The following is a 144,179-nucleotide window of genomic DNA, read 5'->3' as shown; positions in this document are numbered from 1 at the left end:
GTCTGCATCCTTCCTTTACTTACTTCAATCCCTAGTTACATACTCGTCCCCTCTAAGAAACCTCCCCAGGCTGATCCCACAAACTGGTTGCTCCTCAGCGTTCATACACTTGGTTCATCCACATGGGGTTATTTTGCACATGCTCATATGCTGCTTTTTTGCTTTCCACTCATTTCGTGTCCATTTACGAGCCTCTGTGGTTTGTTTTCTTCTTGTATCCAACAGCATTAACCGTAGTGCTTGGTAAGGGTTGCCCGGGGTCTGAGAAGCCCTCAATGTTAATCCATTAAGCCCAAGCTGGCACCATGACAGTGGCAGGAATCACCCAGAGGTGAAGCTTACCTCTTAAATGAAGAATCGTGTCGGAGATCTTAAGGGCAGGGCTCCTGCCTTGTCCCACACCCAATTAGAGCTTTCAGCTGTTGGTTGCAAGGGGAAAACCCTCCCTCAGTGACTCACCGGTTTCTTTATTCAGATGTAATTGCCCAGTTTGCCAGAGCCTCTGAGGGGGCAACAGGCTTTTCAAATCAAGAGACTACCACTGTTGGTGGGTGGTAAGGCAGAGATCCTTCTTCCATGTCTGTGTACTGATAGGGTTGGTTTTTGGTTAATTCTGATTTCAAGTGTCACAGTAAAAGAGTCAGTGGCCCACAACTCTGGGATTGGGTTTGGTTCTAGGCCAACTTTAGGAGGCTCATAACATCAAGAGTTTGGCCGTCTACCAACTCATCAGTGGACCAGAAGATGTTTGGAATGCTAAATCATTGTGAGGGCAGATATTCACTCCGCAATCCCTCTTTGGTCTCCCATATTGGTTCCTCTTCCTCCTGCCATGCCATCACTGTGTGTGGGCATCCTCTACAATTCTTTCTGGTCCCTTGCCCTTCTCTACACACTTTCTTCAGAGACTACCTACCGATTTTTTGGCCTTCAATGATTATTTCTGTGTAAATGATTCTACAGCCTTAATCTGTAGTCCTGACCTTTCACCTAGTCTTGAATGCCCTGCTTCTATCTCACACCCAGTGTGACTTTTCACAAATTCATCATCTTGTCCTAGAGACTGGCTTCTTTTCATAGCTTTCTCATTGTTGTCAATAGTGCTATGATTCTTCCCATTATTCAGGTTAGAAGTCTCCAAGTTCTCTTTGACTCTTTCCCCCTCCTCAGACTCTGTGTTAATTTGCCATCTTGCAAGTCATTATTGAACATATGTACAAAGCACTGAATTAGCTGCTGGAGGGGAAAATATGAGAAGTAGGAGACAGTTCTTCTCAGTGGAGTTGAAGACAATGCCCAGGGGGCAGCTAGATGGCGCAGTGGATAGAGTACCGGCCCTGGAGTCAGGAGTACCTGAGTTCAAATCTGGCCTCAGACACTTAACACTTACTAGCTGTGTGACCCTGGGCAAGTCACTTAACCCCAATTGCCTCACCAAAAAAAAAAAAAAAAGAAAAAAATGAAGACAATGCCCAGATGAAACAGGTAAGTAATAAGATGAGGCAGGTACTGATTGGGATTAAATCGCTAAATAAATAAAATCCATCACCAAATCCTGTTAATTCTTTCTTCAAAGTCTTTTCGGAATCATCTCTCCTGAATTATTGCAACAGTGCCCTAGCTGAAGTTTCTGCCTTCTCTTTCTCCCCTTCTGATCCATCTTCTATCATATTCTCTGATTAACCTTCCCCAAATACTTGCATCATGTCACTCCTTGCTCAAGAAGCTACAATAGCTATTTAATGACCAAGTCAAGTCTAAACTGCTCTGCCCTAGCTTTCAAGTCTCTTCACAATCTGGCCCCACCCTATAATAATATAATAGCTGTCTTCAATTACTATATTTGAAGGGCTGTCACATGGAAGAGAGAGTACACTTCTTGTGGGACTCAAGAGGAAAAAAACAAGGAACAGTTGGTTTGAATTACAGGGAGGCAGATTTTGGGCCAATATTAGAAATACCTTTGTAGTTATGATAGGTTGCCAGTGGAAGACACTGCCTTTTTAAAAGTAATAATCTCAGGGACAGCTAGGTGGTGCAGTGGATAAAGCACCGGCCCTGGATTCAGGAGGACCCAAGTTCAAATCCAACCTCAGACACTTGATACTTACTAGCTGTGTGACCCTGGGCAAGTCACTTAACCCTTATTGCCCCCCCCCAAAAGCCAAAAATAGAAAAAAGGGAAAAAAGTAATAATCTTTCCATGACAGGAAGTATAAACATGCCAAATGACTATCTTTCAGCAATATTGTTGTTCAGTCATGCCTGACTCTTTGTGACACTATGGCTTTTCTCTGGAGTATTTTGGCATTTCCTTCTCCAGTGGCAAACAAGTTAAGCAACTTGCCCGATTTCACATAGCTAGGAAGTTTCTGAGGCTGCATTTGAACTCAGGCCTTCTTGACTCCAAGCTCTGAATTCTATCCACTGCACTATGTAGCAGCCCTTCAGCAAGGTTACAGAAGACATTCTTCTGTAGGGAGGGAAGTAGATGCAAATGACCTCTCAGGTCCTTTTTAATAGCAAGATTCTGTTTCTGTAATCACTCTGAAATTCTACCTAGCTACACTTATTCAAGACTTCCCAGTAAGGATCTTTTGAGATAATTGGCTTGGTTCTAAGAGAACATATTAATTCTAGCCTCTGTGCTTTTATTCCCACCATTCCCCCTTAAGGCACCTCCTTCCCTCATCTTCCCCTCTTGTGCCCTTCTTCCTCTCTGCCTCTCCAAGCCTTATCCATCCTTCAAGGCCCAGCTAAATCCTGCCGTGCCCATGATATTCTTTTCTCTAGTCTACCTTGATTAATTTAGTCATGCATTGTTCTCCTACTCAGGTTGAAAGCTTTTCCAGGAGCAGGAATCAGGACTCATTCTGTATCTCAGATTCTCCATTGCAAGATCTGGGTTATGTAGAAGCACTCACTAAATACCTGTTGACTGACTGGTATACCCAAGAAGCTCAATGACTAATAAGGCTTTTCAGGAAAAGCTCAGCTCTGGGGACAGCCCAGAGCTAACAAACACTTTTGGTTGAGATAAACCTATGCTAGACCAGAACTAACTTCTCTCTGATGCTCTTGTTCATCCTTTGTAAATTATACTACCAACAATAAGAATTTACTTTCATGCATTTCACCCTTCTTTTGGTGGGGTGGGGAAAGCAGGCAGGGGGAGGGTTGGGAAGGCTGTGGGTCTGGCCCTGAAATTTCACTGGTGTAGAGAACATGCAATATAGAAATTCAGAAAAAAAAAATAAAGAAAAAAACAAAAACAAAAAAACAGCCTAGGGGGCAGCTAGGTGGTGCAGTGGATAGAGCACCAGCTCTGGATTCAGGAGGACCTGAGTTCAAATCTGACCTCAGACACTTAACACTTACTAGCTGTGTGACCCTGGGCAAGTCACTTAACCCCAATTGCCTCACCAAAAAAACAAAAACAAAAACAAGAAATTCAGAAAACTCTTTTACTAATGTAAACAGGCAACTGTTTCGAAAAACAGGTTTGTTTAGAGATCTGTAAGGTTAAATAATGTTTCCAGGTCACTTAGCTAGTATGTGTCAGAAGCAGGACTTGAACCAAAGGTCTGCTTGACACTGACGCTTTCTATATCACCCCTTAGCCTCTGTAACACCATCACCTTCTGGACATGGGCACAGTAGTTGACTGGGCCCAAGCATAGAAACTGGTTTCCTGTCTAAAACTGTAATGCCATGATCCCTGAACAACTGAAGGTCCCAGGGTCACTTCTGGACCTAGAAAAAGAGTTGTGACCTTATTTTTTTTTTGGCTTGTTGAAACTAAGATGTTGACTTGAATATGTGTGTGTGTGTGTGTGTATACACACACACATATATTTAAATAAGCTGGTTCATAGTAGAAATTCATGGTTTTAGGTACAATCCTTTTTCTTTTCTGCATATATAGAAATGCTCATGTTTGTTGATGTTTGTCAAGTTCAAAATAACAAAAAGTTTAAATATAAATCCATTTTTAAAAGCATTTAAACACAATACTTCATATTTTGTCTGACCAGAATGGGAGTTGAGAAAGACTGGTGAACCTGGGTGAATGAATGACAAACTCTCTGTGCCTTAGGTTCCTTAACTGTAAAGTAAGGGGGCTGACCCTTTCCAGTTCTAAATCTACGATACTAGCATCCCCCAAACTCACCCTATTCCTAACATCCTAATTTGTCGTGGGCAGTACCTAGGTTTTCAGCCTCAAGTCAATTCCTCACTCTCCCTTGTCCAACCGGTTTCCAAGTTTTGTTCATTCTCCCTCCATAATCTCTCTATAACCAAGCTTTGTAAAGTCACACTAGGCACAGGATGGGCCTTTTTAAGGGTAGGGCCACATAAAGCTGAGCCCCTCCAGAATAGGGGCCCATGAACTTAACTGATGACTGTATTTCAATATTATTGGTTTCCTTTCTAGTTGTCTTTTTATACATTTAAAAATCGCATTCTAAGAAGGGATCCATGGCACAAATAAGGTTAAGAACCCCTTCTCTAAAACAAAGGATTCCATTTTTTCCTTCTTCCATTCAATCATACACTCATTTCCAAGTAGCCACTTGGGACTAGGCACTTGGTGCTCCCTTGACATCATTCCCATGGCAATCCTCAGGAGGTCCCTCCTAGGTTTCTAGCACCACATTCTTGTCAACACATAAATAAGTAATACTCCCATGACCACTACTTGGAATTTTCATCATCTTCTTTTCTCTTCTCATTTCTTAAATTTGAGGGGAGAATATGGCTTAAAATAAGCTTTGGGAAGGAAATTAAAAGAATGCTATCTTATGGCAACTAGGTAGACACTTTGCATCTTTGTCCATCAGTGAGATACAGTAAGCAGAAAACTCTTTCTCCCAGCTGACAGGGCCCAGTTACTGTGAATTTGAAAGAAATGGGCCCTGGGGCCAAGAGTTTGCCGCCTCAGATCTCCCACTTCCAATACAGCAGGCCCCCTGAAGGCAGGTCCAATATTTCATTTGCTTTACCAAGCATCCAGGTCAGTATAGACCAAAGAACTGAGGAACCACCTAATGGCACTTAGGTGTTATCTAAAATAAAAAAGTTCAGCTCCTCAGTCTGTGAACCACTTAGTAAAAGCACAACGTGAAAGGAAATACACAAAGCCCCTGGCACTGTAGAACTCTCTCCCAGAGGCCTTCCAAGTTTTATTCTAAAACTGAAGTTCTTACAAATACCCTAGAATGAGACAGAAACAAAGAGACTTTTATTGCTGGTGGTGTTAAGAACTACAAATCAGGGCAGACAAGCCCCAAGAACTTCCCGGTGTGGCACTCCACTAGGGAAGAGACAGTAGTGGGGCCTGAGAACACACCAGTGCGGGTGGGTGTTCTGACAACTGTCCACGGAGCCACTGCAGTCTTAATAAATTAAGTTCTCCCCTCCAAATGAAAAGCAACCTAAGGAGGAAGAAAACACTAGAAAAATTCAATGCCCCTTTACCTCACTGATTGGAATGGAAGCAAAGGTGGCCAGCAGCTTTTTACTTCCTTTTGTAAGACAAACCCAATGAAACCATTTAATTTAAAGAAGCCTCTTTATTCGGAACCAGGAGAAGGAGCCTGACTTTTTGCTCTGTAATCTGGAGCAGAAGAACCTGGACAAGGATGATGCATGACAAGTTGTGGATGTTGTGCTGCTGTGTGTGGCACTGCCCTTCCTTGGGGGAAGCTCTGCTGGGCAAGGAAAGGCAGGAGAGTTGTAACAGGTACTGGCAAGAAGTGGCGTTGGTGACGACACCCTTTTCTGCCTCCCCTCCAACACGAACCGGAAAGACTCAAGCCAACCACAAAAGGGGTACCAGGGCCAAAGCACAGGGCAGTACCAAGCCCTGGTATCGATGCCATCTCATTTTCCAGCCCTTCGCTCTTCCTGGTGTTTGGTGATTAGGTATTTGAAGAACTCATACACAGACCATGCAATGGCCGTGGAGGGGATCTGATAAATGACTCTGGCCTGTACCCCTCGGAAGTAGGCAGTCACCCCGCCTACCCGGTACACCGTCCTGAAGGCACTAGCCATGCCTGAGATATGTCCACTAATATTTGAGTTCAAAGCCAAGGATTCCTGGGTGTTGAGCAGTGTTTTGCAAACGTCCAAAGGGGTGGTGAGGGCAGCAGCTACGGCTCCTGCACAGGCCCCAGAGATGACATGGGAGCTAGGGTCGTACTGTCTGTGGGGGTTAAAGTGCTCTTGCAGGAATTCGTAGGTCATGAAGTGAATGGCTTGGAAAGGGACGTTCATGGTTAACTGGGTGGTGTAGCTTCGGTAAAAGGCTCCAGCCCCTTCGTTCTGCCACACTGCCCGAACACAGTCTGTCACCCGATGGTACGGTGAGTTGTACATCTGCATCCTCTGTTTGACCACTGGGGATGGCAAAGGGTCGAGTAACCGACGCAGGAGTGGTGGTGTCCAGATTCAAATTCCCAAGCCAGCGGATCAGCCAATGAAAGAGAAGAAAAACAGAGATGGATAAGCCACTAATTCTGGAAAGAGAGACTGGAGTGGGGTTGGGGGGAATGAGGACATGACAATCCATTCAGGCTAACTGGATGTCTTATAAAAACATATAAGCCAATGAAAACCACCTTAATGTTCACGAACCTCCTTCATCTCTGAAGACTAAGCCGCCTTGTGGAGAACCTATTGCACCTGGTCTCCCTAGTATTTACCCACATCCAAGCTAGAAATGTAGGGGAAGCATGGTCCCAGAGGCAACAAAGCCTGCAGCGGAGGATCACTGGACTTGGGCTCAGGACCCAGCTCCATCTCTTATTAGCCTGGGCATGTCACAGCCTCTCTAAGCTTCGGTTTTCTCAGCTGCAGAATTAATACTTAACTACCTGTGGGTTAATACTTAACTACCTAGCTTAGGGTACTGTTGTGAGGTACAATGGCAAACAGTAAGAAAAGAGCTTTGTAATAATTAGGTGCTATATAAGATATTATTATTATTGACAACAATAATAATAATAATAAACACAGACCTAACACTCCCTGGCCCTTCTCCAGATACAAGAGCGGCTAACTCTGAATAATACAGAGACTACTTCCCTCCTGGAGAAGCTGCACTGAAGGCACGCTGGTACCAAAAGGAAAAGAGCAGTTAGCCAGAGAATTTAACTCTGATGTCAGAGCACCTCCCCCTGTCCAGGGAGAGAATGCTGGGGGAGCTGGGCGTGTCTGTGAGGCTTGTGACCCTGCATTCAAGCTGCTAAGCTCTGGAGATTCTCACCACTGGGCCTTGGCCCAAGCAAGTAAGGGGCTACAGCAACCCAAGGTAAATCCAACTGTGCCACGGACAAGCCCCGTTCATTTATAGCTATGGAGCTGCCTCTGTTCCCTACTGATCCCCTGACTGAGGGGTTAAGCATATTCCTCTAAGAAAAGGAGTCAAGACTTCATCTTCACTTCTCATTTGAAGAGCAGGATGCTCAAATCTGGGCCTGCTCCCCACAGATGTCCCTAAGTAGGCTCTAACAAAGCCTGGCACTTTCCCTGTTGAAGACCCCTCAGTGATACAGGGAAGTACATCATGTTACTGCCCAAGGGGCCTGCCCCACCAAGCAGAAAACATGAAGGAGCCGAGGTGCAATAAGGGTGTGGAAGACTGAAATCCCACCAGCTCTCTTCCTCTCAGAAGCCAAGGGAGTTCAGAAGAGCAGATACCAACTCCCTACTCAGGGAGAAAAGGTGGGAAAATTGTTACCTTCTGCTGGATTCATGGCCGCGTCATGGGAGTAATGTTGCTACACACCCTGCTGCACCTGTAAATAAGAAAATAACTGCCACATGTGAGCCAGGAGAGGTGAGCAGAGTGCTGGAGCTGGAGTAAGAGGGCCTGGTTTCAAATCCCACCTCTGACCCTGACTGGCTTGTGGTCCTGGGCAATTCCCCTAGCCTTTCTAGTCCTCATTTTCCTGGTCTGTACCTTTTACCCTCCTTTAGGGTAATAATAAAGTGCTCTGCAAACTTTCAAGCATTTAAAGGCCTCTATCTAGATGCATATCTCTACCTAAGTATCACTGTGAGCTATGATTACTGAGGTCATAGGATGAAGTAGGACCCAGCCAACACCATCACAGCGTCTCAAAAGTCATCCAGCATGCGATAAGAGGTGAGAAAAGGGAAACTGAGGCAAGAAATCAATAGCCTTTAAGATCTTGAGTGGATGAATCAACTACTTAACAAGGACATACCAAAGCAAGTTAGCTGATAGATACTACAGGAAGGATACTTCCTGGCATTGCCAAATTCTCTGTTAAGAGGCCCAGGGAGAGTCAATGAAAATTACCCAAACTTGTGTCAAGAAAAGACCTTTAGGGGCAGGTAGGTGCGCAGTGGGTAGAGCACCGGCCCTGGAGTCAGGAGTATCTGAGTTCAAATCCGGCCTCAGACACAACACTAGCTGTGTGACCCTCGGCAAGTCACTTGACCCCAATTGCCTCACTAAAAAAAAAAAAAGACCTTTAAAGAACTTGAAGCAGCTTGTGACTTGTGCAGATAGACATGTGAGCTATGTAAGAGCTGGTTTAATTGTCTAAACAAGGGAAGTTACTCAGGGATGTAACCTTCTTGGGCAACCCTGACTTCACAAAAGAAAGGACTTACCTCCTAGCTCCCTCACCACGTATTTCTAGATCTTCCTGCCTGCACCCCTCCTTCAACCCTCAAGCACACCTCCAGCATATGCCACAACCAATTCTTAAATCCAGGCATACCATAAAGTTATGGCCTAACCCCCTCCTTGTCCCCCTTGAGCCCCAAAGTTCTTGTTTTCACATAACTTGCATGGTTCTTACTACCTATCCTAATAAACTGTTTTTGAGCCTATTCCAAAAACTTGAGGATTCGTCTCATTGTTCAGGACCCCTACCTCAACCTTTCTGCTCCTCTCAATATCTAATAGGGAGTAGCTCCTACTTCTAGTTATAGTTGATAAATATTTATTGAGGACATACTATGTACCAGGTACTGTGGCTAAGTGCTCACTTTCTGTGCCACAAGTAACCCTGCCCATGAGATGATGACAACTATCTAAGAAATGATGTTGAGACTAGGGTCTTCCCTGAGTGTCCCCATTAGCACAGCACTAGGAACTCTGACTCCATGAGAAAGGAAGATGGAGTGGCAGTAAGAGGGGAGAGGAAAGAACATTAGGAGTGTTGTTGAAAGCCAATGGGTTTCTAAGAGCCCACAAAGAAATTCAAGGCTTGCTGGTGCTTCCCCTCTGATCTGGCCTAATCTCGCCCAAAGCTTCAGTTCAAAAATGTTTTAAATCAGTTAAATGTTGAGAGCAGCAAAAGACCAAGAACAGGGTGGGGGGCGGGTGGGATTGCAGCACAGGAAAGATCAATACCATTGGCAATATGGCTATTGCCCCCGGATGGATTACATCACTCGTGTCTTTTTAATTTTTCATAGCAGGCAAAATACCGGGCAATGGGCAGGCCCGGCCCCCGTTGCAGTGATGTTCAAGCCCCCGCATGGGCCTCCACAGGCCTTCAGTTCGCACAATCCTCCACAGGGCATCCAACACATTTCGGTATCGAGCAGCTGGATCTGGCTGTAGGCTCTGCATCCGGGTCTGAAATGAAAGAAGTGGGCCATTTAATGACGTCAAGAGCTCAGCATCCTCACCCAAGACCAACACATACAAAGGCTCTCAGGAAATGCAAGGGCCTTCCACATAGAGTCATGCCCTGCCAATCACTACTGATCTTCAGAAGTGACACCTAGCTTCGGGCTCCAATTCTCTCCAAATCGACCAGCCTTTCAGAACCCTGTGTCTGTTCTTGCTCTATCCAGCTCTGATTCTGAGGGTGGAACACTGTATTCTCCCTTGAGAAAAGCAGGGCTGTAGATTTAGATGTGTCTCTTAGGGGAATCTCAAAATGAAATACACACAGGGAGCAATTCTACAATGCAGAGAGGCAAGTTTTCTCCAGCCTCCACTGAATTAGATACTTGCTAGCCAAATAAACTCAAGTTATCTGAGCACTCTTCTACAAAATGGGTTTCCAATTCAATTTGACAAATACTTATCTAGTACCTGGTTCCTGCCCACACATTATACCACCTAACAAGAGAAAGCCAAGCAGAAAGATGCCTTAGATTCTCTGAAGTGGCGCTGTGGTTTCCAAGGGGCTGCCTTGGCAGAGATGGAATTCCTATTTTGTTTTATCAAAGGAGAAAGGATACATAGGACTTTGTCTACTTGGAAAGCATGCTTTCCTGAAACTCTCAAAGTGTTTACATTTACCTGGAAACCAATGCTAGACAGTAAAGTATCTCATATCATTCTCTTGGAGCAGACGAAGAGATATGGACTAGACTACAATTAGATTCAGACCTCTACTAGAGTACCCAAGGGATGTGTGTAGCCCTGCTGAATATTTTTATCAATGACACAAGATGGCATGCTTGGCACATTTTTCAGATTACACAAAGCCTGAGAGGATGGCTAGACAGAGTCAGGGTTCAAAAGGATCTTGGCAGAATCTCTCTTTAAAGAACTATATAGGAGCAGCTAGGTGGCGCAGTGGATAAAGCACTGCCCTGGATTCAGGAGGACCTGAGTTCAAATCCAGCCTCAGACACTTAACACTTACTAGCTGTGTGACCCTGGGCAAGTTCTTCAAGCTGATTGGTTCACTGGGCCTGAAGGTGGTCAAAGTTCAAAGTTGTTAGCTTCTGAGAACAATTACTTTCTTAAGTACCCTTAAGTACCAGCCACATGTGTTTACAATCTAGTAAGAGGTCAACAGTTCATTACCTTATCTAATTCAATCATTTTAAATCTCCAGGTGGGTCCCTGAGTATCAGCTAAATCCATTATCTTAGCACACTATTTTAAAAAAAATTATGAGCAGGATGCTATCAGAAAAATCTGGAAAGACCTACATGAACTGATGCAAAGTGAAATATACTGTATAGAAAATAACAGCAATATTGTAAGATGATCAGCTGTGAATGACTTGGTTATTTTCAGCAATGCAATGATCCAAGACAACTCTGAAGGACTCATGAAAAATACAATCCATCTAGAGAAAGAACTGATGGTATCTGAATACAGATTGAAGTATAATTTTTTTTGTTAGTTCCTTTTGTTTTTGTCTGTTTTCTTTCACAACCTGGATAATGTGGAAATGTTTTCCATGACTACTCATGTATAACTTATATTGAATTGCTTGAGTTCTTGGGGGGAAGGATGGGAGGAAGAGTATTTGGAACATGAAGTTTTAAAAAACTGATGTCGGGGCAGCTAGGTGGTGCAGTGGATAGAGCACTGGCCCCGGATTCAGGAGGACCTGAGTTCAAATCTGGCCTCAGACACTTAACACTTACTAGATGTGTGTCCCTGGGCAAGTCACTTAACCCCAATTGCCTCACCAAACAAACAAAAATTGATGTCAAAATTTGTTTTTACATGTAATTTGGGAAAATAAAAATTCTAAATAAATAAAACAAAAGGATCTTGACAGGCTGGAGCATTGGGCTGGATCCACCAAAATGAAATAGGAATAAATGTAAAGTTTTATCTTTGAGTATAAAAATCAACTTCACCAATGCAAGTCAAGAGAGGCATGGTTCGAGAACAGTCGTTTTGAAAAAAGATCTGGGGTTTCTACGGGCTGCAAACTCAGTATTGTGATGTGGGAGACAAAAAAGATGATGTGATCTCAGGCTGAGCTTCCAGGAAGAAGGTGATGGTCCCACGGTGCTCTAGAGGGTTGACTCAGTTCTACTTACCACAGTTTAAGGCCATTTCAAGATGGAGACTCTCCATGAGAGGACAAGCAGAGTGGGAAAGAACCTCAGAGCCATGTCATGAGGACCAGTGGCATGAACTGGGCATGTTTGGCCTAAAGAAGCCTCATGGAGGCCATGACAACTGTCTTCCCCATCTGAAGGGCTGCCATGTAGTGGAGGGAGGCCACTTACTCCGTCTGGCCCCAGAATACAGAATTAGCAGCAATGGGGAGAAGTCGCCAAAAAGACCTTTGCAGGCCTCTAACAAGGGGAGCTGCCCAAAGGTGGAAGGGGCCTGCTCTCCTTTCCTGAAGTCTTTCATGTAGAGGCTGATCCCCCTTGTTGGGTATGTGTGTGTGTGTGTGTGGGGGGGATTCCTGTGGGGCACAGGTTGGACTAGATGGCCTCCCAGATCCTTCCCAGCTCCCCCATTCTGGAATTCTGTGCAATGAGGAGCACTGCAGTGTCTGTCACCAGGGGGCCAAATGTCAAAGTGGTCTCGGGGCAGAATGAGCCCTGGAAAACAAGAACCCCAGTGCTTCTTGTGTGTGCCATCACTGAACCAAAACTGTGGTAGAAGATGCCATTCACCATTGGTAAGTATCCTCCGGTGTGGTCCACGAGCAAATGTAAATGTAAATTAAGAAGTTAATCCTACTTGAAAAACCCTTACAGACCAAAACATCGGTCTGCAGCCGAACCACTGCCTGTTCATCTGTGTGGTAAGTCAATGCCTGGAGGCCAGGAACCATATTTTGTTTATCTTCTTACATTGCCCTCAGGGCCTAGCACACAGAATTTCTGTCATTCAGTAACTGACTATGGTGTAGACTTGAAAATATGAATTACCATGTGAACCCAGGAGCAACGTAACTATCACATCCTTATACTGCATAACTATAGTGACTGATGCAGAAGTATCAGGCCCATTTATCAATGAGTCAAATTATGCCTGAATATCACACTTTGTTTAAAGCTGCAACATTTAAAAATCCAGCTCCTCTTCCCTATTCTTCAAACCACTGGACGCAGTTGGATTGAAATAGCTGACACTTTGTGCAAGCTCAGTGTAATCCAAAAGTTCTATCACCACAGGAAGCAACTGGGGTCCATGGAAGGCTAGATTAGCTGGTCACTAATGGGAGCATTCAGCAATCCACATTCCTCTGGAGTCCTTTCCTAATGGACAGTCACTATGGCTATGGCTGAAACCTAGAGGGGTAGAATCCCAGAGGATTATCCGAAGATATACTGAATCATCCATCACAATAAGCCACTGTTCTTTTCCATGGAAAACAAAACTAAACATATTTACCCAGAGGAAGAACTCTTTGGACGAGCAGCCTGAGTAGCTGACACGGTTACTAGTGAACAAGATGGATAAGAACCCAAAGGGATGATCACAAACTGACAGGTACTCAAAGAGAAGTTTAAAACTGGGTTAAGCCATGGAATTAAAAAGCCGTAGGGTCATTGGATAATAAAATCTAGAGCTGGAATGGAACTTGAAATTCAGCAGGTAGCACCTTTTCATTTTAAAGATGATGAACCCAGGGGGCAGCTAGGTGGCGCAGTGGATAAGGCACCAGCCTTGGATTCACGAGGACCTGAGTTCAAACCCAGCCTCAGACACTTACTAGCTGTGTGACCCTGGGCAAGTCACTTAACCCCCATTGCCCTGCAAAAACCAAAAAAAAACCCCAAACAAACAAAGATGATGAACCCAAGTATCAGACAGGTTAACTGCCTTGCCTAGAGAGGAAGGGTTTGAACCCAGATCTGGTCTCCACATTTAGTGCTCTTTCCATCACATTCCTTCTCTGCAGATGGGGGGAGGGGGAGAGGAGAACTTCTAAAATTCTTCTTGATTTTTGCTGGAGTCAACCTTGTACTTGGGTAATCTATCTTGAATCTAGCTTTGAGGAGTTTTGACTACCAAGTAGATTTCAATAACTCTAGATGTAGACCCCATTCAAAAGTCTCATCCTGGTGAATGTACACACTTGCTGAGAGGACTCATTTAGAATCTGGGAGAGGTGCCCAATAAATGTGGCTATGCAAATTTGTAGGTAAATAAGATCAAGCTTTCATGATGAAAGGAGGCCTCTGTGAGTAGGGGCTTTGACAGAACTTTGCAAAATTCAAAGTTTGAAAGTGGTCCTTGGGCCCTCTGAGGAAAACCATCTTGGTTGGTACCATACCCAAAATACTCAAAGCCACTACATGGAATCTTATTAATAATCCAGGTAGGTCCCCATTAGTTTAAGTAATGAATCTCCGGCAGTGGTGACATGTATTTAAATTCTCATTCTTCAAAGTTTTAGTTATGCAAAATATGGTCATTGGTTCAAGCCCAATGGGAATATGAAGTGAGAATTCCAGTAACGCAACTACTTCAGGGGAGATTTTCTTATTCTCACCAACTGGGACCTGGCTGTAGCTAATATTTACACACAAAGTGCTTTCCATTAAGTGCTCACAGCAACACTGTGATGTAGCTTCTATTACTAGCCTCATTTCACAGATGAGAATGTCTGACCTCAGAGAAGTTAAGTGACTTGCCTGTAGTCACACAGCTAGTTACCGAGTAGGATCAGAAACCAGTCTTTCCTGACTCCACTTTGCTGCCTCAGTCTCTCCATCTTAGAATGAATAGATCAGGACAGTGGGTTCAATTCTCCTTATGATGGCTTGATAAGCTCAAAGTAAGCCGCAACTTGTACATGAAATAAGTTTCTATCTTTAGACTATGGATAAATAAGCTTGCTATTTAACTCAATAACCCTGCTGTTAAATGTAATGAAATAAATATCCAATTCTGCCTTTCTTCTTATGTTAAAAGAACTATTTTTGGGGCAGCTAGGTGGCACAGTGGATAGAGCACCGGCCCTGGAGTCAGGAGTACCTGAGTTCAAATCCGGCCTCAGACACTTAACACTTGCTAGCTGTGTGACTCTGGGCAAGTCACTTAACCCCAATTGCCTCACTTAAAAAAAAAAAAGAAAAAAAAAGAACTATTTTTTAGACTTAATAAGGTACAAAAAATGTCAAATACCTAGAATACCATGAGGAGAAAGCCATATCCTTAAGACTTTAAGTACATATTATTTCTATTTGGAGTTGGGAGGAACTTGTACCTTTTGGCCTCTGGCTACACAACTGTATCCCCTTCAATATATACATGGAAGACTGGTGTCTTCTTTCTTAATCTGTTATTAAGAATCAAAGGAACCCTAAGATCATAGATTTCGTGCTGGAAGGACCTTAGAGATGATCTAGTCCAGGTGAGGCTTACAGAATAAGCGAGGCACACTGGCACAAGTGACTTGTCTATGATGATACAAGTCAGTAAGTGACAGAGCTAGGGTTTGGGCCTAAGCGCTTGGATTACAGATCCAACATCTTTACACCACACCATGCTGCCTCTCCAGCTTCTATCTAATCTTTGCACACATCTTTCCTCAGGCCATTGGAGAATGTTTCTGATGAGTTTACATCTCAATTAAGGTCGATTGTCTGAAGGTTGATGAACAGCCTCCATGAATGTTACTTCCATTAGGGGTCACCTCAATTAATATCCTCATTTTATAGATGAGACTAAGAGCCAGAGAGGTTGTGACCTGCCCAAGGTCACATAGAACAGATGGGATTCGAACTCAAGGCTTTCTTACTCTAAGTCAGTACTCTTTTCCCTAGAACTCCGGAAAGGTAGGCAGACGGGGTGAACATTTCAACAGATGATGTTAAGGAGGTTATGGGGCTAGGATGAACATCTAGAACCTCACTAATAAACTATATACCAGTTTTGGAGGCACGCAGAGGGAAACTAGCACTTCTAAGGCCACAGGCCCGTAGGATTTAGAGTGGGAAGGAACCTTAGGTAACCTAGTCCAGTCTCCTCATTTGGCTCCTACACCCAAATCACACGCCCTTCAAGTGTTTGTTAGATTGCAGGGCTATAAGTGGTCTGTCTGGCTCTGCCCTGCTGTGGCACAAATCTGGGTATCTATGGTTTGTGTCCCTCATAAGGATATTTCAAGCTTGTCTGATCTTGATAAGGCATCTGAGGGTTGTATGTACAGGTTTGGATGCCAAGAGGAAGTGACAACTTTCAGTTACAGACTTGCTATGAATGTCCTGTAGGGTAAGGATGTGTGGGTAGAGGGTGGTTCCCCTTCTGCCTTTCCCCCTTCCATTTGTAATGCATCTGCTGGGAAAGTGGTCAGGAAAGGCTTCTAAGAGAAAGGAAGAGAACTTCATTTCTATGTCTGCAATAGGATCTAACACTGGCTCACAAAATGTTATCTATGTTTAACCTACTTCTCCTCCGGTAACTTAAGATCTAGCACTAGGGGAAAGGGGAAAAAAAAAAAAAGATTCCACTTAAAACAGCCTTTGTATACTTGAAGACAGTAAAACTTCCCCAAGGACTTTTTTTCTCCAAAACAATAAAATTAGAGTATCAAGTAGGGACTTTTTAAAAACTCAAGAACTCATCTATCTGAACAAGGTCTGTCTTTCAACATTCATCCTGGGGTCTATACCCTTTTTTGATTGGTGCTGTCCTTGTTTAAAGCTCTCAAGGACCTCCACCTAGAAGCTGTCTTCAGGGTTGGTTTCTGGGCTGCACAAGAAAACCAGTCTCTTTACTGTTATCATCTCCAGTCTGACTCAGCTTTCACAGCTACAATGGTCACCAGGCTCCCTCTGAATGACTTAGGACAGCCTCTCAGGCCCCAGATTTTGCACCCTGGAGGGCGTTCCAAAGGACAGAGGGACCTGACAGCTATTCTTGGAGGAGTTTGTTCTGAGCAATGGCGGCACTAACTGGCAGAATTAGCCTTGCAAGCTGACACCTCTGATTTGAAGGCAGGCATTTTGGTCTGCTTGTGAAAAACTAATCTCATTTTGGAGTCACTCAATTTAGAGTCATTTGCTGAATTGTGAAATGATTTTCACTGCTCTTCCTTGGTCTGTTTCTTTATATCCCAACATGTGAGCTAGATGAAGTAGTCTAACAGTCTAAGTATAGTAAGATTACTTTACAGTTGGGCCATGCTCACTTTTTCAAATTCAACTAGTGAATTCTGTAGTCTAAATATATTTCATTGTGGGTTTCAACCTTTTAACTGGACCTTTATCTGCTCTGCGTTTACATGATCTTTCCTTCTGTCTGTCGCTGCTCGGTACTAGCCCCTCCTCAATCTCGTAGGTTCATAGAATGTTGGAAAGGATTTTGGAGATCGCCTCATCCTTTATAGATAAAGACAACTGAGGCCCAGGGAAATAGAAGTACTTATCCAAAGTCATACAGCTAGTTGGCAGTATAGATTAGATCTGGGCCTAGTACCCATGGTTCTCAGGACAATTTTCAACACATTCATTTCTAGTTTTCCAGTTTATTGAGATTATATAGAATCTTTAACATTTGTAGCATCACAAGATCATAGATTTTGAGCTGAAAGTCATCTCAAGTGATCATCTAATCTAACATTCTCATTTTACAGAGGGGGAAACTAAGGCCCAGAGATGTTACATAATTTGCCCAAGTTCACAGAAGACTCAGCAGAGAATCTTCTCTATTAAAGTAACAATCAGTATCTTCTGTTTCACACTTGATATCACTTCCCAAAGTTCTAGCTAATCCTGTTCATTCCCTGTCATTCATAAAACTTGAATAAGCATGTTCTCTATTTCTCTGTCCAGACTACAAGTGAAAGTATGAAACCATATACAAGAGAGAGCCCGGGAGAAGACTGTTTACCATGCATCCTCCACAAATGTAAAATTAGTTTACTTTTAAAATACAACAATCCATTTAAGTAGAATAGTGTACCTTAAATCACATTTTCCTATTTGGAAAAGAATATTACATGGAGAAGAAAGCTTATCACCTATCGTGTGACCTTTCATTATGTAGTTGGGCCTCAAGACCCTACTATTTTATCACAACTCTTCAATTCCCCTACCCCCCCCCCCCCACTTGCTATTCTTTCTTCCAATTCTGCCCTCCTTTTATTCCTCACCTTGACAGCTGCTCCATCAGGCATGACCAATAAATACTAAGAATCTCCTCACCTCCATAGCCTCTTTTCTACAGGAGATCTAACTTTTTGATTCACTAATTAGACTATATTATAACGAGCTGGTTCTGGCTGGGACTGACTTTGCCATCAGGTGAATCCGACATGATATTCTGGTGCTGTCTCAATCAATATGCTTCAGACACACTACTTTTCCCTTCATCTTCAAACCCCCCCCCCTTTTTGGACAGTGGTTCGTGACCACAGAAACTCATTACCAGTTGAAGGCCCTGCCCACTTCCCCTGTTGCAGTTGCACATCATGTCCTGGTTCCAGCTCAATTTTCATGTGCGGGACATCATGCCCAATGCATTAAGACACTGCACACACTCCATCCTCGGACTATGCCAACAGGGACCCCAGAGTTCTGGCTGCATTTTTTGATTCCAATCTCGATGGGAGTAAAACCATGATACCGCCAAGAGTTTCTTTCTCCTGCTGCCAAGTCCCAGAATCGGCTCCTACTCCCATCATCTAGGATGGCAGAGATGGCAAAGCCCTGCCCAGAACACATACAATAACTGGGTAACAATCCCCAACCCATCCAATAGCTGGAAAGACCCCCCCAGCCACTACCACCTGCTGGTGTGAGGGGGTGTCACCGATGCAGACGGGGAGACCCCCCCCCCCACTCACGCGCCTCTGCCTGACACTCCCTCCTCCCCATCCACCTGGTAGTCCCAGGTGCGACCTCGGGCCTTTTAACCGACGGGTCTCACTTTGGATAAGACCTCTGTCCTGGGCCCGGTTCGGACGTCAGCCCCAGTTCGAATCAGGTCCCTGCATCAGCTCCCGGTTCGAATCGGATCTCGGAGGCGGGTCCCGCCGGAAGGGTGGCTCGGACCCGGGCCCGAGGTTTCGGTCAGGACCAGGTGGTGCTGGTTGGGGATCCCGGTCCAGGTCTCACCTTGACACAGTCGACAGGATACATCACGCAGTGCTCCAGGATCCCGGCCACGGCGCCCGCCACCATGTGGGTTGTGACAGTAGCTCCGGCGGGCAGCGCCTCGTAGTCCGGGTCGGGCTCCGGCTCCTGCCGGACTGGGGGCCTACAGGCCCCGGCCTCCCCGCCGCCGGCCCCCCGGCCCACGCCCCGCTGCAGCCACCCGTCCAGCAGCGCTGACTCCCCGGGGCTCCGCCCCGGCCCAGTCGTAGGCCCCCCCGCCACGCCGCCGGCCCCCCGCCCCTCCAGCTCCATCCACCCGGGCCAGCTGCGGCTCCCACCCCCGCCGCTGCCGCTGCCGTAGCCGCCGCCGCCGCCGCCGCCGCCGCTGCTGCAACCACCTCCCCCCGGCCCCGCCGTGTCCGCTCCAGACGCGGCCCAGCGAGTCCGGGGCCTCCGGCTCCCGCTTGGCCCCCGAGGACACGCCCCCCAGCCAACCATTGGCACAGCCGCCGGGTTAGCCCCACCCCCATCCTCGCGTCCCAGAATTGTGCGCGCTCCATTGGTGGATCTACCCGTCGCTCCTTCGTCCCGAGGCGTTGCTAGCGTTTAGGATCCTCCCCTTCCCCTTTGATCTTCAGAGCTTCTTGTTTATTAGCCATTGATTGGATCATCTCCGCAAGAAACCCTCCTCTGTCCCCTTTGGAGGGCGGGAGAACTTCACTTTGAGCACTGATAGGCTAAAGCCTCCAGGAGGTTTGGTCGCGGCCATTGGACCCCATCACCTCGATATCTGGTTGGCCACAGAAAGAGAGGGAAGCCTCGTAGAGGGGAAGCGGAGTCGGGCGCGGGCTTCTTATTGGCTCCTTCATCGACCGGCGCTGCGGGCGGGATGACGTAGGAGGCGGGGTGAGGGCTTCAAGGTCAAACTGCCCAGGGATGCCGTTAGAGACGTAGCTCGAGCGGTCGCTCTGGGCCCGCAGTCACGCCTCGCCTTCTCCGACTCGCAGCTCTGGCAGCGCTGCCCTTATTGCTCCGTGGGACTGGGACTGGGACTGGGACTGGGACTGGGACTGGGACTGGGACTGGGACTGGGGATGGGGGTGGAGGGGAAGGGTCGGCCTTGCGAGGGGAGGCCCCTCCCGCCCCCCGATACGCAGGGAGCCTCTTTTCTCTTTCCTTTGCCCCTGTCCCTTCTCACCAGTGTTTTCTTTCTGGCCGTCACTTCATTGCTATCAGCCTCACCTTCCTTTTGCCCTTTCCCCTTTCAACTCCGAGTTTGCCCTCCCTTCTATCAGCACCTTTTCTTTCCCCTTTCCAACCTTTTACTTCCCTGTAGAGTAAGAGAAAATTCTGTACCCAACTGAGTATGTGCTATTCCCTCTTTGAGCCAAATCAGATGAGATTAAGATCAAAATGTGCACCCCTCCCTGCTTTCCTTCTATTCTAATAGGTCTTTTGTCCCTCTTCTTGTGATGTGATTTTACCCCCTTCCTTTTCCTTTTCTCCTAATGTAGTCCTTTTTGTTACCCCTTTAGTTTTTTTTTTAAGCTCACATCAAAATCAATACACACAGACCTCCTGTCTGTGTGTATTCCTCTTACCTGCCTTAATACAGATACAGTTCTCAAGAGTTACAAGTATCTTCTTCCCATGTGGGAATGTAAACATTTTAACCTTATTGAATAATGTTTTGGTTTTCCCCCCTTTTTACCTTTTCAGGCTTCTCTTGAGTCTTGTATTTGTAGATTGAATTTTCTATTCAGTTCTGGGCCTTTCATTAGGAAAGTTTTAAAGTCCCCAATGTCATTGAATGCACAACTTTTCCCTTGAAAGATTATGCTTATTCTGGGATCTAAACTATGGGGACCTACTGCAAACTGTCTACCTGGGCAAAAGCAGTGAGGCACGGCCAGCCCCGAGATGCTCATCTCATGCTGGACAAGGCAGCCATTATCTGCAACTTTGGCAGTGAGCTGAGGCTGGTGTATGTGCTTTCTGTGTTGGAGAAGTTAGACTGAAGCAGGGTTGATACTGGGCCTGAGCACCTTCCCCAGAGTCTTCATAGCAGGCCTGGACTGGAGGTGATCCAACAGTGGTGACCAGGCTTAGAGCAAGAGGGGAATAGTTCAACCTTCTGGTGGTTGGGGAGGACAGCTGTTTGGAAGCTCCTCTCCCACTAAGGGCACTGTGTGTCCTGTTTACTGGTGGACTCTGTGCTAGGTGTAGGGACTTCCTTCTGCCTGGCATCTCTGGCTCTCCCTTTCCCCATTAGTGGGACCGAAGCTGTAGTACCTGAGGATGAAGGAGAGATAGGGTTGGCTGGGTTTGCTCTTGGGACTTTTCAGTGGCTTCCCATCTTGCCAGTTCCCTCTCTTAAATAAACTTTTAAAAAAATCATGTAATATAGAACAAAAATAAATATATTATGCTTAATTTTGCTAGGTAGTACATTCTTGGTTGTATTCCCAGTTCCTTTGCCTTCTGGAATATCATATTCCAGGGCCTCTGATATTTTAATGTTGAAGCTTCCAGGTCCTATGTAATCCTATTTAAATTATTTCTTTCTGGCTGCTTGCAGTATTTTCTCTGTTACTTGATAATTCTGGAATTTGGCTACAATTTTCCTTGGAGTTTTCCTTTTGGGGTATCTTTCAGGAGGTGATTGGTGGATTCTTTCAATGACTATTTTTTCCTCTGGTTCTAAAACATGGGGCAGGATAATGTCATGAAATGTGCTGTCTAGGCTCTTTTTTGGATCACAGTCCTCCAATTATTCTTAGATTGTCCCTCCTGGATCTATTTTCCAGGTCTGTTGTTTTTCTGAAGAGGTATTTTACATTTTCTTCTACTTTTATATTCTTTTGATTCTGCTTTACTTTTCCTGTTCTCATTGAGTCATTAGCTTCCATCTGCCCAATTCTTATTCTTAAGGAATTATTTTCCCCATCAGCTTTTTTTTTCTTTTTCTTTTTTTTTTTTGTGAGACAATTGGGGTTAAGTGACTTGCCCAGGGTCACACAGCTAGTAAGTGTCTGAGGCCAGATTTGAACTCAGGTACTCCTGACTCCAGGGCCGGTTCTCTATCCACTGCGCCACCTAGCCGCCCCCACCATCAGCTTTTGCATCTCCTTTCCATTTGACCAGTAGCATTTTTTAATGATGTTTTCCTTTGTCAATTTTTGTCCTTTTCCCTCTTCCTTTTCTCTCTTGCATAACTCTCATTTCTTTTCTCAGTTTTTTCTGCCTTCCTTATTTGGTTTATAAAATCCTTTTTGAGCTCTTCTAAGGTCTTTTGGTCTTGAGACCAATTCCTCTTCCCCATTAAGGCTTCACATGTAGGTGTTTTGACATTGTTGTCTTCCTCTAAGTTTATGATTTGATCCTCCCTGTTGCCATAGTAATTTTCTATGGTTGGGGTACTTTTCTGTTTCTTACTCATATTTTAGCTTCTGTTGAATTGTGCTCCTGGGGTACAATGTGCACTGTCCCAAGCTTCTTTTGCTGGAGGCCAGGGGCCCAGTCACTGGCTTTCTGCTCTGAGGCCTCAGCTGCTTGGAGCTTGCTCGATGCACTGGAGTGCCCCAGACTATTGGGCCTGTTGGGTAACAGATACCTTATGTGAGATTTTAAATTGGATATACGAGCATTAAACTCCCCCTTTTAACTTTTCCCTTATATATCTCCCAGACCACTAAGAAAAAGAAGCCTCTGAGCTTTAATCAGTGAGGGATTAGTTTTTATTGTTAGTGAATTAATTAGACAACAAAAGGTGATGCCAGTTAGGGAAATAGGAAAGTAGAAATACAAATGAATAATCTTAGATCTAAACTTAGTCTATATTCCTTTATAAAACTCACCGAATCCCAAACTGCCTGCCAGGCCGAGAACCAGCACCGAACACCAAAAGCGTGTGCCACCACGGCTAAGCTGAAATGCCAGAGACAGCCCGAACTTCCGTTCCACCCTCAGTTTTAAGATGTCGTCCTGGAAGTTCATTGCAGTCTCCATGCCAAAAGGGAGGTCCTTCAAAAGCTGCTTCAGTAGCATGCACTCAACTCTCAAATGATTCAGCTAACATTTCCATTTTTTACCACACTTAGCTGGCAGATTACCTTCTGCATTGGGGCTGGAGGCCTCACAACTGGCCTGCTTGCTAAGCTAGGACCAAAGCTGCTGATCTATGCTGTGACTAAGAGCTTTTGCTGGCTTGCCCAAATACCCTCTGCACTGAGCTATTGCTCCCCTTTTACACAGATGAGACAGACCTTTCCTGAAGATCTTCTAGGTTATCTTAAGTCAGAAGATCATTTTACTCCATTTTTTGCAAGTTTTGCAGCTGCAGGATATGTTAGAGGCTTAATTTAACATTGTTTCTGAGGGAAATTTGGGAGAGCTCAGGCACCTTCCTGGTTTCACTCTGCCATCTTGGTTCTGCCTCCAGAACTCCTCCTTTTGGAGTTTTCTTACCAAAGATAATGGAGTGGTTTGCCATTTCCTTCTTTGGTGTATTAAGGCAAACAGGTTAAGTGACTTGCCCCAGCGTCACACAACTAGTGGGTGTCTGAGACAAGATTTGAACTTAGATCTAACTGACTTCAGACCCAGTCCTCTATCTACCTAACCACGTAGTTGCCTAGTAAGTATTTAATCAATGCTTGATGACAATGTCAAATGCAAAATCTCCAACAAAGTAATTTCAGGAGATAGGGTACTCTGACCTGGGAGATAAGAAAGGCCTATTAGAATAACATCTAGGGTGATCTTTTTGAGGAAAGCTAGGGTTCTGTGAGGTAGAGAGTGAGAAATGCATTTGAGGCATGGAGGATAGTATAACCCAGTAAGACAGTAGGCTTAAGACTAGCATCCTCAGTTTATCTTTCATTTTGTGTTAAGATAATGGATTTAGTAGATACTCAGGGATCCACCTGGAGATTTAAGATGAGTGAATTAGATAAAGTGACTTAATGTTGACAGTTTACTAGATTGTGAACACAGCTGGCTGGTACTTAAGAGTACTTAAGAATGCATGGTTCTCAGAAGCTAACAATTTTGAACTTTGACCACCTTCTGGCCCAGTCAACCAATCAGCTTGAAGAACCTCCCATTGCTGGGAGGGGAGAGGAAGGAGGAAGCAGAGGCTGCGCAGGAAGCTCGTGCTCTTTTGGTTCCTTTGGTGGTGGAGAGGAGACTTCGGAGGACTTCACAGGGGAGTTAAAGAAAGATAGGATTGCCAGGTTGTAGGGATTCTGTTCTCAATCTTTCAATAAACCCTTAAAAACTTAAACTCGCTTTTCAGTGTTTTTAGTCAGTTTCCCTCCTACATTTAGAAATTTAAATTACACAGTTTGAAAGTACTGAGTTACTAAATTCCACCTCTGTGCAAAGGCATTTAGAATATATCATGCATTTAAGCCAAAGGTTATACAAATATCAACCATTATTTGCCCAATGGCATTGGTCCGTGTCTGCCAGCCCTTCCCTAAAGCACATATTGCTCCTTCAGATTTACTTCTTAGTGAATTGTACTCTTTGCTGTCCAGAGAGCAGCATAAACAGTTTTCATCTGTTGTGAAAATGTGACTGCCTGTAGAACTTACTTGGTGCAGGATTAGCATCATCATCTTCTTCTTTTTTGTTTTTTTAGTGAGGCAATTGGGGTTAAGTGACTTGCCCAGGGTCACACAGCTAGTGAGTGTTAAGTGTCTGAGGCTGGATTTTGAACTCAGGTCCTCCTGAATCCAGGGCCAGTGCTTTATCCACTGGGCCACCTAGCCGCCCCAGCATCATTTTCTGAAGAATGAGGATGAATGTTCAGAAAAGAGGGAAGAAAGATTGGATGGAATAATCAGAAGGCAGAAGAGCAAAAAATTGGACCTTTGTCTGAAACTTAGTGTAGTATTCCCAAAAGTCAGGAATCTGTAGGGATGGGATGGGAACTTGGCCTCTGATTTTCTTGGTACAAGGAACTCCAGGTAAAGCATCAGGAATGCAGCCTGGAGAGAAATTAAGACATGGCTGACCTGGAGCCTCCTTAAGGTGAAGGTTCTGGGAGGAACCACCTAATCAGAGAGAGGGGGGCACAAATAGGACACCTAGACTACTAGACATGCAAAGGTTCTCTCTTCATCTCAGGTCCACTTTTTTTTTTTCATTTTCCCTTAAAAAGCAAGTCTATATCCATGCCTCCCACCTGTCCCTCTCAGCACCCCCTCGCCTTTTGTTAATAAAGGGGAAAAAAGGAGCAATAATAAGGATGGTCTGTAGGAGTACAGGTTAGAAATGTTGAAGACCTGACACCACATTGAACCACATGCGGTAAATGGGGGGTACCCTCTTCTTAGGAGTGATTTTGGTCAGTGCCAATGCATTTTTTAACTTGGGTCAAGGCAGCATATGACAATTTTGAAAGTAGTGTTGATTTGGGACATTTTGTGGATTTATAGAGCAAGAAGAGACTATCCTTAAGCCCCTAGGTCACTTCCCTCTCCTTCCCTCTCTTAACATTGAATTGAGGGGCAGCTAGGTGGCGCAGTGGATAAAGCACTGGCCCTGGATTCAGGAATACCTGAGTTTAAATCCAACCTCAGACACTTGACACTTACTAGCTGTGTGACCCTGGGCAAGTCACTTAACCCCCACTGCCCCCCACAAAATAATAATAATACATTGAATTGAGTGCCTAAGATGTGTAAGTTATTGTGAATAAGGCAGTCTTTTATAGTTTATTAGGAGAGATGAGACATGTAGACAAATTAACTATAAGGCACAATGATAAATTGCAGTAAAAGGTAGTGACTGCAATGAGAGTTCAGGGGAGGAGCAGATAACTACTGGTTAAGAACATTACTCAGTGATAGCTACTGGACCAATGATTTCAATGGTTAGAAAACACCTGGTGAGGGAAATGCAAATGCAAATTGGCACCTTCTCCAGTTTGCTCTGCACCAGTGAAAACTGGCACCTTATAGTCTTGTGCAGGGTCACACAGCCAGCATGTGTCAGTACTTGAACTCAGGGCCTCCTACCTTTGAGACTGGCTCTCTTTCCATTTGCTACATTGCCTCTAAACATTGGGCCCTTTTGCTAAGTCAGAATGGTTGGATCATAGGATTTAGTTAGAAGGGACCTTTGATATTACCAGGTCTGACTCTGTCATTTTTCAGATGGAGAAAGAGTGACCCAGAAATATTTCAGCAATTTGCCCAAGGTCACAAATGTCAGAACCGAGGTTCTGATCTGAGTCTTCTGACTCCAGATCCAAGGCCTTTCCACTACTGTTGCCTCCCTTTCAATTCCATTCTGTTCAAAAAACAATGAGGACCTATTATGTTCATTCCATCCCCACTCCCTGTGACTTTGTGCTAGCTGCCTCCCATGCTTGGAATGTACTGCCTCTCAAAAGCTTTCATTTCCTCCAAACTCAGTTCAAATGCCGTTTTCTGTGTGGAGCTTTTCCAGGTCTTTCGAGTGGTGCCTTCTCCTCAAAACTACCTTGTGTTAATTTTGTATATAACCATATAAGTACATGTCTCCTGTAATAAAATGTAAGTTCCTTATGGCCAGGAAGTGTTGCAATTTTTGTCTTTTGTCCCTAGCATCTAGCATAGTACCAGACACAGTATACAACTAACAAATGCTTGCTTGATTAATGGACCACCTCCCATGGGAACCAGAACCAATCTAGAATCGTTTGATGAACACTTATCTTCACAAAACAGTCACAACCTTACAAACAGTGTCTTTTCCTACAGGACCTAAACTGTCATCCCTCCTTGCTGGTGGTGGCAAAAGCATGTCTCAACTAATATAATATCTTTTACCCCTACCCCCAACACCTGACCTCACTCCTATGCATTCTTTTAAAATTTTTTTTTAATTTAAAATTTTTTTTAAATTTAAAATTTTATTTTTTTAAATTAATAAAGTATTTTTCCCCGTTACATGTAAAGATAGTTCTCAACTTTTGTTTATACAAGCTTTCCAATTTCAGATTTTTCTCCCTCCCTCCCCTCCCTTCCCCCTCCCCTAGATAGCAGGTAATCTGATATAGGTTATATATATATACACATAATAACATTAAACATATTTCTGCATTAATCATGTTATAAGAGAAAAACCAGAGCAATGACGAAAAACCTCAAAATAGAAAAACATTAGCACCAAAACCAAAAGAAATAGTATGGTTCATTCAGCATCTATACTCCACAGTTCTTTTTTTTTTCCTGGATTTGGAGATCCTCTTCTATTATGAGTTCCCTGGAACTCTTCTATACCATTGCATTGGTGAGAAGAATATAGTCCATCACAGTAGATCAACACTCAATGTTGATGATACTGTGTACAATGTTCTTCTGGTTCTGCTCATCTCACTCATCATCAGCCCACACTCCTATGCATTCTTTAGCAGCTAAGGCTGGGAGTAAGAGCCAGCATTTGTCCATTCCATGTCTCCACCTCTCAACTTCTAGAGGTCTAGGAAGGTATGATAGTACTTTTGTGGGTGGAGCCTGGCTAGCATGGAAGTAGACTGACTTACCACCCCCATATGATGAAAGATGACTTTAGTAAGGAGACTTTGCACAACCTCTATTAGAAAATCTATCTCATTTCTTAGTAGTCATGCTGCTATCAATGTCAAGCTTCCTAGGAGGAGCTGGTTTCAGTGTGGATTCAAAGCCAAATATGTAGCAGGTGGCAGCATTACATAAGCCACGGAAGCAGATGACTTAATGAGTTTACCTTTGGCCAATACTGTAAAAAGAATGATAAAAGAATAGGTCTTTAAAACAATCTAATCTAACCTCCTACACAGTGATGAGTCCTATCTGTGACGTCCACGATTATCTAGCCTCTATTTGGAGTCAATCAGTGATGTGTCAAGGTCGCTACTTAGGAATTTTTCGATAGCCCTAATTGTTAAAATTTTTATGTAGAGCTGAAATCTGCTTTCCTGGTAACTGACAGCTTTTGATTCTAGCTATGCAGTCAGAATCAACACATTTCTTTTCTCTCCCACATGAAAAACCCTTCAAACACTTGAAAGACAGCTACTGTATGTTCTCCATAAATATGTTTTGTGGGTTAAACTTTTCAGAGATGCTGCCAAGCCAGATCTCTCCCATCCTGTATGTGGGGAATTAGGTTATTTAAAATCTAAATATATTTCTGCAAAGTTTTTCTAGTAATTAAGGCTACACCTAATCTGTAGTCAAAACATGAAATATCATAGCATTATAAACAATCACAAAAATTGGCTTTTTTATAAAATGTATAGAATTTGTTTATTCAGCATCAATGCCTAAAGTTTAAAATTATGTTTTTTTCTTCACATTTAATTATCTTAAATTTCTATCCCTTACCCCAGGAATTTTTCAATGACCCTTTGCTGATACGAGAGTTCAACAATAATAGTATCGAAGATGTATCTTGTGATTCTTTTTTGGTCTATGACCCACTTTATAAACCCAAATATCTGCAGAATCCAATGTCTCTCCCTTACTCTGTTCTGCCCCTGCCCTGTACTCTGTCAGTCACAGGGGATAGGGATTGAGGACTGTGGAAGTAGAGACTTATCAGATGTGGTTATAGGGAGATCCTTGGTAATCCTTGAAAAACCAATTTCTTTTAAATTTTATTGTACTTTTATTCTGTATTTATTTATTTTGAGATTGGGCCTCCCTGTCTCTCAAAGGCTGGAAAAACAGCAGCTGATCACAGCTCAATCCTAGTCCTGGCCAGCAGAAAAGCTTTATTTACCCAGTTGTTCTTTTCTGACCTGAGCGGTTTTGCCCCTCAAGCAGCCTGGTGGTTCTTTTCTCCCCAGGGCTTAACACCTTAGTGCAATGCTTAGTGTAGACACCACATAGACTTTGGCCCGGCTGCAGCTCAGAACTTTCAAACTCAAGCCATCTACAGCCTTGGCTTCCCCAGCAGCAGGGACTGGAGACATGTGTCGCTGTGCTTGGCTTCAAATAAGGTTCAATTGAATAGTAGGCACTAGATTCCAAGGGGTGGGAGAGTGGACAGTGAGGAAGCAACAGGTTAACTAATTGTCCCCCAAGCCCTACATTCCACCTTCATCTTTTATCTTTTACATTTCACTCACCCTCCATACCTGAGACACATCATTTTCTCACAGCTACCCCTCAGAATCTCTAGTTGGATGGATAGCCTAGTTGAACAGTTAAATGTTGCAGTGGATAGTGCACTGGGCCTGGAGTCAGACCTGCATTCAAATCCAGCCACAGTCAATTCCTAGCTATGTGACCCTGGGCAAGTCACTTAACCTCTGTCTTGGGTTTCTTCATCAGTAAAATGGTGATATGATAGCACCTACCTCCCAGGGTTGTTGTGAAGATCAAATGAGATTATGGTTAAGCACTTAGCACAATCCAGTGCTATAGAAATGTTAGCTATTTTATTATTATTAGTCATCTTAAGTCCTACCTCCTACACAGGTTTTCTTGATCCCAGAGTTTATTAGTACCATCTCTCTCAAACTAGCTCTCGTTTACATATCTATGTACATAATATATTTATGTAAATATCTATGTAATCATAGACTTCCTAAGCTCTGAGGGCAGGGTTTATCATTTTGGTTTTTCTATCTTGCTTTTGGTAGGTGTTTAATAAATATTTTTTGGATGATATATCAAGTGCAAACTACAATTTCAAGACATTCTTCCATGAAAGAAAGGAAATGAGACTTCTTACTTTTATTGCATATAAGATTTCATTAACTTTTGGGGCAGTTATGTCACACTGTTGCTTTACATAATGAGATTGTGGTTAACTAAAACTGCCAGATCTTTTCCACATGATCTGCTGTTAAACCAGCTCTTCCCCATTCTAAAATTATGCAATTGATTAAAAATATATTATATAGATAGGTACACATACATGTGTGTGTACATGTGTGTACAGGAATAGCATCACAGAATTTCAGAGCTGGGAAATACCTCATTGTCCATGTAGTCCAACCCATATTCACAAAAGGATCTATGCTACTCCACAATCAATAATAATAATCCAAACTTTGCTTGAAGACTTCCTGTGAGGAAGAACTTACTACCCCGGAGGCAGTCCATCTTGTTTTTGTTATAGTTCTGATTGTTAAGATCAAGCCTATATACTGTACACCACCAACAGTATAGTAGGTACTCAAGTACTTGCTGATTGATTGAAGCCTAAATTGGCCTCTTTACAATTTGTACCCATTGCTCCTAGGGTCCAACATTTTCAAAATTAAAAGCCCTTAAAGTACTCGAAAACAGCTATCCATCAGCACACCTTCTCCTTGTATTGTATTCTTCAGCACTATTAACTTCTTAAAAATTCCTAGGTACTTCAACCCCTTCTCATATTTGATGGACATGATGCTCTTTATGATTCTGCTCCTCTGGAAGCTCTCCATCTTGTCATTGTCTTAAAGTACAATCTTAAGAATTGAACACTACTCCAGATATAATCTGGCCATGGTCAGAGGACCCTAATAGCACTGTCATTTCTAGACTGGTTCAGTGGTTACATTTGACAGTTGTTTTTTAATTTTCAACACTCAGGGGTGTAGTTCATCTGCGCCAGTTACTATGTCTTTACATATATTGGGTATTAACGCCCCATCAATCATTTTTTTATCTGCCCTTCAATCCAAAGGTCATTCTCCATGGCCAAGAAAACTAACAGTTAAGCAGCTCTGCCTTTTCTCTGTTATCGATTGTGGTTGATTCACCTACCCTGAGCAGTGGTCTTATACCTTCTTTAACCCTCTCCCCCAAAGCAAAACCCTGGCTGATGTCCTTAGCTCTCCTGGTGTGATGTTTAAAAAATCTCATCGTGATGTCTAAAAATCTAATGCGTGGTCACCTTAAATTAGAAGCTTTAGCACCAGTCTTTGGGCATTAAGCATTTATTAAAGCATACCAGGTATTACTAAAACGAGAACACATGGGGTTAGGAGATTTGTCTACTCTGACTGCCCCTCCTGCCACCACCCAGTTCCTGAACGAAAAGAAAGATCTCTTAGAGAGGAAGCTCTCTGGCAGTCCCCACACACAGTTATAAGTTAATTGGCTGGTCCATTGATTGACATGACTTACAGGCGGTCTATGAATAGACGTAACTTCCCGGCGCCAAGTCACATGCTTTCTCCTCGGGGAGGTGCTGCTCTGGTTCTCACAATGGCTTTCTCAACAGGGTGGTGGTGCTCTGATTCTCACACTGGCTAGCCTTGTTTGGTCCTGAGCTTTAGCACTCTAGTCTTACTGGATCATGTCTGTAAGTCTTTGTATTCATCTTCTAAAACTTGTTCTTGCTCCTGTCTTCTGAACATAATTTTTAAAAATCTTAAGTTGGTGAGTTTTCTGTGTACCCATAAGGGACACTTCAGAAAATACCCCCCCCCTCCCAAATGGTTTCTTTTTGTGTCTTCAGAACTTCATCTCTGACAATTTCCCATTCTTCCTGGACTGACTACCTGTAGAATTTTAGTCCGTGTGACACAACCTATGTTTCCATTGAACCTTTTTGAAATCTGTTCTTCCCAAATCTCTAATACATATTAATTAGACCATTCCACCTCTAGGATGGTATGGGTCCTTTCCTACCATGGTTCCCATTATTTCTGCCCTTAACGACAGTTCTTACCTATTGATGAGAATCACAACCAGAATGGATTTCCCCTATTAGTTTGGTCACATTTTGAAGGATTAATTTATCATTAAGGAAAGCCAAGAAGCTATTAGGTACCTTACTGTTGGCACAGAAGAAGTGCTAGCCTAGCATATATCTGGATGAATGAATTCCCCTATTGCTACTACAGCTTGCCACTGTGGATGCTGAATAAATATTCGATTAATTGACTGTTCTTGGTCATCTGTTTCATAAATTTCTCATCTATTTCCTCTTCCTGCCCAGGTAGTCTGTGATATTAACTGATAATAAAATCATCTTTACTCAAATGATCTCTACTAGGCTTTTTTGCTTGGTTCCTGTATTTCCTCATGCGAGTACTACTAAAAAAATGTGCCTACCCTATGTCTCCTTTTACCTATTGTGTTTCTTTTAGGTATAGTCTAAAGACACATACTGATGTTAACATTTATGCTTAATAAATTTCATCTTGTGTTTTGGCCCAGCAATTATAGCCCATCGAGACGCTTTTGGATCTTGATTCTGTTACCTAACATTACATTAACTATTGCCCTTTCAGTTTAGAGTGACAGCCCTACTATAGGAGCTCCAGGTATACACACACACACACACACACACACACACACACACACACACACACACACACACACACACACACACGAAGGAAGAGGCTTGTTGTGTTTGTTTTTTCATAGAAACTAAATACTTAAACTTTGGATTTTATTTTATTCCCACCCCTTAATATTAGATTTTTTCCCCAATAACATGTAAAGATAGTTTTCAAGATTTTTTTTTAGTGGGGGAACTTAACTTATTCCTTTCAGGCTTGGACAAATCTAACCAAGAGGTAAACAAAGAATAAAATAAAATAACAAATCTATTAATTGAATATGTAATTAAAAATAAAACAACAACAATAAATCAAAATTATTATACAATTAAGGAAAAGAGTAATAAAATTGAAAAGAAGTTGATTATAATGATAAATTTAAAACACAGTTTTCCAGTGGAAAACTAATATAAAGTAAATAGTTAACCTGAATTTTTAAAAGAGAGAGAAAATCAATCTTTAATATAAAAATAGAACTTGAAAGGGAATTGAAAGAAATTATCAGAAATAATATTGTCCAGTTATCTAATAACAAAACTAATAATTTAGAGAAAAAATGAACACTTGCAAAATATAGAATACTCAGGTTAACAACAACAAAAAGAAATAGACTATTTAAATAACCTAATATGGAGGGGGTTGTTGAATAATTAAATAAAATTGAACAAAATCAACATTCATTTTGGTAAAATTTTGAATTCTAAATTTTTCTCCCCACCCTGTTCCTGAAGTCAGCAAGCAATCTGATATAGGTTATATATGCACAATGTTTTGTGTAAAATCTTTTTTTTTTTGGCCGGTCAATGAGGGTTCAGTGACTTGCCCAGGGTCACACAGCTACTAAGAGTCAAGTGTCTGCGGCCGGCTTTGAACTCCTGAAACCAGGGCCAGTGATTTATCCACTTTGCCACCTAGCTGCCTCTTTTGTGTAAAATCTAATGTGTCATTGCCTTATCTGCCCATCTGCCCCCCTCCTCCCTTACCCCCCCTCCCCCGTGTGGGGGGGGGGGAGAACTAGCTAAGTTTACTGACAAATTCAGCAACAATTTAGGCTTTTAAGTATTTATTAAAGTATATTAGGGGTTAGCTATCCACGGTTCCAAAGAGAACATGTGAAGTTCTGCCACCACAAGCCGGTTCCGGAATGAAAAGGGCCTGATCCTCCCTGTGTTCCAATGGAAGCTTTCTGCAGGACCAGAAGAGGGGTGGTCCCCACACACAGCTCCAAGCTAATTGGCTGGTCCATTGATTGACATGCCTTACAGGCGGTCTATGATTAGACATAACTTCCGGCAACCAGGCAGCTTCCAGACGCTAGTTACATGCTTTCTTTTCAGGGGGGTGCTGCCTTAGTTCTCACAATGTCTTTCTCAGCAAGGGGTAGCACCCTGATTCTCACAACAATCATATTACACATATTTCTACATTAGTCTTGTTGTAAAAGAAGAATCAGAACAAAAGGGAAAAACCACAATAAAGAAAAGACCAAAAAGGGTGAAAATAGTTATGTTTCAATCTGTATTCAGAGTCCTTAGTTCTTTTTCTGGATGTGGAGAGCATTTTTCATTTTGAGTCTTTTGGTATTGTCTTGGATCATTGTATTGTTGAGAAGAGCTAAATCTATCACAGTTGATCATCATACAGTGTTGCTGTTACTGTGTATAATGTACAATGTTCTTCTGGTTCTGCACACTTCACTCAGTCTCAATTCATATATGTCTTTCCAAGTTTTCCTGAAATCTGCTTCCTCATCATTTCTTATAGTACAATGGTATTCCATTATATTCACATACTTGTTCAGTCATTCCCCAATTGATAGGCATACCCTCAATTTCCAATTCTTTGTGGAACCTGAGAGTTGTTTTCATTTACATTTCTTTGATCAATAGTAATCTAGAACATTTTTTTTTTTTGGTGAGGCAATTGGGGTTAAGTGACTTGCCTAGGGTCACACAGCTAGTTAAGTGTTAAGTGTCTGAGGCCGGATTTGAACTCAGGTCCTCCTGACTCCAGGGCCGGTGTTCTATCCACTGTGCCACCTAGTTGCCTTAGAACATTTTTAATATGATTACAGATAGCTTTGATTTCTTCATCTGAAAAGTGCCTGTTCATATCCTTTCACCATTTATCAACTAGGGAATGACTTGTATTTTTATAAATTTGACTCAGTTCTCTATATATTTGAGAAATGAGGCCTTTATCAGAAATACTGGCTGGAAAAATTGCTTTCCAGCTCTGTTTTCCTTCTAATCTTATTTGCATTGGTTTTGTTTATGCAAAACCTTTTTAATTTAATGTAGTCAAAATCATCCACTCTGCATTTCATAATGTTCTCTATCTCATCTTTGGTCATAAATTCTTCCCCTCTCCATAAATCTGACAAGTAAACTATTCCTTTTCTAATTTGCCTAATTTCTAATTTCCCTTTATGTCTAGATCATGTACCCATTTTGACTTTACTTTGGTGTGTGGTTGGTCTAAGATGTTGGTCTATGCCTAGTTTCTGCCATACTATTTTCCAATTTTCCCAGCGGTTTTTGTCAAATAGTGAGTTCTTAATCCCAGAAGCTGGAGTTTTGGGATTTATCAAACAGTAGATTACTGTAATCATTAACTACTATGTCTTGTGTGCCTAACCAATTCCACTGATCTATTTCTTAGCCAGTATCAAATAGTTTCAATGATTGCTACTTTATAATAGTTTTAGACCTGGTTTGGATAGGCTACCTTCCTTTGCATTTTTTTTCATTGTTTTAATTTCTTGACCTTTTGTTCTTCCAGATTAATTTTATTTTTTTTAGCTCTATAAAATAATTTTTGGTGGTTCGATTGGTATGGCACTGAATATGTAAATTGATTTATTTAGAATGGTCATTTTAACTATATTAGCATGGCCTACCCATGAGCAATTGATATTTTTCCAGTTGTTAAGATCTGATTTTATTTGTGTGAAAAGTTAAACTTTGGATTTTAAATATGGATCCAAACAATCTTTGGGTTCGATTTAACAAGTATTTTTTAAGGCCTACTTCAAGAAGCTTTTACTAGTCTTGTTGAGGAGAGAACACACATGAATTAAATAATACAAGATGGCATATGAGCAAGTGTTATAGGAGGGGGGAGAAAGGAGGCAGCAATATGAGTTGGAATAATTAGGGAAGACAATGAAAAAGATGAGATATGTCGGGTCTTGAATATTGATCAATACATAGTAAGTGCCTACTATGTGCCAGGCACTGTGCTAAGTGCTGGGGATACAGAAAAGAGGCAAAAGACAGTTCCTGTCCTCAAGGACCTAACAGTCTCACAGGGGAGAAAACATGCAAACAAATAGACACAAAGCAAGCTATATACAGGATTAATAGAAAATAATGAACACAAGAAAGGGTAGGTAGACAACGATCAGCAAGACCTCAGAAGTGAAATTAAGGTGGTGTATTTGGGGGACAATGAAGAGATTCAAATGGTTAGAATGATGAGTTATTCTAGAATGGGCAACCTCTCTGCTAAAAAGCTACATAGTTACTCTAATTTTAGTTTATTTGTCCTCCTTAGGGCTTTCTCTACTACACTGGTTAGAAAAGGTATACATACACATATATACACACATATATACATATATATCATATGACAAGGTATATAAAGATATATATAACAAAGTGTGTGTATGTGTATATATACATATATGATAAAGAAAATTCCATTCTATGACAAATCCTTTCACCTGCCTTTATTTTTTTGCATAGAGTCTGGAAGGTGAGGAAGTGGCAGGTTTGAACAGGCTTGGTGGTCATGAATCATGCTATGCATATAACTTGATGTAATTACCATCTCTTGTCCACCATTTTCTGCTTTTCCTCCTCATTGAATTTACTTTTATCCCTTTTGATTTATTAATTTTTTTTCTTTTTGCTTCTTCTCCTCCCTTTCTTTTTCTCTGTCTTCCTAACTTTCCTACTTTGGGTTCCTCTCCTTTCCCTTCTTGATTAAATTCCTAAAATCTCCAACTCTCATCCTTTCTTTATCTAGTCTCTGTCACGAAGCACATTCGGAACTATGAAGATAGATAAATTAACGCAGATGGTCCTTCAAACCCCCTATTTGCTAGTAGCACTTTCACTGCACTTAAAAAATTTTGTTTTGCCTTACTCTCCCCTCAACCCTCCTCCCCAAGGTAAAGATGAAGGTGGGGAACGAACACTACTTACTGCTAAAATGGTGATAATTTTGCCTAGGGATAGGGAGAGTCAGGAACATCTTGAGAAAATTTCAGCTACATCCGTAGGTGTGTCTTCAGTAAAAGGTAGTTAAAAATCAGTTTTGAAACCTGGATTTCCATAATGTGTTACAACATGTTCTATATACAATATAAGGTGAAAAAAGGCTAAATCTGGTTTATAGTACTTTCTGCTCGTTAGCACAGCAGATGAAAAGAGGATGTGGATTCATCCTGTTTTTTGATCCTGCTGATTGGATATATGAGGCATTTGTTAAACCACGACTGTTACAGGATTAAAGGAGGGTATTCTTGATCACCTTTGTATTGAACGTGATATTTTCTAGCTCGTGGATGGATAGGAAATCATATCCTGCACATTGAACAGAGCAGCTTCACCCAACACAGAAGTTATCAGGAAACTGGAGGTTAAGGACACGCAGTTTAAGAAGTCATTTTCAAGATGTTCCTAACTGGTGCATCTTGCCCAGTTAGCCGGATTCTAAGGGCTAGGATGAAAGGCGTCCCGGGAGCTGGCCGGGAAACTGGCCGGGGGCTTGGGCCCACAGCTCCAGAGCTGTGGGAGCGCGGAGGAAAACCGCCTGCTGCCGTACCGGAACCGTGAGGAGCAGGGGCTCCCGCTGGGAGCCTCCTTAGGGAGCGGGGGTGGGCAGGGATGCTCAGAGCAGGCGTATGAGGCCGCTTCAGAGACGACCCTCCGCGCCAGGGTCTGGCTCGCGTGCTCTGGAGCCGCGGGGCAATAACGGAAGAGAGGAGGCAGCCTGCCCTTTAATCCCGGAGACCTGTTCCCCACCAGTCCCCGTACGGCCCCGCCCCCTTCTTCCGAACGCCCTCCGTGATTGGTTGCGGTTGCGTCTCGGGGCGGGCTGTAGAGGACAACTTCTCTTTCGGATTGGCTGCGTGCTGTTTACTCAGCGTTCTGTCCAGCGAGGGCCAGCCCTTTGGAGGGGGAGGCCTCCTTTCATTGGTTCCTGACCGTTTCCTTGGGGACGTGGCGCCGCGGCCGGCCGGGGCCCTCCTTCCGGCCAAGGGACTCTGAGAAGCGGCTGGGCTGAGGCTGTAGGCTAGCGTCCTGGGACCCCCCTGAGTCGGCGTTCGGGCCGCAGCACGGGGACCCCCGGGGACGTGTCGCGGCCTGTGGGAGAGCGAGTCCCGGCGTCGGCGGGGGAGACAGGCAGCAGGGAAGAGTGCCCAGCTGGCCCGGGGAAGCGGCGAAGCCGCTCCCCTGACCAGTGGGAGCAGGGGCTGCCGGAGCCGGGCCAGGCCGGCGGGGCTCTGCGGCCCAGGCCTCCTCCCAGGCCGGCCCCTCTCCAGGCTGGCGCAGACGGAGATGCCCGGGACGAGGAAGCCTCCTTGTCTGGGGAAAAGGAAAAGGAGGTGACAGGGGCTGAGCCCCCCGCCCCGCCCCGAGGGAGCCCATGGCCAGGTAGGGGTGTAGGGGAGTGTGTGTGTGTGTGTGTGTGTGTGTGTGTGTGTGTGTGTGTACACACGTATATGTGGATGTGAGTGTGACAGTGTATGTGGTTGTGTGTGAGACTGTGGGTGTGTCATTGCGTTCAAGAGTACATGTGTATACGTGTCAGTGTGAGTTGTGTGACTGTGTGAGGTTGTGTGTGTGTCATTCTTTAGTACTTCCCCACCTCCTCTACACCCTCCTGTCCCCGCCCCCCCCCCCTTCCCTCCACTCCGGCCACGCTCCTTAACCGGCATTCAAGGTCTCTTAGGACAGCCCCAGCTTTTAGCCTTAGTACCGAGCCCTTCCTGAACTGCCAGCGCACGCCCATCTCCTGGCCTTTGCTTACTCCTGGCCCGTATCTAGACTCTTATCTTCCTTCCCAAGGTACCCCCCAATCACACAGAGGTCATTACCCCTTGCTCGGGCTCCACTTCCTCAATGAGTTCCCAGGCTTCCCCAAGCTAAACGATCTGTCCCGCTGGGCTTTCTCAGAGTTTTTCTTTGGCCCCCTCTTGAGAACCTTGTAGCATCCATTCATGTTACCTGTTTAATCTTTCCTATTAAAATCCGAGCTCCTTCCTGGAGGGCAGGAACCGTGTTTTTATCTTTGTATTCTTCTCACCATTAAATCATTGAGTGTGACAAATTCACTAATTGTACAGATCTTGGTGCCCACTGCTCATGTTGAAAGTTTGGGGAGAAAATAGGCAGAAAGTCTAGGACTCTGTAAGTCACTTATTTGTTACTCAGTTATACCACAATGTTATATCATATGCCAGGAGATTCCAGATCTTGTAGTCTTTTTTGGGCCTGTGGTTCAATTAGTGTAGTATGGTGCCTAATGAAGAAACCCCCTTTACCAAATGCAGATAGGCACTTAATTTTGCTACTTTTTGTTTTAGAGTTGTGTGGGAGCCTCAGGTGTTTAAGTGACTTGCCCAGGGTCTCACAGCCAGTATCTGCCCTAGGTGTTATTTGAAACCAAGTCTTCCTGTTCCTCCAGGCTGAGTGTCCACTATGGTACAGGCCTCTCCCATTCTTATGGGTAGGAAAAATGTCATTTTCGGTACTTTGTCCAGTTATCATTCTCTGCTCTGTAGATAGATGTACTTTTTCAATATTTGCTGTTAACTAGAGCTTTACAAGCCTTAAAATACTATGTAAATGTTAATTATTCTCATCACTGTCATTATTATTACCAGGCTGAATTTTTTCTGGAAAAATTGTCTTTAGAATCCTTAGGCCTGGTCTTTTTTTTTTTTTAAATTTTTTGGCAGGCAATGAGGGTTAAGTGACTTGCCCAGGGTCACACAGCTAGGAAGTGTCTGAGGCCAGATTTGAACTCAGGTCCTCCTGAATCCAGGGCCAGTGCTTTATCCACTGTGCCGCCTAGCTGCCCCCAGGCCTAGTCTTTTGAATCAGTACAGAAAGTTAATCTTAAAGTTAAGAACTTTTTCAAGACTTTTGGGAGGGACTCTTGCTTTTCTAGCAGCTTGCTTGAAATATTTAATTGCTGTGACTCTGTAATTTCTTTTTGTGAGATTGTGCAGGGAGATAAATGATCTTCTATTTAATATCATAGTTTTGATTTCTTAAATTCCATTCCTTGAATTTCATTCAAATTATACCAGGTGGTCCATGCAAACTTTGCAAAGCTAGTACAGTACATTTAGATCCTATTAAAAGTCAGCTTATTGATCTGTAGCAAGTATTTTGATCGTGCTATGTTGTTAGCATTTTCCGTTGGTATCAATGAATTATAAGAATTTGTTTTTTCGCTTTTCTAATGGTTTATTTTATTTCAGGATTAGTTTTTCATATCTCTGCCCGGCTTCCTGGTATTTTACCGTACCTACGTTTGCACGTCAGCGGGTAACCTTTCTGGGACTTTTCCTCATATCCTGTCTCCTTCTACTTATGGTTCTAGTGGACTTTCGACACTGGGGCTCTACCTCACCTCAAGATAGACAGTATGAAAGGTGAGTCAACTTCAGTATATCAATGTAAGCTTTATCACGAAGGATAATATTTTAAGAGTGAATGGCTGAACAAGCCACTTTTCTTGTTATGCCCCTTGACCTTTTTAAGGGATGCCTTGAAAAAAAGAAAAATAAAATTTCATACAATTTATCACACAAATATTAAAACTAATTTTCTCATGCTAGGGGTCGAGGCTCAAAATTGTTTATACCATATTTGCCCTGTGGAAAAAGGTCAGGAAAGATTGTAATCAAGTTTTTTTTTTTTAAACAAAGAGTGCATTCTTTTGTTGTTTGCTATAATTTTCTTATATAGTCTTCACAAATGAAGGTAGTGTCCTGAATGGATAGAGTCCTGGATTTTAAATTAGGAAGGCATGAGTTTGAGTCCTGTCTCAGCATTCTAGGCATATGTTGCTGAGCATATCAGTCTCGGGATTAGTTTACTGACTTGAAAAATGGAGATAATAGATTGTTGCACAAATCAAATGTTAAATCCTTTTACAACCTTGAAGTGTTATATACTTTATAGCAGTGATTCGTTTTGATATGTTTTATAGTTTCTGATGTAGTTAGCAATAAAATTAAAAGTATTCTTTGGCATGTTTAGATGTTCTTGTCATCTTCGAAACACAGCTTTTTTTTTTTTTCTAACAAGGAGCCCTTTTGAAGATATTTTATTTAGGTAACTGGGCTTTATATTTCTTTGTTAAATTATTTGAATCTTGCACAAATGCCTTTTTTATTCCCAAGGTAAAAGAAGTTACATTTTAACCTTATTTTTATTGATTCTATCTTTTGTTTTTTATACTTTCATTTTAAAATAGGTACCATAGTGATACAGAGCGATACTAAGACAGAAATCAGGAAATTTGGGGCCTATTCCTTGCCTTTATTACTTCTAATTTGATTTTTTTACTTTGGGCAAGTTACTTAAACTCTGGCCTCAATTTCCTTATCTGCAAAATGTAGGTTTGGCATTAGTCCAAGCTTTTAAACTGTTACCTTTTATGATTCTATGAAATATTCCCAAGCATTACCTCTTTTAGAGCTGCCTGGCACAAGAGGTTTTTCCTATTTCCAGCTCCTCACTAGCCCTAAAAATCAGGAGAGGCTCCTCTCTGAAACTTCTCTTAACATTTCTGAAATATTGTACTTCATTTTCTCTTTCTGAAGCCTTACCTCCATGAATTTATCTTCAGTCTTCTTGTTTATCTTCTTGAAATACTGAACTTTTAAGGGAAGGAAAGGATTTGACTCTGACAGAATGATCATCTCATCTGATATGTCTTATATGTCTCATCTGATGTGTTTATTCACACTGTCATGAGAGGCTTATGTTCAGAGTGTAAGAATCACTTTAATACTTCATTAAACCATTTATCTCTGACTCCCCTTGGACTGATTCATTATTGCTAGGTTATCTGTGAAGATTATGGAGACCTCATAATTTTGGACCCCTAATATAATAATAGAATTATAGAATGTTAGAATTGAAAGCTACCTTAGAAATTATCTTGTTCAAACCCTTTGCTTTATAGAGAAGGCAACAAATACGGAAAAGCAAAGTGATTTGCCCAAAGTCACACATATAGTTTGTATCAAAGGAACTAAAACCCATGTTTTCTGCCTCCTTTTCTTTCTACTTTTCTACCCAGGCTAGTGAAATTTCTTGCTTACTTAGTCTATGGCCTGTTGAGCATTCAAAAATTTTATTTAGAAAAAAAAAAAGTTAAATACACACTGTCTCAAACATATAGGAATGCCTCATTTATTTGGTGGTTACTTATTTTGTACCCTCACCTTTCCAAAACATAGCTGACAATTTGGAAAGGCAGTGGAGTACTAAAAAAACATCAGACTTAGACTTGAGAGTAATGTTTGAATCCCATTGATGATTCACTAACTGTATGACCAGGAGCAAGTCACTTAATTTCTGCAAAATGAAGATAATTTGTATCACGTATTTGGTAGGTTTACTGTTAAGAAAGTGCTTTTAAGTTACATAAAGACAAAAGATACCCCCCCAAAGTATTCTTTTTAAATTAAATTAAATTTAATTAAATTTAATTAAATTTAATTTTTTCGGGGCAATGGGGGTTGAGTGACTTGCCTAGGGTCACACAGCCAGTAAGTGTCAAGTGTCTGAGGTCAGATTTGAACTCAGGTCCTCCTGAATCCAAGGCTGGTGCTTTGTTCAGCTGCCCCCCAGTATTCTTTTTTTATAAAAGAAAATGTGTTTGTAAACCTTAAAGCATCACATGAATGTGAATTTCTGTCATCATCAATAATAATAATAATGAGCATCCCTTCCACAAAAATCCTGCTCTTATGTTTCATTGTGGTATGAAGGTGATTCTCAATTCTTTTTTTTTGGTGAGGCAGTTGGGGTTAAGTGACTTGCCCAGGGTCACACAGCTAGTAAGTTGTCAAGTGTCTGAGGCCAGATTTGAACTCAGGTTCTCCTGACTCCAGGGCCGGTGCTCTATCCATTGAGCCACCTAGCTGCCCTAAAGATACATCTTTGTGTTGTTTTTTTTTGTAGGGCAATGAGGGTTAAGTGACTTGCCAAGGGTCATACAGCTAGTGTCAAGTGTCTGAGATCAGATTTGAACTCAGGTCCTCCTGAATCCAGGGCCAGTGCTTTACCCACTGCACCACCTAGCTGCCCCTGTGATTCTCAATTCTAAAGTCTGTATCAGCAGACTGAAAAGTCTGACAGGTCCTACTAAGCTGGAAACGCTTGGTGTCAGGCCAGTGGGGATGGATTTGAGGTCTGGCCTAGCTAAGTATGAAGATACCACCAATGAAGTTGCCCACAGCACATTTTTCTTTTTTTCTTTTTAAAACCAAAAATTTCTAATGTTGTTCCTTCCCAGTAGCCTCATTTTTTTTCCTAGAGGAATTTTTGTCTAGTTTGAAGCACTGCTTTGTTTTATTATGAGGCTGCTGGTATGATACCCACAACTTCCTTCAGCTAAACAGAGAAATCCTTTTATCAAGAACTTATTATGTGACAGACACTGTGCTAACTCCTTTGAGTACAAGTGTAAGCAAGCAAGACAGTCCCTGCCCTCCAGGAGCTTATCATGGGTGAGCTGAAGAGCAGGGACTTTGGGTAAGGGGGGGGGAAGGTAGCAGTTGAGAAATATGGAGAGCGAGTCCAGGTGTGAGTGTAAATTGGAAATTGTTAATGCTTGACTGAGTAAAGGAGTTGGGGCAGATGCTAGTAACAAAGATTCCCTTTTTGAGAATGCAGCAGGAAAAGAAGTATTCATTTGTTTAAGAAACAAGGTTGAATCTCAAGAATGAAATTGAAATGAGAGATTCTTGTGAGCCTTTGGCATCACCATTATACCAGCCATCTATGCTTAAAATTTGAGTGTGTTCTTTGATGCCTTTTCCCTCACCTTCTACCATACAGTGAGATGAGAGTTTCTTTTGATTCTAATTCTTTGGTGTCTCCTATCCACCATCTCCTTTTACATTCCTATTGGTAGTACTCTTAAGTCATCATTATCTCTCCCCTACACTGTTGCAGTGGTCTCTAGAGCAATCTCCCTACCTCCGGTTTCTTTCCCTGATCTGGTTTTGCCTAGACATTGTCTATGATGTACTCCAGTGCAACTGCTTCAATGGCTTCTGTCTTTGCAAGTCAGTAAAGTCTCAGTTCCTTAGCTTGGTATCCATGTTAGCTTTCCAGAGCAGTAGTCTACCTTTGTAGCCTTCTATCCTGTCATTCCTTATATGAAAACAACTTAGACCATTAATTGTGCCATGAACATGCCCTGTCTTTTTACATCTCCTTCTGTTCCCCACTTTTGAAGTGCTCCCAGATTTCTCTTTCCCTCTATCTATACCTCTCAAAATCCTATCTGTCCTCTTTCATGAAGCCTCCATTGATTCCCCTAGTTATAAAAGACCTTTACTTCCTTGAATCTCTCATAGGCTTTGTTTATTCTGTTATTCACTTAATATATTGTATTTTGTATTGTAGTTATTTGTATATCAGTCATTTATTTCCCTGCTGTAGTGTAAAGTCCTTGAGGACAGGGACTAGTGTCTTATTTGTCTTTGTATTACCCTCAAACCTTTTATTTCTTTTAATGCTTGATACTTATTACATGCTTAGCATATTAATACTTAGTATGTTAATATGAGCTATTATTAGCAAACTTTTACTGAATTGAATTGGAAAAAAAAAGAATCCACCTTATTTCCTAGTAGCTAACTGAATTTTTCCTATTGACAATAAAGACAGTTTTCTCAGATAATATATAAGTTTTGTGGAGCTAATCTCTGATCTTCAAAGTTGCTTTTCTGGGTACATATTATAGTCCTAAGTCATATAGGACCATTGAAGATGAGAGTTAAAAGGGGCCATAGAGATTGTCTAGTGCAGGGCCCTTGTTTGAAAGAAAGTGATTGGCCCATGGTCATATGACCAAGTGGCATTGCCTGGACTTGGAACTTGCTGTTCTAACTCCCCAGTCCTGAGTTCTTTCCATTTTGCTGCAGCTTCATTTATTTATTCATCCATCCATCCATCTATCTGTGTGTATAAAGTACTTTATGTAAATTATCTCATTTGATCTCTGCCATAGCTCTGTGAGATTGATGGTACACAAGAGAGTCAGTTTGCCTTAGTGGACTCAGAAAGACCTGGGTTCACATTCTCCTAATTTTGTAATCATGGACTAGTCCCTGAACTTCTGTTTCCTCACCTCTAAATTGGAAATGATAATATCTGTAGTCCCTACCTCATAAGATTGTTGTGAGACTCAAATAAAGCTGTCTTTGAGAAATGCTTTGCAAACTTTAAAGCACAACATAAAGGCCGGCTTCTGTTTAGTTGTTTTTTTTCCATCAGACAAATGAAGAAACTGAGTCCTCAGGACAAGGTTAGACAGTAAATGTCCACCATACTTTTAGCTATGATGTGATTAGCTGAACTCTGCAAAGAGTGACAGTTTAGACACTCCAAGGGGCAAACAGGAAGGAGCTGGTTGCCATAGGTTGACAAGTTGCCCCTTTAATTGAGTTTTATACTATAATTGACTTCTGTTTGAAGCCCTAAAAGGGGGCATAATTGGTGTTGATTTTAGATACTGGGTATTGGCTTAGTTTAATCCTGTTATGTTTTCAGTATAATGGCACTAAAAAGCCATTGTCTTCCAATTGGGTGTATGCTGATGTATGAGTGGGCAACTTTTCACTGATTCAGCTGAATAGAGAGAAATCCTGCTTTTCCAATGGCAGCAATCAATGTGTTTTAAGGAAAGTCCAAGACAGCTTCTCTTTGGGGACTTGTGGGATCCCAAAGCTTTGGTACCTTTTTCCTTCTAGGATCTCATTTCACTCTGGAAATTGGCTTAATGCAGTATCAGCAAAAGTATTCAGTGCTGATAATTAGCACTGATGCCTACATCATAAAACTATGGGCAATCAAGTCTATTCTGTGCTTGGGAAGCCAAAAAAAAAGGAGCAGGCAGAGTGCGGCTGCCAGTTAGTTAAGTATAAAGAAGCATATCTACATTGTAGAGATTGAGGGATCCAAGATGCTATTACTACAACAGTGATTTATTTTTATTCTATGGATGCTTGTTTGTGTGTATATAATGCAGGAAGTCAGAACTTTGACAGTTCAGTCTGATGATGTCTGGTGTTGATTTGTATTTGGTTATGAAGCAGGAGTGGAGGCTAATCTGTGGAGTGTCAGCTAAAGAGTTTCTGTTATATTTTCTTGCTTTCCAGCTAGTATTCAGATTTTGAGCTGGGGTACAATGAGAAGAATAGGGAGAAAGTGGTTAACGAGGTTGGCATCAAATGAGAACATTCAGTTGCTTGTTTAGCTGGGATCTACCAAAGGTAACTCAAAGATAATGAGGCAAGTTAAGGAAATCTTCCTTGAATGAGACAGAGCCCCACAGTCAAATCCTTGTGTCAGGAACATCTTTCTGTAGGGTACCTATTGTGAAAAGAATGCCTTACTAAGTAAGAATTGGGAGAACACAAAAGTTATTGCTTTTAAGGTGTGGATGCTGGAGGCAGGTAAGTACTGGAAAAGACCCAAGGTAGCATTTTGAACTATAAACCAGCCAACGAAGGCAGGGGTTGTGGAGTGAAAAAAGTGGGAAGATGAGCTTTCAAATCCCAGTGGAATTTTTTAAGCTGTGGAATTTGGGCAGCTTTACTGACTTCTTGGAACTTCAGTTTTCTCATGTGTAAAAAAGAGGGGGGAGGGGCTTGGACTAAATTACCCTGAAAGTTTCTTCAGTTCGAAATCCTGTGGTTCTAGGAGAGGGTTGCTTGAAGGAGCCATGGGATCTGATGTCTAAAGAAACAGTTTTAATTGGTGTATGTAGCGAGGGTAGACTGAAGAGTGGGAGAGATGAGGATGTACAGCAGGAGTTCTTAATCCGGAGTCCATGAATTTGCTTTTTAAAATACATTGACAACTGTATTTCAGTGTGCTTAGTTACTTTTGCGATCCATACTTAAATCTAGTGCATTTAAAAACATTATTCTTAGAAGGGGTCCATAGGCTTCACCAGATCATGGCCAAAGGGTCCACACCCCAGAAAAGTTGAACAGTTCCTCTGAAGGAGAGGGGAAAGGAGGTGGTGAGGGGGAGCAACAGGCTTGTGGAGAAGGGGAGGGGCTCCCAAGTTCAGGGGAATGTCCCCAGGAAGAAGTCATGAGACCTGTGAAAGTAATGGCTTCTGAGGATCAGGTCAAGTGGTGGAAGACTTAAAAGGGGGCTTAGATAGGGACCGACTTTGCCCTGGGGACAGAAACACTCCCCCCTTTTTTTTTTTTTACTGGCTGGTTCCTTAATGGCATTGAAGTGAGTACAAAACTTGTGTAACTTGGCCCCAGTGATTCTCAGCCTCTGTCCCAGCTGTGAGCTCTCTGGAGCTTATTGGTGGGACTTGAGCTCAGGGACTGGGAAATCCCTGATGAAGAACATTGGATTTTTCAGTGCTAACAGATTTTTGCCACCTGCCTCATTCCCATGGACCCTATTTCAGATTAGTGAATACTATCAAATAACTTTCTCTGTCATTTTTCTCTTAAAAAAATGTATTCTAAATTACATAGAACATACATTTATGTCTTCTTAAAAATGTGGTTTTTTTGTAGTAGATGTTTTTTGTTTGTTTGTTTTGTTTTGATTTGTTTTGCGGGGCAATTGGGGTTAAGTGACTTGCCCAGGGTCACACAGCTAGTAAGTGTCAAGTGTCTGAGGCCATATTTGAACTCAGGTCTTCCTGAATCCAAGGTTGGTGCTTTATCCACTGCGCCACCTAGCTGCCCCAGTAGATGTGTTTTTAAAAAAGATTTACTATTGCTATCAGTTTTGGGCAATCATATATTAATTTATTCAATATTATATACCATTAAAGGATTGACCACATGTCTTCTTAACCATATGGTCTCAAGCCAAGTGGTAGAGAAAGCAGGGAGAGAGTTTCAGCATACCAGTTAGCTTGAGCAGGTGAAAAACCCCAGAAGACCTACCAGACCTACTCTGTCTTAAAAAGAGAGAGCCAAGAGAGCCTCTAAAACCCCAAAGGCTCTAAAGGCCTCTTCTGAGGGTTTATATCCTCTTTTGATAGAGGTGGGTCATTATACCTTGATCACCGCTAATTGGTTAGCATCATTCAATTTCGTTGGTTGACATGATTTGAAGGTGGCTCACGTTAAAATGTACTCTACCATTGACATCAGGGAAAAGTGTGCAAAAGATCTTCCCTGAAGTTGCTCAAGGCAAAGTCCATTATGTAGGTGTGGTTTTCCTTCACTGAGCTAGACAAAAGAGTCTATCTCCATTTCTTTTGTTCCCTTGGGTTTGTCCCAGATCTAGGAGAACTAGACTTTCTGGGGAAGGGTTAGGGATGGAGAAAAGACTGAGAAACTGATCTCTGGCCCCCCCACCCCCCACCCCCGCAAGAAATCCATTATTAATAATTATTTTCTCTCATAGAATAGGAAAGATCACTTCATTTCTGTTTCTGCTTGGCCATTTTGATTTCAGGATTTAAAAATATTATATTTTTTGGTTTTAGTTAATAATAATTTTGGGGGGAAAGTTTGCCTTTTGACTGTGACAATGAACTCTGCTGTCTGAGATGCAAGTCTTCTGAAACACAGGCTAGATTATTCTGAAGTGTGGGTCAGTCAGTCAACATGTATGAAGTGCTTACTCTGTGCCAGGCCCCTTGGGATACAAAAAGAGGGGAAAGACAGCCCCTGCTCTCCAGGAGTTTATAATCTAAGGGGGGAAGGGTCGGTGCAGAGTGAGTGATAAGAGTATGTTCTAGCGTTATAGCATTTGCCAGTATAGGATTGTATGATCTAGAGCAAATCCACATAGAGTTTGCCACTTGTGAATATGCTTATGAAGTGCTTTCTGTGTGCCAGTTACAGTGAGAATTGTTGGGCAAACAAAAACAAAAAAATGGAAGTCTGCCATCAAGGATCTTGATTTTCTATTAGGGGAAACAATATGTACAAATAAAAGTAAATTCAAAGCATAGTCAATAAAAGTAATTTCAGGGGTTGAAGGGTCTAGGAAATAGATCAAGAGAAGCCTGATGTGGCCCTTCAACTATATTTTTTGTTTTTTGTTGGGTTGGTTTTTTTTTTTTTTTTTGGTTTTTAGGTGAGGCAATTGGGATTAAGTGATTTGCCCAGGGTCACATAGCTAGTAAGTGTCAAGTGTCTGAGGCCATATTTGAACTCAGATCCTCCTGACTCCTGGGCTGGTTCTCTATTCACTGCACTGCCTAGCTGTCCCACTTCAACTGTGTTTTGAAGGGAGCTAGGGATTCTGGGAGTGGAGGGGACACATTTCACAAACAGGTTAACTATGCAGAGAGAGGCCAGGGGTATAGATGGACTGTGGAGTTTTGTACAAGGAACATCAAGTGAGCCAGGTTGACTGGAATATAGAGTGTGCCAAGGGAAGTAATGTGTAATATATCTGGAAAGGTAAGCCAGTTTGTGAAGGTCTTTAAAAGCAAATAGGTTTGTATTGTACAGTGGAACTCCCACAAAGAGATAGCATAAAGGCAGAATTGATAAACCTTTGACAGCCAATTGGATGTGGGACATGAGGGCATGGGAAGAGTCACAGGTGACGGGGATTCATAATCTTTTTTTGCCAGGGTTTCATGATATTCTTGGACATAGTTTGCTCAGTTATTCCACACCTGGTGCAATGGATCACTCAGAGCCTGGGGATTCAAGTAAACAGTCCTTTTACTAGAAACACCATCCTGGGGTAAATGCAATTTAGGAAGCTAAAAGCAAATAAAAGCCACCAGCAGGGAAGGAGGGCCCCTGGGATCTCAGGAGCTGTCTGCCCAAGTCCTCAGAAGTGCTTTTGTCCTCTTCTGGTTCACAGGGCCCACAGCTGGATCTCAGATCAGTCGGCCTGGGATCAGAGTTAACTCCACCTGTACCACTTGCTTCCAGTAGCACCAGTTGGTATAGTGGGAGTGTTGGGGTTAACTCTTGCCTACCCCCCAGCCCCCCATCAGTAACCTGGCCCACTGCAAACCGTTACCCAATTGATTGGTACTTATTTCGTTTCCATTTCAAGTTCTACAGTAACAGGTCACCGTTTCTTATACTGTCCCTTGTCTTGTTCTTCTTTATATATTGAAATGTTTGTTTTCATTGATGATTCAAATCACATTAAAAAAAAGGGAGGCAAGTATGATTCTGAGGTTGCAAATTTGGGTGGCTAGAAGGTTAGCACTGCCCTCGATAGAAATAGGGAAGTTAGGAAGATGGTGAATATTTGGTATGTTTCAGTATTATAATGATGGATATTTCAATGAAGTTCATCGAAGATGATGGTGAATGATTCTGAGATGTGAGTCTTGATATAAAGTCTGTGTGAGGAGCACATTATATTGGGAAGAAGGGTATAGGTTTAATCTTGTTTATTTACATGTTATTTTTTCCACAGCTTTATGGGAAACACCACTATCCAAGTAGGAAAAAGGCAGATCTTTTATCCATTGTACAGTGATGCATAGCAACTTGAATCCAGGGCCGGTGCTTTATCCACTGTGCCACCTAGCTGCCCCTGAAATCAAGACTTTCAAAATTGCTTTTCTTTATAATAGTGTCATTGTATAAATAAGTTCTTACTTCACTGCATCAGTTTGTGGAGGTCAATGAACAATACTCTTAAAGGCAGCAGGCATTATTAACATTGGTTAATTCTTTGGGAGGAGCAGACTTGGTAAAGCATTCTGACTGTGTTCACATTTGTCAGTACAGTCATCAGTATTGAAATCTGTTCTAGAAACCCTTCTTTCCTGTGCTTTCTAAATGTGGGGGGATTTGGCTTCTATTCTCCATGGCTGCTCAACTCTTGCTCCCTTTCTCCCTTTTCTCAGGTATTTAGCTCGAGTAGGAGAACTGGAAGCTACAAACACTGAAGATCTAACTCTGAATTATGGCCTTGTGGTGGACTGTGGCAGCAGTGGCTCCAGGATTTTTGTTTATTTCTGGCCACGTCATAATGGGAACCCACATGACTTATTGGATATCAAACAGATGAGAGATCGCAACAGCCAACCAGTGGTTAAAAAAATCAAACCAGGTACCAATTGGGCTATGTTCTTGTTATGGTGATAAATGACTGCATAAATAGGACTGGGTAGGGGAAAAGAAGGAAGGAAGTCGTCTTTTCTCCTCATAACTGCTATATGGTGGAGACAGAAAGTGGATTTCTTGTTCTGTGTCCTCATAAATTCATGTTTCAAATCAATCGATTTAGCAAACTTTTATTAAGTACCTACTGCTTACAGAGCCCTAATCCTAGATCTTAGTGAGACATATCCCTGCCCTGATGGAGCTTACGTTCTACTAGGGAGAACAGGTAATCTGAAGAGAGTGAGAGTATGGAACAGCTGGGAGTCTTCTAGGATGAGGTGGTGTTGGCACCTGAGCTGATCTTTGACGGATGATGGTGATTTTGAGAAAATGAGGGAGAATATTGCAGGCACATGGTTGGATGGTGCAGATGTGAAATTGAATTTGGAGCACAACTAGTAGTCCAGCTTGGCTGATCCAGTGTATACAAGGAACTGTGAGATAAGGACTAGGAAGGTAGGTAGGAGACATTTTGTTTTGTTTTTTGTTTTAACATTTTTTATTCATTTTAAACTTAAATACAAAACAAGACAAAAAAAATATTTCCATGTACACAGCAGAACATGAGAGAGGATTCATTATGAAACAATAAATTTCCATTTCATGAAAACCTATGTAATAAATCCTACACATTGTTTTCAAAGCAAACCTGCTTTTCTGTGCTTCCTTCTAGGTAAGATCATACTATATAAATTTTTATTTGTTAGTTCTTTCTCTGGAGGTAGATAGCATCTTCTTTCATAGATTCAAGTCTTTTTATGTTTTTCTAAATCAACCAGCTCATCATTTCCTATGCCACAGCAATATTCGGCACAACCATATCTTATCTGAGAGATTGTTTATGAAAGTTTTCCCCCAGTTTTCAACTTTTAATCTTGGCTACATTGGTTTTATTTATACAAGAAATTTTTAATTAAAAATAATTGAAAATGGGGCAGTTAGGTGGCGCAGTAGATAGAGCACTGGCCCTGGAGTCAGGAGGACCTGAGTTCAAATCCGGCCTCAGACACTTAACACTTACTAGTTGTGTGACCCTGGGCAAGTCACTTAACCCCAATTCCCTTGCCGCCCCCCCCCAATAAATAAATAATTGAAATTATCCATTTTATACATTGCAGAGCCATTTGTGAGAGCCTTAAATTCCAGGATGGGAGTTTGCATTTTATCTTGAAGGACATGGAGAACCACTAAATGCTTCAGGTGTATGCCTGAGAGATATAATATGTTGGTGGCTGTGTGAACATCAGGTTGGGTGAAGGAGAGATTGGAAGTAGGGAGTCCACTTAGGAGGCTGTTGATAGTAGTCTTGGTGAAAAGTGATGAGGATCTAAAAAGCAGGATGAAGAGAAGTGGGGAGAAATAAATGGACAGGAGAAGTGCTATGAAGGAAGACTTGATGAGTCTTTCTGACGATGGAATGTGGAAGGTGGGGGAGAGGAAAGAGTGGAAGATGACCCCGAGGTTAAAAGTAGGTAGTCTGGGGCTGGTGATGCTCTTCCCAGACACAGGGACGTTTGAAGGATTCTGGCAGTGGGATCCTCTGGACTGGGGGGTGGGCAGTTTTTTTTTTTAAATGTATGAGGTATTTTATTTTTTCCGTTACATGTAAAGATAGTTCTCAACTTTTGTTTATACATGCTTTACAATTTCAGATTTTTCTCCCTCCCTCCCCTCCCTCCCCCCTCCCCTAGACAGCAGGTAATCTGATATAGGTTATATCTATATATCTCTATACATATACATATAGATATATATATATATACACACACATATATATATATATACACATAATAACATTAATCCTATTTCTGCATTAATCCTGTTACAAGAAAAAGAATCAGAGCAGTGATGCAAAACCTCAAAATAGAAAAAAAAACAGCACCCAAAACAAAAGAAATAATATGGTTCAATCAGCATCTATACTCCACAGTTCTTTCTTTCTTTTTTTTTCTTGGATTTGGAGATCCTCTTCTATCATGAGTTCCCTGGAACTCTTCTGTACCATTGCATTGGTGAGAAGAATATAGTCCTTCACAGTAGGTCGACACTCAATGTTGATGATACTGTGTACAAGGTGGGCAGTTTTTTAAACTGTGTATTGAACCTTTACAAATTGTTTTCATTTTTGTAGGTATTTCTGCAATGGCCGACACTCCAGAACATGCCAGTGATTACCTTCGCCCCCTGCTGAGTTTTGCTGCTGCTCATGTGCCTGTGAAGAAACACAAGGAGACACCCCTGTATATCCTGTGCACAGCAGGCATGAGGCTTCTTCCAGAGAGGTGAGAGCCCAGAGAGTTGGAAGAAGATGTGGATTCTGTGCATTTGGAGGCCTCTGGAAGGCCTTTTGCTTATCTCACTAATTGGAGTTTCCTTTGGATTTTCTGCTCCCTGGGAAGGCCATGACATCATTCATGCCTTAGTCCTATCAGTCTGTCAGTCCCTGTGTGCCAGGCACTGTGCCAAGCCTGCCCTCTAGGAGCTCACAGTCTAATGGGGAAGACAAGCAAACAAGTGTATACAAAGCAAACTGTATCCAAGATAAATAGTGAATAATCAGTAGAGGGAAGGCACTGGACTTAAGAAGGGTTGAGAAAAACCCCTGGGAAGAGACAGGATTTAGTTGAGACTTAAAGGAAGCCAGTAGGCAGAATGAGGAGAGAGGGCGTTCCAGGCATGGGGGGCAGACAGGAAGCTCCTGGAGCCAGGAGAATGGAGTGTCTTCTGGACCAGCCAGAAGGCCAGTGTCACTGGCTGGAGCGAGGGGAAAGAAGACTGGAAAGGTAGGAGGGGGCTAGGCTCTGAAGGGCTTTGAATGCCAAACAGAGCATTTTGTATTGGATCCTGGAGGCAACTAGGAGCCACCGGAGTCTATAGAGGAGCGGGGGTGACAGGGTTGGATTGCTCTTTAGAGAAATTGCATTAGTGGCCAGAAGAGGATGGATTGGAGCAGGAAGAGACTGGAGGCCCCCCAGACGGCTAATGCAGTAATCGAGCACGAGGAGACGAGGGCCTGCATCAGAGAGAAGGCGATGTAATCCAAGAGATGATGCAAAGATGAAATCAACAGGTCAAGCAACAGCTTGGATGTGATGAGGAGAGGGAGCGAGGAATCCAGGATGGACTCCTAGAGAGAGAGTCTGAGGGACTGGATGGTGTTGCCCTCTACAGAAATAGGGAAGTTAGGAGATGAGAAAGACTTTAGGGGGAAGATAATTTGTTCTGTTGTGGATGTGTTGAATTTAAGGTGTCTACTGGGCATCCAGTTCAAGATATCTAAAGGCAGGTGGAGATAAGAGATTGGAAATCAGCAGAGAGGTTGAGGCAGGAAAGGGACATTTGAGAATCATCAACATAGTTGTGGTTATTAAATCCCTGGGAGCCGATGAGATCTCTAAGTGAAGCAGGGTGGAGGGAGAAGAGAAGAGACCTCAGGACAGAGACAGGCAGTGGGGAGTGCCTGGGAATTTAGATCGGTGTGAAGGAGGAAGGGCTGGTTTTGGAGCTTGGAGGACTTGAAGAAGGGCTGGCCTGCACCCTAAAAGCTCAGAGAGTTAGACAAGAGCAGCTTGAGAGGCAGAACAGTTGGGGGTTTTTGGGCAGAGTGAGGAACTTAGAGACCTTGGCTATTTTATTTAGAACTGTGAAGGTGACTGCTGGGATGCTGAAATATTGCTCCCCCTGCTGACCAGTTTGGAGACTCTCACTTGGCTCGTCTGTGTCAGGCCTCTGTGGTCTTGATGCTTTTAAAGAGCAAAGCTCAATTCTGCATGGTTGGATCCCGGCTTCTCAGCATCTGGGTTAGTGGGATCTCTTCCACCTCAGTTGGTCAGAGCTAGACCTATTCTCAGTCTGTCATTTTCCTCCCTGTCTTTCTTCTACATCTTTGTTCCATTAAGGAACCCTCTAGAACTTATTTCCTACAAATGCCAGGGCCTCCTGTTTGTGAAACACAGTTAAACTACCAGGTGTTTTTTTGTTTAATTCTGTGGTTTTTCAAGGTAACTTCCAGAAATTCTATCTCCTTTTTTAAAAGCACCTTTCTTTCTTTTCTTTTTTTGATAGCACCTTTTTATTTTTAAAAATTTTTATTTCTTTTTTTTAATTAAAAATTTTTACCACCTTTCTTTTTAAAAAGGTATATTAAATGCCTTTTATTTTTGCATTCTTGATATTTCCCCCCTTACTAAACCCTTCTTTTTGCCAAAGAAAAACATAAGCCAAACCAATCAATTTGTTCAATAAATGTATTTTAAGCCCTTACCAACTGCAAGGAACAGTGTTGGGGGCTGCAGATATAAATAGGAGGAAAAAAATGTCATCCAGAGGCAGATCCATGCTTCTGGTCAGTAAAGGAGAAATCCAGACAGAGTGCTCTAGAAAACTGTGAGGAGATCACTTTCAGCTGTGAGCATAGGGTAGGGTTAGAGGGTCTGGGAAGGCTCTTGTGACGCCTGAGTGGGGCCTGGAGGGAATGAAGATATGGGAAGTAGCCCAAGTGCATATTTAGGATGAGATCATAGAAAAGCTAGTCATTTCCTTGGGCAGCTCAGTGGTACAGTGGTTAGAGTGCTGGGCCTGGAATTGGGAAGACCTGAGTTAAAATCCAGCTTTAGATACTTCCCAAGTTACTTAATATTTGTCTGCCTCAGTTTCCTTATCTGTAAAATGAGGATAATAACAAGCACCAAACTCCCAGGGTTGTTGTGAGGACAAAATGAGATAATACTTGTAAAGTGCTTAGCACATAGGTGCTATATAAATGTCAGCTATTATTATAGGACAGTGATGAGAAATAAAACTGGAAGAGGACGTTGTATTCTTGTGGAGGAGAAATACTTAAATGCTAAGTTAAGAAATTTGTATTTTATTGTCCCTTCAATGGCAGTAGAGAGGAAAGTGACTTGAACACTAGAAAAGACCATTTTAGCAGGTCTGTAAAGTAGATGTGTCAAACTGACTACCTGGCAGCAGAGACCTTCCAGTTCCCAAGTTTTTAATCTGCCGGAACCAGATTCTAATGTAATTGGGAAATGTTGAACAAAATAAGTAAAACTGTAATACAACATAGTGCTAATTTGTGACTTTTAAAGTCATCATGTCCCCACAGGGATCTATTTCCATTTCAATTTGACACCACTGCTGTGAAGGATGGATTTGAAAAGGTAGAATGAGTAGATCTGGGAGAAATGAGATCGATTTCATCTGAGAGTGAACCCAGAGGACTTTAAAACTATTGATTGGCTGTGATGAGATGAAGGAGAAGAGAAGATCAAAGATGTATTCGACCTTTTCATGGGAAGGGCAAATGAGATTTCAGCAATTTGTGAACGTTTAAAGGACCATTTAAGTGTGAGCTGTTGTTATTACTGCTCATTTTTGTCAGCTCATTCAGAACCCAACGTTCTAAAATGCATAATCGACCTGTGTGATTCCTTAGATGTGTTCTAGCTATACAGTCAGCTTTGACTGTCGGGATGGATTGTCCCCAGTGTGAAAATGTGGGGTCAGTCTTGACTGGAAATTCTGTTGTTCACCTGAGTAAGTCACAAAGTCATTCCTGACTATCCCCTGACACCTCTTAAATTAAATAATTTCCTAACCAGATCAGGGAGGGTGCACAGCAGCTCCTTTTGATTGGAGTGTCAGGAAACGGGCACTTTGTGGTCTTTGACCACTGAATGTGGAGGAGAGGATGTAGGTTCAGACTTAGCCTCACTGGCACTCACTTTCCTTACCAATATCCATTCAGAGTCTGTTCTTGTTGATTCCATCTCCACCACATCACGCATCATCCCACAAGGGCATGAAGGGCCACCCATCACGGGTCTGGAGCTGGAAGGGGCTGTATATATCAGCTAGTTCTCATTTGACAGGTAAAGAAGTAGAGTCTCTGAGAGGTCTCAGTGACGTGCCTCTGGCAGAACTAGGATTTGAACCCAGTACCTCTGACTTTGAATGCAGTACCTTTTCTGTTGCACCGTAATTCCTGCGTGGGTAATGATCAGTCAAACAGGTAGAAACAAGGAGAGAGACAGAGAAGCACAGAGAGAGAGAGTTAGCACAAGAGCTGAGAGAAGCTCCTGGAGAGACAGCTAGAGTGGGGTGGGTCTCGTCAGAGTTAGCCCCTGAGATCACCAATCAGTGGCCTTGGAGAAAGCCATTTCAGTAGGGATAGGAATAAAAGCCAGGTTTTAGGGGAATCCGAAGTAATGGGTGGTCTCAAAGTAGAAACTTTTAAGTGGAAATGATCCTTTCTAAGAGCTTAGCAGTGAAAGGGAAGGGGCATGTGGGCAGCAGGGTCAAGGCAAGATTTTTTTCGTTTGTTTGTTTGTGTTTTTTTTTTTGGTGAGGCAGTTGGAGTCAAGTGACTTGCCCAGGGTCACACAGCTAGTAAGTGTCAAAGGCAAGATGTTTATAGACATTGTAGATCAGAGCATTTTTCTGGGCAAATGAGGAAGGCACCAGTCTGATGCGAGGTCAAAAACGAGACAATAATTGAAGGGCCACTTCCAGAGCAGGTGGGAGGAGATGGGGTTGAGGGCACAAGTAGAGGGTTTGACTTTGACCAAAAGAGCCCCCTTTTCCTCTGTGACTAGGGTAAAGGAAGAGACCTTGAGTGAAGATATAGGGGTATTTTTGAGCTTGGGTAAGGAAGCTCATGACTGGCCTCATGGAGATGATGGTGTCTTTGAGAGCTTAAGAGGTTTAAAAATTGCTGCTGAGGGAAGCAAGACATATTGACGAATGTTTCAGACATTCATAATGTAGTAACAAGTATTGGCTCCAGCAGGCCAAAGGGGAAGTCACTGTAGCCTCTGGAGATCTAGAATCCTGTCAGCAATAAGAGTGAGGCCCATGGCTTGTTATCACAAAATCTATGAACAGCTGGAGATTCATAGCCGGGGAAGGAATGTTGTTAGAGAAGGCCGGTGAGGTCAGAGGGCATGCCAGGTGGGCCGTGTGGAGCCTGGAGACTTTGGCCACCACCATGTCTTAGGTGACTAGAACAAAGGTGAGGAGGAGTGCTGTTGAGCCTGGCCTTGGGAAATCTGCTCCATCCAATCCCTTTTTTTTTTTTTTGAGGCAATTGGGGTTAAGTGACTTTCCCAGGGTCACACAGCTAGTAAGTGTCAAGTGTCTGAGGCCAGATTTGAACTCAGGTCCTCCTGGTTCCAGGGCCGATGCTCTATCCATTGTGCCACCTAGCTGCCCCCATCCAATCCCTTTTGATGAGCAAGGAATTTAATTTCTCACACATACGTTTTACGGATGCCTTTTGTTCTTATGTCACAGTCACTTCCTGAGACAATCCTTCTCCCCCTAATATAACAAAGTAAAATAGTTATGACTTCATCTGACGCTGTATACAACATCCTACCTTTTTAGTCCTCAGACTTGGCTGAGAAGGAGGGGTTTGGTTTTCCCCCTTATCTGTTCACCGGACCATTATTATTGGTGTTTTAGTGACATTTTCACTTAAGTAGTTTATTCTTTGGATTCTGCTTATGTATCTCTGTACAAGTTCATCTATATTTTCCCATGTTTCTTTGAATTTCTCATTCATTTTATATAGAACAATAATGTCTTATTGAATCCATATATCATATTTTGCATTAAGGTGGAAACACTGAATACAAATGTTAATTAACTAGGGACTTGTAAAGGAATAGCCCTTTTCTTACCCTGTTTGTAACCTTCCCTGGTAATATGTCACCAGTCTCCCTATATAAATTTGCATACTTGTAGAGCCTTCAGAGGAGATCTGTTTGTTCATTCATTTGGAGTTCCTTCAGCTCCTAAGACCATGAGGCCATGCCACTTGCTGGGTATCAGGCGAGATATGAAGATATAAGACATGGTCAGCAGCCGCCCCGAGCCTATCCGGTAGGGGACGGGGTGGAACGTGATGCATGTGGCGTAGTGGGGAGAGCACTGGATTTGGAGTTCCAGAGGCCTTGGACAAGATGATCTGAACTCCCTTGGAGCTCCCCAGTCCCAAGTTCTCTGCATGGCGGAGTTCAGTTGAGTTCTTCATTTGTGTCCAATTCTTTTCCATTTGGGGTTTTCTTGGCAGATCCTGGAGTGGTTTGCCATTTTCTTCTCCAGCTCATTTTACAGATGAGGAAACCGAGGCAAAAAGGGTTAAGTGAGATGCTCAGTCACACAGTTAGTAAGTGTTTGAGGCCACATTTGAACTCAGCAAGAGGAGTCTTACTCCAGGCCCCTCACTCTGTGCACAATGGCGCCACCTACCTGCATAGTTCAGTGGAGAATAGCTACCTAGCCCTTTTCCTCTCATGATATCTTCTGTTGATAATATTTAACACTGAAGTTTATGGACCATTGTATTTGATGTTGTTAGGGACAAGGACTGGATCTGTGATTGCATTAGTATAGGGAGCTCCAGGATGAGGAAATTCCCTCTGCCAGTGCAGCTTGGCACATTCTCTGAGAGTTACAGTCTTAGAGAATTAGTGCCCCAAGCGCTAGGAGGTTAAAGAGCCAGTATGTGTCAGAGGCAGGGCTTGGCCCTAGCTGCTCCTGTCTTCTACTAAACCACAGTTACTTCTAATGTAGGTTTAAGTTTTAAGTGCTACTCTTCTTTTTTTTTTTGGTGAGGCAATTGGGGTTAAGTGACTTGCCCAGGGTCACACAGCTGGTAAGTGTTGTGTCTGAGGCCAGATTTGAACTTAGGTCCTCCTGAATCCAGGGCCGGTGCTCTATCCACTTTGCTACCTAGCTGCCCCTTAAGTGCTATTCTTTTTTTTTTGCGGGGCAATGAGGGTTAAGTGACTTGCCCAGGGTCACACAGCTAGTTAAGTGTCAAGTGTCTGAGGCTGGATTTGAACTCAGGTCCTCCCGAATCCCAGGCCAGTGCTTTATCTACTGTGCCATGTAGCTGCCCCTAAGTGCTATTCTTAATGAAACTCACGGTGGTGATTGTATCCTGAGCCAAGAGTGTATTTCTAGTCATTTGAAATCTAGAAAAACATAAACTGGCTTCATTTAGTTATTGGCCACATTTTCCTCCCTCTCTTTTTCTTTTTTTTAACAGTTAACAAAATATTCAAGAAGTAATGACATTTTGGTAGCTACATCATTTTAAACCTTGTCAATATTTGCAAATCTATTTCTTCACAAAAATTTAAACAACAGGGGCAGCTGGGTGGCGCAGTGGATAGAGCACCAGCCCTGGATTCAGGAGGACCTGAGTTCAAATCACACTAGCTGTGTGACCCTGGGCAAGTCACTGAACTCCAATTGCCTCACCAATAAATAAATAAATAAATGTTTTTTAAAAAATTTAAACAACAAAAAGGATACACTGTAAACTTTGGGATTAAGTCTGATTATAATAGTGCATTAGCCATTGAACAATGTTTAGATTATTGAGATATGTATAGTAATAGCCCTTTACCAAAGTACATTTTGTAAATAAATAGATTTTTTTAAAACTTCTGTCCCCTTCATATACTCTCTTTACCATCCACTCCCTTCTCTTCCCCTGCCCTCATCCTACATTTCTGATTCTGATGGTATTGGTGTCATGTTCAGCGTTCAAATTTTCTTCAACTTCTCCCCCCCCCCCCAAGTTAGAGCATTTAACTTTGACAGAGCACTTCCACTTTTACTATTATTTATTGTTTTATATGCCAATGTTAATGTTGTTTTCATCTGATAATATCCATGAATCCAGTAATCCATGGACACTTGAAATTTTAGAAGAAAAAATGTTGAAACCAGAGTATTTTGATCCTGCTATGTATTATTAAAACGAGAAGGACCTCATTGGTTGATATTTTAATCTAATAAATAAAAGGTTGACTTTTAGGTTATATATAGGAGATATAAAAATAATCTCATGAAACTAAGTAGTGGTTCTGACTTGGTGACAGGGTGCATTGTTTGTTATTAGAGGCACTGAAAATGAATTTAATCTCACCATGCATTGATTTCACTGTTATGTTTGAAGATAGGAGCAGGTATAATTATTTTATGGGTCAGAGAATTGAACCATCGTTTGCCTGCAGCTCATTCAGACTCATGCTGTGTGTGGCACAGAGCTGTGGTCTCATTTTCCAAGCTTGTACTTAGTCCCTTACTGTACCCCCTTTTAGGATAAGATTGGTAGAAGCTATGCTGGAACACTGTTTTAACCTTAGAGGTACATCTTTTTTCAGGAGTTAAGAGGTAGATAAAGAAAGTAAACATTGAGAACATAAAGGTTAAGTTGAAATAACAAGACTAGGTGATCGAGGAACAAGAAAAGTTACTTAATGTTCAATTTGTGGATCTTGTCTTTCCCGTAGCAAGCAGTTGGCAATACTGGCCGATCTAGTGAGAGATTTGCCCTTGGAGTTTGACTTCCTCTTTTCACATTCTCAAGCAGAAGTGATCTCTGGGAAACAAGAAGGTACTACGACTAAACATATACTTGATTTTTCACTTAAATGGCTGTATTGTCTTAATAAAAGTAAAATATCACACAGTATCTGAATTCTATTCAAGACCATTTCATAAATTATTTTTATCTTTCTATATGTGCATATTTTTTCTTGATTCTGTTATATATCATGCTGGGCACGGTTATATGACTCTATGTTGACATTTGATTTCAGATATAGTTCCTAGAGGGAAGGAATTTTGCCTGGTTTTAGTCTAATGTTTAAAACCCATCTGCTGGAGGGTACTTAGTATTTAAAGATGATCGTTCCTATTGGGGCTTCTCATATCTAATTGTAATTTTGGAATCAGCATGTGACTTCAGAAACTATAATTGATTTCCAAATCAAATGGAAAAGTGGACAGCTGTATCAAAATAGGATAAAAATGTCTGAACGCAGAAAGCACTTATTTACTGTGCCTTAGTCTGATTCTGTTTTCTTAACTTGCTTTGGGATGGTCACCCTTTTTCTTTTGATGTCTTTCCCTTCACCAGGAGTTCTGAACCTTTTTTTTTTGGTCATAGGCCCATTTGGCAGGCTGGTGAAACCCTGTGGATTCCCACTCAGAATAATTTTCTTTTAAATTAAAGGAAATGTTAAAGATTGGTGAAAATAAAGATGTAATTTCCCCCCCCATTCAAGTTCACAGATCCCCTGAAATCTCTTAATGGTCTCCTTTGAAGGGAAAATCCCAGGTTAAGGAGTGCTGTTCCTTATAGCTCCAGGTATACAGTGTTAGTGTCTCCATGACAACCATCACTACATTGGGTCTGTTACCTTTGGGCTAAATTTATAGGCTAATGTTTACATCAAATTGTTTTTCTATTTGTTAGAAATGAGGAGTAAATTTCCTGGGATTTATGACACCTAGTTGTCTTTTTGCATGGTGTCAAAGTTTCTCATCTTTTCCCATGAAATCTGTAAAATATTGACATCTGATTGTATATGCGGGGAAATACCACATTTGTTTTCCTGGAGGAAAAGGTAGCTTATGTAGCAGGTTTCTAGTAAAGAATGTTTTGGTGGAGGCTTCAGGGGGACGGATGTCAGGTGTGAGGTGGAAAAATTTGAATGAATGATTTTTATCTCACTCAGGTGTTTATGCGTGGATTGGGATCAACTTTGTTTTGGGAAGATTTGACCATGAAGATGGTGAGTTTTTTTGTTTTGTTTTTTGTTTTTGTTTTTTTTGCGGGGCAATGAGGGTTAAGTGACTTGCCTAGGGTCACACAGCTAGTGTCAAGTGTCTGAGGCTGGATTTGAACTCAAGTCCTCCTGAATCCGAGGCCAGTGCTTTATCCACTGTGCCACCTAGCTGCCCCAGATGGTGAGTTTTTTTTATTGTGTTTCATTTTAGTGTGGGCCTACGAGAAATGGCCAAGGAGGGTGTAAATGATGACCTGTGGCTTGGGGGGAGTGTGGCTCTATGGATGATTGTTAAATGTCTGCTGGAATCTCTCTGGCCCAGTCAGAGCATATTCTTTCCTTATATCTTGGGTTTGCTTCCTGGTGCTTGTTTTATTTTTACATTGATTATGTTATTATGTTGGCTGGTTTTCTCCTCTTCTAAGGACTTCTTAAATAGCTTTTTTCCTTTCAGATGCAGAAGCCCTGGGTCCCCAGGAATCAGTGGCTGGACGTAGGAGGACAGTGGGGATCCTAGATATGGGGGGAGCCTCTCTCCAAATTGCTTATGAGGTTCCCACTTCTCCTACTTTCCTTCCTCCAGAACAGGTATGTATGTCCCTCATTGAGGGGGAGGGGGATTCAGGTTTCCATGCATCCCAGTGTTTGGGTGCTTTATGCAGATTGAGGTAGCTGGGTAGCACATTGGATAAAGTGCTTGAGTTTGGGTCAGGAAGACCTGAGTTCAGATTCTGCTTCAGATGCTTAACCAGCTGTGTGACTCTGGGCAAGTCTCAACCAGTTTGCCTCAGTTTCCTTATCTATCAGTTGGGGGTAATAATAGCTCCTTACTCCCAGGGTATTATGAGGACCAAATAAGATCATATTTGAAACATGCTTTGAGGACCACAAACTACTGTATAAATATCATGCCCTCTAACCTCCATTGAGTTATTAGATTTTATTTTGAGGTAAGGCACTGGGCACATTGACAAGAAATGCAGATAGAACCAGATGGTGTGAGATACTAGAAAATAAGATGGGGAAACATTGTTAGCCTGTGCTCCACAAGTGCCAGGCGATGACTGATTCCAGCACTGAGAGATAGATGGCAGTGGAGGTCTGAAGGGTCCCTTGTCGGGGAGTGGAGAGAGCACCTGACTTGGAGCTTTGTGGAGCTGTGATAGGGAAGTATGTTGTGAGTTACTTCACTTTGGTTCTGGTGTAGTGAAACAGCTTGATCTGACTCTATTCTGCTCTTGGTTTGGGATCACAAATGATTCCTCTAAAAGAGGCGTTAGAAAGGGTTTCTTATAAATAGAAGCCTTGTGGTGGTGTCATGTTTGAATGAAAGAGACCTCAGGGTTTCACATATTTCCATAGCTCTTGAAGCCAGGCATCAGGGACTCAACTTAGCTGTCTCCTTTCTCATTGAATTACAGGAAGAAGCTGCCAAGGTCCTGCTAGCTGAATTCAATCTGGGCTGTGATGTACAGCACACAGAGCACGTCTATAGGGTCTACGTCACCACCTTTCTGGGGTTTGGGGGCAACTTTGCCCGGCAACGGTATGAAGATATGGTGCTGAATGAAACCTTTACCAAAAATAGGTAATATCATGTTGGGGGTTGAGCTCTGAACTACATCCTGGGCAGTCCAAAGATGTATTTCTTCTAGAACTGGCCCAATATCTGGCACTTAACAGGCTTTTCACGCAGGCGTGTTGAATTGATGGACTGTCAGGAAGAAAGAGGAGCATTCTCCTCAGGTGGCTGAGCCCCCTGTCATTTGGCTTGCTCTGTCTGTTTTATAGTGACCACCTCTGTCTGTAGATGGAACAGACATGTTGCAGGATTGCGCTCTTTGAATCAGGGTTTTGGCATCTTCTACAGAGAGGATTTTTGGACTCTTAAGGAAGTGCTTATTGTAAACTGTTGCTATTCTCTATATTGTGAAATAATATCTAAGAATTGAGCTTCATTTAGTCACTTGTTTTAAAAATGTAGTGAATACAGAGAGACAGGCAGCCTGGTGGAGTAGAGAGAACACCAAGCAGACCCATTCACATCACTGGGGTGGAGGCTAAGCTCTGCAGCTTAGTAGCTGTGTGACCTTGGAAGAGTCACTGAACCTTAGTTTCCTTGACTGCAAAGTGGGAACAGTGATATTAGACTTCCCTGCCTTATAGGGTTCTGAAGATTAAATGAGATAATCTCTGAGAGTGTATCGTACCATTAAGCACTACATAAATAAATGTGAGCTGTGTAATTGTCATCACTACAATCTGCTTCACAGAAAAGCATTAGATATGTCAGTTAAGTCCATTGTGTTTCTTGGAGAGAAACACAGAGCTGGTGTTATCATGACTCCTGTTATTGTGGCAGGTTACTGGGCCAGCAGACGGGCTTGACTCCAGAAACTCCCTTCCTGGATCCTTGCCTGCCCGTGGGTCTCGAAGATGTGGTGGAGAGGAGCAGCCAGGTCCTGCACATCAGAGGTAGAGGAGATTGGCTTGCATGTGGGGAGATGCTGCAGCCGTTGCTGTCCCGGGCCAACACCAGCCAGGCCTCTCTGAACGGCATCTACCAGTCCCCAATCGACTTCAACAACAGCGAGTTCTATGGCTTCTCAGAGTTTTTCTACTGTACGGAAGATGTATTGCGTATTGGTGGTCGCTACCATGGACCAACCTTTGCCAAGGCTGCTCAGGTAAATGATTGAAGTTTATTAGTGTCTTTTGTGTATCCTATCCATAGATATTTCTGGCTGCCACCTCCTCTCCCTGTGCCCCTCATTTCACCTCCAGTAAGCCTTCCCAGATTACCCTCTGTCTTCCCACTGGACATGGTCTCTCCTTCCTCAGAACTCTCCTTGTAGTTTCTTTATACTTCCCTTGTATTTTTTCTTGGCAAGTAGACTCCCAAGTATTTTATATTATCTACTGTTACTTTAAATGGAATTTCTCTTTCTGTCTCTTGCTGCTGGACTTTGTTGGTCATGTATAGGAATGCTGATGATTTATGTGGATTTATTTTATATCCTGCTACTTTGCTAAAGTTGTTAATTGTTTCAAGTAATTTTTGAGTTGATTCTCTAGGATTCTCTAAGTATACCATCATATCATCTGCAAAGAGTGATAGTTTTGTTTCCTCCTTGCCTATTCTGATTCCTTTAATTCTTTTTTCTTCTCTGATTGCTAATGTTAACATTTCTAGTACAGTATTGAATAATAGAGGTGATAATGGACATCCCTGTTTCACCCCAGATCTTATTGGGAAGGCCTCTAACTTATCTCCATTACATATAATGCTTGTGGATAGTTTTAGGTAGGGTAATGATTGGAATGATGCCACCTACTGGAGACTTGCTGTGGGAAAGCTCCACCATGAGGAAAATGCCTCAGAGACATTGTGGCTTTTCCTTGGCGTCAGGAAATGACGTTTGCTCATGGGTGCTGTCTATCAAGGCTACCAGCCAATCAATTTGAGGAGCCTCCTATGGTCTGGGAGGAGACAGGAAGGAGGAAAGGGAGCCTGTGCGGAGAGCTCTGGGGGCTTTTTGGGTTCCTGACTGGATGGTGGTGGCGGCAGAGGACTTCACAGGAAATTTGAGGAAAGATAGGAATGCCAGGCTGTTGGAATTCTGTTCTCAATCTTTTTCTTTCTATTTTCCAATAAACCCTTAAAAACCTAAACTTGTTTTATCAGTGATTTTAGTCAGTTTCCCCCAAAACTGGGGGAACACATTAGAATCCACATTTAGAATCTTAAATTACACAGTAGATACTGTTTACTATTTTAAGGAAAGCTCCACCTATTCCTAAGCTCTCTAGTGTTTTTATTAGGAATGGGTGTTGTATTTTGTCAAAAGCTTTTTCTGCATCTTTTGAGATAATCATATGATTTTCATCCCTTGTATTTTTTAACATTTCCAAATTATATTAGAATTATTTGTATACATGTCTTATCTCTCGTGATAGACGAAAGAAACTTGAGGACAAGGAATAAGTCTCCTGTATCTTCATGTAGAGTTGCTTTCATTTCAGAAATAGTGACAATAAAAATTCTTTCCTCTTTAAACCTCTGCCTCAGTTTACTCAACTGTAAGGGGTAGATAACAGTACCTAGGCTTCACAGGATTGTTGTGAGGATTGAATGAGATAATATTTGTAAAAATCACTTAGCACAGTGCCTGGCACATAGTAGGCTCTGTGTAGATGTTTATTCCCTTCCTCTCCCCTTTTCTTCCCTTTCCCCATAGTTATTTGTCTGTTTCTGTTCCTGGGCCTAAGAGATGCTGTGTGCATGATGCATTAACTCAACATTGTAAGGTTTACAAAGTGTTTTCCCTGTCAACTCTGTGAGGTAGTTCGGGCAAATGTTGTTGTCTTCTTTCCGTAGGAAAGGAAACTGAGAAATCAGATACCTTGGTAAGAGCCCCCAGGAGGAGGCAGCAGGGCTGGGCTATCAAACCCAGGTCTCCTCATCCTAAATCATTGGCTTTCCCCACTTCATCACCTTGCATCTTGTCTTATCAGCAAAGTAAATGTGAACGGAATGTAAATTCCCCTTTTAGGGTTTATCCTTCCTGGTTTACCTCATGCATCCTCTTTATGCTTTCAACCCAGGACTACTGCAGCATGGCATGGCCAGTGCTAACCCAGAGATTCAAGAATGGCCTCTTCTCATCCCATGCAGACCAACACAGACTGAAGTAAGGGCCACCACCTGCTGGAGGGTTAATGGTGGAAGGTGGGGCTTGGTTGCTTTGGAGGATGTGACCATATGCTAGGAGACCCAGGGACCCCTGAAGTCATCAAAAGGAATTCTATAATAGTTGGAGGGAAATGAAGATGAAACCCGTGGTGATGGCGGTGGTGAGGCACTGGGCGTGTGTGGCAATGTGGAAGCCATTCAAGTGGGGCTCCATTCAGCGATAAGAAAGCTGAGAGGGAGGCTCAGTACTTCTCCCTGGCCTAGGGTTCCCAGGGGGATTTGAAGAGTAGCTCTGTTTGTTCTCTTTGCAGATATCAGTGTTTCAAATCAGCGTGGATGTACCAAGTCCTCCATGAAGGATTCCACTTCCCCTATGATTACCCAAACCTGCAGACTGCCCAGTTGGTGTATGACCGGGAGGTGCAGTGGACCCTGGGAGCCATTCTATATAAAACACGTTTCCTGCCACTCAGGTAGTGGACTTCACACCAAGCTGTGCCGTCTGACTTAGGCGAAGGGGCTCGTTAAAGCTTGGACACAGAGTCTGGCCGGGCGGGCTTCCTTCAGGGCTTCTCTCAGGGCGGAAAAGGAGCACAGTGTGGCCAGAAAGCTTTTACTGTCAGTTCAGCCTGAGATGTATAAAGTGTCAGCCAGTACTTAAGGAATCCTCCAGCAACTCTGGGGATTGGATCTTAGCAGCCTCAGCAGCCTCCGGGTCTGCTTGTGTGTGGTACTGTGGAATGTTTAGAGGAGGCGAATCCAGTGGGGCACGATCGTCTGTTTAATACGAAGTAATTTTTTACCATTAGGAAGCTAATGTTCTTTCCCCCAACCTCCCATTGTTTCCTAGGGATCTACGACAGGAGGGTGTGCGGCAGGTCCATAACGGCTGGTTGCGTCTCTCCTTTGTGTACAACCACTATCTCTTCTTTGCCTGCATCCTGGTGGTGCTGTTGGCTATCATTCTGTACCTTCTGCGACTGCGCCGAATTCACCGTCGACAGGCCGGAGCCTCTGCCCCCCTGGACTTACTTTGGATAGAAGAGGTGGTGCCCATAATTGGGGTGCAGGTGGGACCATGATGTCTGCTCCAGGACCAAAGCATTTCAAGAACCAGAGAACTGAAGCTTGGGCTGTCCTGGCCCCTTCTTGAGACTGTCTCAGAAGCTGCTTAATGAGCTGCGGGGCTGTTTTGTGTTGTTTTCACACCTTCCTTCTCATGACCAGCTATCCAAGAGAAGCCATAACCTGATCTGTGAAGTTATGTAGCTGAGACACTCTGGTCTAAGCCAGAGCACTCAGCCTTACCCTGCCTAATGCCCATGGAGTGTGCTTCAATCCCTTTATCAGGGAGGGTTTGGTATTGGAGGAAGGGTATTCTTGAGCTATACCCGGCTTTCACTCCCCTAGATAAAGAAGGGAGTGTGATGTTGAGCAAGAAGATACTGGAACCTGAGGCTCTGATACCAATCCTAACATTTTAGGAAGCGTGGCAGTCTTTTCTTTCTCTGTAACAGAGAAATCTCATATGTGGAGATCCACAGCTTTTAATAATGATCCAAGGATCTTTTGTGACCAGGGACCAGCAGAACTTCGAGGCAACCGAAATAACACCAGTGAATTCTTTTTACTTGGCAGTGAAGCTTTCATAGGGTAGCCTAAGGCCTCTGGCCTAGTCTTGCTGCTAATGTGACTTAAATGGGGTGTGCCTTTCCCAAGGGGTTCCATTGAAGACTCTTATGTTCCCTGTCTGCTTGACAGGGTTCAATTTTTTCCATATCAATTTGCAGGAAAGGCTAAAATCTAGGCATTATTTTTGCTTCTTGGGCCTTAAATATGCTTGTAGGAATCTGGAAGCTGTAACAGAGCAGGGTCCTTGGTTTTTGTTTTTTTGTTTGTTTTTAATTAGGATTCCTGTCCCCCAAGCCCATTTTATCTGAGCCTCTGTGTCTGTTTTCTAAGCTGCCACTTCATTTCACTGCCAAGGTAGATGCATAGTGTCAGAAGGGATGTATGTGTTTGTGTAGAAAGGAAAAGAAATACCAGGATTTCGGGGAAAAGGCAATAAAAGTTGTTTTTAAAAAAAGTTAATAATTTTGCCTTCTGGAGGTAGCCGAGTTCCAGGTAGGAAATGGTCTGATCTGGTCAGTTCTATAACTCTAAAGGCATTCCCCTCCCCTGAGTGCTCGTACCCCGCCGTTGCCCCCGCCCTGCCCTTCCCCCCCCCCATCCCCCCAGTTCCATCAACATTTCTTCAGTGAGAATAGAGAACAGGGCGGCAATAATTAGACTAGATGGTTAGAGCCAAAGGGACAAGCCTTCATGGGGTGTCAGGAAACAACTGCTTTTTACCTCCTCTCCTTAGGCACCTTTGATTTTTCTGTTCTTGCAAATAGTAAATGAATCCAACATAGGGATTCCAAACCTTTCTTTGAAAATGTTTCCTATACGATATTAGGCTTATGATTACTTTATCCGTTTTGTTCCCCCTCCCCCATTTCTCTGCTTTCATATTTTATAGTAAAAACATGTTCAGTTGAGCTGTGTGTTTGGGGGGTGGGGTGGGTAGGGCAGTGACTTGGCACCAGTCCAATTCCTTTTTTTTTTCTGCTGCCTTCCACATGTTTGGAATGCTGCCTTTAAGATGAGAACTAAATAAAGGCTTTCTAATCAATTGCCAATAAGTCACATTCAGTATAGAAAATATTTGGGGGGTGAAGGGCACAGAAAGGGGGAAAGGTTGTTAAATACGTGAAAGCACTTACTCATGTGCAGTTAATATGCTTCACTGTGATCATTATTTAGGTTAAATACATTTTATCATGTTTTTTGTGTAAATTATGTCATATTTTTGATTAATTGGAAATGGCTTTTGGATTTTTGAGTATGCATTTTTTAATTACAAGGTCTGGAACCAATTGTATTCTCAGCCTCAAGTAAGTTATTGCCCTTAAATTGTGTGAAAACATGGAAGGAAGAGATCTAAATGTTCTCTCTTAAAACTACCAAAAACATTTAATATTTGCTTTCAGCAGTTTATCTTGCATTTCATTCCTTTGCTTTTTCTGTTGCCCCTTTGTCAGCTTCCAAATGATGTCTTTTTAGAATCATGTAAAGAACATCACTTCCCTGACAACAGAACAGAAGAGCTCTACATGTTGCTTTCTTTCTTAGTACTTGTTCATAACTGTTTACACAGTTCACTTTAGCTTTCATTCTCTCTGCCCCAACTGAATCTTTCAGTCGTTTTGCATTTTTCTTCTACTTGGGTATCCATGATTGGAATTTTTCTCCCCAGAAGAGAAATAGCTTTATTAAATTCAATGTTTTTTTTACTTGCAAATTTTAATATGATCTTGGCCATTACTGATTCAGGTCAAATTCTATTACAATAAATTACATTGTAACAAAAATTATAACATCATTTTCCTGATCTCAGGAAGACAAAGATTTCATTTTGAATAACTAAATGCAATTTGTCCTTTTGCTCTTCAACCTTATGTCTATATATTCATTCAATGGGAAAGCAGAAAAAAGGGTGAACATTTAATAGTTTGGTATAGTACAAGTTCAAGCAATTAACTGTTAACTTTTCACAAATTTCCTTACTTTGATTTCTAGTTTGGGGACAACAAAAGGATTTTTAAAAGATTTAGAGAGATTTTAGAGTTGCTTGTTGTGTCCTCTTAAAGTGTTTCAACTTATTCCAACCCTGCCTTTACTTTAATTCGCTTTCTAGGTTTCTCAAAGTGTGGAACATTAAATGCCATAAGGTTGTGATTTCATTTTTATAGGAAATCCTAACTCCCCTCTACCAACAAATGCAGCTCAGCACCTTCTCTGCCACTCAGACTTAGAGCTGTCTAAAGCACGCAGAGATTTAGTGATTTGCCTGGGGTCACGCAGCCATTACGAACCTAGGCCCTCCTGGTGGGCTAGCCCCTCAAGGGGGTTAGTTTGGGGAAAGCAATAATTTACTTGTGATGAGCCTCATAGATGTCATTAATACCACTGACCTAATTTCATAGATCTTTAGTCCATGGACTAGTCTGAGAATTTAAAGTGAGGGTTGGGCGAAGAGCCACTTTGCTGCTTTTAGATACTAGGACCTTAAGTTGAGGGTAAAGACATCATTTCTAGCAGTAATCGTTATAGGCAATCCCAGCAGAATAAAAATATACTGATATGCTCTTACTCCAAAAGCTGATTTTAACAGTCATTTGCATAGTATATTCTGATATATGTTAACTACCTTTTGTGAATATCTCAACACCTACAATAACCTTTGCTGTGCATTTGATGGCTTTGCTGACATCTGAATAATTTTCATTATCAAAAAATAAGTTAGCAGTGTTTAGCTAAAACCCACATACTGGCTTATGCTCTTCTCAATCAGTTTTGTTATTCTCCAACTGAGGTAATATTAGGCATATATTTAAAAAATTTGCCTACCTTTGTATTATGTAATTCATTCAGCCAACAGCATCACCTAAAGTTTTTTTCCAGGCTTGTCACATTCCAAATTACTGAAGGACTAAATGAATTATAAGCTCTACCTCATTAAGCAATTGGGCCGCTAGGTGGCGCAGTGGAATCAGCATGGGGCTTGGAATCAGGAAGACTGGTACATTCAAATCCAGCCTCAGATGCTTACTTAGCTGTGACCCTGGGCAAGTCACTTAACCCTGTTTGCTTCAGTTTTTTCATCTGTCAAATGGGCTGGAGAAAGAAACAGCAAACCACTCCAGTATCTCTGCCAAGAAAACCCCAAATGGAGTCACAAAGAGGCAGTCGTCACTGAACAACATTAAGCACTTGGATGATTATTGCAGAAGGCTTCTAAACTTCCTTTATGTAACAGGTTTCTTTTTTGCTGCCTTTAGAGTCTTGGCAAACAGGTTTAGAATTGTCTGGTTCTCTCTATTTGTGCTAATATATGTCTGTTATGTCACCTAACTTAATTTCAATTGGATTAAATAGTGTGGCAGCAGCCGCAGTTGATGCTTAGAATTCCACTGAGTCTCTTTACTACGTTTTCATTTTATTGCTATTTGTAGCCAATTACTTGAGCCTGTAAGGCTTTTATATTATCAAAAAATATTGCTGGAATCAGTTCTTTGTTTTTTTGGTGAGGCAATTGGGGTTAAATGACTTGCCCAGGGTCACACAGCTAGTAAGTGTTAAGTGTCTGAGGCCCTATTTGAACTCAGGTCCTCCTGAATCCAGGGCTGGTGCTCTCTCCCACTGCACCACCTAGCTGCCCCTGGAATCAGTTCTTAAAAGCCAAAAGTTGTGGTTCATTTTTTACTTAAATTTGCCATGCATTTTGCAAGGAGTTATACCCTGAAAAACAATTCCAAACAGATCAGAGGCAGCCCAGTAAGGCTGATGCATTGCTCTGTAAGTCAGGGGCCTGGGGTTTTATTCCATTTTCCTGTTAACTCACTGTATGACCTCAGCTGAGTTCCCCCTATCTCTAATTGATTCCAGGGCCAAGCCCTTTCAGCTCTGGAATTCTATGCTTCTGGGTTCTTTTGCTCAGACTCTCCTTGGGCTTAGAAAGTGGGTCTGCCCTGCTTAGTCCTTTTCCTTTGTCTCTGCTCCAGCTCATGGTTTTCCTCTCCAGCAAAGTCCATTTTAATCTTTTGATAGCTATCCTTTTAAAGTGTTTTCTTTATAAAAAAAATAGGTATTATACCCATATTACAGATGAGGGAAGTGAAGGTCAGAAGGGCTAAATGACACCTGTGGTTACCTAACTAGTATTGAGTTGAGGACTCAAACTCAGGTCTTCTGAATCCAAGTCTAGGGCTTTTATGTCCTCTTTGGGTCATTTCCTCTCTCCTGTGTTAAACTAACAATCGGACATCTTCAAATTATAACAGCGGCATTCTCCTTCCTTGGCCCACCTTTTGGCTGTTTACAGATCAGAAAGCATCACCAGAAAAGAGGGTGGGGCAAAAACATAAATACATACATACATACATACATACATACATACATACATACATACATACATACATACAGTTTATATCCCTTCACACTGGCCATTTTAGCTAGAATACTCCTTGGGATACCTGATGCAGAAAGGCGGCCTTCCAGGTTACACAAACAGAATTACATTCAGGAAGCCTTTATTAAGCACCTATATGTGAGGTGGTGTGAATTCGTGGGAAGGAGTCCTCCCCTCCATGGAGTTTACATCTGATGGGGAGAATACATGTACATGAGTAAACAGGGAACGTATAAAATAATTTCAAGGAGAGTGCTCTAATGAGTGAGATGGGGTAGGGGGTCAGAAAATGGTACCCAAGCTGTGGTGTGAAGGAAGACAGGGAGTCTGAGGGGGAGAGCACATTCCAGATCTGGGGGACCACTTGTTCAAAGGCCCAGCAGTGGGAGGTGGGACAATTTGCCTTTATGGTAGTGGCTTTTCTACTGACTTGTTTTTATAGTCACACAATTGGTTTCTTATAAATTTCATGTAATTTAAATAGAAACAAGTTTGCTATGAAATCATGTTTAATATGCAATCATTTGTAAAGTAATATCAAAATTAAAATTCTTTCAAAGTAAAAAAAAAAAAGGACCCACCTTCAATTCATGCCGTTTGACACAAACACGACAAAGATTTTGTCCAGGCCTTGCTTGGGTAAAAGGTTCATAATTAATAGATCTTTTGTATCCCTGGTTTTTACTTGTTCCTGTCCCTGAAATTGCTCAGATATCTGGAGGTGCTATTTCCTTACCCCCAAATCATTTGTGCAGACCCCGGGGCTGGGTCTGATTTCTGTTTTATAGTTTCAACCCTCCTGTCCCCACCAAATTCTCCCCCACACTGATAAGAGAAGGGGCCAACTGCATCTGCCAGTCAGACAAGCAGTGCAGTGTCCCATTGCCCTCTGCCCACTCCGGGATGAAAGAGGCCCAGAAGAAGGTGCTTATGTTCGATTCCTACAAAGGCAACTTCCTGAGAGGCAGTCGGGCAGGGCAAGGGTTTCAGACACACAGCCCAAAACTCTGTCCCACATGGCCTAAACATAGAAAACAGATGATCCTTCTGTAGGCTTCAGTGACCCTTATTTCTATTTTATTTTGACACCACTGGTGTAGGTGGGACAGAGGGCTGGGGCGCCTGCAAGACCAGGAGCACATAAGTTAGAAAACAACCCTTTCCTTCTCCCTCAAGTGGTCACAAATCCTTGTCCTGTTGCATTTTTTTTTTTTTTGCAGGGCAATGAGAGTTAAGTGACTTGCCCAAGGTCACACAGCTACTAAGTGTCAAGTGTCTGAGGCCAGATTTAAACTCAGATCCTCCTGAATCCAGGGTCAGTGCTTTATCCACTGCACCACTTAGCTACCCCCTCCCGTTGCACTCTTGAAATATAGTCACAAGTAGAATTTGTTAGCCCCTTAGAGACTAGCTGCTACAGTCACTTCTAGGCCCTTGAAATAAGTCATTTGGCTTTGTTAAAGGGGCTTCATAATTAACAAGTGACAAAGTACCTCCAGATTTTGGGGACAAAATCTGCCTGGGTAAAGAAGGTACCCAAAGTGTTTTGAGCTAAGGGCAGGCAGCTAAAATATCAGAGAGAAGAGTCAACTAGTCCTACAAAGAACTATAATCATATCAACAACTGTAAAATGCAGCTGGGCAATAAAATTTAACTTAAAATAAGACAAAACCAGTCAGAATAAAAAGTGCTATTTGAATAAGAAAACAATAGATTCTAGTGGAGAGGCCAAAGAATCCAGTAGACAAATTCAATGTCGTTTGAGGGGTCACCCAAGCCAGGCCTTCAGACAGAAAGGCCAAGCCATCAGAGAGCACTTGAGGAGGCCCAAGTGCCCTAGTCCAACCCCTTGAGACCCAGGACAAAAAAGTAGCTTTGCCATGGTGATGTGGGTGGCAAGCCCCGTCCTTCATGCTAGACCAGGCTATGCGCATGTGTGTGCGCGCGCGCGCGCACACACACACACACACACACACACACACCCAACAATGTGTTGAGGAAAGGAGGGAAAGCCTGAAGAAGTCAGAAAGAGGAGCACAGTGCTAAAGCCCACTCCAGAACCAAGCAAGCACAGGAACACAAGGTGGCAGTCATGTCAGGACACTCGGGCTCTAGGCCTGGTTTTGCTACAAACCATATGGCCTTGGCCTGTAACTCTTGCGCTCTCTGGGTCTTAGTTTCCTCATCTGTAAAATGAAGACTGCGTAAACAATACAGGGTGACTGCGTTTCAAAATTGCCAGAACCATGTTGCAGCTCCTCCACTGCCCAAACACATCTCCTGCAGCACCCATGAGACTCTGTCTACAGTCCTGTCCTCTTCAGCACTTGGGTGTATGGGGTGGGGGGGCTGGACAGTGTCCAAAGCCCTCACTCTTAAGATTTTGGGACTGCCCATGGCAAAATGGAAAGAGCTTTGCAGCCAGGAAGGCCTGAGGACCGAGTCCTGCCTCTAACCTCTGCTGGCTGTGACCCTAGGCAAGTCACATCACTTCTCAGCATTCTAGGCACCCAAGGCTATAAGGTGCAGAGAAAGTGCTGATCTACACTGGTAGAAGGAGATTCCAGATCAAGTGCGCCCTGCACCAATGAGATCCCAGGTTCAGGACCGATCCTTAGGATGAAGTATTTGTGGGGGTGCATGCAAGGCTGGCATGAATCATCTACTCTTTAAGGAGCCCTCTTAATAACAATGACTAAAAATCCCATTACTTTACTTGGGTTAAAGAACCATTATTTAAGGCAATACACTGGCTAGCCAATATGTTAGCAGTGTGTTTATCTGGAATCACACACAGAATTTTAAAGTTGGGACTTTGGATCATTTACTAAAATTTTCTCATTTTAAAAACTGGGGCTCTCCCATGATAGACCTAGCAGCAGCTAGAGAGCACTGAAGGAACGAAGCACAAGGACAGAGGCGGTCTGCTAGAGGGAGGGAAATGTTAGTGACAGAAGGTACTTCTCTGGGGCGGGGAGGGGGGAGCCAGAAAACAGTGATCACCAAGGCCCAAGGAGCAGCTTGAGAAGAGGTTCCTTAGCCTTGTTTCCCCAGATACCATAAGACTGGATCAGAATCAGTCTTAAACAGTGGGAGGGATCGTAGACATCATGTTAAAAAGCAAGTGACAACTATATCCTTTCTGAAAATAACTTAGTTCTTAGGGAGAAAAGCAGTTTTGTTTTGTTTGAACGGGAATCCTCAGCCCATTAACTTCATCCACGATCATCTGGTCATTTCTTCAGTACAGCAAGAAGGGAGCTGAATGCCCCCTAGGGAGCTCTCCAAAATCCAGACATGGCCCAGAAAGTAGCTGCCCTGAGCATTACTTTGGCATTCGTCGAAGCTCATTCATAAGCCAAAGAGCAACGCTGAGCAAGGCCAGAGACCCTGACTGGTGAACTGCAGCCAACGGAGTTGGGACATACATTAGCAGAGTACTAATGCCCAAGCCCACCTGTTGAAAACAAAGAAAAAACCCACAATGAATGAGAACAGTGGTAACTCTAAACAGTGATTTTAAAAAGAGAAGGAATATAGTTAGCTAAGATAAATTAAGCTTCTACATTTCCGTCTGTTTTCTCATTAGTGCTAAATGTAAAACAAAATGGGAATATCCCATAATAATTAATAGCATATAATCAAGCTATATCCACAGAGGGCAGAAAGGCAGATAAGTACTGAGTATACAAAGGGATATGATTGGGGAGGGGAAGTACATATCATAATGCCCAAGACCCAAAAGCTCTTTTGTTTTGGGCAAAAGAAAGTGTGGCTTAGTCCTGTGAGAATTCTGTATCTGTCAGTGGTCACATCTGTGAGGCAACTGTTGGTTTAGTGCAGTAGATAGAGCAGGGCCTGGAGTCAGGAGGACCTGAGTTCAAACCTGGCCTCAGATACTAGCTATGTGACCCTGGGCAAGTCACTTAACTGTTTGCTCCAGTTTCCTCATCTGTAAAATGAGCTAGAGAAATAAAAGGCAAATCACTCTAGTGTCTTTGCCAAGAAAACCCCAAACGGGGTCATGAAAAGCCAGACATGACTAGAAAACATCTGAACAACAAGGAAAGATCATAGGTTCATCAAATTATAGATTTAGATCTGGAAGAGACTTCACAGTTTATCTAGTGTAACTTCTTCATTTACAGATGAGGAAACTGAGGTCCAATTAGGTTTGCAACTTGCCTAAGACTGATTGCACAGGGAGTAGCATCAGAGGCATGATTTGAACCCAAAGACCTCTCTACCACAAAAAATTGCTGGGGAATCTAGGTTTCCAGCTCCTAAGAAGGACCCCAGTGTGTCTGGAAGGGCAGCAGATCCCTGATGAATGCTGGAAGGAGAAAGCAAGCTGAGAGAGTTCATGGTAGAAATAGGATGAGAAAAGGGATGCTCTAGAACAGGGAATGGGAAGGCTTTGGAGAGAGAGTCCTGGACTCTGTTCAATCATGTATCCAGGCAACATTTATCAAGCTCCTGCTGTATTTCAGGCGCTCTCCCTGGTCCTGGAACAATCCAGACTAAAGGAGTGCTGAACAGCATGGTGGGAAAGGCCCAAGACTAGGGAGTCAATCCCTGGCTCAGCTTCTTCCTGCCTTAGCCTTCACTAGTCACTGGTCTCCCTGGACTTCCATTTCTTCAGCTACAAAATGAGCGGGGTTATGCTCTGTGACCTCTCAGGTCTCACTTACCCTAACCCAGCTCTAAATCGAACCAGGACATCCCCTGTTAAACTTCCATCAATCCTTCCAGGATCCATGATTTTGTCAGCATGAATACTCACTCTATCTACACATTAGCCCTCCACAATCTGAATACTGTGAGAATCTCTGTAGATAAAAAGTGTAATTCCCTGTAGACTGCTCAGGCAACAAACCCCTTCAAACATAGCTAAGCTGATCTGGACAAAACACTTACAGTGTGTCACTGGCCCATACCCAAAGCCTGTCCAGTCTGGTAAAACCTAGGCTGGCCCACAGAGCCAATAACAACCCAGGATCAACTTTGTGCCATGATGAAGAATTAGGGCAGCGCTTAAACAGAAACAGTTGTTTAATGGAAGTAAACATTCACAAGCCCTTGCACTAGGCAACCCTTTATCACATACACATTTATCAGCCATTTCTGTTTCCAGATCTGTTACTCTCCTGAGCCATGAGCAGAATATTGCGACATCAAGGATACGCTCAGGCTAAAAGATGTGATATAATGGAAAAAACACTGAACTCAGCATGTGAGCCCAGCTGCAAGATGATGGGTGAGTCACTAGCCTCCGTTTCCTCCTCTGTAAATGGGGATGATAGCACCTATACTACTTTTATGTCACAAGATTGTTGTGAGGATTAAATGAGATAATGGAGGCAACATGCTTGGAAGCTGTAAAGTACTGTATACATGCCGGCAATGATTGTTACCATCATCATTATAGGGTTATAGGATCAAGAGCTGGAAAGGCCCTTAGTCCTCGTTTACATGAACACCCTCATCTTACGGATGAGTAACTAAGGCACTGAAGGCTGAAGGGATTCATCCAAGGTCACAAAGGCACTGAGAGTGGAGCCATGATTTGAACCCAAATCCTTGGACTTTCAATCCACTGCTCTCTCCATTACACCATGCCAATTAAAGAAGCAGTTGATACCTGTGCATAGGCGACAGCCAGCAACGTGGCCACTGCCATTTTGGCCCTTCGAGGAAGGGGGATTCTCCGGGAGAGGAAGTAAAGCCCGGTAATGGCTGTGACGGTAGTGATTCCCTGTAAGAAAGGAAGAAGTCGGTCAGAACTGCATGATCATCTCCATTTCTAGACTACAGAGAGGCCCAAGTGGGTCTGGTCTATTTCACTGATCTGGATGGGCCTTCCTTTTCTCCTGACCTTGGGAGGACACCATGAGGACCTCGAGCTTTCTGCCTGCTATTCTTCCTTCTCACTACGTACCCAGCCCATCTTCTTTTTCATTCAGGGAAATCCCTGATTACATCCTCAATCCAGCTATTCTCTGAAGGTCTTTATATATCATACGTTTCAGCCTGTTCATTTATACCACCTACCTTGCCATCACCCTCTGCAATGCTTCCTTTTGATTTTTCTGAGACCAAGATATATCTTGCAGCCATATAACCTGTAGGGATTACACATCTGTATGTGTATGTATGGGCAGGTAGTTGGCGCAGTGGATAGAGTACTGGCCCTGAAGTTGGGAAGACCCAAGTTCAAATCTCACCTCAGAAACTCTCTAGCTGTGTGACCCTGGGCAAGTCACTTAACCCCAATTGCCTCAAACATCCAGGGCCAACTCTAGTCCTCTTGATATATATCTTACCACTGGATCCAGATGGCTCTGGAGGAAAGAATGTGGTTGGTGACCTTACATCATCCTCCCTCACTTAAACCCAATTCACTGCAAGTCATGAAATCACCTGAATGTCATGGTCCTCTTTGAGAACAAAGGACAAACAACTGTATGTGTATGTATACGCACATCTGCATATAGACATGCCTATGTATGTACATAGATATATAATTATATAAAGGCACATATGCACTCATAGGTTTGAATGCATATATATACACATTATATATACATACACACACATACACACAGAGTACAGATAGTATAAATGGACAAGTTTAAGACCAAAAATTAACATGAGAGCAATGGAATGGAATTGCTTCAGGAAACTGCAAAGTTCCTTTGAGCACTCCAAACTTCTCCCAGAAGTAAAGCTCTGTCTTTTTAGAACCAGTATTCCACTGGTTTTGTTATATGGCTGCAAGACATTGTGTACTGGAAAATAATTTGTAGCTTCAGTAAAGTATTAGATAGAACTACAGAAATTATCAGCCTATCTGTATAAAACCCAAGAAGAAGATGTACAAAGAAAAATGTCATTGAAATAACAAAATGCATAAAATATTTGGGTGTTAACCTACTATGACACACACACAAGAATTACATAACTACAAATATAAAAGTTTTTATAGAAATAAAAGACTTTAAAGTTCTTTGCTAATGCTTATACTTTTTGGGGGGGTGGGACAATGGGGGTTAAGTGACTTGCCCAGGGTCACACAGCTAGTAAGTATCAAGTGTTTGAGGTTGGATTTGAACTCAGGTACTACTGAATCCAGGGCCAGTGCTTTATCGACTGTACTACCTAGCACTAATGCTTATACTTTCGATTTTCATTCTTTGCCTTCCCCTTTTCAGGTTCTATCTTATATCATATTCAATTCAACCCTTATTAAGCACCAGTGTGCCAAGCACTATGCTAGTCCTTGGGGACACAACAACAACAAATAATAATCCCTTTCCAAGAAGCGTACATTCCATTGTATTCATGTCATATGCCTATAGATTGTAAGGTCCTTGAAGGCAAAGATTGTATTAACTCTTATATTCTAATGGTGCCTGGAAAATACCAGTTACTGCTAAATAGTTGTTTGAATGTATGCTCTTTGAGGGTAGGAAGTTTTGTTTTTGTATTTGTATTCCTAGTGCCTTAAGCAGAGTCTTGATTATGGTAAACCCTCGAAAAATATTTGTTGAAATGAACTGAATTGCCAGGTGTGGTGGCTAGTGGGCTGAGTGCATGTCTACACTAAGGTGAGTGTTAATATGGTGGGCCCTTGGGACTAAGGGTGGGGAGGGGTTGGGAGAAACCAGGCTAAGGAGGAACAAACCATCTCCCAGGTGAGAAATGGAGCACATCAAAGGTACTGATCTGAGTGGGCCTGGGCCTGGGAAAAGCCCCTGTACTTCCAGCTTCCTTTTAAGACAAACGTACCAGGATTCGGTGATCAAACTGTACCATGGTTGGATTCTCAAAGACATTTCTAAGGACTGGAGAGAAGGTAAAGAGATCCTCTGGGATCCATCGCTCTCCCATCTTGGGGAAGGAGTTGTATACAAGTCCGGCATCCAGGCCTGCCACAAAGGCCCCTGAAGTTCAAAATAAATTAAAAAAAAAAAACCTCAAAATAAGAGGGAAATTAACATATATAACCCCTTTTACGTGTAAAAACCATCCCATCACAAAACAATATGCTACAGTCTTTTATCCTGGTGCTACAGAGCAGAAACAAAAAAAAAGTGAGAGCGGTATTATGGTAATCAATCCACATGCATCTGTTAAGCACTTACTATGTGCTGGACATTGTGTTAAGCTCTGAGGACACAAAGACAAAAATAAACCTGTTTGAATGGAGAAAACCATAGGCACACACTGCACAAAAAATAACAGCCAGGGGAGTAGTATGTGAAGATTATCAGAAAGGCAGGTTGGGTTGAGTGGCAGAGAGCCCTAGGAGATCACTGATTAGGAGTGAGATGGCCACATTTACACTTTAGGAAAACCCTTTTGGTAGTATTAAAAGATCCTGAAATAATCCTTAGCCTTGATGGTGCTCCATGTGAAAAAGACATTTAAGGAAGGCTTAGACAGAATTATGGATCACAGACTCAAAACTGATATGTTAAAGTGAAGCTGGGAACAACTGTGTCATCTCTCTCATCTCTAAGATTAAAGCAATGCTTTCTCATGAAAACATCTGTCAGAGCACAACTATTTTTTTTTTTTTGCAGGGCAATGAGGGTTAAGTGACTTGCCCATGGTCACATAGCTAGTTAAGTGTCAAGTGTCTGAGGCCAGATTTGAACTCAGGTACTCCTGAATCCAGGGCCGGTGCTTTATCCACTACGCCACCTAGCTGCCCCCTGAGAGCACAACTATTAAAATATCTATATCTGTATCTATATCTATATCTATACCTATACCTATATCTTTAGTGAGGCAATTGGGGTTAAGTGACTTGCCCAGGGTCACACAGCTAGTAAGTGTTAAGTGTCTGAGGCCAGATTTGAACTCAGGTGCTCTATCCACTGTGCTACCTAGCTGCCCCAAAATATTTTAAAAAAGAAAAGAAAAGAGCACAAGTATTTCATCAATTATGTTCTGATGTGACAAAAGACCAGTAAATTAAAGACCAAGAAATGCAGACTCTTATTTGAGAATCGAGGATAGAAAATAGAGGCTGGATAGCAGGGGATAGGCCCAAGAAAGGGAAGGAGAGGTGAGGGGAAAGGGGATGTACAGAAGGCATGAAGATACAGTAGGAAGGGATGAAGAATCGAGAGGACCAAAGGATGAAATGACGGTGGCGTTCAACTGGTAACAGGACCTCATACCTGAAAGAGCTGTAAGGAAAACCAAGCCTGCTGTCCCATGAGCAAATCGCCTCAGCTGCAGGAGCTGACGGGTTTCTGGCAACTGTACAACATAAAGAAGATGACTCACTTAGACAAATGATAGTGCAAGATCTAAAAACAGGCAACATATTTTTTTTCAAAGTCAAATAAAAGTGAAAAATAAAGACAATTAGGTGGCTAATTCAGGAGGTTAAAATGCTTGACAATGTTTGAAGAGATCTGTCCTATGAGATATAACATTTAGTACTTAACAAGGATGAGTCAGTTAAGTATTCAACAGATGAACAATGGCAAGATGCCAACAGAATAAAAAGGAGTCTGTCTATTCCAATTTTCTTTTTCTTTCAAAAAGCAAACACATTTTTTAAAATTCTGAACTTAAACACCCCCAAAAGAGCATTTTCACATACACAGCAGAACAAAATAAGAGGATTATATATAAACATGAATCTTCAGGTAATTTTTCTTGCTTTTTAAAAAATGTATATGACAAATTTCATTTTATTTTCAAAACTCTTGTTTGTGGCTCCTTTTGAACTTCCTTAGGTTCTCTTCTGTGCATTTTAAGTAATGTTTCAATAGGCTTTGTGGGGTGGGGAGAGTTATCACTATTGCCAGTCTTTCATCACCTCCCCCACTGCTCCTCCAATTAAAAACTGAGAACAATAAAAATCCCTTGTAATAAATAAGCACAGACAAGCAAAATGAATCATCACAGTGGCCATGTCTAAAAATGCATGTCTCTTTTTGCCCATGGGTCCATCACCTCTCTGTCAAGAAATGAATGAAAGAAAAAAGCATTTATCAAGCACTTATTATCGGCAAAGCACTGTGCTAAGTGTTAGGATTTGAATAGAAAAGCAAGCCAGTCCCAGCCCTTAGCTAAAAGTAAGATGGAAAAGCTCTATGGTCCTTGAGGTACAACAGCAAGGAAGATTTTAATGGCTCTTCTTTTTTGTCATTTCCACTGATAAAATGGTGTCTGTTTTCAAGACTGAACCATTTGATAGGGCCAAGACAAGGGGCATGACAGGCAACAAGAATTTTTCTTTCCGGGTCTGTTTTCATCAGGGCCTGAGGGGAGATGGTGGTCCAGAGTGTGCTGGTGGTTTGACTTGCCTGGCCCATGCTGCCTGGGGTACCTCGGTACCTCAACAAGGTTAGCATGCTTGCTCTGTAGATGGTACTTGGTGAGGATGGTGGGACCCTCCTCCACAAGAGGTGCTTCTCTGGATGATAGGTGTGAGGGCTGACCTGGACAACCCGCTTCATCCTCAGTGCTCTGCCGACATTTCATTGACCAAAGTTCTTTACAGTTCCAAAGTTGGTTTTTGTTTCTTTACAACGTTGTTGTCTTTGTACAAGCTGTTCTGATTCTGCTTACTTTACTCTGCATCAGTTCACATGACCCAAGAGTCTCAAATCCTCTTTCATCATTTCTTATTTCATCACATTCACACACCACAACTTTTTCTGCTATTCCCCAATTGATGAGCATCCCCTCTGACTCTAGGTCTTTTCATTTCTCTTTTTTACTCCTTTAGAATCAGGACTTTTGTTTTGCTTGTGACTATTCTCTCCCTGGTATTAGATAAAATTTAAAAGTTTTTATGCAATCAAAACCAATGCAGCTAAAATTAGAAAGGAAACAGGTTATTCAGTCATTTCAATCATGTCTGACTCTTCATGACCCCATTTTGGAGTTTTCTTGGCAAAGATATTGGACTGTTTTGCCATTTCTTCTCCAGCTCATTTGACAGATGAAGAGAGTAACATGACTTGCCCAGGGTCACACAGTTAATAGTGTCTGAAGCCAGATTTGAACTCAGGAAGATGAGTTTTCCTGATTCCAGTGCTGTATCCATTTTGCTACCTAGAGTTACCAAGGAAACAGGTAATGGGGATAGGAGGCTTGGGGTTGATCTTTGCAGCAAATTTCATTGATAAAAGTCTCATTTCCTAGATATATAAGGAACTGATTAAAATATATAAGACTAACAGCAACTCCTCAATTGATAAATGCTCAAAGGATGTGAATAGGCTAATTTCTAAATAATACAAGTTATCAAAAGCCATATAAAAATGCTCCAAAATCACTAATACTTAGAGAAACACAAAGAGAGCAACTTTGGGGTTCCATGAGAGAGGAAGAAATATTAGAACAAAAGATTTTTTTAAAAACTGAAGAAATTCTAACATATCTGATATAAAAAACAAATGATCTAGAAAACAGGTCAAGAAGAGATGATTTAAGAATCACTGAACTCCCTGAAAACAATAATTAAAAAAGAAAGCTTGGACATTACATTCAAAGAAATCATAAATGAAAACTGCCCCTCCCCTATCTCCACTTATTTTCCCTATGAGTATGATGCACTTCTCCACCAAATTCTGTGTGAAAGTGTGCATGTTCAACTCTCCTTTGTCATTTCAGGTAAGAGTGAGGCTCATCCAGTGCTGTTCCTCCCTCCATTTCTTACCTACTCCAATTATGAGAAACAGAGTTCTGCCCCTTCTTCCTACTTCTGACACGAGTAGTGTAGAAACAGTACTTTCTATGCTATACTTTCTACATTCCTTTAACCACCCCCACCTTAAACACCACAGAACAGCACTCATACACTTCCAAGTACACCTTTTAAAAAAAAATAATTCCTGTAATGCTTTTTGAAGACACTGAGGTCTGATGGGACACATTTCTTCTCAACCTTCCAATTTCCCATATAAATTTACCCATCTGGTTTCTCTAGACTCTTGTGTTTGCATTTTATAGTTCCTACTCAGCTCTGGTTTTTTTCATCAGAAATGTTGGAAAGTCTTTTATTTCATTAAAAATCCATTTCTCCGGGGACAGCTAGGTGGCACAGTGGATAGAGCACCGGCCCTGGAGTCAGGAGTACCTGAGTTCAAATCTGGCCTCAGACACTTAACACTAGCTGTGTGACCCTGGGCAAGTCACTTAACCCCAATTGCCTCACTAAAAAAATTTTTAAAAAATTAAAAAAAAAATCCATTTCTCCCCCTGCAGTATTTTACTTAGCTTTACAGGGTAAGTTAATCTTCGTTTTAAGTCTATCTTTTGTGATATGGAATACTGTACTCCAAGATCTCTCATTATTATAGAAGCTGCCAGGTCCTGAGTGTTGCTGACTGTGCTTCTTTTTGGACACTTGCAATACTTTTTCTTTGATACGGGAGCTATAGACACTTCTGAGACTTTTTCCTTTGGGGCTTTCTTTCTGGGGTGATCAGTGGATTTTTTTATCTCTACTTTGTCCTCTGGTTCTAACAGACATGGGCAATTACCTTTCAGATTTTTGATAGTTTACACATCTCTCCAGTTTTAGTTTCTGAACCCATATATGAATAAAAATTCCCTCTACAACAAATTTGATAATGGGTGATACCACTTTTGACTGAAGTGCAGGAGAAGCTAGTCTCTTCCAATGCAGGGCATTCCACTTATGGTTGGCTTAATTGTTAGGGACATTTTTCTTATCTTAACCCTAATTTGCTTCTTTGAAATTTATATCTATTGTTCCTTGTTTTGTCCTTTAGGGCCAAGGAAAAAAAGTCTAATTTGTCATCTTATATGATAGCCCTTCAAATATTTCTCCTTCCTCTCTTCTCTAGGCTAAACATTCCTTCAACCAATCCTTATGAAATTATCTCCAGGACCCTAACCATTCCAGCTTGGCAGCTTACCAATGTTCTTCTTAAAATATGGCACATAACTGAATACAGCAGGACACAATAGCAACTGGAGTATCATCTCCTTATTTCTGAAAGCTATGTCTTTTTTTTTTTTTCCACAAAAGTATTTTATTAAGCTATATCTGTCTTAATGAAGACCAAGTCACATTGGCATCATTGGTTGCCATATCACACTTTTGACTTATAAACAACCTATAATCTACTCAGACCTCCAGACCTTCTTCAGGTAAACTGCTTTCTAGTCACACCTTCCCCATCTTACAGTTACAAAGTTCTATTAAATTCAAAATTATCAGATGAGGCCCAACATTACAGGCTGTCAAGATATTTTTGGATCATCATTAAGAGTGCCATCAGTTCTTCCCAGTTTTGTGTCATCTGCAAATCTGATAAGCATACTATATTCTAGTCACTGACAGAAATGTTAAATACCACAGTCAGCTCTTTGAGGTATTCCACTATTGATCTCTTTCCAACTTGACACAAAACCATTAATAACTACTTGTTGGTTCCATCCATTAAACCAGTTCCAAATCTATTTAATTGTTCTATCACTTAGCCCATTATCTCTATATCTTGATGAGATGTGAGATGACAGAATTTGTCAAATGCTTTGTTAAAATCTAAGTAAACAATATCTACAGCATTACCCACATATATCAGTTTAACAACCTGTCAAAAAACTGAGAAGTGAGGTTTGGCATGACCAGCTTTTTTTATGGAAGCCACTGACTCTAAGTGATTACTACTTCTGTTTCTAGATGCTTATTGCCCATCTATCTCTTTGATAACTGGATTTCAGTATAACTGGTTTCTTTTGTAATTCTAGGCACTTTATTTTCCACATCATGAAATTTATATAGCACTTTAAGGTTTACAAAGCACTTTACAAATATTATCTCATTTGATCTTTTTTTGGAGGGGAGGGAAGGGTAGTGAGGGTTAAGTGACTTGCCCAGGGTCACACAGCTAGTATGTGTCAAGTGTCTGAGGCCAGATTTGAAGTCAGGTCTTCCTGAATCCAGGGCCAGTGCTTTATCCACTGCACCACCTAGCTGCCCCTGCCCAACTCTTTGATAACCCATATATAGACTTTACACAGAAATTAAAGCTAAGGTTATATGCCTATAGTTTATAGATTCCATTCTCCTGCCTTTTAAAAAACAGGAATGCCCATCTCTAGCACCGTGGAAGCAGTAGGGACCTCTTCCATTTCTTTTTTTTTGCTTTTTTTTTTTTTTAAGTGAGGCAATTGGGGTTAAGTGACTTGCCCAGGGTCACACAGCTAGTAAGTGTTAAGTGTCTGAGGCCGGATTTGAACTCAGGTACTCCTGACTCCAGGGCCGGTGCTCTATCCACTGCGCCATCTAGCTGCCCCTCTTCCATTTCTTATAATCTTTCAGAGATCCCCATCTTTGGTTTGTCAGAATATATGTCAGTCTCCTCAGGATACTGAGATGTAGTTCACTTGAGCCTAGTGACTAGATCTTACCCAGAGGCAGCTAAATGAACTCTTGCTAGTTTCCTACTTATTTTGAGTTTAAGTTTCCAATTTTGGTTTTGTTCCTTGCAGTCTAAAGATTTTCTCTTCTCCTTGGAAGAGAAAAGAGAACCACCATAAGATCTTAGGAGCTCTGTCTTCTTCCATCCCAGTGTTCCTGTCCCCTTCTTTGAATCTTCTCATTCTCCAAATGTAGGTTTAAAAAAATACTTTTTGTTGTTTTTAGCTGTCTTCAACCAGACTCAATTTATTCTGAATTTTAGTATTCCTAACACTATTCTTTTTTTTTTTTGTGAGGCAATTGGGGTTAAGTGACTTGCCCAGGGTCACACAGCTAGTAAGTGTCAAGTGTCTGAGGCCGGATTTGAACTCAGGTACTCCCGACTCCAGGGCCGGTGCTCTATCCACTGTGCCACCTAGCTGCCCCTGACACTATTCTTATAGGACTGTACCATGCTTTTACATTTACCCTCCATTTCTGGGGGAGGGGTGTAGAGCCAAGATGGCAGAGAGAAGTCAGGAAGTTGCCTGAGTTTTCCTGTGTTTCCTTCAAAAACAACATTAAATCAAACCTCTAAACAGATTCTGGAACAACAGAACCTACAAAAAGAGAGACATAATCCTCCTACTTGAGACAATTTAGAAGACTTCAGGAAAGGTCTATTTCACCTGGGTCAAAGGGGAGGGCGGCTCAGCTGGCAGTTCAGCTCAGCACAGCTTGGCTCAGTGGGCAACCTGGCTAAGCAAAGGTCAGCTTAGTGGACAGCTCAACACTGCTGCAACTAGACAAAGCTGAGAGTGGAGCAGCTGTGAAGAGTAAGAAGCTTGTAACAGTGAACCCTGTGCCCCAGGAGCAGACTTCAACTTTATAAGTATAAAAATAGGCTACAACATGAGCAAAAACCAAAAAAGGACCCTTACCATTGACAGATTCTATAGTGAAAGGGAAGACCAAAACTCAAACTCAGATGAGTTTGTCTTTTTTTTTTTTTTTTTTAGTGAGGCAATGGGGGTTAAGTGACTTGCCCAGGGTCACACAGCTAGTAAGTATCAAGTGTCTGAGGCCAGATCTGAACTCAGGTACTCCTGAATCCAGGGCCGGTGCTTTATCTACTGCGCCACCTAGCTGCCCCCTGAGTTTGTCAAAATGCCTACAAGTGACGACTCAAGTGGGAAGATGATCTTGTCTCAAGACCAAAAAGCCTTCTTTGAAGAACTCAAAAAGGCTTCTAAAAACCAAATGGGGGGCAGCTAGGTGGCACAGTGGATAGAGCACCGGCCCTGGAGTCAGGAGGTCCTGAGTTCAGATCCGGCCTCAGACACTTAACACTTACTAGCTGTGTGACCCTGGGCAAGTCACTTAACCCCAATTGCCTCACTAAAAAAAAAAAAAAAACAAATGAGAGAGGTGGAAGAAGAAGTAGAAAAAGGAATGAGAATTACACTGCAAAAAGTAGCACAAAATTGACTGAGGAGGGGCGGAGTCAAGATGGCGGAGGAAAGGCTGTGACTCCCACAAGCTCCAGATAAACCCGTCCACTCACGCCCAAATAATGAGGTAAAAAAACAAAACCCAGAACAGCCTAATACACATAAGAACAGAGTGAGACTATTTCTCCACAAAAGAGGGCAATTCTGATCACCTACTGATCAGGCTGAACAGCTTAGCGCGCGGTCCGGACCCAGTCAGGGACACTGCTTCCAGTGCATGTCAGAGTCTTCAGTACCAGCAGCTTCTGAGGCTCCAATCACGGACTGGTGAGGGAGTTCGGAGGTAGGCCGGGGTGAAGTGGAGGCAGTATCTACTGGAGTTGGGGCAAAGTGCCCTGGGTCTGAACCAGTGGGCTGAATTGAGTGGTGGTGGCCGAGTGGGGGAGGGGCAAAAGCATGCCAAGCTTCCGACCATAGAGAATCAGAGTTCAATCAGACTTCTGTTTCCGGGTCAAAGAGAAAGTGGCTGTGATTACTCACAAGCCAGGCAGGCTGAGAAGAAACCCAATCACCCCCTGGGCCACGCTGTAGCACAAACAGTGTGTCCTGGAAGCAGCGCCACACTTTAAGAAGGAGTTAAAAGGCAAGAAATAGTAAGCCAGGATGAGTAGGCAGAGAAAGCAGAAGACCATTGAAAACTTCTTTGGGGGAAAGGTAGACCACAATACATCCTCAGAAGAAGAAAATAAGGGACTTTGAAGAGAAAGTAGGAGAGATAGAACAAAGATGTAGAGAAAGAGAGGAAGGAATGGAAAGAGAAATGAGAGCAATGCAGGAGAGTTGTGAGAAAAAAGTTAACAGTTTGAAAAGCCAAATGGAAAAGGAGATTACAAAACTGTCTGCTGAAAATAATTGCCTAAGAATTAGGATTGAACAAATGGAAGCTAGTGACCTTATGAGAAACCAAGACACAGTAAGGCAAATCCAACTGAATGAAAAAATAGAGGGCACTGTGAAATATCTCCTTGGAAAAACAGCTGACCTGGAAAATAAATCTAGGAGAGATAACTTGAAAATCATTGGACTACCTGAAAACCATGACCAAAACAAGATCTTAGACACCATCATCCAAGAGATTGTGAGGGAAAATTGCCCTGATATTATAGAAGCAGAAGCTAAAATAGAAATCGAAAGAATCCACGGATCACCTCCTGAAAGAGATCCCAAAAGGAAAACCTCCAGGAATATTATAGCCAAATTCCAGAATTCCCAGGTCAAGGAGAAAATATTGCAAGCAGCTAGGAAAAAGGAATTCAAATACTGTGGAGCTCCAATAAGGATAAAGCAAGATCTAGCAGCTTCTACATTAAAGGACCAAAGGACATGGAATATGATATTCCAGAGGGCAAAGGAACTGGGACTACAGCCAAAAATGACATACCCAGCAAAACTAAGCATCATCTTTCAGAGAAAAACATGGAATTTCAATGAGAAAGAAGATTTTCAGGCATTTGTTATGAAAAGACCTGAACTGAATAGAAAATTTGATCTTCAAATACAAGACCCTGGAGAAGCATAAAAAGATAAACAGGAAAAAGACTTCATGAGGGATATTAAAAGATCAAACTGGTTATATTCCTACATGGGAAGATAATACTTCAAACTCATAAGAACTATCTCAGTAAGGAATTAACAGAGGACACAGGTCTGAACTGAATACAAAGGGATGATATCTGTAAAGCATTTATGTTTTGTTCTTTGTGGGGTGTCATGTCTGGGGCCGGATTTGGGCTTGGGGCCTCCTGGGTCCAGGGCTTGTGCATTGTCCACTGTGCCACCAAACTAACCCATAATGACATCTTTTTTTTTTTAATTTTAATTTTTTTTTTTTAATTTTTTTTTTTTTTTTGCGGGGCAATGGGGGTTAAGTGACTTGCCCAGGGTCACACAGCTAGTAAGTGTCAAGTGTCTGAGGTCAGATTTGAACTCAGGTACTCCTGAATCCAGGGCCGGTGCTTTATCCACTACGCCACCTAGCCGCCCCCTGCATCTTTTTTTTTTTTTAAGTGAGGCAATTGGGGTTAAGTGACTTGCCCAGAGTCACACAGCTAGTAAGTGTTAAGTGTCTGAGGCCGGATTTGAACTCAGGTCCTCCTGACTCCAGAGTTGGTGCTTTATTCACTGCGCCACCTAGCTGCCCCCATAATGACATCTTTAAAATAGGGATGAGGTGTAGGACAAATAGACTAGGAGAGGGGAAAGGGGAGAGATGGTCTGGGGAGAGGTTGTTCACATGAAGGAAACAAGAAAAAAGCTTATGGAGGGGAGGGGAAGAGGGGGAAGGAATTGGGAATTGGGGAGTGAGTGAACCTTAATATCATCAGAATTGACTCAAAGAAGGACTAACATACATACTCAAGCAGGTATAGTAATATATTTTTGCCCTGAGGGAGGGGAGGGAGATAAGGGCGGGGAGAGGGGAAGGAGGGAAGGGCAGATTGGGGGAGAGAGCAGTAAAAAGCAAAATACTTTTGAGGAAGGTAAAGATGTTCTGCTTAACGGCACAAGTATGACATATTGAATTGCTTGATTTCATAGGGAGGGATGAGGAGAGAGGGAGGAAGAAAATTTGGAACACAGATTTAGCTCAAAGACCTTAAACTCATCAGAGTTGGCTCATGGAGGGAATAACATTCACACCCAGTTGGGAGGAGTAATCTATTTAACCCTGCAGGAAAGTATGAGGTGAAGAGGATAAGGAAGGAAGGGTGAAAAAAGGGAGTGTAGAGTAGGGGAGGGGACAGTCAGAAGTAAAACACTTTTGAGGAGGAATAGGTAAAAAGAAGATAGAGTAAATGTCATGGGAAGGGAGTGGGATGGAGGGAAATAGTTATGATGATTGATTATAATGGTGAAACATATGGTACCTACTTTGCTAGGCTTTTATGAAGAAAATTCTCTGTCAAGCTTAAGGTACTTTATTTAGGTTATAATGAACAGGATACTATCAGAAAAACCTGGAAAGACTTACATAAACTGAAGCAGAGTGAAATGTACTGTATACAAAATAACAGCAATAGTGGGGGATGATCTGCTGGGAAGCATATGGTTATTTTCACCAAGGCAAACTGAAAGGCAAACTTCAAGGAATACTGTAGCCAAACTCCAGAATTATCAGGTGAAGGAGAAAATATTACAAGCAGATAAAAAGAAACCATTTAAATATCATGGAGCCACAGTCAGGATTGCACAGGACCTGGCAGCTTCAACATTAAAAGATCGCAGGGCTTGAAATATGATATTCAGGAAAGCAAAGGAGCTTGGATTACAACTCATAATCAACTTCCCGGAAAAAATGAGCATTCTCTTTCAGAGGAAAAGATGGACATTCAATGAAATAGGGGACTTCTAAGGCTTCCTGAGTAAAAGACCAGAACTGAACAGAAAATCTGATATCCAAATACAAGACTCAAGAGAAATATAAAGAGGTAAACAAGGTGGGGGGATGTTGTTCAATGATGTTAAAAGGCTCACATGCCTATGAGGGAGGATAATATTTTAATTCTTGGGATCTGTATCTCTATTAAGGTATTGTTATTAAATTGACTTTGATGTGATGATACAAAGAAACTTAAGGGGCAGAATAAAAGAAGACTGGGGGGAGGAGAGAAAGGGGGAGGTGATATAGGGTTAATTACATCATATGAAGAGGCATAAAAAGAACCCATTACAATAGAGGGAAAGAAGGGAGGGGTGAGCATTGTTTCAACCTTACTCTCATCAGATTTGGTTCAGGGAGTGAATAAAATACACTCCCATTTGTATAAAGGAACTTAGCTTATTCTTTAAGGAAACAAAAGAGGAAGGGGAAAAGAGTGGTATTGATAGAAGGGGGGAAGGGACAAGAAAAAGAAGGGCAGCAGATAAAAGGGAGGGCAGATTGAGGAAGGCAGTGTTCAGAAGCAAAACACTGGTCAAGAGGAACTGGGTGAAAGAAGGGAAAAAAGAGTACCCTCCATTTCCTGGGGTTTTTTGGGGGGTTCTTTTGGTCACCTTAAAATTTTGGATGGTCAGTTAGTTTCTCCTGTGCACCCATATCATTCTCTCTTTTTTTTTTGAGGGGCAATGAGGGTTAAGTGACTTGCCCAGGGTCACATAGCTAGTAAGTGTCAAGTGTCTAGAGAAATGAACTTTGGAAAATACATTTAGTTAGTGGAAAGAAAATGAGTGATTAAGAGGCAGGAGAACTAGGAGAGGCATATCACAGACACCAAAAGAGAAAAGGATTTCAAGGAAGGAATGCTCAATAGTGTACAAAAACTTGAAGGAGATTTTTTTTTTTTTAAAGACTGAAGTGAAAAAGACCAGATACTTAGGAGGTACCTAGAATCCAGTTTAGGTAAGGTAGCAGGGACAAATACCAGATTATAGTTGATAAGGAGGAAGTGGATTTTGATTATAGTTGAGAAGAAGGGGGTAGATTTCATTCTCTAAGTTCAGCTGTGAAAAGTAGGAAAGGAATAAAATCATCCAAATGTAGACAGCATCAAAGTTTTAATTCTAGGATGGCTTTTCCCTGACACCCAAAACATTTATGTGCAGCCTTTGCCAACTGTCAGGTGGTATATGCTCAGGTAATACAAATTAATTTCATTATCAGAATGAGAAAAAACAACTCTGAAGACAAATTTACTGCAAAGCATAAACATATATGCATGCCTCATTTTGTCCTATACATGTTCATGAAACTATAGATCCATCCAATTTTTTTCTACCCTTAAAAAAACCCCTCACTTAACTCTCCAAACTCCTCAAGCTATCATTCTGTATCTCTATTTCACAGCCAGACTCCTAAAAAAAGTTGTCTACTTTTCTTCTTCTCTCCCTCACTTCTCAAAGACCCTTACAATCAGGCTTAATCACACAATTGAAACTGTCCTCTCCAATGTTACCAAAGTTACCTAATTGCCAAACTCAATAGCCTTTTCTCAGTCCTCCTCTTTCTTGACTTCTCTGCAGTATCTGATGCTTGGGCTACTGCTTCTTCCTGTATGCTCTTTCCCCTCTGGGTTTTCACGACTCTGATTCTCCTGTTTCCTCTCTGATTCCTCCTTGGATTGTGCTGGATCATCATCCACACCCTGCCCCTTTGAGTGTTCCCCAAGGCTCTGCCCTGGGCCTTCTTTTCTGCTTTCTTTCAAAAATCTCTTTTGATGACCTCATCAATTCCCATGGGTTTGAGTTTTCTTTCTGAAGGGGACTTAAAGAGCTATTTCCACAGCTCTGAGCTCCAATCTTACAACTGCCTGCTGGATATTTCAAACTGGATGTCCCACAGACCTTTCAGACTAAATACAACTCATTATATTCAATGCACTCAAATCCACTTATATTCCTACCTTCTTTATTTCTGTGAAGGCCACCACCATCCTTCCAATCACTCAGGTTTACAAACTAGGAGTCATCCTTAACTCCACCCTTGTATCCAAATGGGTGTCAAGTCTTGTCAATTCTACTTCCACATCTCTTGAATCTTTCCCCTTCTCCCTGCTTACAGAACCACCATTCAAATTCAGACCCTCATCATCTCTTGTCTGGACTTAATACAAAATCATCCTTCTTGGTCTCTGTGCCTTGAATCTCTCCCCTCTCCAATCTGTCTTCCACACAGCTGCCAAAGTGATATTCCTAGATCACAGATGTGACCACTCTGCTGCTCAAAGAGCTTCAGTGACTCTCTATCACCCCTGGGATCAAATACAAATTCCTCTGTTTGGCCTTTAAAACTCTTCACAACATGGCTCCAATGTACCCTTCTAGGCTTCTAACTTTCCTCCCTTCACAAATTCTAGGGTCCAACCAAACTGGCCATACTCCTCCTCTGTGCCTTGCACAGGCTATCTGCCAAAAAACACTCTTTCCTTTTGGCTCTTTCTTTTCTTTTTTGTTTTTGGCGGGGCAATGGGGGTTAAGTGACTTGCCCAGGGTCACAAAGCCACTAAGTGTCAAGTGTCTGAGGCTGGATATGAATCGGCTCTTTCTTATAATCCTTAGTTTCCTTCAAAGCTCAGGTCAAACAATATCTCCTATGTAGATCATTAACTAATCTCTCCGGCTTCAGGTGCTTCCTTCCCAAAATTACTTTGTATTGATTTTGTACACACACACACACACACACACACACACACACACACACACACACACTTTTTGGTGAGGCAACTGGGGTTAAGTGACTTGCCCAAGGTCACACAGCTAGTAAGTGTAAAGTGTCTGAGGCCAGATTTGAGCTCAGGTCCTCCTGACTCCAGGGCCAGTACTCTATCCACTGTGCTACCTAGCTGCCCTGATTTTGTACATATTTATATTGAATATGTTGTCTTCCCCAACATAAGCTTCTTAAGGGCAAGGGTAGGTTTCTTTTTGTCTTTGCACCCCCAGGGCCCAGCAGGCACTCAATAAATGCTTGCTCTTGTTTCTGTAGATCAAGCTGTGAAACTCATCATTTCCCTTCCTGACACTGGATCACCTTCCCACCTACTCTATTCCTGTCAGTGGCATCACTGTTCTTTCAGTCACCTCTTGCGGAAGGCAATTAGATGTGACCCCCCCCCATCCTTCTTCCTCTTTACTTCTAGAAGTTTTACTATCCATTCTTTCCTCCTTCTCTTCTATATCAATCAATATTTCTCCAATGAACCATTCAGAAGAGGTGTCTCTACTTCTCTCAAATTAATCCTCTCTTATATAGGTTTTCTTGAAATGGAGATTTATTATTTTATATTGAATCCTCTCTCAAGTTCTGCTATGTACATAGACATGTCTCCCCCCCCCCCTTTTGTGTTGTATTTAAGTTTAGAATGAACAAAAAATTGACCAAAAAAAAGTTAATCCTCTACTCGTGCCCTTGATTCCTGCTTCCTCCAGGCCCTTGTCTTATTTTTTCTTCCTTTCACTGTTAGACTCCTTCAATTAGTGACTCTCTTCGGCCTCCCCTACCTTTCTGCCTGCCTCTTCTCACCTTTACTTCCTTCTCCCCCTTCCGGATCCACTCCTTGAATGCCCTTAATCCCCACGTCTCTGTACTCAGCCTTCTGTTTATACTCTCCCTCCCTTACAGTTTGCCCACTCTTACAATTTTAACTATCACTTTAATGGAAATGACCCCAATCTGTGTCTCTAGATGAGATCTTTCTCCCAAGTTCTAGTTCTCTATTTCAAATTACTTTTCCTAGATGTTTCTATTTACAGGCTCTATTATCACCTTGAATACACTCCCACTCAAAGCTTATCCAGGGTTATTTTTTGGGGTTGCCATTCCAGGCGCTGACTATACTTTTCACACCTGTTATAAAGTATATTAGTGTTAACAATGATGAAAGTTTCATGTAGGTACAAAATGGAACCCGTTATTATCAAGGATCTCTAGAAATAAAGTGTCATACCTTGCTTTTACACATTAAATCAGTCCAGTTATAGTGTCCTTTAAGTAACATAGAGAACACATATATCACACCACTTAAGTATTATGTATACACTATATTCTCCTGGACTCAACTATAATAAACATATAATACTAAATATGTAACAATTCTCTTATTCTATGTTACCTTACATTCACAGATAACCTTTTTCTGAATCTCCTTATCTTCCTTTGGGTATTCACAAGTCAAGCTGCTAGGGTTTGGTTTTATAGCAAAGGGGTCCTTAACCTGAGGTCCATGGACTTGTTTTTAAAACTCTAACTAAACATACTGGGTTTCCATTGTGATCCTATGTATTTATTTGATGTATTTAAAAATAATCTTCTGAGGAGTGGTCTGTAAGCATCCACAGACACAAAAGGGATGCAGGACACAAAAGAAGCCCTGCTCCCATAAGACTTCTTCTAACTTCATTATTTAAAACTTTGTCTTCCTAACACCTTTAATGGACTTCATTGTATTTTGACATACACTGTCCTGCCCTTAAATAAATTCTGCCTTTGGGGGACTTTCTCCAGATCTCTTTCAAAAAGTAGTAGAAACCAATGTTCCTTTCATTTCAATGTTTTGTTTCCTGGACATTGGTAGACTTCATTGTAAAGAAAGCTTTATTTAGGTCAACCATCATCCACAGTTCACTAACTTCTAAATCTTCAGCTAGCTAGGACTTCTAGTTCCCTGACACTAGCATCACTGCAGAAATACAAAAAGACACCATAAGAGTTGTCTATGGAATGCTGATTGTCTTTTACCTTGTCTCGAGGAAGCAACAGGGAGAGTGCAGTCCACAAGCTGCCACAATAGAGGAGGAGGGCAGAGCCCAAGTGAGCCGCCAGGCGGTACTGGCTCACCCGAGGGATGTCATGAGAATCTGGTTTTTCTTCTAATCCACTCTTCACCATATACCACCCCAGCAGTCCCTAATGACAAATGGAGAGAGAGAGACAGAGAGACAGATACAAACATGGTTCAAATTAACTACATACCATACCTTTAACTTTATCAAGGAGAAATGAATAGTGTCCTCCCATGTCCCTGAGGTTCTAGAAATTAATATTTACCCCCTTCCACAGTTAGACATATCATCTGAAAATCTAACACCGGGACAGTTAGGTGGCGCAGTGGATAAAGAACCGGCCCTGGAGTCAGGAGGACCTGATTTCAAATCCGGCCTCAGACACTTGACACTTACTAGCTGTGTGACCTTGGGCAAATCACTTAATCCTGATTGCCCTGCAAAAAAAAAAAAAAAAATCTAATGCCTCCAAATGTGCTCTAGGTCTTATCTCATCCAAGGGATTGTTTTTGACCTTTATCCCTTTCTGCTCTGGCATCAAAGTCATAGTATTAAGGGGAATCACCAGCTCAAATGACTTGAAAGGTTGTGAAGTGGCTCCCTAGCTGGTACAAAAGAGCCAGGGCTGTAATATAACCATGCCACCAGTGTACATCTCCCTCCCACCCCCACCTCCCCCAAATGCAAAAGATCTCCAGATCACAGATTTCAAATAGGAAGGGCTCTTAGAGATCATGTAAACCCATCCTCTCATTTTACAGATGAGGAAACTGAGAAGCCAAGAGGCTCAGTGATTTAAGGTCATACAAGCAGAACAGGGATTTGAATCAGGTTCTCCAGAAGGTCCTTTTCGTGACTTCTTTCCCCCTTCAAGGTAGCTCTTGGTGTTCATTTTAAACTACTTTCATGCATGTAAAAATGGTAAAGGGGAATCACACAGTGATTTGCCCTTCCCTATACACGTAGAGGCTTTCTGGCATCTTTCCTGGCCCCTCTCTCTATCTTTACCATAAATATTTCTTACTCTGAAAAAAGTCATTTTCCCCTCTGCCTTTTCCAACTACTCTTCCATATTCTGTCTCTCAGCTGCCTCGTCCTGATGTCCTTACCTCTTTTTAGACTTCTCCATTGCTCTTGACTCCTTGTTTCTGCAGCTCCAGGGACACTATATTTTTGCCTCATGTTTCTAGCATCTTTTCAAGCTCTTATATTCACCTACCAATTAAGTGTGGGGAGTTTTCCAAAGCTTTTTTCATTCAGGAACTTAACATATACGATTTCAACTGCTATCTGTCTTCACTTCTCACCTGTCTACACTCCTCAGGATTTGGCCTTCCCTGCCCCAGGAATCTCATCATTTTGCAAAATCACATCAATTCTGAAACTCACACCTTATCAGACCCTCCTGGCCCTGGGGCCCCCTACCTCTGCCTGGAGAGGGTGAAGTTGGAGAGTTCCTCTCAGAACCTCCATTTAAGGAGGGCACCCAGGCCAGCCATTAATTCATTTCCCATTCAGCTGCACTCCTCTGGACTTTGTCATCATATCCCCACCCCACTCTCCCCTTCCCCCATCCCTTCCCCCTGCTCCCCAGCTTCCTTCTCTGTTGTCTTCCACCATTGGATTGTAAGCTCCTTGAGAACAGGGCCTGTCTTTTTCTTTTTGTATGCCTAGTGCTTGGCATTGTGACTAGTACATAGTAGATATTTAACAATGTTTACCGATGGAAGGAATGGCTAATCTGTCTCTATTGCTCAACTAAATCTCTAGCTCCAATCTCTCACCTGCTTTCTAGTTCCCACTTCACTTGGATGTCTTGCTGCCATTTTAAGGTACGCCCCCTTTTCCCAAGTTCTCCCCTCTTACCTAATGCCGCCCTGACACAACTTCAAAATACTCTATAGTAAAGTCATAGGATTATACATCTAGAGCTGGAAGGGACCTTATGGATTTTCTAATCCAAACCCCAATTATAAGAGGAAATCCAGTAGCACAAAGAAATAGTCACAATACTTAGAAAGGGCTTTCTCATTCTGAAGGGACTTAAGACACTGAAACAAAACATGATTTAGTCAAAAACAGTTTGATTTGTCAGCTCCAGTGGATATTTCTGAGACTCTTTGAATCTTGTAGAACTCACCTGGAAACAGACTAAGCCACAGAGGCCAAGAACACAACCTTTCAGGCCACGGCTGAGCCAGCCCTTTCTCCAAAAGTAGGCAGTGGGAAGGATATATGCTAGGCCCACAATCCGTCCCCACATGCGGTGAGAGTACTCCATGTACCAGATAAACTTGAATTCTGCCAAGGTCATGTTATGGTTCAAGCTAGATGAGAGGGAAATCAATAAAGGAGAATTAGAAAGCATTTTCTTAGCATTACCTTAAGTTTGGTTTTTTTGGGGGGTGGGTCAATGAGGGTTAAGTGACTTGCCCAGGGTCACATAGCTAACAAGTATCAAGTGTCTGAGGCTGGATTTGAACTCAGGTCCTCCTGAATCCAGGGCCAGTGCTCTATCCACTGTGCCACCTAGCTGCCCAGCATTACCTTAAGTTTAACATGATAAAGGTACAATTGCATAGCCTCACAAAATGGGAAATACCTTGTTTTTTCTGAAGGCAGAAAGTTACCCCTTGCCAAAGAGATTAAACATCAGGGTATACCTTATTTGACAATGGGAGATTTCTACTTCCTGCTGTTTGATAGGGGGTAGTGTGTGTGTGTGTATACAAAATCAAGCTACACTAAAAAGTTTAACTTCCAGAATCCAGGAAGCCCAGTAAAATTGTTGACCTAGTCTCCCATTTACTGGTAATTTCAATACAAACAGCATTTTACATACATTTAAGAAAATTCAGCATCTTCAGTGTTACTCTGGCATTCCTCAAAGGAATATCCTATCCTCCTGCAGGATTCTCAATCTATCAGTGACCAAAAGGCCACTTTGGAGTTACAGGTACAGTCCAGAGAGCACACAATGCCTATCAGAGCCAGATACTAACAAAGAGAATCACATATTTTGAAAAAATTATAGGTAATGAAATAGTAAAAAATAAAGCAGGAGATTAGGATGTTTCTATGGGATTAATTTTTTGTTCCCCCCCCCCATACTTCCACTCGATAAAACATTCAGTGTTTGTTACTATTTGCAACTGGTTGTGCTTACATTTTAAATTCTGGAAACTGCTGGTATTTTTGGAACTCTGCTTCCCATTCTTCTTGGCTAGTTGGTGGTTTCATCTCCTTTATCAAGTGCCAATCGACCATGGAGAGCCCAGACTCTGTCAACCTTAGGATGAAATAGAAATGTATATTATTAAGATCTTAAAAGAAATCTACTGGCTTCATTACTTGTAGACTAAAGGAATAAACATATGGATTTAACCTTGCCAAAGATAACATTCTGCTTTCCATCTCCTCACTGATACAAATTTTTTTGGTAATTTTCCCTAAAGGCAATATTAGGCACAAGTTTATTACATTTTTTCTCTCCCATCTCTCAGTCTTTGACCGACTCAATCAATAATAAATGTTAAAACCAAGTTTTCCTATGAGATCCATCATTCTATATATTTAGAGGCTTAGAATTTCAGATCTGAAAAGAGCCTGAGATAATATAGTCCAATTCCTTCATTTGACATATGGGGAAACGGAAGTCCAAGGAGTTTACATGATTTGCCCAAGTTAGTGGCAGTGTCCCATATCCTATTTCTGAATTTTGTGCTCTTTTCACTCAGCATTATTGTGCTCTTGAAAAACACATCAGAATTCTTTTTTGTTTAGTTATTTCAGTTCTGTCTGATTCTTTGTGACACTATTTGGGGTTTTCTTGGCAAAGATACTGGAGTGGTTTGCTATTTCCAGTTCATTTGACCGATGAGGAAACTGAGGCAAACAGGGCTAAGTGACTTACCAAGAGTCACATAGCTAGTAAGTGTCAGAGGCCAGATTTGAACTCAGGAAGATGAGTCCAGGCCCTTGCACTCTATTCACTGTACCACCTCAATGCCCCCATCAGAATTACAGGCGCATTCTTTTACTGTAGGACAGATGATGAGGTTCCTATATCACTTCAAGTTTTATTGGGAACTGCTCACCTAGTCACTCCACCAAGAATAACTGCTCCTGCTACCGTTCCACTGCAGACCAAGAGCCAACGGCCCATAATCCGCTCAGCAGCCTTCGTGGGAATAGACACTGGCCCCCTTCCAGACTGCAAAGCTACTTCAGTTAGAGTACTGCGCTGCCTTTGCAAGAGAGGGAGCTTTTGCCCATAATGGCAACCACACTAAGGACCAAGGGAAGAAATATCATGGTTTTAGAAGGAAGGTAAGATCTTCTAATATGCTAACCCTTTATCCTTATTATCCTCTATGCCTCTCCACCATATTGTCTGTCCAATTCTTATTAGTTATAAATTCCTTGAGGACAGGGCTCATATTTTATCAAACTCACAAATTATAGTAGTATGGTTTTCAAAGGGCTTGCTTCACAACCCGGGGGTGGTATGCAGCAGCTAGAGGCAGCTGGATTTGGAATCAGGAAGATCTGGATTCAAGTCTTACATCAGATACTTATTAGCTGTGTAGAACTGGGGAAGAAAGTCCCTCGACTGGTCTAAAACTCAGCTCCTCTTCTGCAAAATAAGAGAACTGCACTGGAACTGAGCCGCCTTCTAAATCCTGAGCTCTTTATCTCCGATCCTATGAAGTCAGAGCTGGGACTCAATCACAGGTCATTATGAGATATCACTAGAAGAAATCTTTAAAAAAAAAAATCATTTAGTCTATTCCTCACATTTTTTTCAGATGAGGAAATTGAGACTCAGAAAGCTTATGACTTCCAAAGGGTCCACATTCACTCATTTATCTATCAAGCATTTTTTAAGCTCCTGTTGTTGCAGGAGCTGTGTTAGGTGCTGGGGGTGGGTAGTAAGTAGCTGAGTAGGGATTAGAGCCCAGGCCTAATTCCAACTTCTACAATCTTTCGACACTTCTTCATATATCTTTGTGTCTTCCCTAGAACTAAGAACAGTACCTTGGACTCATTCATTCAGTAAAGCCATTTATTGAGAGCTTGGTGTCAGGATCTGGGACACAAAAACATAAAGGAAAGAAATAACAGCCACCAGTTCACGAGTTCAAGCACATAGTAAGTGCTATCGTTATTCTCATTTTACATTGGAGGAAACTGAGATAGGCCGAGGTTGTGATTTGTCCCCAGGTCCTCCAGACTTCAAGCCCAGCGCTCAAACGGGCTGCCTGCCCCCTCTTCTAGAAAATCACAACAATAGTGCTCTGGGGTTCCTCAAGGAATTTACTTTCTAGTGGGGGACGGAGACAACATATACAGTTAAGTACGAAACATACACAAAGTGAATACAGAGTAACTAGGGCGGGGGGGGGGGCGGGAAAGAGATCAGGACAGTAACAGAGCAGTAAATGAATGAGTCAAGGAATGACGTTCGGGGGGTGCCTTCCAATGCCCGGGCCCCTGCCGGCCCCATTCCACCCTTGGTCCTCATCCCCGCTCCGCCCTGACTGACCCCAGACCCGCACTTCACTTCTCCCTAAGCCTGCTCTGATCCTCTGATCCCTTTCGGGGCGCCCGTACCCGGGGAGCCCCCCTGGTAGCCAGGAGCCGGACGCCTGAACTCCCCAGCACCATCTTCAGAGGAGGAAAAAACAGCCGCAGCATGGCGAACGTGACTGCAGCTTGGCCGACTCGAGTCCCTCAAAGTCACCGCCGCACAACACCTTTCCTCAGACGCCCCACGCCTTCTTCCTCCCAATGAAGAAAAGCACTTCCGGGGCGCGCAGATCCCGTCGCAGGGGCTTACCCTCATCACGTGATTGTGGACTCCGGGGGTAGGTTGCCGGTCATTTGACGCCTACACCTGCGCCTGCGCCTGGAAGAGGGAGGCGGAGAATCGTTGGGGTCCGCGCGTCCGGGGACTGAGCTGTCATCTCGCGGGCACGCGCCTTTTGCATCCCAACCGCGTCCACCCGGGCCTGAGGGTGTGAAAATGAAGAGGCGGGCAATGTCCAAGGACCGGAAGCGAGTCAGTATAGCCCCGGTCCAGCCAGGTGAGAGCCACCGGAGGCCGGCTATTGCCTCTACGGGCTTAGTTCGTATGGCTTGCGTGGCGACGTGGTGCCGCGTAGAGAGTGCCGGGTTCGAATGTAGGCCCTGCCGGGTGTGACCTTGGGCAAGGCCCGGTCTCTCCGGGCCTCCGTTTCCTCATCTGTAAAATGAGAGGTGAAGGTGAAGGGGGCGGAGGGGGGGGGGGAGCGCTAGGCTAGAGTCAGCAAAGCGTTTATAAAAAACTCTGCCAGCACCTGGGGATACAAGTGAAATAGGGCCTGCACCTGGAGGCGGGAAGACCTGAGGCCGCAGGCGACTTCTGACCCGGACCTGCGGTGTCCGGCCTCGGTTGGCCCGGGATAAGTCACTTTCCTCTTGCTTCAGTTTCCTTAGCTGCAAAATGGGGTCAATGACAGCACCGGTTTCCCAGGGTTGTGAGGATGAAGTAAGGCTAGCCCTGTATGTGCTGGAATCATTACTTAGTAGTGTGTGTGGAGGGGGGGGGGGCGGGGGGCTCGGGCAGGTCACTTAAGGTCACTCGCCCCAGTTTCCTCTTCTGTAAAATGAGCAGGCTTGGACCAGACAGCCTCCTATTGGTAATTAATCTATAAACATTTATTAAACGCTTATTATGTACTGGGCACTGTGCTAAGTCCTGGAGGTGCCCTCCAGGGCTTCATTTAGGTACTTGTGATTCTATCGACCAGAGCAGGTAACTGGTAATTGGGGGGCACCGAGGTGAACAGCGTTAAATATACCCGCCGGTCATGCCATTGTCTTGTTTGTGTCTCTTAGACCAAGAGCTCTTTGAGAACTGGGACCTTTTTTTTTGCTTTGTTGTGTCTCCATTGCTTAACACGTTCCTAACATGTTAATAAATGCTGTTTGACTTGAAAAGCATTGTGTAGTCCTTGGGGATTATTTAATTTTTTCGTTTCCTTAAAGCACCTAGTTAGGTCTCTGCTTAATAACCAGGGGAGTCACACAAGGTTTGGGGGGGGTGGGAGTGGGGGGGGTGGGAGTGGGGGGGGTCATCGTTGGTGGATACAGATGTTGCTAGGATACCATGATGTTGAATGTAGAATACGCAGTCTAGCACACTGACAGGTTTGTTTTTTGTACCTTGCAAATTTTAGAACTGACAGATGGATTTATCATGGAAGTATGTGTGGATTCAGTGGAGTCGGCTATAAATGCAGAGAGAGGAGGTAAAAGAGGTACAGGGGTGGGAGTGGGGGATGAAGTGTTCTGAACCTTTCTCTCACATGCTTGCAAACTGACCCTGGGGAATTCCTTGTAATCACAAGTCCTGTAGAGCCTGGATCTAATCATTATTGCTTCTCTGAACTTCAGTTTCATCTTCTGGAAAATGAACAGTGAGATAATCCAAAGTCCAGCTCTAAAAATTCTGTGATTTGGTGAAAAGTAACTGAAAATAGGGCAGCTAGGTGGCCCCATAGTGGCGGTGAAGACTCATCTTCCCAAGTTCAACTCTGGTCTCAGACACTTACTAGGTGTGTGACCTTGAGCAAGTCACATAAGGCTGTTTGCCCTGCTTTCCTCATCCGTAAAATGAGCTGGAGAAGGAAATGGTAAACCACTCCAGCATCTCTGCCAAGAAAGTCCCAATTGGGTTAAACACAACTGAAAAACAACTAAACAACAAAACTGAAAAGAGTCATAATAAAGCAATCATCTGGTTCTGCCTCACAACATGAAATTGAGAATCAAGAAGATATTTCCATCTCTTTCATTTTACTGAATAGGAACATTGGCCAAACTAAACTAACAAAACCTAAAATAAAATTTCAGAGATTAGTTGCTATCAAAGCAACTAACACATTGTATCTATCTCTTACCTCAATGAATTGCCTAGTTGAAAGGAGCTTCAAACATTTCCAACCTTTCAGTAACAGGCTTTTTAGTTCTTTGCTACTATTCTAATTTCATTTCATCTGTTTGTGTTTTCTGCATCCCGGTCCTTTATGTTTTTTGATTTTGAGTTCTGGGTAGGTTCTAACTAATAACTCAACCCTGTACTCATCCTAGTATAATCTGGAATTACTCAGAACCAGATTCTGTATTTATTCACCTGTGAGAAAGACTTATTGTACCACTGGGGTCAATATAGAAACTTATGCCCAATTCCATGGTCTGTCCTTGTAGTATCCTTTGGAATCCTGTAGAGACCTTGAGTGGGATATTAACTTTTAGATCCTTCTGTGATTGAATCTACTCTGGCTGCAAAATTTAGATGGTCCAAAAGATACAGTTTCTTGTTATCATGACAGTTTGTTTTTGTCTGGGGTATTTTATGACCTTCAAGCTCTTTTTTCACAGGTGCTGGCCGAATTGAATTGTGTTCTGGCTTGGTGGAGGGAGGAACTACACCCAGCATGGGTAAGTGCCTGTTCTTCTAAGTAACTCCTTATTAAACCTCTGAGCTTAGCCCATTTCATCACACAGCTAATAGGTACTTAAATGTTTTGGGGTTTTGTTGCATTCATTTGGCCATCTATTATGACATAATTGAGTTGAGTATGACATAGATTTTGAGAACTCCTCACTATGTAAGGAAGCAGTACATTGTTGTAGAAAGAATACTTGATTAAGAGTCAATGTGGGGGGGCAGCTAGGTGGCGCAGTGGATAAAGCACCGACCCTGGCTTCAGGAGTACCTGAGTTCAAATCTGGCCTCAGACATTTGACACTTGCTAGCTGTGTGACCCTGGGCAAGTCACTTAACCCCAATTGCCCCGCCAAAAAAAAAAAAAAAAGAGTCAATGTGGGGGGGGGCAGCTAGATGGCGCAGTGGATAGAGCACGGGCCCTGGAGTCAGGAGTACCTGAGTTCAAATCCGGCCTCAGACACTTAACACTTACTAGCTGTGTGACCCTGGGCAAGTCACTTAACCCCAACTGCCTCACTTAAAAAAAAAAGAGTCAACGTGGGGGGGGGCAGCTAGGTGGCATAGTGGATAAAGCACTGGCTCTGGATTCAGGAGGACCTGAGTTCAAATCCAGCCTCAGACATTTGACACTAGATGTGTGACCCTAGGCAAATCACTTAACCCTCATTGCCCCACAAAAACAAAAAACACAAAGAGTCAGTGTACAAAGGACTGACCTTGGAGTCAGGAAGACATCACCTGAGTGGCCTTAGGACCTTTCTGTTTGTGCTCAGATAACCTTGGTTTCTGCACATGTAAAGTGAGAGGGTTGAGCTCTGAGATCCTTTACAACTCTAAATCTACAATCTTATCTAGCTGGCTACACATTCTCTTCTTTATGTGTCCGTATTCCTAGATCTTTGCATGACCATGCAAAAACATACTTTCATTCTGAGAAGGGGCTAAGCCATTTGCATTTGTACCTTTTGGGAACACAGAACTTGAACCACTAGAGTGGGTTTTAAATTGCTCTTCAGAAGACTTAGCGGGAAGAACTTGAATCTTTGATTCCACTGGTAGAACATGGAGACTTGGAGCTGTTAGTTTTTTAGGTGTCAGACTACTAGTGAAAGAACAGAACATGTGCAAGATTCTGCAAGAAGTTTTATGGAACCTTGAATGACAAGTACTTTAAAGATTTCAGTGTCATTCTTTGCTGGTTTCTAAAATCACACTTGTCCATTACTCAGCCCTGGTTCTTGTGCATATTTCCATTTCTTTCTCACCTCCCACCTCCTTTATACATCTCTTTTAGCCTGGCAGTTTGCTCTTTCTTTTCTGCTGCAGGTGACATTAAAGAAGAAATTGAAGAGGCCAGAAATATTTTTGCATATGTTTATCTCTAAGAGTTGAGCGTTTATTGCCCTTGCTTGGTTTTTTATCTGTTTATTGTGCATTCTTGTAGGTATTCTACAAGTGGTTAAACAGTGTGTCCAGATCCCTGTCTTTGTGATGATCCGACCACGTGGAGGAGATTTCTTATATACAGACCGCGAAGTAGAGGTCATGAAAGCAGATATCCAACTTGCCAAGCTTTATGGAGCTGATGGGTTGGTATTAGGGGCACTGACTGAAGATGGACATGTGGACACCGAGCTCTGCATGGAACTTTTATGTAAGGACGTAATGCTGAAATGGAAACGCCTCCTAGTTCCCCACATGTATTTAGTGTGGAAAGGTTACTTGATTCTATAGCTATCTTTTTCCATCACCCTTTCCTGTACCAGTGGCCAGGTCATTTGTTAAAGATGATGTTTAGAGTAGGAAAGAGCCATTAATAATACCACAGATATTAGTATGTAAGGCTAAATAAACCTGCTTGTCTAGGATGATTAAACTTGAAGAAAAATGAATTTATTTCCTATTTGTTACTCCTTGCTACAATATTTGCTGAAAGCCCATTGTCAGACAGCCTATTAGTACTGTTCAAATGTAACTTAAATGTCAAAAAACCTTGAAAGAGGCTGTTATTCATATGTTGTAATAGAAGTGGAATAGAGAGCAACGAACCTATTAGAAGTAATTATAAGGAATTCAGGTTTTGACATCATGCTTGACTGACTTTGAAGTTTGAAAGGTATAAATAACAATTTCCACTTGAACACTGGTTTGTCTCATCGGTGTCAATAGTCCTAATGATTTGGAATGGTCTTAAGTAATTTTAAAATTTGGACAGGTTTCTATATATGAATAGTAAGACATACATTAAAGTGTACATGCAAAACTGTGCCATTTGTAATTGGATTGTTTCAGTTGCAGTTTTGTTATACAAGACCTACTCAAGTACAGAGAAAAAGTTGATATGACTGTAAGTTAACAAAGTTAACTAAAAACATTTGTTGATATTAAAAATGAGTTAAGAATTTAGTTAATTTTCTAAAATAATTTTTACTGAGTTGGTAAAGATGAATTTTAAAAATTATCTGATCCAAAATAGTAAACTTGTTTTTTTTTATTTTTTTTAGTAAACTTGTTTTTTAATAACTTAGCTGTTTTGAAATCCAGTTGTTTATTTTTTTAAAATTCAAATTATATTTAAAATTAGTTAATGATGTTTGAAAGCCTGGAATCGAGGTATTTTCCCTAGTTTGCAAAAATAGTCTACATGTAGGTCTTAATTTACATCTACATATTTTCCTTAGTATATGTGTCGATTTCAGCTAGAAGTCATTTCTAAGAATAAGTTAATTATCACATTGTTTAGAAACTGCCAGCATTTTTTTCTTTTCTTTTTTTGGCAGGAAAAAACCTGAATGTATGATAGCCTTTATTCAGAATAGCACCATTCCAGTAGGGACCCTAGCTTGTTTCCATTTCTCTTCCAGTACCTAAATGCCCTCCTTGAATTAAAATTGAATTATCAGAAGAATTGTGGCAAGAAAACATTAAAGAATGCTTATGAGGATGGGAAAGGGAGGAGCTAGAGGCAACATTGTAAATTGTTTTAAATTTGAGTTCACTATTTCTTTGATACTGTGGCCACAACTAGAGTACATGCGGAGTCTGAAGGAGGTTCTTCAATGGCATTTTCCTCCTGTTCTATTGAAACATATTTTAAACTATGTAACAGTGTGTATATGGGAGTTGTGGGTAAAATATGAGGTAGGTCAGAAAGGACCCCCATATTTCCAGACCAAAGTACAGTATTACTTGTGGAAAATAATTTGGATAAAAGAGGGGAAGTACTGAGCTTGAAGAGTTTCCAGGACTTTATATAACAGTTATTTGTCTGAAAACTTTATTAAGGAATGGGACTGGGTCTTTTTGTATTTCATTTTATCATTCCCTCATTCATGTATTCATTGAGCACACAGATATGTAAAGTGTTGTACTTTGGGGAATAGAATGAAAAACAGTGCAAGGTCTCTGCCCCTGGCGAGCTTATAGTTTAGTAAAAATTTTGACTCTCCTTTGATTTTCAGTTTACCATTTAGCTGCCTCATAGAAGGAGCTAAGAGAGATTTTGGAAATGTGAAGTTGAAACCTATATAATATAGATTTTTTTTATGAGTAATAAACAGTAATATTTGCTTAAATGTATTTATCATATAACTTTCTTTTTACAGCTATTTGCCGTCCCCTGCCAGTCACTTTCCACCGAGGTGAGTCAAGTTTTTGGAAGTTTTATTGAAATAGACTAGTTTCTTCTCCCAATGCAGTATTATGGGACATATTTCTATATCTTGTGAGAACCAGGACCAAAAATAAAACTACAAAATATTGCATTGTTAGCAGTTGGTTTCTATAAACTGATGAACATCACAGATTTAGCTATATAAGATGTTGAGAAATTTTGAAGGGAAAAAGATGTTTTATTGTGTGGAACTTGAAGGGAAGAGAAAATGGAATGTACACATACATATATACATTATAAATATATAACATGTATGTAAACTATATATTTATTATATGATATATATTATATAATGTATATGTGCAATTTTTAACACCCTTAGGTCTAAAGTCTTTTGTTACTTTGTCAACATTGAAATGTGTAAGTACTTAAGAAATTATCATCTTGGGCATAATTTAAAATGTGAAATCTCATTTAAAAAAAGGAAAAGTTGGAATTTTTAATGAGTTTTAATAGTTCCATTCATATTCTTATATGGACTTATTCAAAGAATGAATTAGTCAAGTGCCAGAAAAGTAGGAGATTTTTTTTCCTGAAAAACTAAAAAGTTTGGGATTATTAGATTTTTTTTTCTTTTTAGTACTATGTGGAAAATGTTTCTTATTCATGCTTTGCCTTTATTTGACCAGTTCTATAACTGTGCAATAATATTTGAGTGTAGGAGTATCTCTTTCAATTAATATTATTCTTGTATATGAGGTTTCAAAAGGTTTTCACACTAAGACTTTTGGGACAATGTAATTCTCAGCACAAACAGGGAAGCACAACTTTCAAATGTAAGACACTGATTATTTATGTCACCAGAGAGCACTGCTGTTTTTTATTTTATTTTTTTGGTGAGGCAGTTAGGGTTAAGTGACTTGCCCAGGGTCACACAGCTAGTAAGTGTCAAGTGTCTGAGGCTAGATTTGAACTCAGGTCCTCCTGAATCCAGGGCTGATGCTTTATCCATTGCGCCACCTAGCTGCCCCTTCTCCTGTTTTTTTAGAAAGAAGGATCTTGAACCTTCTTAAGAACTTCCTCTTATTGACTTTTAATTTATATATTGGTGAGTATATTTCTGTTATATAGATGAGGCCTCAAAAAACTTAGTGTTGTATATGTCAGTATTGATATCCATTTATTCCTTTAAAAAAATTCTTGACTTTTTTTGTATGTTTTTATATCACCATCATTTCTAAATATATATACACTATATTCCACTAACTCCTGTTCTACGATACAGTGGGTCCACACTTCCATTGTTTATTGTATAAATAAACTGTATTTTAAAATTTAACATACTAAGCATGAAAATTTTATAGGAAGTATATTGGATTCATTATTTTTGTTCCTAAAATACAAGGGCTTTAGAATTACCAAGGATGTGTGTGTGTGTGGGGGGGGTAATTCGGGGCGGGGGTATTTCATTTTCTACCTAATTTATGGCCTCTCCAAGGAAAATATGAAGTGGGGATCGAGCTTTTCCCCATGGCTTTTAAGTTTCTAAAAATTTTATATCTCTGGAGAGATCCTCTCTAGGGCTCTACAAATTAGGTTTTCATTTTAGTATTAGGATGATGTAGCCAAAGCTAAGTAGGGGGACACCACTAGGAAAAAAGGGCCTAGTGACTGGCTTAGTCTACTTCCCATTAAATTGTATTGGTGGAGGTCTCTCAACTGTGTACTGAGGATCCCTGTCTCTCCAAGCATGCTTCTATAGTTCCTTGGCTTAAGGAAGCAATGGTAGCACTTGTACTGAGGACCAGGGCAAAGGGCTTTTTCTTCCAATAGGCTTCTGTTGTCTTTGACTTCTTTCATACCTGTGCTGTAGGTAGAGGGAGGAAATCTTAGAGAGTAGAGTGAAATCTAAAGCTAGAAATGGTATTAAAATGTTCTGTTCTGTCATTCTGCTATGAACTTTTTGTACAGGATATTAGTTTAAATGGTATGATGTTCCTTTCAGAAATAATGAGTTTTATTCAACTCTGTGATCGGGATATCGTCTCCCAGGATTTCTCAAGTGCTGAAGAATCTTTAATCAAAATACAAATTGTTTTGTGTATTTTTAGCTTTTGACATGGTTCAAGATCCAGTGGTGGCTCTAGAAACCCTTTCGACCTTGGGATTTGAACGTGTGTTGACCAGTGGTTGTGACAGCTCAGCATTAGAAGGGCTGCCTTTGATAAAACAACTCATGGAACAGGTATGCAACCCTTTTAAAAATATGTATATATAGCACACTTTTGGTTACTTTGTTTAAACTCATCAAAAACCCTGTATCATTGTTTTACATGCTATTGTTATTTATTATTATTGTTACAAGGTGGAAAAGGGCAAGTAGGGAGGTTGATATTATTTCCTTTATATGACTAAGGAGTCACATTTATTCACATGATTATCCACAGCACATTTACGTTCTCTCTGCCATCCAGTATAATTCTAGGTTATCTCCTTCCTGTTATTCTTTGTCTACTTAGGAAATCCAAACTGATTTCAATGTTAACCTAAGAAAAATGTCATGTAGAAGGTAAATTCTGCAACACCATTACCCCACCCAACTGCATTCTAAGACCAGTATTATATTTTTAACATCCCATTATCTTTTCTACTTCAAACCCTTTACCCTCCAGTTTTGAGGAGGAAATACAGCATTTTCTCTCATATCCTTCTCAAACTACCATCATCAGAAGAACCAGACAAGTAATTTAAAGTTTATGTGCCTTTCTAAAACTAGACCAATGTAATACCTTGATTTAGTGTTCCTTTGACCTAAGGCAAATAGGTAAAAAAATAGCTTAGTTTTCCCTTTTCTATAGCTGAAAAGAATTTTCAACATTTGGAGACTACATGAGACTTTAATTTGATTGTGCCAATTTGAAATAAACCGCTTTGCTTACAAGCCGGTTGTTCTTCAGAACTATCAGTATTATCAGAGTAATTATAATCATTGCCTTACATAGTACAACATTATCTCATTTGAGCCTCACCATAGTTCTGTGAGAGAAGTCTTGTTATTCCTGCGTATGCATGCATGTATGTGTGCATGTGTGTGTGTAGATATGCATGTATACATGTGTGCATATTCTGGTTATGATGTGTAGAAATATGGGATAATGTCCTAGAAAGGAGCCAGAAGCAACATCCATGGCCTCAGATACACATGAATTACAAGATTTATTATAATGCAAGTAGGTAAATTTGACTTCTTAGCTATTCTGAAATTTGATAGATTAAATCCATGACTGGAACATGACTTTGGAAGGGCAGAACTGATTTTCGGGGGGCTTTTTGTTGTTGTTTTTTGTTTGTGAGGCAGTTGGGGTTAAGTGATTTGCCCAGGGTCACACAGCTAGTAAGTGTCAAGTATCTGAGACCAGATTTGAACTCAGGTCCTCCTGAATCCAGGGCCGGTGCTTTATCCACTGCTCCACCTGGGTGCCCCTGGACATACCTGATTAAAAAAACAAAACAAAACACCAGGATAGGTAGAAGAGGAGGCAGTGTCACATTGTATATTATGTAGATATACTCATGTAATCCAGGAGCTAGAAGGGAACATGGATGGTGGAGATAAATGGAAATGGGAATAAAAGTGATATTTTCATTGTAGTCTACTATAGAGCACCTAGACAGAAGAAATGAGTGAGTAGTTCAGGAAATACATTACAAAAGAGCCTGACACAGAAGAAATGCTTAATAAGTGTTTGTTGTCTGCCTGCAGAGTTTTGCTGACTGGAGAGAGGTAGGTTAAGTGAGACAGGCTCTGTTGAGAGGTACAGTATCACACTATGGAGTAAAGACATAAGAGGCCACAGATCTCTTATATTTATCCTGGTCAGACCACATGTGGAGAATTGTGTTTGATTTCAGGTGCCACATTTTGAGTATGCTTTAATTGTCTAGCTAGTGTTTAGAGGAGGACAGCTGGATGGTGAAAGGCCTCGAGATCATGCCGTAACAGGAACAGCTGAAGGAGCGGGGGTTGTTTAGCATGGGCATCACATCTTCAAGTGTTTATCATGTAATGTGAGAGCCTAGACTTGCTCTCTTTTGCCCAGGATGGCAGAGCGAGGAGCCATGGGTGATAGCTACAGAGAGTCAGCATGAGGCCAATAAAATGAAAAACTTTATAGCAATTAGATAGACTGCCTTCGTTTGCTATTTTTTCATAGAAGTTGTCGAACCCGGGCCGTGGGTGCTCTCTGGTTTAGGGTATTGTAGGAGAGATTCCTATTCAGGCAACTGGCTGGACCAGAGAGCCTTAGAGGCTTCTTCCAGCAGTGATTCTTAGCTTCTGGGGGCTTAACTCAATCATCCAGAGTAATGGTAGAATGAACTGTTCTGAACAGTGTTTCCTCTTTCCTCATCTCAAAAACTATGATTGACCCTTTATAAACAACTAAACATTTTTATTTAAACCCATTTTAAATAGAATTCTTTCTAAAATGTAATAGGTGCTTTTTTTTTTACTTTAGTAAGCAAGATATGCCAGCCTTAATTTCACCTTGTTTTAAGCATTTATTTATATTTATTTAGTACATCTGTGGGTTTGTTATATCACCAGTTACAGCCCAACTCTACTTTCTCATTCTCTGTAGCTCTGTACTAGGCTCTTTAAAGGGAGTCCACCCAAGAGTGGAGTGCCCTTCCATCAGTTCGCCCTTGGGGTTCACTGAAACACATACACTGTCAATTTGCTCTCTCTTGTCTTTGATGTATTATCAGCCTCCCCTCCGTTTCCAGCTATAGATCTCTTGGAGAACATCTTTTTATGCCACTTCCTGTATATATCAGCTCTGGTAATGTGCTATAGCCTAATGACATCTATCTCTGTCTATAGTCCTTTGAGTGACCTGAACTTTTCATTATTTAGAAATTGTGATGTTTCACTACCATGTAGCATCACTACATGATATAAAAGTTAAAAATGAGTTTTCATTTCAGAGAGAAACTTAGGGTTATTGAAAGCACTGTCTAGTTTCCCAAAGGCAGCCTGATCCCCTGATTTTTGCCTATTCTGTTTTAAGTCAAACTCATTGTTCATCTTCAGTGTCAGTCTAAAATCTATGGGCATCACTCCACACATTGATTAAGTGCCTCTCATGTGCAAGTCATTGTCCTTGTGCTGGGGATCCAATGATGAGAATGAAATAGCCGCTCCCCTCTTCTCCTGGGAGGAGTCAATACAAAGTAGATACAAGGAATATCGAAGAGTTTCTAGAGGGAGAAAGTACTGTTAACTAAGGATCAGGAAAGGCTTGGGGAGGAGAGAGCAGCTGAGGAGGACGCTCAGCAGTTTGAGAAACAAAATGAGAAGGGGACCTCACCTATGCAAAGGCATGTGGGGCAGAGGGGAATTGTGGGTACAGGTAATAGCCAGGAGGCCAGTTTGATCAGAACAGAGAGTAGCTGAGAGGGAATAGTACCTAGAAAAATAGGTGGGGGTCAGGTTGTCTAGGGCTTTAAGCACTAGGCCAGGGATTTTTGTATTCTATCAGAGACAGTAGGGAACCACTGCGGATTTTTGTGTGGGGGAATAACATGGTTAAATCTGTTTTAGGAATATCAGTTGGCAAGTCTTTGGAATGTAGGTTGGAGAGGAGAAAGCCTGAAAACAAAAACAAGTAAGCTCCTGTAATAGTCTAAGTCAGAAATAATGATAGCCTGAACTAGGGGAGATGTGTGTGAAACAGTAGAATTGATAGCATCTGATTAGACATGAGGTGTGAAGGTTGGGGTGAGAAAGAAGGAAGAGTTAGGAGGGAAGTTGTGAATGAACCTGGATTATTGGAAGAATGAAATTGTCCTCAATGTAAATAGGGAAATTTGGAGGAGGGATAGGTTGGGCAGGGGGCGATATAGGAGTTCTCTTTATAATGGATCAGAACTGATAGACTCTTTGGGCTCTGCATTGAACTGTATGTCATAGTCTGGACAAAAAGCATTCTTTTATCTACTTGGTTTTTCCTTTTGTGAATCGTTTAGTATCTCTAAAGCTCGTGTGGGAAATTGGACTGAATCTATGCTGCTTAGAGAACGTGCTCCAAAAGTTTCTTTCTTGCAGAAGTGATGATAGTGGCTCCATTGTTCTTGCCACTGCTTCCCTTTCCCACCCCACCAAAAAAAAAAGTGAGAGATGTAAAACCTATTGCATTGCCTCCCAGGCCATGCATTGTTCCTGCTTTTCTAAATAGTCAATGATTATTGACTCAAAGCTCAAAGCAGCATTCGTTCAAGTTATCTTTTCTACAAATTCCGAAATAATCTTACATTGAAGGTAAAAACATAATGGGAAAATTCAGGAAAAGAAAATTGTATCCACTTCTGCAATAAAGTGCTCCCTGTAAGCCACAAAGAAGAATATGATACCTTTGGAAGCTCTAAAATAATTGAAAGATATAGATCCTATAGCATTACTACATGTAGGAACATTCAGCTTTCCTTTATTTTGATTTGAGGGAAGTTGATTTTTTTAGCAGATGCTAGCTTTTGGTAAGCATTCTCACAATAGGCTAGGTTTATTAGTATTGGAAAATTTTAGGGGTAGACTGTTCAGAAATGTCTGTGTCTCCCCTTCCCCGTGCCCCCCCCCAATATTTGTTTTTGCATCTTTGTTGTTTGGTGTTTATTTTCACTCCGTAGAGTCTTTTGCCTCCACCAAAGCCATGCTGCCATCCATCCATGCCTCCTCATGGCACCCTCCCCCCACCCCCATTCTCAAAAGCTGGAAAGGCTTAAGTATAACAACTACATGTTAGAGAGGGGCAGCACTGCTATGCATTGAGTGGTTAATTTTTCAGCCATAGGAACTCCCAGAAATTTCACTACTATGTTATAGTGTATGTTGTAGGATTACCCTTAAAAAACAACTTGGGGGGGGGGCAGCTAGGTGGCACAGTGGATAGAACACTGGCCCTGGATTCAGGAGGACCTGAGTTCAAATCTGGCCTCAGACACTTGATACTTACTAGCTGTGTGACCCTGGGCAAGTCACTTAACCCTCATTGCCCTGCAAAAAAAACCCCCCCAAAACCCAACAACTTGAGGGGCTTGAAATATTGACTATCTAATGGCATGTCTTACTTTCTAAATAACTCAGCCCTTCCAAAAAATACATGGGGCTCAACAACTATATTTGCTTCTCCCCTTAGTTTTTGTTGTTGTTGTTGTTTGTTTTTGGTGAGGCAATTGGGGTTAAACTGTAAGGGGGTCAAGGGGACCTTTCTACCAAGTCGATTAAGTTAGCTCCCCAACTAGATTTTTTTTCCTTGTGGTTCAATATCACTTAATAGAAAAAAAAAGTCCTGATTGCATTATATGTTCACAAAGCAGCATAGCAATTGAAAAGGCACTGGCCGATGAGAGAACGTAGTTAACATTTATATGTGTTATCTCATTTGAACTCTCCACAACAACCTTGTGACATAGATGAGGCTAAGAGATTAAGAGACTTGCTTATAATCACATGGTCATTAAGTGTCTAAGGCAGGATTTAAACTCAGGTCTTCTAACTGTCTACTGCACCACCCAGCTGTTATGAGAAAACTGGTCCATGATTTAAAAACTCATTTTCATGTGGATAATCAAGAATTGACTTTGTTTACTTTCAACTTTGTCTTTATTTTACTCTGCATATAATAATGATAGCTGGCATTTACATAGCACTTTAAGGTTTACAAAGTGCTTTACAAATATTGTCTCATTTGATTCATACAACAACCATGACAGGTAGGTACTATTATTCCCATTTTACAGATGAGGAAACTGAGGCAGATAGAGGTTGAGTTTAACATCTATATAGTACAGCTTGCTAGAGATAACTTTCATTTACATTGTCACTGTTAACCTACCTGCTTCTCAAGAGCCCTAGTGACTTTTGAGTATCACATCTTGTTCTAAATTCTCATTTTAGTGGTTATTTATGTCACAATAGACTTTATTTAAAAAACAATACGAAACAAAACAAAACATGGTGGAACATCGCAGATTTAAACAAAATTTAGGAAATCCCAAGTTTTGTCTTCTGCCATTATTAGAATGTAAGACGTTTTTAGGAAGTGGTATTTCATTACTGAGAACTACATAAAGGGTATGTTAAACTGTAGTTCTGGTTAATTGATGTGATGATCCAGCAAGAATATGTGAGGATGTTTAGGATTTACATTTATGACCTTCCTTGTTCAGTAATTTGTCTTATAGAATTATCTTGATGCTGTTACTTTTCTGCTAAAGTCCTTGTTGAAAACCACCCATCATCATCCCCTCAATAAATTAGTGGTCATTTGAGACAGAAATGTTGGGGATTTCATTCGTGGTGATTAAGAATAGATTTAAAAGTGTTTTTTGGCTGCTAAGTGCTTTCCCATTCCTTATCTCACTTGTCTCCTGTGCCTGGTGGAAAAAATACTGTTGTCCTTGTTTGCAGATGAAGATACAGAGGCTCAGAGATAGGGAGTCAAGGCCCAAGATTATCCAACTGGAGCATGAGTCTAGGTCTTGTGGCTCCACGTTTTTGTAGTAAACACTATTTGTTGATCTAGATTCTCCTGGCTCCCATAATCTTTTAAGCCAACTGGGTTCTGTTAAGACATTTTGCCTTCATGATGTTAAAATTAATCCTTTATGTCTTGCAAAGCTCTTCTAGTATAGCACTTTCCTAAGGCAGAAAGTAGCTTCCAGTAGATGACAATACAGTTATCTCACTCAAAGGCTCAAAAGAAATATGGCAGACTTATCAGAAATCGGACATCAAACTCGGTGATAAAAAACTAAATGTGCTTTGACTCATATTTCTAACCTCTGTTTCATTATCACATGCAAAGGAAGAATATTTAAATTTGCCTTTTTTCTTTTTTCAGGCAAAAGGCAAGATTGTGGTAATGCCAGGTATTTATTTATTTATCCCTTTGCTAGCAGTAACATTGAAATTTAGGATAAGATGAGAAAGGAAGCAGATAGATACGGAAGAGAGCCATCTAGCAAGCCTTGTTCAGAAAGGAAGAGTAGGATTTTTAGGGGAAATGTTCTAGATTGGCAGACCTGTGCTGACTTAAGAATTGCACAGAGCGGGTATTTTGGAGTGAAGAGAATAATCTGGTAGGGGGTGAGCTAGTGAGGACTTAGAATTGGAGAAATCCTAGGATGGGAGAGTATGTCTTTTTGTGAAAGGGTTTCCTGGAATCATGAAAGTTTTCTTATGGTTACTATCTTTGGGGATGGATTTTTTACTGAGGAGAAGCAAAATAATGCCCTTAGGAGAAATTTTTGTGCCAGAAGGATGGACAACAATGTGGAATTATGCCTTTGGAGATAATATCATCAAGGTCAGCAGTAACATTTTGTCAGGTCCAAGTCAGTGAGTATGTAAGTGGAAATGAAGGACATGGAAAAATGATCTAGTAAATAGTATTTGAAAGGAAGATTGAAATATTTGGGTAAACTGCAGATACATCAAATAAATGGGGTGCTTTCTAAATTCCTGAAGATCAGGGCCACCAAATTCTGGTCATGATGAGAATCATGTAGGAAATTGGGACTTAGCAGCAAAATAGGTGATTCACTTTGGAAGGAATTAGTTAAGGGGACCCAGGGTCAAAGTGAAGTACTTGACTCAAGATAAGGAATGTTGAGTCAGCAGGAAAAGGAAAGGAAGAGTGTGGCTATAAGTTAATTATAAGTTAGGAATTTTTAAAAGGAACTAGAATAGAACAAGACAAGGGACTAGAGCCTGGTCAGAAAGAACTTGAAAATGCTGTTCAATGAGGGCTATACATAAAAAAGGGTTAATGTTTCAGGGAAGACAGTCTGTTCAAATTTAGAGAAAGACATTCTGTAGCTACCTTTTGCTTAGTTAAAATTTTACACAAGCTTTAAAACACAACCTCTTAAACTATGTGATGAAATAATGAGATTTAGCAGATAACTCAAAGACCTGGAGATTAATTGAGACTGATTGAATCAAGTGAGAGTAGTAATTGCTAAAAACCTTAGTGATAATATAGTAACAGTTTAGTTTAGTATGAATAAATGCATAGAAACAGGGGTGGGGATTTATACCTGTGAGGGGCTTCACTGTCAGTAAAGTAAAATTAGAGACATAGTTCAACAGTAAACTCTTAATAATGAAGAGGATTAATGATAGAGCAGTTGAAAAAATTGGTTAATTTGTGGAGAAAATAATTAAGTTGTCTCAGTTGTCACTAACAGTTAGTGACTTGGAATTCCAACTTTAGTATGTTCATTTGTTGTAAGATTCAGTACAGATTTAGAAGAGATCACATTTAACTGAGTATCTGGGGCATTCTGTACAGTGCCCAGAAACTATTTCTGATGAGGATCCATATACTACAGAAAGGTGGGAAAAGAATAATCAGGTGCAATGGTGTTAACACATCTGGACTGCAACACTGAGGCACTGCCTTAGCAGCTAGCTAGACTGCAATCTATATGTTAGAAACTGATTGGTAAAACAAAATCATTTATAATATTTAAGTTTGAGAAAATATATATACCAGAAGAAAGTCTATAAGTAGCATAGCAGTTTCTTGAAAAGAGAAATCTGAAACTTTCTGCTTTTCTCTAATCTTAGCCATTATTGACCAGATAAGTAATTTATAGCTTCAAGATAACTTGGGGTTAATTTATTCATGAGGCCTTCTTTCTGTTCAAGATAATATTATTGGCAGCAAAAGTTCTGAAGTATAACTTCTTTCCTTTATTCTTAATATGCATTATTTAGACTTGTTTACAAAGGAAATATATATCAATTTCCTCTGGCTTTCATCATTTCATTGATGAAATCCCATAGGAAAAAGTTAATATGACATAATAAAAATCCCAGTTAAGGATCCTGGTAACTGTCTAATCTTGATTATTCTTTTAACAAAGAGCTGGAAAAAAACCCAATAAGAAACAAAACAAAGAGTTGGTTGTAAGAGACAGCAGTATACATTGCTGACTCAAAGTATTGTGATTATAGTAATGAGACTTCTATTCACCCAGAAGTGGTTGTTGACATTCATAGTGATTACCCTGAGGCACTGCAAGGTCCCAGAGGGTCTTGATTCAGTCTTATTTCATATTCATCTAGGTTTAGTGTGTTCTAATTTTTTTTCATTGACAGTATATAGTTCACATGGTAATAGTATTAACCAGAATTTCTGATTAAAGAGTATGTTCTATTCTCCAGCCATACACTTATTGTCTGTGAATGTTCCCTGTCCTTACTGTCATGGAGTCTTTACCCTTTTAGCTTGGTGACTTGAGCAAGTCACCCCATCTCTCTAGGCCTTAGTTTACTTAGCTGTAAAATACAGTGTTGCCAGATGATCTGTAAAGGCCCTTCCAGCCATCTGGCATTTAAGTTTGTACCCTGGACTGGGAACTGCCGGCAGTTAGTGTAAAGGAAGGGAGAGAGCCTGGTAATGGGTTTGGAAGGTAGGGTTCCAGGGAGTGTCAGAGATGATTCTGAGGTTCAGAGCCTAGATGCCTTGGAGAATGGTGGTAGCAGGGACAGAAAAGAGGAATCAGGAGTGAGAGTTGGTTTGAGGGACCTGTAAGATCTGTTTTGGACATGTTGCCCTTGTGGAGGCCAGCAGGGCTTCCCAAGGCTGTTGGAAATCCATTCATTGTTACTGAATTGTAACAATATCTGTAGGTGTTTAGTGATCTCAGAAATTACATCAGGCTCCCCATCTTATACTGCATTTTGTGTGTTTTAAGAATATTGGGCCAATGTGTTCTTTTAGAGTTTTGATCCATATAGTCTCATACAAGTGAAATTTATGTGAATATATTTTTTCCCAGAGTCAACTTAGAAGATGAGCAATAATAGGTCAAAACTCCAAGACAAGTGGAAATGAGGAAAAACTAAGGGAAAGGATTGTGTTTGTGGGGTTTACAATGCACTTTGTAGTGGGTAGTGTAAAGATTATTACCCCAATTTACAGATGAGGACACTGAGGCCCCGAAGGTTGGCTTTACCATAGCTATATAGCGAGTAAAGTGTTAAAACCCAGGTTTCCAGATGTCATCTCTAGTGTCCTTTGCCTGCCCCATTTTTCCTCTGTGGACAAATTTGTAGATCCATGAGGGGAATTAGGAAGAGAAGTCTGTTTTCTGGACCAGCCCCGTGGGTGACTGTGCAGGGCACTGGGTGGGGGGCGGGGGGCGGGTGGTGCTCGTGATGGGTGGATGGCAGTGCCCGCCCCACAACCCAGTCAGTGACTTGGGGGTGAAGAAGGGAGGACTGCTGCTCTTGGCAGTCCGGTGGACTGGGCTCGGTTAAGCCAGCGTGGGGTAACGTTGGGCTCTCTCCTCCAGGGGGCGGTATAACCGAGAGAAACCTGCAGAGGATCCTCGAGGGCTCAGGCGCCACAGAGTTCCACTGCTCTGCACGCTCCCCGAAGGACTCCGCCATGAAATTCCGGTAGGGGCGGAGCCTGGGAGGGGGTGGAGCCTCGTGGAGAGGAGGGGCTCCCTTGAGGGCTGCCTGGGGGAAGTAGTGATTGGCTGTGTGGGGGCCTGGGCTGGGGTGGTGGGCTCCTGCTGCAGTGCCCACTGTCGGGGAAGGGGGGCATCCCTAAGAAGAGGACAGTAGCTCAAGGGGACAGCTTTAAGGGCAGCTTAGTGGGGAAAGGGGAGAAATCTCCTTTTGGGGGGATGTGATCATCATCACTACCACTGTCATCAAAATGGCTAACATTTGTGTGGCACTTCCTGTGTGCCAGGACTTGTGTTAGGGACTTTACTGTTATAATCCCTTTGAGCCTCACAACAGCCTTGGGAGGTCGAGCTCTTCGTATTCCATCATTCTACCGAGGAGGAATCTAAGACAAACAAGTGAAGGGATAAGCCCAGGGTCTCACAACTTCTAAGTGGCTGAGGCTGGATTGGAACACAGATCTTCCAGGCTCCAGACCCGGTGCTCTAATCTCATTAACAACAAAGGAAAGAGACTGGATCTGGGACCGCAACACTTAGACTAGAAGGTCACTGCCAAAAAAAAACCTTTGGCCAACAGAAAACATTTTAGTGTAGTTTGGGTCTTATAAAGTGAGTTAGGCAAAGCCTGGAACATGCCACTATAAAAGATTGAAGAGTCTGGAGTCCCAGTTCTTCTGGGCCACCCTGATCTGCATCAGTGTCACCAGGGCTAGACTCAGTGTTGGGGATTTAGGAACAAGTAGCATGTGCCATCTATGGAAGACCATACTTAAGTGATCAAAGCAATCAAAGTTAATGTGCAATAATCTGTTTATCATTTCTTTGACAGCAATACCTCTGTTGCCATGGGAGCCTCACTTTCTAACTCGGAATATTCCTCAAAGGTAACAGATATGGCAAAAGTAAGGACCTTGAGTGCCATTGCAAAGAGTGTCCTATAGGATTATTGGATGCCCTGGGAGAGAAGTGAGCACACTAGGATAAAGGTTCAGGGAGGCCTGATGTCTGACGCTGCCATGATCCAGATACTACAGCTTTACCTTCCTCTGGGCTGGGCAGGGGAGTGACCCTGGCTTGTCATACATGGACCATGGAGAATCTTTCCCGAAGAGCCACAGTTAGTTGGAGAAGCTGCTGTCTCTTGATCTGATTATTCTTGCCAGCCTTCTTTAGCCATCATGACTAACTATAGCTGGATCAAGACTTTGCCAGAGGCTTAGTCTGCCCAGTAAATGGGATTAATTGATAAACTGGAAAAAAAATTAAATTCAAGATTTACCTTTGATTTACCTTTATGAAATAAAACTTCTCATTTCTGTTGGATTTTTGTCCATTCAGTTTTATTCTGCACGTAGTCTTTAGCCCAGGTAAAAAGAATAATTTGGTGTTTGGCTTCTTTGATTGGATTTTTAACCTATTGATCAAGCAACAAACAAGTATTTGTTGATTAACTCTTATGTGTACACTGTACATAGGCTGTGGGGAGAGATAAGTATGAAAAATGGTTCTTGCCATTAACTATTCCAGTCTCCACTAACCTTCCAAAACATATTTTGGCTGTGCCACAAAATTAATACTCTTAATACCATGTGATATGGTTTCCTTTTTGCTTCATTTGCATTTGTCTTGTCTTCTTAATTAGATTAAACTCCTAGAAGACAGAGGCCATGTTTTTCTCAAATATTTGACTCTTTTCCAATCATACCATACATATACTTTCTTCCATGCCTTTGTTTTCCTGAAATCTGTGATCCTTTCTTCATATGTCCAATTCCTAGTCTTCCTTCAAGCCCTTGGTCAAAAACTTTCTCTTCTATGTTCTTTGATCATACCAGTAGGAAGTAATCTCTCCTTCCTGTGAATTTTCATAATACTGCATCTACTCATCTTCAGGCATGTAGCAGTGGAAAATGCCCTCAATTTGGATCAGACAACCTGTTTTAAAATCCTGGCTCTAGGGGGCAGCTAGGAGCACAGTGGATAAAGCACCGGCCCTGAATTCTGGAGGACCTGAGTTCAAATCCGGCCTCAGACACTGGACACTTACTAGCTGTGTGACCCTCGGCAAGTCACTTAACCCCCATTGCCCCGCAAAAAAAAATCCTGGCTCTGTTATTTACCAACTGTGTGACCTTTAGCAAATCATTTGATGTCTCTGGGCATCATTTTCCTCATCTGTACGATGGTAGTGGAGGTAGGAGTGGGAGAATTCCAATCTCACCCTCGAGGGGTCCCTCTAGCTCTGAATCTTGGATTATGGTTTCTGTTGTACTTGTGTTTCCCCTACTGGAGTCTAGGGTCTTGGGTAATAAGTACCATATCTTATTCACTTATGTTCCATCATTCCCCTTCCTCAGTATCTGACACAAAGTTTGGACTCATTCTCCCATCTCCAGCACATACCCGAACAAGAATTTCACCTGCAACAATCCTAACCAAGGGATCATCTAGTTCAGAAGTTGGCAATTGAGATCATAGATAAATCTGGAGAGAGTAAATTCAGTTGAATGATGAGATTGGAAAATAGATTAACAGAATATTGAAAGTGAGAGATAAGGAGTGGAGTCACTTAATTGTAGACTTTTCTCAGGAAACAGCTATAAAAGGGAGGTGAGATGTGGGGCAATAGCCAGGATAAAAGGATCAAATGAGGGATTTTTGAGGATGAGGGAGACGTAGGCATGTTTGTAAGTAGTGGGGAAGTAGCCAGTAGAAAGGGAGAGGTTGAAGACGGGGGATGATAAAGGGGGCAGTCTGCTGAAGGAGTTGGGATGACTTGTGCATACCAAGGTATTTACTCTGGCAAGGAGAAGGGCTACCTTCATGTGAGATGAGTGAAGGGAGAAATGATGGGGCGGGGGATATGTCTGAGTTATATGACAAGAGGGAGCTCAGCAAATGGCTTCAATTTTCCAGGAAAATCAGAAGCAAGGCTCTCAACTGAGAGGTTTGGGGGAGGAAGGATAAAAAGTTTTTAAAAAGCCATTATGGTGAATGGGGTGATGAATCCAACAGGGAGATAGAAAAGTAGAAAAGTATTGCCTTGCTGAAATGAAGACCCAGAGTTTCTTGATCTTTTTTTTCTCTCCAGCTTTATTCAGCAATGCTTGAATAAGAACAAAGGCAGGACGTGGGGGCAGTAATGAAGGCTTACGCCTAGCAGGACAAGATCAGTAGGATAAGGGGTCAAAGGGACTCAAAAGAAGACAGTGGGACAGCACAGAGTTGAATTAGTTCACCAATGGGGTCAGGATGGGGAAGAAAGGATAGTGTCCCCCAGCAATGTAGGGATGACCTGGGGAAGAGGTGAGGCATAGAGATATTGGAGCTCACAGAATGAAGAACAAGGTGAGGTGTTATAAGGCAGAAAGAAAAGTGGAATGGCAACACATTTATGAACAGATAAAGAAATTTGGGGAGACCATGAATGTAAAAGTGGAACACTTCCTGGGGAAGAAAGACTGACCATCTCTGTGTATAGCTATGGTGGGGTAGAGGAGGAGATCATGGGAAGAGAGTAACTTGAAGAACTGGGTAGGTAGGGTCTTGGGGGTAGTATAAATACGTATAATAAAGTCCCCTAGTGAGAGGACAGGAGTTGGAAAAGACGAAAAGACTGAACTCATTAAGGGAGGAGAAGCAGATAGATACAGCTACCAGAATCCTGAGCAGCTAATAAATATGGATTGAATGAAACCCAAAGGAGTGGTTACTGAGTGATGGTAGAGGGAAAGTCTGGAAGTACCCCCCCCCAAGGCAAGGAGTAACTCTATTCCCCCACCACAAGCTGTGAGTCAGGCATATGAGTCAATGCGCAACCAGTGCTAGGAAGAGTGGCCAGAGAAATTGTATCAGGAGGGAGCCAGGTGTCAATTAGTGCAAGAAGATGGAGTGGAAAGGAAGAGATTTTGGGTGAAAGCAAGCTTGTTCCCTACAGAGCAGGCTTTCCAGAGGGCACAGCGTGGGTTGGGGCAGCTTTGGAGTGGGATGTGGGGTGTTGGGTAGTAGGGCATAGAAAACACGGTTTGTACAATGATAGCCAGTGGGTTCAGTCAGTGCAGTGGGAAGTGGGGTATGGTAGGGTGGAAATATCCTGATTATTGAAGAATGAGTTAAGAAGGTAAGTTATCATCCCTAGGGTATGGAAGTAGGGCAGGCTGATAGTAGAGTGAGCAGGGAGGCTGGTCCTTCTCAGAAAGCAGAGGTTCCAGGCAGGGACTCACCAGTCTTTGAGTCGGCCTCAGGGTAGAGGTTGTCAGGCAAGAATGTGTAGCTGGAAAACTGGAGAAGGAGGAAGAGAACCAGGAGAGTGATGGAATGGTAATAAAGTATTAAACTTGAACAAGAACATGTTTCCTTCTACCTTTGTATCTTAAGCACCTACTGCAGTTACAGGCATATAGTAGGTGCTTCATAAATATATATATATTTTTTTTTAGTGAGGCAGTTGGGGTTAAGTGACTTGCCCAGGGTCATACAGCTAGTAAGTGTTAAGTGTCTGAGGCCAGATTTGAACTCAGATACTCCTGACTCCAGGGCTGGTGCTCTATCCACTGTGCCACCTAGCTACCCCATAAATACTTCTTAAATCAATTAATCCCTTATCATCTCTCTAATCATCTTCCACATAGCTACCAATCTTCCTAACATACAGGCCTGATCATATTTCCCTGTCCCTAAACCCTGAGTGGTTCCCTATTATCTCCAGGATCATGGGAATCAGAATTGGAGCTAGCAGCTCAGGGATAAGAGTGCTGGGCTTGGAGTTAAGAAGACCGGAGTTCAAACCCAGCCTCAGATACTAGCTGTATGACACTGGAGCAAGCTACTTAACCTCAGTTTCCTCAATTGAAAGATGGGTATGATAACAGAACATACTTTGCAAGCTTGTCATGAGGGTCTAATCAAATAACATTTGTAAGAGCAGCTGGCACACAGTAGGCACTACATAAATGCTTATTCCCTTTCTTTCAGAGGTCAGCTAGTCTAACATCCACATTTTATGGTAAGGAAACTAGGAAACCATAAACTTCACAATGTGCCAGTTGTTCCTTGAGCTTCATGTTGCATCTCTTGCCTCTGTGCATTTCTCCAAGCAAATGCATATTCCTGGGATGCTGTCCTTCCTTTTTACTTCTCAGAACTGTAAGGTCTAAAATTCTAGTACCAATCTTTGGGCATTAAGTATTTATTAAAGTATATTAGGGGTTAGTAAAGAGAAACACTTGGATAAAGAATGAGATCTGACTGCTCTCCCTATTCTGCCTCCCCTGCCACCAAGCCAAAGTCCAGAAACCAAAAGACCTCACTTCTCTGCAACTTATCCCAGAAGCCCTCTGTGAAACAGGAAACAGGGCCATCTACACACACAGCTCCAAGGTAATTGGCTGGTAACACTGATTGACAGGACCCACAGGCAGCAGACACAACTTCCGGATGCCAAAGTCACATGTTTTCTTTTCAGACCAGAGCTCACAATGTCCCTCCCAGCAGGGGGTGTCTTTCCAATTCTCACACTCCCCCCTGTGCTTCATGTGAGGAAACATTGTTTCCTCACATGAAGCAATAACATTATAGATACTTATGTCTAACAAAGTAAAGGGGATGAAAAGAGAGAAAAAGAAATTGAGTGACACATTAACAAAGGCTAAAAGGGGGCACTCCTCTTTTAGCAGGTGGACATTACAAACAGAAAAACTAAAGGGGGCACTCCCTTTTAGTAAGTGGACATTATAAACAGTGTATACAATGTGAAAAAGGAAAACAGGAAACAATCCATTTAAGTCTTTGGAAGTCTTTTCTCAGATGATTCTTGGGATGCCCTCTGGGTGTAGTTGTGTAATGGAAGTCTTTCAGGTGTTTCAGATGCTGGTAATCAGCTGAGAAATTTTCCTACAAAATTGAGCTTAACACAACTTTAAATAGCTTTGCCAATAAATCAAACAATGAGAGTTCTCAAAAAAACATGTCTAAGGAAATTCAGAATCTTAGTTGTTACACATGAAATATATAATAAAAACAAAAAATTGAAACATTCTCTAAAAATATTACTACACTCCCCCCTGTGGAGGATAAATTGAGAAGACAATTGTGATATTAATTTAGAGTGTAATTTTAATCTTTGTTTCATCACTTTTTACATCATCTGCCTAATTATCCTCATGCCGTTATGAGAAATTAAAGAATCTAATATAATTGGTAGCAGATGTCAAGGCCAAATCCAATGTTGTATTTATCATGACACCTGAGATAATTATGGGGCTTACCATAAAAGAACAGAGAAATAACTGAGTCAGGCTTAATCAGATGCATAGTATCGAGATGTCCATGACATCAGGCATATAGGAGGGGGAGTTGAAGTCAGGTGTCAAATGAGATGGCATAGCCCGGCCACCTGGTGCCATGTGGAGGAAAATTAAACCAAGAAAATCTAACCTCAATGTTTGCCAATAGCTGTTTTTCAGCCTTTCCCAAAGCAGTGCAGTACCTGGACTTCATGCATGTCTCCCCTCATGTGACAGTTCAATCTCTGCTCTTTTATGTATTCCTCTTGTGATTGGATGACATCCTGGCCAACTGGCATCTGATAACTCAGAATGAAGGCAATTAATGTTTTAAATGACAAATTCCCATAATCCAAGTCTCATATGGATTTAAAAGTTGAGGATAATAACGCCACCTGCTGGAAAGCTACTGTAGGAAAGCTCCCCCATGAGGAGAAGGCATCTGAGGGCAAGCCATGTGGTCAGGTCCTTGGCATCAGGAAGTGATGTTTGCTCGTGGGTGCTGTCTATCAAAGCTACCAGCCAATTAGCTTGGAGATGTGTGTGCATGTGGATGGGATGTTGCCAGTTTCACAGGAGGCTTGTGGGATGGAGGAGGTGTGACTCTCTCTCTTTTGTCTGGACTCTCGTGGAGAGTGGAGCTAAAATGCACTCTCCCTTTAATAGATAGATGAATCTAGACCTCTTTCTCTCTCTCTTCACCAAATTCTTATTCTCCTTAATAAATGCTTCAAAGTCTAAACTCTTGCTAAAGCTTCTAATTTATTGGCAACCACTTATTAGATATTTTAGACAGACTAGCTAGAATTTTAGCCCTTTACAAAATATAGTATAAAATTATGCAATAATTCCAAGTAGTAACTTTTTTTTACTAAGTATACAATTCCTTTTGTGAAAAAATCAGAACATATTTTAATACAAGTTAAAACACAATCTTAAAAGAATAAGAATCTCTCCAAAAATAAGTCCATACTATTGAGTTCGAAATGTATTTGTAATAGCATAAAAAAGAAACCCTTATGTAACATTTGAACTGACTTTTTTAATTAAAATTTTTTAGTCTAGAACATGTTTTTATTTCAATATCTAAAATCCCCTAATAGCATATTATTATTTTGCAAAATATGTCCTTATTTATGGCAATAATAAATGTGATTACATGAATATGAAAAAAACTTTTGCAAATGTTCCCCTCTTTTTTATATGCTTATCAAAAATAATACTTCTAGAATTAATTTACACTTTCTATGGCAACCAATTTGCTAGGGAAATGCTTTATAGAATTTGATCAAATAATCAGTTGGAAAAAACAAACAATTTAGAATATGGGAGCACAATACTCCCAGAGTTAACATTGTATTATGAAATCGAAACCATCTTGCATTGTTTCAAAATTGGAGAGATAGATGAATAGAACAAAATATGTATGGAAGAATAAGAGACAATGAAATTCAATGGTCTACATGTGCTGGTACTGGTTTTACATGGGAGCAATGTATCCATTAATCCTTCTCTCCAATTTTGATGGCAGTTGGAATTGTTAGCAATACTTGGAAAGGACCTTCCCAAGCTGGCTGGGTCCCACTAGTCTCCTGAAAATTTTTGATGTATACACTGTCTCCTGGTTTCAAATCATGTAAGGAGAAGCCCAAGGGGCCAGCCTGTACTGCTGCTCCTGCCTTGTGAAGTTCACGTAGTCTAGCTTGTAATTCCTGTATATAGGAAGCAACAGAGGTATCTCCCCCCACCAATGATGTATATACTGGGGGAAAAGGTTTTGCTTGGATAGGAGGATGGCCAAAAAACATCTCATAAGGTAATATATGTAGTTCTCCTCTTGGCCTGCTGCACAGATAGAACAATGCCAAGGGTAGAATATCAGGTCACTTCAAATGAGTTTCAGTGCACAATTTGCCAATCATGCTCTTAAGCTCTTTATTCATATGTTCCACCTGGCCTGAGCTTTGTGGGTGGTAGGGTGTATGGAATTTTGGAGTAACTCCCAAGAAAGTAAATTTGGGATAAAACAGAATCAGTAAAATGTGTGCCTTTGTCGGAATTAATGTGGGCTGGTGGGCCAAAGTGAGGAACTATTTCTTTTTATTTAATTTTTATTTATTTATTTATTTATTCATTCATTCATTCATTCATTCATTCATTCATTCATTCATTCATTTATTTATTTATTTTTTGTGAGGCAATTGGGGTTAAGTGATTTGCCCAGGGCCACACAGCTACACACAGTGTTAAGTGTCTGAGGCTGGATTTGAACTCAGGTCCTCCTGAATCCAGGGCTGGTGCTCTATCCACTGTGCCACCTAGCTGCCCCCACTACTTTTATTAATGAAGCCTGAGACAACTTTAACTTTTTTTTGGACCACCATGTCTAACTTCTGCTTACACGTGGAGCTTGTGGTCCACTAAAACTGCTTGCTCTGTTTCACATGAAATGTTGTCTAACCACAGCTCCATTCTGTATGCACTTAGATACCTTCTTACTCACCTACAGGACTTCACTCCTATTCTTATGAAATTTAATTTTATATTCACTCATTGAGGGAGGGGAGATTCCTTTCTACTATTCATGGAAGAGGTGAGATTTGAATTTGGCTCTGAAGAAGAGAGTATTTCAGTTGGCAGAGCAGGCAAATTCTTCATAACGTTGAGGGATAGCATATATGTGGAATGGCTGAGTAAACCAACTTGGCAGAAGTGAATAATCTGTTGCCTCTAATGCTGCATGAGAGCCATTCACCATGGCGCCTCCACTTATCATTAGGATTTATTCGGGTCAGTACTTGCTATGCTCTTCAATGACTATTGAAAAGGGAAATCTGGGGGAAAAAATTAAGAAAAAAAAAGAAAAGGGAAATCAGTTTAATCACAGGAATTATGGAATCAAAATTTGTCAATACAGCAATCTGTACATCTACTTTCTTATTCCAACTCATTGTTTCTTTTTGACTTATTCATTGTTTCCCAAAGTGAGGATTAGTATACATCCCCTTTTAAAGACCCGGACCACAGAATTATGTCATCTTATACTGACTTGGATCCTTTTGGGGAGTGGCAGGGTAGAAATTCTGTCATCTCTCAATCCTGTGTCACATCCTCCCTCTACTTCATCCTGTGGTGTTGGTCAGTTATTCAGTCATGTCTCACTCTTTGTGACCCTCTGGACCATAGCATGCCACACACTTCTCCAATCCTCCACTATCTTTCAAAATGTATACTGGGGAACTTTGTAGGTCAACCTGGACCAAGTCTGGAGTTAGCTTTAACCTGACAAACCAGCTTGACTGCTTAGGGATTCTGTGAATTAGGAACAGCGCAAACACAACCTGATCCAGTGCCCTGTGGCCAATATCTCCTTCTCTTCAAGTTGTCTCATCATCCAACTCACCTTGGTTAGTTATTTTCCCATCTGCTTTTGGTCAGAACTGATGGAAACCTCTGGGATTATTGAATCCAACCCTCTCATTTTACATATAAGGGAATTAAAAAGAGGATAGCTTTAATTCTTATCTCTGCTCTTTATACCACACTGCCCTAAGAGGCATGAAACCATAACTTCTTAGTATCTTAGGCAACTCTTTTAAGAGTAAAAACTACAGAGTAAGTCTCACTCCTTTGTGGGAAAGAGGAAGCTGTTTAGACTGAGTTAAGATAATGAGGGAGAGGTTCCTAAATTTGCCATCAACTTACTAGTAAATACACAGGCATCCTTGAAATGTCTCAGAATGACAAGGGAATAATTGCACAAATATGAAGAAGTCTGTGGGACAAAGATAAATCTACAAATTAGTAAGGTTAAAATCAGAAACATCTGGGGTTTTTTTTGGGGGGTGAAGCAATTAGGGTTAAGTGACTTGCCCAGGGTCACACAGCTAGTAAGTGTCAAGTGTCTGAGGTTGGCTTTGAACTCAGATCTTCCTGAATCCAGGGCCGCTACTCTATCCACTGTGTCACCTAGCTGCCCCTGTTTTGTTTTAAGGAAAAGAATTTTAGGGGAATCAGTTATCTTAGAAGAGAGTAACTGAACATCTTTTAGTCTTTTGTTGTCTGTTACAAATGAAGTTAGGTGTTTTTTAGTTAAGCCTACCAGACTCTCAGTGTGCTTTTGAAGAACAGTTTTTTTCTAAAGGGCTTAGCACAGTGCCTTGCCCTTATTATATTTCAAGTATTATACAACTGTCGGTCATTGCGATCATTTCTTTCTCAGTGCTCCAATCTAGATAATTATCTACTAGAGTTTAGATATGACTATAGTATAATGCTTTAGGTGTTTTCTTATATCATGCAAATTGGGAATTATTGCATTAGATCTCTTTTTGTTCTCTGGGATCTGTGCCTCAGGTAATTATAACCCCTATTAAAATTCACCAAGACTTTGGTTTCAAGAAATGGGATCCCATACTGTCAGAGTGAGACCAGACTCCTTAGAGCCTTTTGCATGGTCCAAAAATCATAATACCTTCCCAGCCCCCCACCTAGATTAGTAGAACAGGGACTTTTAACAACAATGGATTATAATATTTAGCCCTACACATTTTGAGTTAAATGATAATGGAGTTGATACCAATTTAGAAGAATACCTTAACATTAGCTTACATTTCTACTTTGGCAAATATTAAATCTTTAAACAGAAGGACTCTTTTTTTTTTTTTTTTTTGCGGGGCAATGGGGGTTAAGTGACTTGCCCAGGGCCACATAGCTAGTAAGTGTCAAGTGTCTGAGGCCGGATTTGAACCCAGGTACTCCTGAATCCAGGGCCAGTGCTTTCCCCACTGAACCACCTAGCTGCCCCCAGAAGGACTCATTTTAAAAATGAAATGTTCATAGATTGTTTTTAAGAGTCTTCAGCCTGTTGTTGGCAGTGTCTATATCAGGTACAGGGTTTAGATCAAGATAGAAACAGCATGGGGAATATAAAAATTTACATTCTCTGAAGTTTCTAGTAAACTATAGGTTCCTAATTTGACATTCCTATGGCTCTATTGTTAATAAGAGCAAAACCACAAGGCTTCAGCTTTCACAACATGAACTAGTTATTGAAAAAGTACAATTTAAGAAACTGAGTCTTATAACTGTCAGATTTTAGCAAAATTACCTACAAAGCTCTGTGAGTGACTTGAAACCAGAGATACAAAGCTACTGAAGAGAAGCCCCCTTCAAGTTGGCCTGAGAAGGAGACCTCTTCCAGAATGTTCAAGAGAAGATGCTTTCAAGGACCACATAACTACATAGTAAACCTGGGATCCAAGATGAAATGTGTTGATTCAATGGACATTGGGAGTGGTTTACTAAGTTACAAGGAAACTTGATGTTAGTTAATAGTAATGATTGTTATTGTACTACTTTGGCCTTTTGTTTCATGTTATCTGTTTGCTGAGTTTTCTTGGTTACCTTGGTGACATGTAAAGCTCCCCTCTAAAAGTAGTCCACGGTTTTAGATATTTTTACTATGGTTTATGCTGTGATTAACCAGTCTTGTTCTTACCTTAACTGGTCAGTAGAAATTGTGACAAGCCGAAAAGAGAAAGCGGCTGTGATTACTCACAAGCCAGGCAGGCTGAGAAGAAGCCCAATTACCCCCTGGGCCACGCTGTAGCACAAACCATGTATCCTGGAAGCAGTGCTACACTTTAAGGAGTAAAAAGCCAAGAAATAGTAAGCCAGGATGAGTAGGCAGAGAGAGCAGAAGACCATCAAAAACTTCTTTGGGGGAAAGGTAGACCACCATACATCCTCAGAAGAAGAAGATAATAATAGGGTCAAAGCTCCAACATCCAAAGCTTCCAAGAAAAATATGAACTGGTCTCAGGCCATGGAAGCTCTCAAAAGGGACTTTGAAGAGAAAGTAGAAGAGATAGAATGAAGATGTAGAGAAAGAGAGGAAGGATTGGAAAGAGAAATGAGAGTGATGCAGGAGTCATGAGAAAAAAGTCAACAGTTTGAAAAGCCAAATGGAAAAGGAGATTAAAAAACTGTCTGCTGAAAATAATTGCCTAAGAATTAGGATTGAACAAATGGAAGCTAGTGACCTTATGAGAAACCAAGACACAGTAAAGCAAATCCAATTGAATGAAAAAATAGAGGGCACTGTGAAATATCTCCTTGGAAAAACAGCTGACCTAGAAAATAAATCTAGGAGAGATAACTTGAAAATCATTGGACTACCTGAAAACCATGACCAAAACAAGATCTTAGACACCATCCTCCAAGAGATTGTGAGGGAAAATTGTCCAGATATTCTAGAAGCAGAAGCTAAAATAGAAATTGAAAGAATCCACCGATCACCTCCTGAAAGAGATCCCAAAAGGAAAACCTCGAGGAATATCATAGCCAAATTCCAGAACTCCCAGGTCAAGGAGAAAATATTGCAAGCAGCTAGAAAAAAGGAATTTATATACTGTGGAGCTCCAATAAGGATAAAGCAAGATCTAGCAGCTTCTACATTAAAGGACCAAAGGACATGGAATATAATATTCCAGAGGGCAAAGGAACTGGGACTACAGCCAAAAATCACGTACCCAGCAAAACTAAGCTTCATCTTTCAGAGGCAAACATGGAATTTCAATGAGAAAGAAGACTTTCAGGCATTTGTGATGAAAAGACCTGAACTGAATAGAAAATTTGATCTTCAAATACAAGACCCTGGAGAAGCATAAAAAGATAAACAGGAAAAAGACTCCATGAGGGATATTAGAAGATCAAACTATTTATATTCCTACATGGGAAGATAATACTCCAAAGTCATAAGAAATATCTCAGTAAGGATTTAACAGAGGACACAGGTCTCAACTAAATATGAAGGGATGTTATGTTTTGTTCTTTGTGGGGTGTCTTATGTCTGGAGCCGGATTTGGGCTTGGGGCCTCCTGGGCCCAGGACTGGTGCATTGTCCACTGTGCCACCTAACTAACCCATAATGACATCCTTAAAATAGGGTTGAGGTGTAGGAGAAATAGACTGGGGGAAGGAGAAGGGGAGAGATGTTCTGGGGAGAGGTTGTTCACATGAAGGAAACAAGAAAAAAGCTTATGGAGGGGAGGGGAAGAGGGGGAAGGAATTGGGGAGTGAGTGAACCTTAATATCATCAGAATTGACTCAAAGAAGGACTAACATATATACTCAAGAGGGTATAGTAATATATTTTTGCCCTGAGGGAGGGGAGGGAGATAAGGGGGGGGAGAGGGGAGGGAGGGAAGGGCAGATTGGGGGAGAGAGCAGTAAAATGCAAAATACTTTCAAGGAAGGTAAAGATGTTCTGCTTAATGGCACAAGTATGACATATTGAATTGCTTGATTTCATAGGGAGGGATAAGGAGAGAGGAAGGAAGAAAATTTGGAACATAGAATTAGCTCAAAGACCTTAAACTCATCAGAGTTGGCTCATGGAGGGAATAACATTCACACCCAGTTGGGAGGAGTAATCTATTTAACCCCACAGGAAAGTATGAGGGGAAGAGGATAAGGAAGGAAGGGTAAAAAAAAAAAGGGGAGTGCAGAGTAGGGGAGGGGACAGTCAGAAGTAAAACACTTTTGAGGAGGAATAGTTTAAAAGAAGATAGAAAATAGAGTAAGTATCATGGGAAGGGAATAGGATGGAGGGAAATAGTTATGATGATTGAATATAATGGCAAAACATATGGTACCTACTTTGCTAGGCTTTTATGAAGAAAATTCTTTGTCAAGTTTAAGGTACTTTATTTAGGTTATGATGAACAGGATACTATCAGAAAAACCTGGAAAGACCTACATAAACTGAGGCAGAGTGAAATGTACTGTATACAAAATAACAGCAATAGTGTAAGATGATCTGCTGGGAAGCATGTTGTTATTTTCAGCAAGGCAATGGTCCAATATAACCCTGAAGGACTTATGAAAATGGCAACCCATATACAGAGAAAGAAGTGATAGTATCTGAAAATAGATGGAAACACATTTTTTTTCTTTTTCTTTCTTTCTTTCTTTCTTTTTTTTTGTGTGAGGCAATTGGGGTTGGGTGGTTTGCCCGGGGTCAGGTGGCTGGTGGATGTTGGGTGTCTGAGGCCGGATTTGGGCTCATGTGCTCCTGGTTCCTGGGCCGGTGCTCTGTCCACTGCGCCACCTAGATGCCCCTGGAAACACATTTAAAAAAAAAATTTTTTTTTCTCTTTGACAATTCCTCAGTCCGAAGTTTTGGGAGGTTTTTTTGACTGTTTTCTCTCACAACCTAGCTAATGTGGGAATGTTTTCCATGACTACTCATGTATAACTTACTTTGAAATGCTTGAGTTCTAGTGGGTGGGGGGTGGGAATGGAGGAGGAAGAGAAGTTGGAACACAATTTTTTGTTTTTACATATATTTTGGAAAATAAAATTCTATTCAATTAAAAAAAAAAAGAAATTGTGACAAAACTACATAAAGTCCTACAAGTTACAGTAGAAACACAAGTACTTCCCTCAGATGACCTTTGGTAGAATCCTTCCTCTTGATTCACTTGGCTGCAGGGAGATGGCTTGTCAGCCACCCTTGGTGAATGAACAATTATATGCCCTCTGTCTTATAATCCTTTTTAGATTTTGCATTAGTTGTTGTGTTAAAACTTTTTCTAAAGTTGCACCAGAAAAACTGATGTCAATATACACTGTTAATAATGACTGTTAAAATCTTATAGAATTAGCCTGTAAATAAGAGATCTATGAGAAATGTCCATGTCATTGATCAAAGGGAAGAATTCAAGTAATCAGATTGATTCTTTATCATTTTTTTTGTTTGGTTTTGTGGGGCAATGAGGGTTAAGTGACTTGCCCAGGGTCACACAGCTAGTAAGTAAGTGTCAAGTGTCTGAGGCCAGATTTGAACTCAGGTCCTCCTGAATCCAGAGCCGGTGCTTTATCCACTGCACCACCTTGCTGTCCCCCCCCCCTTTTTTTTTTGGTGAGGCAATGGAGGTTAAGTGACTTGCCCAGGGTCACACAGCTAGTAAGTGTCAAGGGTCTGAGGCTGGATTTGAACTCAGGTCCTCCTGAATCCAGGGCCAGTGCTCTATCCATTGTGCCATCTAGCTACCCCAATTCTGTATCATTTTTGGTTTTTTGTTTGTTTTTTTGTTTTTGTGGGGCAATGAGGGTTAAGTGACTTGCCCAGGGTCACACAGCTAGTTAAGTGTCAAGTGTCTGAGGCTGGATTTGAACTCAGGTACTCCTGAATCCAAGGCCAGTGCTTTATCCACTGCGCCACCTAGTTGCCCCCCTGTATCATTTTTAATTGATCCTATTTACAATTTTTTTTGGGTGAGGTAATTGGGGTTAAGTGACTTGCCCAGGGTCACACAGCTAGTAAGTGTCAAGTGTCTGAGGCTAGATTTGAACTCAGGTCCTCCCGAATACAGGGCCTGTACTCTATCCACTGCACCACCTAGCTGCCCTGATTCTATTTACAATTAATTGACTTTGTCCTGTAACTGCTTAAGTCATGGCATTTTATCTCTGAACTTAGTTCCAAATTCACTTGGCCTGTGATGAATTACATTTAGAAGTTCAATTCTCTCCTGCCAATCATTGTTCTATTATTGCCTCAAAAAAATCTGTTATCTTTAAGGGATGCAGGTAGATACCAGAGAGTCTGGTCCACTATCTCTAACTTAGCAAGTGGCCTCACAAAATGAACATTTCTCAGTCACAAGAGGTTCTAGCTTCTCCTCTGAGCTAGTTAAAAGAAAACTTGTCAGTGCAGCTAGATAGCGCAGTGGATAGAGCACTGGCCCTGGAGTCAGGAGTACCTGAGTTCAAATCCAGCCTCAGACACTTAACACTTACTAGCTGTGTGACCCTGGGCAAGTCACTTAATCCCAATTGCTTCACTAAAAAAAAAGAAAAGAAAAGAAAAGAAGAGAAGAGAAAAGAAAAGAAAAGAAAAGAAAAGAAAAAGAAAACTTGTCATCCCTTATACCTTCAGCTCCAGAAAATCCCATGACATCTGTTTGCTATCTTTGAGGGCCTATGAGCTGACCTGGTACATTTCCACAGGATATACTTGTCTGTCCTTGAACAATTAAGGAAAGCTTCTCTCCCTCCTGGGAGCTATAGGGAGTCTGCTATGTCTGGTTCACTATCAATAGCCTCAGGATAAAGATAGGTTGTCTAAATCAATCAAGCATTCCTCTAAGACAGAGATGGGTGGTTGTTACCCCACATGGGTGCCAGGCCATTCTTCCTAATGTAACCAATCATGTTGTCTTCATCCCCATGATGCTGTCAATGCTATAGACAATTGCATTATTTTCCTTGCCTACTCAGTTCTGTTCTTTGTTTTATGCCTATAAAAAGGAGCTGTGACTCCACCTCTGGGTCATAGGCCTAAGTCCTTTGACCCATTTTGTTAATAGGTTCATGACCTGTTAATAAAGTAATAAAGGTTAGCATCCTTTGCCCCAGTTTACCTTTATTAAATTAATTAAATTTACATAAGACAAGATGACATTTCATTTTGAAGGATCAGCAAGTTGGTAGCTGGGAAGATGAGTGTTTCCATGATTTGTGTGAAAAGGTTCTGTGCATTTCAGTGGATGACAGGCTCAATATAGATGAGGAGCATGAAATGACAGCCAATAGAAGTCATGCAATCTTAAGGTGCATCAAGAATATCATGGTGTCTAGAACATGGGAGGTGACAAATTTCACTACATGCTTCCCTGGTCAGAACAAATCTAGAGTGTTCTGCTGGGCTCTGGATGCTATGTTTTAGAAATTACATTAATAAACTGGAGAGTATTCAGGGGAAGGTGTCTAGTTTTGGTGAGGGGCTTTTGTATGACCATACCATATAAAGGTTAGTTGAAGGAATTGGGAATGTTTAACTTAGAAAAGAGAAGTCTTATGGGAAATGTAATAATTGTGTTCAAGTATTTGAAGGGTAGTCATGAGGAAAGGGGGTAAGAATCCTTCTGTTTGATCCCAGAGGGCAGATGTAGGAGCAAAGGGTGAAAACTAAAGAGAGAGAACTATGATGAATACAGAGAGAAGGGGAAGACTTATGAATGGATACAAAGCAAAGTAAGTAGAACCAGGAAAACAATATGGACAATGATTATAACAGTGTAAATGGAATACAAAATAATCTCAACTGAATGCTGTGAAATGATATGACCAAGCTTGGCTCCCCAAAATGATATGAAATGACACCTCTCTGTGACCTCTCTAGAGAAGTGAGGGATGAAAGTTTGGAACATTGGATATAGCATCCCATTTTTTTTTCATTATTTTAGTTAGTTTTACTGAACTATTTTTTCCCCTCTTTTAAAAATTCTTTATTATAAGGAAGGGCTCTCTGGGAGAGGATTGAAAGAAATGGGAATGGGAAGCATAAATGACATAAAAGTAAAATAGACCAATAAAATATATCAGCAATTTAATTTTTGGAAAAAAAGTTGCATTGTTGGTGAAACTGTAAAATGATACAACTGTCTTAGAAAGCAATTTGTAATTATGCAAATAAAGTAACAAAAATGTCCATGTCCTCTGAACCAGAGTCTACATTATTAGACTTATATTTGAAAGAAGTCAATGAAAAGCAGAATGTTCCATTATGCACCAAAACATTTATAGCAACACTTTTGGAAATAGCAAAGGATTGGAAACAAAGTAGATTATAAAAAGTGAATGTAAGAAAATTACAAAGATCAAGCATTACTTAAATAAAGAGCTATGAGAGGACACCCTCAACCCACCTCTTTGTGGTGTGTTGGAGGTCCACAGATGTGAGACATGGCACATGTTTTCAGACTTTTTAATGTATTGACCAATTGTGCTAATTTTTTCTCTTTCTCTTGTTTGTCTTTTAAAATAGCTTTAAGATTTTTGTTAAATGGAATGGCTCTCTGGGAGGGAGATGAGGAGGGATAATGGGGATAACTGTGATGATGTGAAAAATAGAAGGCCAAGAAAAACTTATTTTTTTAAGTTGCAGAGGGATCGATTTCAGGAAGGAATATTTTCTATCAGTTAAGAGTTATTCCATGTTATGGACCATTCTGGACAATAGCTAACTTGCCACTATAGGCTAGATGACTATTTGTCAGGCCTGTTGTAGGTACAAATTGGACAAATGGTGTCTAGAGTTCCCTCCAAGTCTAATTTTATGTAAGAGTAAAACTATGTAAAAATCAACTTTTATTCATAACAGTAGCAGTAAATCATTTGGCCAAGACTTGTGAAAAAGCCCTTTTTTCATATCTGACCCATCACTCACACCATTGTCTACATGAAGAATTTTCTGCATGGTAGCTAGTTCCAATTAGAAAACTCAAACCAGCTTTTTCTGATAAGCAAAGGACTCAGGCACCAAGAAGTGGATGGCTTTAAAAGACTCTTAGATGGTATATGATTATGATGGACTATTATTGTGCTAGAAGAAATGCCAAGCAGGATTATTTCAGAAAAGCCTGGAAAAACTTATATGAACTGATGTATAGTGAAGTGAGTAGAAGCAGGAGAATCTTGTGCACAGTGACAGCAATGTTGTTCAATGAAGAACTGTCAATGACAACTATTCTCAGCAAAACAATAATCCAAGACAACCCCAAAGCACTAATGATGAAGCATACTATCTGCCTCCAGAGAAAATTGATAATAGTTGAACCCAGACTGAAGCATGCTGTTTTTGACTTTCTTTCTTTCATGTTTTTCTTATAATCGAGTTTCCTTGTACAAAGTTACAAATATGGAAATATTTTACATAATTGTGCATTTATAACTTATATCTGATTGTTTAACACTTCAGGGAGGGGGGTGAGAAGAGAGGGAAAGAAGGAGGGATATAATTTGAAACACAAAACTGTAAGTAAAAATGTTAATTTTTAAAAAGACAGAGGTCTTCTGATGCTCTAATCTGCCTAGATAGCATAGAATTCACAGATTTAGACCAAAAGGCAGAGGAGATATTCAATAAATAGAATGAGAGGAGCCAAATAGTCAAAAATAAAGAGGAGGGATTGTGAGAAATGGGTAGCTGTCTCCTCTCAATGTGGATATAACAAGTCAGTCATACTCCTCCTGACCTGTTTGTAGGAAAGAGGTCTCAGGTCCCCTCCTCCCCCTCAGGTTAGCAAGGTCACATGGTTCAAGGAGCCCTGGTCTCAATTAGGTCCTCTCCAGAGTTCTTTCCATATAAGGAAGTATAAGGTCCACTCCTGAGTCATGCCCATACAAGGGAGAGGGGTGGGAATACTGCGTTCTGATTAGCTAGTTTTTGCGCGTAGATTGTAACCCCGACCAGTGATGAAAAAGGGGAAGGTCCATTTGCGTTAGGGACTAGGGTATAAAACAGGGCCTGCGAGCCCCCTTTCTGGGCACCCACTAGCTGCACACTAGGGTGCCTCCTCATGAGAAGAAAATAAAGCCTTTGTCACCTCAAAAAAAAAAAAAGACTCTTAGAAATCTGAAAAATACTCTTCTACCATACCCTGGAGATCAATTTATCATAAGAACTTAGGTCTCTTTTTTCCTCAAAATATCTCCCTTCCCAGAGAGATGGAAAATTCATGTCTCCCTTTTTTATACTCCAGATTATCCATCAAACTTCACAGGTCCATTTTGTGTACCTCATACTAAGTTACTTATGGTACATATATTGTATTTCACAGTTTCCACATTCAATGAAATACTTAGATAGGGGTATATGGTTCTAATGTAAACCCTACTTATCTCCTTATCATATTTGCTTGTGTCCATTACAAGTCAAAGATAGTTCTGTTCTGGTCTTACCTTTTCCCTTTCAAACATAGTTTCTTGGGCTTTTCATGAAGAGAACAATCATTTTCTTCCAAGTGCTCAAGCCACAGTTTATTGAAGTTCAAGTATGTAGCACAGAATGCACTTGCAACCCTGGATTGCACAAGTGGAGTTACATTTGCTCTAAAGATAGCCCAACTGTAAATAAATCACTTATAAATAAATTCCTTTCTAGGAATCTCTCCTCCTATTCACAAAACTGTTGAGAGGGCCCTTCCCTTCAAAGGTCAAAGATCTCATCTCTCACAAGTAAGATAAGATCTTAAACATGTGGATGGTTGGAGTTATTAAAGTTATTACATTTTATTCCAATAAATCTCCTTTAAATTGTAATTTTGCTTTTCCCTCCAAGAAATCTATCTGTGACTTCCCACTTGATAGATGTTCTTCTCCAGTATAAGTAAAATTACAATCAGCACAAGAGGATATTGGGTTGGTACTGCAGCCAAGAAGACTTGGGTTTAAATCTTACCTCTGATGAATATTGGCTTTGTGACCCTGAGTAATTTCCTCATATAAGAGTTCCCATATACCAATGAAATAACAGGTCCAGTTCCCATCCTGTAATTAAGCAAGGCAAATTATATTGTGATAGTTCTAGAAACTGTTCACAAGCACAAAATATGTAGAATATCTCATGTAGTTCTCATGCCTCTTGAAGTGGCAGCAGAAGCCACCCTACATATATTATCAGCTCTGTTTTATAGATCGTGAAACTGATGTTCAGAGTGCCAGGACAAACACTCAAGACAAGACATTCTGATGATAAATATGGTACTACTCTATACATTAGCCCATTGCTGGGTCTGAGAGATATGGTAGAAGGGGAGAAGATGAATAAAAATAAGTTGAAGATATGCAGCTTATACACACACACACACACACACACACACACACACACAAGAATCACAACCTTACAAATAAGTTGTATTTTTAAAAAATATTTTATTTATTTCATTAAATATTTCTCAATTATATTTTTTAAAAAATTAACATTGTTTGAAAATTTTTGAATTACAAATTTTCTCCTTTCTTTTGCCCCTCCCCAACCCCTTTAAAAGGCAAGCAATAGGGGCAGCTAGGTGGCACAGTGGATAGAGCACCGGTCCTGGATTCAGGAGGACCTGAGTTCAAATCCGGCCTCAGACAACTTGACACTTATTAGCTGTGTGACCCTGGGCAAATCACTTAACACCAATTGCCTCACCAAAAAAAGAAAGAAAAAAAGAAAGAAAAAAAGAAAGAAAAGAAAAGGCAAGCAATATTTCAATTCTAAATGTGATGTCATGCAAAACAATTCCATATTAGCCATGTTGTAAAAGAAAACACACCCAAGAAAGATAAAGTGAAAAATATATGCTTCAATCTGTACTCAGCAACTAAATTAAAAAAAAAAATAAACCTAAAGACATTTCACTGGGCTTACAATTTAGGTGATACTCGAGTAGTAGACCTGACCTTGGTTGAAAGATTGAGGTAGCTAGATGGTTGCAAAGGTTAATTTGGATTTGGAGTCAGGAAGACCTGAGGTTAAATCATGCCTCAGGCATTTACGATCTAGCGACCCTAAACGAGTCACCTACCCTCTCTCCCAGTCTCAGGGTTCAGGTTAGAGTTAGGGATTAGGATTCTCTCTACTCACACAGCTACCACTTAAAGCTAAGGGCTTTGTAACCTGTTGCCTAGATTATGGCAGCTTTCTAAAAGTCCTCCCTGCCCCAAGCCTCTTCCCACTCTATTCAGTCCTCTACTTTCTTCTGTTCATTACAAGGTAAAGTAACCTTTCTTTGCCTCCTTTCTTACCATGCCTTAATCATTGAATGGGTGTTGCCTCAGGGAAACTGAGACCTGTGAGAGGCCTTAGTGAATTCTTCCATTGCATGCTGGGCAATTTAAAGTCATTCTGATTTATATCTTGCCACTGGACCCAGAGGGCTCTGGAGGAGAAAGTGAGGTTGGTGACTTTGCACAGTCCTCTCTCACTTAAATCCAATTCAGTGCAAAGTCATGACATTACCCCAATGTCACAGTCCTCTTCCAGAATGAAAGACAAACAACAACAACAGCAGCAACAACAGCAACAGCAGCAACAAGGCAAAGACAGTTCTTCCATTTATTTCCCTTTTAAACATACTTCCTTGGATTTTTTTTACAGAGAGGACCATCATTTGTTTTGGAGTGCTTAAGTCACAGTTCTTCAGAGTTCAAGTGTATCCTGCAAGAATGCACTTTGAACCATGAATTGCAAAAATGGGGATTCTATTTGCTATCAAGATCACTCACCTGTAGGATCTCATGTGTTATAAAGCATTAATCATCTAAACTATTTTATGTTGTTGTTCACTCATGTCTAATTCTTTGGGACCCCATTTAGGTTTTTCTGGGCAAAAATACTGGAGTGTTTTGCCATTTCCTTCTTCAATTCATTTTACAAATGAGGAAACTGAGGCAAATAAGGTTAAGCGATTTGCCTAGGGTTACACAGCTAGTAAGTGTCTGAGGTCAAATTTAAACTCAGGTCTTCCTGACTCCAGGTCTGGTGCTTTATCCACTGAGCCACCATACTGTTTTGTTGTTGTTGTTGTTTTTGGGGTTTTTTTTGGTGAGGCAATTGGGGTTAAGTGACTCGCCCAGAGTCACACAGTTAGTAAGTGTCAAGTGTCTGAGGTCGGATTTGAACTCAGGTCCTCCTGAATCCAGGGCTGGTGCTCTATCCACTGTGCCACC

At 41.5% G+C, this 144,179-nt stretch overlaps 4 protein-coding genes across 7 annotated transcripts; 2 read left to right on the top strand and 2 right to left on the bottom strand.

The window, feature by feature from the left end:
- Positions 1-5,558: 5,558 nt before the first annotated feature.
- SLC25A28 (solute carrier family 25 member 28) lies at positions 5,559-19,068 on the bottom strand. Its single transcript, XM_043987447.1, is given in 7 exon segments — positions 5,559-6,401; positions 7,745-7,772; positions 7,774-7,802; positions 9,395-9,476; positions 9,478-9,516; positions 9,518-9,622; positions 18,778-19,068. Coding segments are annotated over 7 exon segments (1,092 nt in total). The 3' UTR covers positions 5,559-5,883.
- Positions 19,069-37,265: 18,197 nt separating this feature from the next.
- ENTPD7 (ectonucleoside triphosphate diphosphohydrolase 7) lies at positions 37,266-72,641 on the top strand. 2 transcript variants are annotated; one of them, XM_043982007.1, is made up of 12 exons: positions 37,266-37,680; positions 39,516-39,689; positions 50,105-50,310; positions 52,495-52,645; positions 60,677-60,780; positions 61,907-61,963; positions 62,412-62,545; positions 63,379-63,545; positions 64,320-64,644; positions 66,563-66,648; positions 66,962-67,123; positions 67,501-72,641. In XM_043982007.1, the coding sequence occupies exons 1-12, from the start codon at positions 37,673-37,675 to the stop codon at positions 67,730-67,732; spliced, it is 1,806 nt and encodes a 601-aa protein (XP_043837942.1). In that variant the 5' UTR covers positions 37,266-37,672; the 3' UTR covers positions 67,733-72,641. The 2 variants fall into 2 exon arrangements, with proteins under 2 accessions (XP_043837942.1, XP_043837943.1); XM_043982008.1 differs by lacking the exon at positions 66,962-67,123.
- A 48-nt stretch (positions 72,642-72,689) lies between these two features.
- Positions 72,690-102,574, bottom strand: LOC122740150 (cytochrome c oxidase assembly protein COX15 homolog). Of its 2 annotated transcripts, XM_043982010.1 has the most exons (9): positions 102,410-102,574; positions 100,894-101,084; positions 99,963-100,085; positions 98,937-99,123; positions 96,753-96,920; positions 81,853-81,934; positions 80,453-80,607; positions 78,306-78,419; positions 72,690-76,121 (listed from the first exon to the last, which is right to left on the bottom strand). In XM_043982010.1, exons 1-9 carry the CDS (start codon positions 102,491-102,493, stop codon positions 75,990-75,992), a joined length of 1,236 nt encoding a protein of 411 aa, XP_043837945.1. In that variant the 5' UTR covers positions 102,494-102,574; the 3' UTR covers positions 72,690-75,989. The 2 variants fall into 2 exon arrangements, with proteins under 2 accessions (XP_043837945.1, XP_043837946.1); XM_043982011.1 differs by lacking the exon at positions 100,894-101,084 and having other exon boundaries at positions 102,410-102,545.
- A 135-nt stretch (positions 102,575-102,709) lies between these two features.
- CUTC (cutC copper transporter) lies at positions 102,710-122,712 on the top strand. Of its 2 annotated transcripts, none has more exons than XM_043989536.1 (9): positions 102,710-102,882; positions 104,017-104,088; positions 105,221-105,280; positions 106,735-106,944; positions 108,896-108,931; positions 111,015-111,148; positions 117,804-117,831; positions 121,267-121,372; positions 122,219-122,712. In XM_043989536.1, the coding sequence occupies exons 1-9, from the start codon at positions 102,822-102,824 to the stop codon at positions 122,328-122,330; spliced, it is 819 nt and encodes a 272-aa protein (XP_043845471.1). In that variant the 5' UTR covers positions 102,710-102,821; the 3' UTR covers positions 122,331-122,712. The 2 variants fall into 2 exon arrangements, with proteins under 2 accessions (XP_043845471.1, XP_043845472.1); XM_043989537.1 differs by lacking the exon at positions 102,710-102,882 and adding an exon at positions 102,890-103,054.
- The last annotated feature ends 21,467 nt before the right edge of the window (positions 122,713-144,179 follow it).

This window comes from Dromiciops gliroides, chromosome 2 (assembly GCF_019393635.1).
Source record: "Dromiciops gliroides isolate mDroGli1 chromosome 2, mDroGli1.pri, whole genome shotgun sequence".
NCBI lineage: Eukaryota > Metazoa > Chordata > Mammalia > Microbiotheria > Microbiotheriidae > Dromiciops > Dromiciops gliroides.
The sequence above is the reverse complement of the archived record's forward strand: the minus strand, read 5'-3'. Positions and strand labels throughout refer to the sequence as shown.

Excerpts from the sequence above, each read along its gene's own strand:
- CUTC (XM_043989536.1), top strand. The coding sequence starts at position 102,822 with ATGAAGAGGCGGGCAATGTCCAAGGACCGGAAGCGAGTCAGTATAGCC. Across the intron at positions 108,932-111,014 it reads GCCAGTCACTTTCCACCGAG|CTTTTGACATGGTTCAAGAT; the intron begins GTGAGTCAAGTT and ends GTGTATTTTTAG. Across the intron at positions 111,149-117,803 it reads TAAAACAACTCATGGAACAG|GCAAAAGGCAAGATTGTGGT; the intron begins GTATGCAACCCT and ends TTCTTTTTTCAG.
- ENTPD7 (XM_043982007.1), top strand. Across the intron at positions 61,964-62,411 it reads AAGATTTGACCATGAAGATG|ATGCAGAAGCCCTGGGTCCC; the intron begins GTGAGTTTTTTT and ends TTTTCCTTTCAG. Across the intron at positions 62,546-63,378 it reads CTTTCCTTCCTCCAGAACAG|GAAGAAGCTGCCAAGGTCCT; the intron begins GTATGTATGTCC and ends ATTGAATTACAG.
- LOC122740150 (XM_043982010.1), bottom strand. The coding sequence starts at position 102,493 with ATGCTGCGGCTGTTTTTTCCTCCTCTGAAGATGGTGCTGGGGAGTTCA. Across the intron at positions 101,085-102,409 it reads CTACCAGGGGGGCTCCCCGG|TGTGGTTGCCATTATGGGCA; the intron begins GTACGGGCGCCC and ends CTTGGTCCTTAG. Across the intron at positions 81,935-96,752 it reads TGTTGCTTCCTCGAGACAAG|TTGCCAGAAACCCGTCAGCT; the intron begins GTAAAAGACAAT and ends TATGTTGTACAG.